This window comes from Ranitomeya variabilis, chromosome 6, assembly GCF_051348905.1.
Source record: "Ranitomeya variabilis isolate aRanVar5 chromosome 6, aRanVar5.hap1, whole genome shotgun sequence".
Taxonomy (NCBI): Eukaryota; Metazoa; Chordata; class Amphibia; order Anura; family Dendrobatidae; genus Ranitomeya; species Ranitomeya variabilis.
Window position 1 is genome coordinate 354496687 of NC_135237.1, and position 122690 is coordinate 354619376.

Sequence of the window (122690 nt, forward strand, 5' to 3'; positions counted from 1 at the left end):
TACTTGACTATATATGAGTTGGTTACTCTAGGTTCAGCACCTGTTCACACTTAGTCTATGTATGGATGTGACGGTCAGTTTTTTCAAATATATTATTTAGCCTTCTGACTGAGCACTCCGCCTCCTAGCCCAGGTGTTTTAATCGCAGTAGGTCCAGTACCCCTCCACAGAGAGAGAGAATATGAGTCTAGGAAGAGGTTTTCACAGGTACCCATTCACATGGAGACGTTTATTCTCAGCGAGGTAGGCAAGCGTAGGACCTGATATACGAGAGATGCCGTAAAGGGGCTATCAGGTACACATAAAATTGGCCATTTTTATGCGCTAAACGCTCTCATTTTTCATATTTCTAGTGCAGTATTGCAGTTCAGTTTTCATGTTTCATGTTTGCATGTCTTAGCGCTGCAGTGTGCTGCCTTTTTTACTTGACTATATATGAGTTTGTGTGCAGTGACGCCGGCTGTCAGTCAGCATGATGTGTGCAGTGACGCTGGCTGTCAGTCAGCATGATGTGTGCAGTGACGCCATCTGTCAGTCAGCATGATGTGTGCAGCGACGACAGCTGTCAGTCAGCATGTGTGCAGCAACGCCGGCTGTCAGTCAGTATGATGTGTGCAGCGACGCCGTCTGTCAGTCAGCATGATGTGTGCAGTGACGCCGGCTGTCAGTCAGTATGATGTGTGCTGTGACGCTGGCTGTCAGTCAGCATGTGTGCAGCGACGCCGTCTGTCAGTCAGTATGATGTGTGCAGTGACGCCGGCTGTCAGTCAGTATGATGTGTGCAGTAACGCCGGCTGTCAGTCAGTATGTGTGCAACAATGCCGTCTGTCAGTCAGTATGATGGGTGCAGTGACGCCGGCTGTCAATCAGTATGATGTCTGCAGTGACGCCGGCTGTCAGTCAGTATGATGTGAGCAGTGACGCCGGCTGTCAGTCAGTATGATGTGTGCAGCGATTCCGGCTGTCAGTCAACATGATGTGTGCAGTGACGCCGGCTGTCAGTCAGCATGATGTGTGCAGCGACGCCAGCTGTCAGTCAGTTTGTGTGCAGTGACGCTGGCTGTCAGTCAGCATGATGTGTGCAGTGACGCTGGCTGTCAGTCAGTATGATGTGTGCAGCGACGCCGGCTGTCAGCTAGCATGATGTGTGCAGCGACGCCAGCTGTCAGTCAGTTTGTGTGCAGTGACGCCGGCTGTCAGTCAGCATGATGTGTGCAGTGACGCTGGCTGTCAGTCAGCATGATGTGTGCAGTGACGCCATCTGTCAGTCAGCATGATGTGTGCAGCGACGACAGCTGTCAGTCAGCATGTGTGCAGCAACGCCGGCTGTCAGTCAGTATGATGTGTGCACTGACACCGGCTGTCAGTCAGTATGATGTGTGCAGCGACGCCGTCTGTCAGTCAGCATGATGTGTGCAGTGACGCCGTCTGTCAGTCAGTATGATGTGTGCAGTGACGCCGTCTGTCAGTCAGTATGATGTGTGCAGTGATGCCGGCTGTCAGTCAGTATGATGTGTGCTGTGACGCTGGCTGTCAGTCAGCATGTGTGCAGCGACGCCGTCTGTCAGTCAGTATGATGTGTGCAGTGACGCCGGCTGTCAGTCAGTATGATGTGTGCAGTAACGCCGGCTGTCAGTCAGTATGATGTGTGCAACAATGCCGTCTGTCAGTCAGTATGATGGGTGCAGTGACGCCGGCTGTCAGTATGATGTGAGCAGTGATGCCGGCTGTCAGTATGATGTGTGCAACAATGCCGTCTGTCAGTCAGTATGATGTCTGCAGTGACGCCGGCTGTCAGTATGATGTGAGCAGTGATGCCGGCTGTCAGTCAGTATGATGTGTGCAGCGATGCCGGCTGTCAGTCAACATGATGTGTGCAGTGACGCCGGCTGTCAGTCAGCATGATGTGTGCAGCGACGCCAGCTGTCAGTCAGTTTGTGTGCAGTGACGCCGGCTGTCAGTCAGCATGATGTGCGCAGTGACGCTGGCTGTCAGTCAGCATGATGTGTGCAGTGACGCTGACTGTCAGTCAGTATGATGTGTGCAGCGACGCCGGCTGTCAGCTAGCATGATGTGTGCAGCGATGCCGGCTCTCAGTCAGCATGATGTGTGCAGCGACGCCAGCTGTCAGTCAGTTTGTGTGCAGTGACGCCGGCTGTCAGTCAGCATTATGTGTGCAGTGACGCTGGCTGTCAGTCAGCATGATGTGTGCAGTGACGCCATCTGTCAGTCAGCATGATGTGTGCAGCGACGACAGCTGTCAGTCAGCATGTGTGCAGCAACGCCGGCTGTCAGTCAGTATGATGTGTGCAGTGACGCCGGCTGTCAGTCAGTATGATGTGTGCAGCGACGCCGTCTGTCAGTCAGCATGATGTGTGCAGTGACGCCGTCTGTCAGTCAGTATGATGTGTGCAGTGATGCCGGCTGTCAGTCAGTATGATGTGTGCTGTGACGCTGGCTGTCAGTCAGTATGTGTGCAGCGACGCTGTCTGTCAGTCAGTATGATGTGTGCAGTGACGCCGGCTGTCAGTCAGTATGATGTGTGCAGTAACGCCGGCTGTCAGTCAGTATGATGTGTGCAACAATGCCGTCTGTCAGTCAGTATGATGGGTGCAGTGACGCCGGCTGTCAATCAGTATGATGTGAGCAGTGATGCCGGCTGTCAGTCAGTATGATGTGTGCAGCGATGCCGGCTGTCAGTCAGCATGATGTGTGCAGTGACGCCGGCTGTCAGTCAGTATGATGTGTGCAGCAACGCCCTGTCAGCAGGTCAGTGTGGGAGAGAAGATGCTGCTCTGGCGAGGAGAGGTAATTAGATGAAGCAAGGGATGGAACGCAGAGACCGCAAAGATTGTCACAGAACAGGCAGACAGTGTCAGTTCTTGACCTTAGACGCACATTACAAGTCCTGGATCACCCCTGGAAGGATGCCTGCGCCATCTCACACTTTCTGCTATTCAGGCTACGTTCACATTTGCGGTCAGCGCCGCAGTGTCGGGCGCCGCAGCGTCGCCGCAGTGTCGGGCGCCGCAGCGTCGCCGCATGCGTCATGCGCCCCTATATTTAACATGGGGGCGCATGGACATGCGTTGTGCTGCGTTTTGCGCCGCATGGCCGCAAGCGTTGGACGCAAGAAACGCATCAAGTTGCATTTTTTTTGCGTCCAACTTTCGGCCAAAAAGGACGCATGCGGCGCAAAAACGCAGCGTTTTAGCGTGCGTTTTGCCGCGTTTTTGTTTGCGTTGTGCGCTGCGGCGCACAACGCAAATGTGAACGTAGCCTTAGGAAGTGCTAGATTGAGCCTCTCTGGAGCACACCATGAGGGCCCTTCTGCTCGGCCGCAGGAGCCGCTATCACCTCACACTGGAGCCTCTCAGTACAGCAGTACACGTACAGCAGTACACTACACGGCCACAGGCCGAGCACCACGCAGCGTCGAACTGCAGACGAAGTGTGCTACGTCATGACGTCAAACTGGCCCAGAGACGGACGGGGAGGCCGCAGCTCGCAGTGTCTGGTGTTTGCTTTCGCCGCTCTAGAATTAGGTAAAATCTTGCAAAGGGTTAAGTAGCATCCCTGTCATTAGTGTTGTGTCACGTGTGCAGTAGTGACAGTCATGACATCCAGCCAATCACAGTACTGAGCGGAAGTCCCGACGTGTGAGCCGCTGCCTGCCCTGCGCACACGTGACCTGCCTCCTGTACACACGTGACCTGCTGCCTGCTCTGCACACACGTGACCTGCTGCCTGATCCCCAGCTATGTCTAGTGTTAAGGGCAAAGGAAAGAAGAAGAGCAGCAGCGGCGGCGGCGGCCAGTCGGAGCCCTCGCCCTCACCGGACGGCCTGCCTGTGCGCTCTTCAGGACGGCAGGTGACCGCCCTGCGCTCCTTGTAGCGCCTTTGCGATAAAGCCGCTTGTGCCTTTTGTTCTAAGCTGTTTTTCCTTCTGGTTCCGTCAGGCGAGGAGAAAGGCGAGTGAGGCCATAGAGGATGAGGAGGATTACCTGGAGAAGAAGTACAGGAAGTGTGAGAAGGCCGGCTGTACGGCTACGTGCCCAGTGTGCTTTGCCAGCGCTGCGGAGAGGTAGGCATTACTGTGTGTGGGTCGCCGGCTGTTGTGACCTGACCTGACATGGCAGGAGATCATCTCCAGAATGGGGGCAACATCCATGAGGGATCTCCAGTACCAATGCCCTTAGTGTGCCCGGACATCAGCGGGTTACAGAACAGCTGCAGATGGCAGCCAGAGACTGCACAGTGTCAGGATCCACCGGGCACCGTCCTATACCATTGGGGTGACTCTGGGGTCGGAATCAGACATTCAGGACGTTACACAGAGTCTCAATGAAACCTGCGGCTTGCGCTGGCGTGTACTCCGGAGGACAGAGAATGAACTTCAATCCAATATTGTGGCCAGCATGCAGCCAGCGGGTAAGGAAAGGGTGAATCAAACACCCGAAAACCCCGCCCATATGACCCCAAACTGGTCCCGTCAAATTCAGGTGACAGGTTCCCTTTAATATTTTGTTGCACAACCTTTTGAGGCAATCACTGCAATCAAACGATTTCTGTAACTGTCATTGAGACTTCTGCACCTCTTGACAGGTATTTTGTCCCACTGCTCCAGTTGTCTCGTGTTTGAAGGTTGCCTTTTCCAGATGGCATGTTCAGCTCTTTCCAAAGATGCTCTATAGGATTTAGGTCAGGGCTCATACAAGGCCACTTCAGAATAGTCCAGTGTTTTCCTCGTAGCCATTCTTGTGTGTTTTTAGCTGTGTGTTTTGGGTCATTATACTATTACAAGACCCTTGACCAGTGACTGAGACCAAGCTTTCTGACACTGGGCAGCTCATTTCTCTCTATAATCCCTTGATTGTCTTAAGATTTCATTGTACAATGCACTGATTCTAGACACCCTGTGCCAGATGCAGCAAAGCAGCCCCAGAACATAACAGAGCCTCCTCCATGTTTCACAGTATGGACAGTGTTCTTTTCTTGATGTGCTTCATTTTTCCATTTGTGAACATAGAGCTGATGTACCTTGCCAAAAAGTTCAATTTTTGTCTCATCTGTCCATAGGACATTGTCCCAGAAGCATTGTGGCTTGTCAACATGTAGTTTGGGAAATTCCAGTCTGGCTTTTTTACAATTTTTTTTTTTTTTTTCAACAATGGTCATCTCTCATGAAGTCCACTTTGGCTCATACAACAACGGATGGTGCGATCTGACACTGATGTTGCTTGAGCTTGAAATTTACCTTCAATCTGTTTAGAAGTTTTTCTGGACTCTTTTGTGACAATTTGTATTATCCGTCTCATAGCTACAGTCCCATGAATCTTAAATTTCTGAATAATATGTGCAACTGTAGTCACAGGAACATGAAGCTGCTTGGAGATGGTCTTATAACTTTTACCTTTAACATGTTTGTCTATAATTTCTAATCTCCTGAAACAACTTTCCTTCGCTTCCTCTGGTCCATTTTGAGTGTGATACACACCATGTCACCAAACAGCACAGTGAGAACCTGTAGACAGGCCCACTCACTGATTTCAAAATTGTAGACACATGTGATGCTAGTTAGTGGACACACCTGGATTTAACATGTCCCTTTTGTCACATTATTTTCAGGGGTACCATAATTTCTGTCCAGGCTTCTTTTCTTTTTCTTTCTTTCTTTCTTTCTTTTTTCTGTGACCATTGTGGGTTTTTCTATCATTAATGAGGGGCACCAACAATTTTGACCACGTGTGTAGATCACAGCTCAAGAACAGTTCTAATTTTTATTTTGGAGTTGTTCAACATGCATTGTAATTGACTAGACAACTTTATTCTTCGGGATGGTGTGATTCCAACCATACCAGATATAGATATATATATATATATATATATATATATATATATATATATATATATATATATATATATATATATATATATATAATATATAAAGCTGAATGTGTGTGTGTGTGTATGTATGTATGTATGTATGTATGTCCGGGATTGGCATCTGAACCGTAGCAGCTACAGCCACAAAATTTTGCACAGTCACACGTCTGGACCCCGAGAGCGTCATAGGCTATGTTGTGAGGTGAAATTTTAACCCCGCGCTTTCCAATTCACCAAACAATTTTGCCCCTATCTACATAATGGGGAAAAAGTGAAAGGAAAAGTGTTGGAGGCGTCGCAGCTACAGGCACAAAATTTTGCACAGTCACACGTCTGGACCCTGAGAGCGTCAAAGCTATATTGTGAGGTGAAATTTTAACCCCGCGCTTTCCAAGTCACCAAACAATTTTGCCCCTATCTACATAATGGGGAAAAAATGAAAGGAAAAGTGTTGGAGGCAAATTAACAGCTGCCAGATGTGAACAAGGGGGACTTAAAGAATGACAGCGATGGCACCAAAGAGTATATACTGTACAGTTGCTAAGGTGGGGCCCCAACATGGGATAATCACACCACCACGGGGATATGAACACACACACAAAATGCGCCACACACTACCACGTGCTCGAACACATATACCACCCTCAGTGCACATTTCACCACACATACACCAACCTCGCCACATAAAAGTAGAAACACAAAAGTCGCCGCTCAAAACTCGCCACGCGCAAAACTCTCCACATGCAAAACTCGCCACACGTGCAAAACTCGCCACACGCAAAACTTGCACACGCAGAAAAATTGCCACACGCAGAAAAATTGCCACATGCACAAAAGTTGCAACACATGCAAAAGTTGCCTCACACAAAACTTGCACATACTCAAAAGGCACCACACATAAAACTCGCCACGCGCAAAACTCGCCATGCGCAAAACTTGCTGCACACAACTTGCTACACTAACCTGTCACATGCAACTCGACACACAAAAAGTTGCTACACGCATGTCGCCACACAAAACTCATCTCACAAAAGTCCCTACATGCATGTCGCCACACGCAACTCAACACACACAACTTGACACACGAAACTCGCCCTAAAACACACACAAGTCTGGTATCCTTCAAAAATAAAAATCTGATTAATAAGCAGACAAACTACAAGAGCAACAAATGTACCATATAGGAATCCGGCAGCTGTCAGTCACATGACCAGTCTATTATGTGTATGTGTGAGCTAATATATACTGCCAGGGGGTGGGCTTACTGTTGGCTGGGGATTTATCAGGCTGCCATTTTAGCTTACAAATACTGAGGTAAAAATACTGACCAAATAACGTGTGAACGAGGGCTAATACAGGAGGAGATGGCATACAGCTATATACTATATACAGGAGATGACACACAGGTATATACTATTTACAGGGGAGATGACACACAGGTATATACTATATACAGGAGGAGATGACACACAGATATATACTATATACAGGAGAGATGACACACAGGTATATACTATATAGAGGAGGAGATGACATACAGGTACATACTACATACAGGAGGAGATGACATACAGGTATATACTATATACAGGAGGAGATGACACACAGGTATATACTATATACAGGAGCAGATTACCTACAGGTATATAGTATATACAGGAGGAGATGACACAGGTATATGCTATGTATAGGAGGAGATGACATACAGGTATATACTATATACAGGAGATGACACACAGATATATACTATATATAGGTGAGATGACACACAGGTATATACTATATACAGGAGATTACATACAGGTATATCTAATATATAAAGCTGAATGTGTGTATGTATGTATGTGTGTATGTCCGGGATTGGCATCTGTACCGTCGCAGCTACAGCCACAAAATTTTGCACAGTCACACGTCTGGACCCCGAGAGCGTCATAGGCTATGTTGTGAGGTGAAATTTTAACCCCGCGCGTTCCAATTCACCAAACAATTTTGCTCCTATCTACATAATGGGGAAAAAGTGAAGGGAAAAGTGTTGGAGGAAAATTGACAGCTGCCAGATGTGAACAATGAGGACTTAAAGAATGAGAGCGATGGCGACAAAGAGTATATACCGTACAGTTGCTAAGGTGGGGCCCCGACATGGGATACTCACCACACACGGGGATATGAACACAAACACAAAATGCGCCACACACTACCACGTGCTTGAACACATATACCACCCTCAGCACACATTTCACCACACACACACACCAACCTCGCCACATAAAAGTCGAAACACAAAAGTCACCACTCAAAACTCGCTACATGCAAAACTCGCCATATGCAAAACTAGGCTCACGCAAAACTCGCCACACGTGCAAAACTCACCTCATGGAAAACTCACCTCATGCAAAACTTGCACACACAGAAAAATTGCCACATGTACAAAAGTTGCACCACATGCAAAAGTTGCCTCACACAAAACTTGCACATACTCAAAATGCACCACACATAAAACTCGCCACGCGCAAAACTCGCCATGCACAAATCTTGCTGCACACAACTTGCTACACTAACCTGTCACATGCAACTCAACACACAAAATGTTGCTACACGCATGTCGCCACACAAAACTCATCTCACAAAAGTCGCTACATGCATGTCGCCACACGCAACTCAACACACACAACTTGACACATAAAACTCGCCCTAAAACACACACAAGTCTGGTATTGTCCTTCAAAAATAAAAATCTGATTAATAAGCAAACTACAAGAGCAACAAATGTACCATATAGGAAATACGGCAGCTGTCAGTCACATGACCTGTCTATTATGTGTATGTGTGAGCTAATATATACTGCCAGGGGGGAGGGCTTCCTGTTGGCTGGGGATTTATCAGGCTGCCAATAGCAACCAATCACAGCTCAGCTTCTATTTTGCTACAGTTAATTAACCTGAGCTCTGATTGGTTAATATAGGCAACAAAGACATTCTCAGTATAACAAAGCTAATATATGTTGTGAAATGCTTCTATTTGCTTAGTTTTTGCCTTTTAATAATTACATTTCTATCTATTTGTTTTGTGGTTTTTGTGTGCAGAATAAATTTTTGTTAACACATTCTATTTTGCTAACAGCAGTCATTAACCCGGGCGAAGCCGGGTAGTACAGCTAGTATATATATATATATATATATATATATATATATATATATATATATATATATATATATATATATATATATATATATATATATATATATATATATATATATATATATATATATATATATATATATATATATATAATTTTTTTTTTTTTTTTTTTTTTTTTTTTTTTTTTTTTTTTGTATTGTTTTGCTGCCATTACACAAAAAAAAAAAGTTTTTAGAAATAATATATCTTTAGATATGGGGTTTTGACTTTTTTCTCGTTACGCCATTTAGCGATTTGGGTTAATTTTTTTTATATTGATCGGGCGATTCTGAACTCAAATATGTATGTGTATGTTTGATTTATTTATTTTTTGTATTTTATTTTGAATGGGGTGAAAGGTGGGTGATTTGACCTTTTTAATTTTTTTTAAAATATTTTTCAAATCCTTTTTTATTAACTTTTGACATGCTTCAATAGTCTCCATGGGAGACTAGAAGCTGCCATAATCGTATCAGCTCTGCTACATACAGGCAATGATTAGATTGTATATTAGTATTTAGAAAAAAGTCACATTCTGGGAAGAAACTTAGTGAACATGTATCCCCTTAAAACAAGATTTTTATTATAAATTCTTTTAAAACAACACCACACCCAGTGTTCTTGGCAGAAAATTGCCTACAAATGCAAAAAAAAGGACCAAGGTCTAACGCATACCCTAGAATAACCTTTCCTGTCCCCTGCTTGGCTGTGGAGGTTGGCACCCTAATAACGCTTTTTTGGCGCCCCCACTCAACGTAGGCTACCCCTCACTACCCTAGCTCACCCTATTCTACAGGTGAGAAAACAATAATGAAAGAACAAAGATGAAGAAAGACAAAAAAATTGGTAAAAAAAAAAAATATAAATAACTCATTATAATGAAATTAGCAAAAAAAGGACCACGGCAAAGAACAGGATAAATATTGTCATTTTCCTTGCAGGTATACAGTCCCTAATCATAGTTTATCATTCTGGATTACTAAATTGCAGTGGGTATGCTAACAAATATGCCACATATGTAAAGATGTATTTGGCAAAATATATCAACTACTGATCATATCTCAAAAACACATGATTTATAAAATGTCAGACCACTTATAGCACAGATATCATTAGTGCAACCAAAAAACGCCTAACAAAAAGAATTGACAGCATCAATAGTCATTATCAAATGTCCAAATGGACATATTAAGTCACACTGCAAGATATGTCAGTAGTACTCGCAAGATTGCATATTATACGTTACGCCTCAACGTGTTTCCCCGTGGTTCGGTTCATCAGGAGGCACATTATAGAGGATGTCAGATAGCGGATGCCATAGATAAGCGGCATAGCCCGCAGTCCGACCGGGCGGAATTAAATACCCCCGTTCATATGTATGCTCCAATCAGCGTCAGCCTTAATTAGTACTGACACAAAACACTGAGTGATAAGATGTCTTACCTCCCAAAACAACCCCGTGTTACTCCGGCGTGTGTATACGCTTAATGCGCAAGTGCGGAAGTACAATTAGAATCCTCATATCCCAGATGCAAGATTAGACGTACCCACGTCCTCCTGCGCTTGCGCGGAGATACCAATACCCTCATGTTAGTGAGCATGAGCTTAGAAGAAAATTACATCAGCGTTCCACAGACCGGATGCTGCATGTGTAACACTTCATTGCGCCAAACCGGAAATAATATTCCGTGCGCTCACAGTAAGTTTGACTGCCGGAAAAAAAAGTGATATGCACAGGTTCCGGATCAATATACCAAAACTTAAACCTAAGTCCGGCAAAGATTTTACATATATTCTGAGTGCCATAGATTGTCATACAGCAATATGGCAAATATCCTCAGCCCGTTAATGAAATGACACCGCAGCTTTACTCATAGATTATTTAAATAGATAAAACATTCTCTCTTGCCAAATCAGTAGAATGGGGGGACAGATAACACTGGTCAACAGCATTTTTGGTGCCAAAGATATTTCATCGAATTTAGGGTAACTTTGGGGTGCTGATTCTGAATATGTCATCAGTTTTGCCAGATTGGCTCAAGTTTTTGAGATTTTTCGTAAAATGGGTAAAAAAAAAAAAAAAAAAAGACGTAATTTGCTACACGCGCATTAACTTTATTGATATTGTCATGAATACAATAAATTTAACAAAGTAAATGTTGATTTTAGTTTATTTTAACTAGTTTTAGAAAGTAATCTTCAAAAATGAACAAGACATGAAAGATAGGAGACATTTAATCGCTGGAAAAGCGCTTTTTATATGATTTTCTTCTATGTGAGCTATTTGGGCAGTCACGCTGTAGATTCCAGCAGTAATCAGCCATCATATGTCTGTCCCATCTGCCTTGGTACCTTTCCTCCATCACCATAATATCCTGATGAAATCTCTCCCCTTGTTCTTCGCTAAAATCTCCAAGGTTTTCTGGAAATCTGTCCAAGTGACTGTGAAGATAATGCAATTTAATGCTCATGTGTACACCCAGATTTCTAAATCACAATAGCATGTTTTGTACCAGTTCTTCATAATTGTCTGCCTTTTGATTTCCCAAGAAGTTCTTCACTACCAACACAAAACTACACCATGCAGCAGCTTCAATGTCATTCATTTCCTTAGGAAAATTTGAATCTTTAATGAGTTTCCGAATTTGAGGACCATCAAAGATTCCTGCCTTCAGTTTTTCGCTACTAAGACCAGGGAAAGATCTGCAGATGTACATGAAGCAATTACCATCTTTGTCTAATGCCTTGACGAACTGCTACATTAATCCTAACTTTATGTGAAGTGGTGGTAGAATGATTTTTTTCCCTGTCCACCAAAGGTTCGTTCACTATGTTTGATGCTCCTACTGTCAAGGTGTCCCTTGGAGGCCAATTCAGTTTCTCCCAGTGCTGATGTTTTGCTCTACTATCCCACATGCAGATGAAGCAAGGATACTTTGTGTATCCACTTTGCTGTCCAAGTAAAAAGTTGACCATTTTTAAATCAACACATATCAGCCACGAATGCTCATGGTAGCACAGTTTCTCCAAGACCATTTTGACATTTTTGTATTGTTCTGCAAGTTTAGTTGAGTGAGCTACTGGAAGAGATGCACACTGATTGCCATTGTTCAACAAAACACATTTCAAACTCCTTTTAGAACTATCTATGAAAAGCCTCCAGTCTTCAGGACGATATACTTGTAAACCCATTTGCAGCATCAGGCCAGGAATATCCTTACAATATACAAGTAGGTCATCTTCACAGAAAAATTGAAGAAGTGCTTCTTCTCTGGTCCTGTAAGATGTAATTTTAGTTCCAGGCGTCAGACAATTTTTTTCACTTAGCCTTGAAGCTAAAAGTTCGGATGCACTTTTTGAGAGGTTGAGGTCTCTTATTAGATCGTTGAGCTCTCCTTGGGTAAATTGCGTAGGTGTTCTGAAACTTCCTTCATATTCTAGTTCATTTCCAGAACTAATGTTTAGCTCCATACCCTGCATTTCATCATCATCAGGTGGGGGAAGGTCAGGTAACATGGTAAACACAGGTACAGGCACATCTTCACAATGAGGGACAGGCCTTCTTGCAGATTCCATGTTAGGATACTCCCATTTTCGTTTCTTATGCTTATTGAATCCTTGCACTTGCACTGCACAGAAATAACAGTCATCATGATGATTTTTTTGCTCTCTCCACACCATTGGAACACCAAATTTGAAGCTTTTTCTTTGTCCTTTGCTCCATTTTCGTAATAATTCGATACATGCTTTGCACACTATGTGTGGTGCCCAAAACTTGTCTTGGTCCCCAAGCATAACCCCAAAATAGGCAAAATACACTTTTTTTACGAAGTCTGTTATGTTTCTTCTATGTTTTGGCAGTGTATATTCACCACAAATGTAACAGAATGAGTCTGGATCGTTAAGACAACTTCTTCTTGATGAGTTCATGCTTTTCACTGGAAAACAGACAACAACATAAAGTTAGTGCAAAAATCAAGCTATGAACAAACTTTTAGAACACTAATTAACACAAAACTATATTGAGAACTGCTCAGTTCAAGTACTAATCCAAAGAAATTAATGAGATGATGCGTCGCATTTACCAACAAGTGCTATAAATAAGATACCAAAAATGTCAAAAACTTGAGCCAATCTGGCAAAACTGATAGCATATTCAGAATCAGCACCCCAAAAATACCCCAAATTCATTAAAATATTTTGGACACCAGAAAAAAAATTTTTTTTTGTTGACCTGTGTAATTATAGAAAAAATTATAGATATAATGTCCCTAAAAAAAGAACAAAAAATATATTTTTCAATATAGTATTCCATGTAATATGGTGCATGTACAAACATGCTTGAAACATTGGCCAGTTTACCTATAAGTCCATACTACCCTAATTCCATAGGGCCCTAGCAGCTAAAATACACAGAAAAAGGAAATTATTATATGAAACATGTGTATGAGAGATATTCATTTAGGCCCTTGGGGGACATAGATTGTAGCCTATACATCCATTCTGTTTCTTTTCGCTGGATGGCTTTATCTAAGTCACCCCCTCTTATTTTGGGTCTGATCATCTCCACCATATTAAAGGCAATTTCTTTCAAGTTACCCCCATGCACTTCATTCATATGCCGAGCCACCGGGGTGTCCCTCTTATTCCTTATGTCCCCTACGTGTTCCCCCACCCTCACCCTTAGTTCTCTAATTGTTTTGCCGATGTAGTCTTTCGGGCAGGTACACGTAGCTTTATAGACTACCCCGGTGGTTTTGCAATTTCCAAAATCTCTAATGTGGTATTCTCTACCATTCGCCGCACTGCGGAACGTTTTACATTGTACCATCATCGCACATCTCGAACAGTTCCCACATCTATAGAAACCATTTGGTTTTCTATCAAGCCAGGTGCCTTCCTTCTGAGGCCTAACATACAGGCTCCGGACCAGAGTATCCCCTATGGTCCTTCCTCTCCTGTACGTGATACTGGGCCTGGAGGATATCAAGTTACTAACATTAGGGTCTGCAAGCAGAATACCCCAGTGTTTCTGAAATATCTGAAAGACCCTTTCGGACTGCCCATCATATGTACCGATCATCCTAACTACTCTCTCCATTTCATTCCGTTCTTTTTTAATAAGGAGAGATTGTCTATTAGCTGTAAGTGCCTCTTTGAAAGGACCATCTAGTACATTCTTTGGGTACCCTCTCGCCCTAAATCTGCCATACAACTCTTCTGCCTGCTTCCTATATACCCCCACATCCGAGCAGTTCCTCCTAATACGTAGGAACTGCCCTTTTGGTATTCCTCTTTTTAGGGGTACCGGGTGATGACTATTCCACCGTAGTAAGTTGTTAACAGCCGTCGGTTTTCGAAATGTACAGGTTTCAATGCCTCCATCCTGCCTTTTTGATATTGTTAGGCTCAAAAAATTGATGTTATGTTCATGGTACTCACATGTAAATTTCAGACCAATAACATTGTCGTTAATGTTCTCCACAAACTTACAAAAATCATTGGTGGAGCTAGACCAGAATATCAAATATCAGCACAGGAAGATATTAGCGTACGTGGGGGCACAGGGGCTCCCCATCGCTGTACCCCTGAGCTGGTGGAAGTACTTACCATTTGAATAAAAAATAGTTGTGGGTCAGAAAAAACGACAAGAGGTTTTGTATGAAGGCATTATGATCCCAACATTCCACCGCCCTGGTCCTAAGGAAATGGGCCACAGCCTTCTCACCATGTTCATGTGGAATAGAGCTATACAGCGCCTCGACATCTATAGACGCTATAAGTGTATCACTTCCCAATGTGATCCCCTCCAGCATAGACAGCAAATGGGAAGTGTCCCTAACGTAAGACGGAAGCAAAGTGACAAATGATCTTAATACCCTATCCAGGTAGACTCCACTATTTTGTGTTAGGGAATCTATCCCTGATACTATTGGGCGTTCTTTTAGAGGCTCCAAGCCCTTGTGTACTTTTGGCAGGGCGTAGAATGTTGGGATCATAACCTTCTCTGGTAACATGAACCTATATTCATTCTCCGATATTAGCCCTTCTCCTTTAGCCTGATTTAATATGGTCTCCAAGACTTCCTTATAATCTTTTGTGGGATCTTTTGACAGAATTTCATATGTGTCATGCTCAAATAATAGAGCATGGCACATATTCAGGTATATTGAATGATTCATGACAACGAGGTTCCCCCTTTATCAGAGGCCTTTATGATTAAATCCTTATTTTTTTTCAAGTCTTTTTAGAGATGCTTTCTCACCCTCAGTTAAATTAGATGCCCAGTCATGATTTCCACCCTTAATCTTTGATAAATCTGCCTCCACCAGTTTCATAAAGATGTCAATACTGGTTACGTCATTTATGGGTGGCATCTTGGTACTCTTGTTTTTCAATTCTTTAAAGGGACCTTTCCCCCGTATATGGTCATTCTCATTCAGTAGATCCGTCAACTTTCAAGATCGTCCTCCAAAACCCCCAGCCTTCTACAATTTTCCACATCATTTTGTTGAAAAAACAGTTTCCATTTTAGGTTACGTCCGAATAGGTTCAAATCCTTCACCCATCTAAAACAGTCATATGAGCCCGTCGGGACAAAATTTAGACCTCTTCCCAAAAGGGAATAATCCTCTCCCAATAACACATAGGATGAGAGGTTAATCACCTCCCCCTGTCCTATGTTGCTTTGCTCCTGAGGTCGTATCCCCCTGATGGACCCTGTTCTAAAAAAGACTGTCGAGGTACTGCAGAGGAAGCAGATGAAGATGGCATAACTTGGTTCAATCTGGGTCCTCCACCTCTGCCCCTTTGCCTGTGTTGATATTTCTGGGTACACCATCTTCCCTGCGTCTGCCTACCTTTCCCTCGAAAAGTGGTGAAGTTATCTCCTCTCTCTGTATCTGAGGTATCAATATCTGATGATGAAATCTCAGATAAGGTATTGCTCCGATACTCGTACGCTCTGTTATCTTTAAATTCACCTAGATACCGTGTAAATTGCGTGTGCTTTCGGTCTTTTAGATTGGACTGGAATTTTTCGATAGAGGTTTGCAGCGTATTCTCACGTCGAATAAAATCAGGATCTGATTTATGTTTCTGAACCTTTTCAATCAAGTTGTTCAATTTTTCAGTTGATTCTTCAAATAATTTTTTTTCTTCAATGAGAAGAAGCTGCATAAACCTCACAGAAGCCTCCACCGACTCCTTTGTCCACGCTGCTAACAAGTTTGGATTGGCTGTTCTGGGTGAGGGTTGTATCGTTATTCGGAGACCCTTAGGAACAATTTTATTTTTAATGTAGTTTTCCAACCCTTTTGTTTCCCACCAAGATTTTATATTTTCTTTGTAGGCTAAATATAACTCTTTAAACAATGTTTTTACAGAGGGATTTTCTGAGTTCTCGGTTATATCATAATTGGTAGAAAAAACCTGATTAGCGTCTGTGCCCATAGGTCAATATTAATGGGGTTAGACAAAAAACTGGCCATGTTAGAAAATCATATATTAGTATTTAGAAAAAAGTGACATTCTGGGATTATAGAAACACTGGGTGTGGTGTTGTTTTAAAAGAATTTATAATAAAAATCTTGTTTTAAGGGGATACATGTTCCCAATGATTAGATCGCCTGTATGTAGCAGAATTGCTCACTTGCTATGAGCGCAGACCACCTGGCGGCACTCAGAAAAACAGCAGTGACAACCATACAGGTCTGCTGGAGACCTCTAGTTGTCATTTCAACCCATCAGTGAACCGCGATCACGTGACTGAGTCACTGATGGGCGGGATTTCCGTTGCGCTTGCAGGAAGCGCGAGTTAAATGCCGCTGTCAGAGTTTAACAGCAGCATTTAACGGGTTAACATCCGCAGGTGGATCGCGATTCAACCCGCGCGCTGTTAGAGGCACATGTCAGCTGTTCAAAACAGCTGACGTGTGCGGTGAAAAATGTGGGCTCGGCGCCGAAGCCCACATCAAAGGGTGGAATTCCGACATCGGCGTACTGTTACGCCCGAAGTCAGAAAGGGGTTAAGAGCTGATCTTATAAAAGACAAAATTGTTTGCTCTAAAGTGTTGCGTGCTGAAGTAATGGGTTACTAGAAAAATTTTGAGTTTGAATTTTATCTACGTGATTGTTATATTGTGTAAGGATCCATATATTAGTGGTTTAATCAGACGTGATCGTGAATTTTATTCTTTTTCAGATGTGCAAAGAATGGTTACACATCCAGATGGTATCATCTTTCTTGTGGGGAACATTTCTGCAATGAATGCTTTGATCACTACTATAGAAGGTAGGTAATAATAAAATAGCATTAGGCCACTGTAATTTTGCCAAATTTTTATATATATATTTTTTTTTTAAGTCACAAAGATGGTTATGACAAATATTCTACTTGGAAACGTACATGGACAAGTAATGGAAAAAGTGAACCAAGCCCTAAGGCATTCATGGCTGACCAGCAGCTTCCCTACTGGGTGAGATATTTGATTTAACTTGTGTATCTAAAATTTGGATGTTATTAAAGGGGTTGTTCCACAATTAAACATACTGCATTTGTCGAGGTTTTAGAGGAGGAAAATAGAAAATAATGTTAACAAAAAATGTGGTCATTACACACTGCTGTTTGCTGCTGACACTACTATGGGGTAATATCCCCATCTTGGTATATATGCCCCTCATCCTGGTATACATGGTATTATATTTTAATATAATGTGTGTATGTATGTTTGTTTGGTTTTTTTTATACCTACCCGTACACCAGCAAAACAGAGTACAAGTCTGACACGATGTGAATAACTGGAGATGATGATGCAGGAGTGTCTGGAACTCAATATCCATGCCATCAGGGGGAACTTGGACCTTTTTGCATTTTGGTCTTCAAAAATAAAAGAATGGCCTAATCTTGCCTGTCACGCCTTGGAGGATTTGTTATGTCCGGCAGCCAGGTTCTCTCAGAACATGTTGTCAGCACTGCTGGTGGTGTCCTGACAGATAAGTGCATCCGGCTGTCCCATGAAAGTGTAGACCTCCTTATCTTTCATCTAGATGAACCAGTCATGAATCTAAAATGACTTTTGCATCCCACGACTGGGCCCACTAGGCAATGGTGTCGTTTTTAGTGTGCTGCATTGATCTCGCATTATTGCAGTCTGCGACACCTTTTATTGTGGCTTCTATGCCTGCTGTTGCTACTGATGTTGCAAACAATTTTTTGAAATGTGGAGACTCAAAGTTGGGTCTTCATCTGGTGGGTTACCTGTAGTGGAAGGGGTGTCAGAGGCCCATTATACTATTTCTACTCTGTGGAAATTAATGCCACTTTAGTATGGAGAGTGACATACCAGCTGGCTTGTCAAGGTAAGGAGGCTTATTCGCCGTGCAATGCTCCTCTGGGAAATTAAATATGCAAATTGCCTCTTCTGAGAAAAAGAGGACTTAACTCTATAGCGCCACCTGTTGGAAGTAGCGATCCTATAATAAGTCTCAATCAACCCTTTAACGAGTCGTGCAATATGACTTAGGATAAAAGAGGAGCATTGCACGGCGAATAAGCCTCCTTACCTTGACAAGCCAGCTGGTATGTCACTCTCCATAAGGAGAAACCTTACCCCTTAGACCCCAGTCCAGAGCCTCTCACCTAGCCAAATCAGTTCTCATGCTTCGCACTGACGAGGGCCAACAGCCCGAAACACCGTGTCTGCGAACTGAGATACTGATTTGGCTTTTATCCTAAGTCATATTGCACGACTCGTTAAAGGGTTGATTGTGACTTGTAGGATCGCTACTTCCAACAGGTGGCGCTATAGAGTTAAGTCCTCTTTTTCTCAGAAGAGGCAATTTGCATATGCCACTTTAGTAGTGTGTGACAATCATGTTTTGAAATGTTTGAACTCCAAGTTGGGTCTCCTTCACGGATAACCCGTGTAAGTATCCTTCAGTTTTTCTAACATTAGTGGTGTACTAAGCTGCGGTTTGTGCCACCTGAGTGTGGCTGAGCTAACATGCAGTTTGAGCTGTTGCATGAGGGATCAGGCTCCCAGCAAAGAAGGCTTACACCGGTCCCTCACCCACCTCATCTTAATTGAAAATTCAATTCAAAGATGTAAATGCTGGCCCAGACCCTGATACCTCATGCATGGCTGACTGCAGCTGTGCTATTATAAAAGGTTTTACTTGTGGGTAAATTGATGCTACATTTCCTTGTCTGCCCGTAATTTTTGGAATCGTTTGGACTCTAAGTTGGGTATCGTTCATGTCTGTTGCCTGAATTTGGCAGGGCTCTCAGAGCACCAGGCCTACACCTATCACTCGTCCAAATGTTACTGATCAATGTTTCAGCTAGAAATGCCAGTCCAAGCCCTGTCCCATGCATTTATGCTGCACAATTATACTATTTGTACTCCGGGTCAATTGATGACACTTTTCCTGTTGTCTGCTCCTAATTTGAGCTGTTTGGGAAGGTTTTTGGTCCCCTCTTAAGGGGGTTTGGTTTTGCGTCCCATTGAATTCAGTGGGGTTCGGGTATGTTAGACGCACCGTTAAACAAATGGGACATTTACCAAACCGGACCTTGAAAGGTTTGCTCATCTCTATTGGTGACTGTGCTGGATATTGTTTGCTTTGTTATTCATTTACAGGAAATACATTAAGCTTTTACTGTATTTTTTGTTATATGCTTTCGCAAATATTTTCTAGGTACAGTGCACAAAACCTGAATGTGGAAAGTGGCGTCAGTTGACAAAGGAGATACAATTAACTATGCAAATGGCGAAGACTTACAGATGTGGTATGAAGCTGAATAATGTTCTCAAGGTAACGTGTGATGATACTGGCGATCATTTATTAAAATAAGTGGAGGAATTACTCATAATAGCCAAAAGACCACGAGGTATCAGTGCAGTTTTGAGAAACTGGCATCTTATTGGTTGTTCTGAGTATTCGTGTTGCCTTTTGCTACATGAGTTTTCTTTACTTTTTGAAATGTATTCTTTGGTTCTAACAGCAATTTGAAATTTACATTTTTATCGATGCAGTTCAGATATATTTTTATATATGGGGAGCAGCGCTTAATAGCGGACATTCCCTCTGCTTACCACTTCTTTGGCAAACACTGTTTCTGATTGGAGGTAAAATAACCGATCAAACAGCCACGGTTCCCACACTGTCAAATGACAGCTGTGATCGGAGGTATAAAGCTTTACCTCCAATCCCCGGTCGTAGGCTGATGTGACTACTGCTTCCATCAGACTACCCCTGCTGCCGCTAATAACAATCAGAGCTGATGAATACTCCCATCAGCTGGCGCCTGCGCACCAAATTAATAATTTAAAAAGATAACGGCGTGGGGTTCCCCTGTATTCTTGACCTGCCAGGCAAAGCTAACAGTTGGGGGCTGCAACCCTCAGCGGTCAATGTTAGCAAAGGTGATTATTATGAATAGAGGGGTCCCCACTCTGTTTTTGTAATAATTTAAATAATTAATTAAAAAAAACATTGTGTGGATCCCCTCCATTTTTGACAACCAGCTGGGGACTGGTATTCTCAGGCAGACAATGGATATTGACCCTCTTTGGCCTGCTTTTCTAACGTGCCAGTGGTTTTTAGCCTGGACGGTCGCATCTTGGCACCATCCAGGTTGAAAACTATTTATTCCCAGACATGGATTATGGTGGGGGAAAGAACGACGGATTGGTGAGAGATGTTGTTTTTTTTATTTTTGTTTTCTTACAGGAGACGAGTGATTCAATGGAATGGGCATTAGGTGAGTATAACTGTTAGTTATTTTTAAATTAAAAAAGGAAAACTGTGTTTTCCCTTCCCCCATGACTGCACACCTGAGAGAGGGGATCCGCCCAGTCAGGACAGGAAACCCTACAGAAAATAAAAGGGCGGTACCTCTGTCGCTTTAGTTTTGTTTCCTGTCCTGACAGGGACCCTTGTGCTGAACACGGCGGAGAAGTTTCCACTTACCCATTACCCGTCCCAGCGTGGAAGAACAGTGCGTCGGTCCTCGGGTACTGGAAGCGCCATCCACGGGTCCTCCGGGGCTTTGCGTCCGAGCAGGCGTCTGTGCAGCATGGTCGGATGTCCGGGCTCCTTCCGTGGCTGCCACGCCACCCTCCTCTCTCTGCCGGTGGCCGCTTCCGGGTCTGCCTTCTGACGTCACGCGCAAGGCACGCTGGGAATGGGCGTGCCCGTGTGGCGTCGGAGGCGGGCGCCGGATCCAAGATGGCGGCGTCCATGAAGAACACACCGGCCAATGGAAATAGACTCCGGCGGCGCGGCTGAGGAGGGGAGAGCAGTGGATCCCCCATAAAAGGGGGATGACCACAGAATACGCATGCCCAAAAGCTTCATCATGGAAGTGGGGCAACAGGAGCAGCAGCAGCCGCTGTCACAGCAGCAGCAGCCGCATCAGGAGCTCTCGCCAGATGCCTTGCCGAGCCACCAGCATACCAGGAGCAGCCGCTCAAGTGGTAGGAGCAGCAGTCGTCCTGTCCGGCAAGACTCTTCTGCGTCCAGAAGGGACGCTGCACGTGCATCTGTCTAGCCTCCGAAACCAGTACCCTTGACTGTCAGCGATGGTGAGTGATCTCACGTGAATGTCACCCTTATGGTAACAGGGTCCATTTTTTTTCCCTTCCCCCATGACGGCACACCTGAGAGAGGGGATCCGCCCAGTCAGGACAGGAAACCCTACTGAAAATAAAAGGGCGGTACCTCTATGTCGCTTCAGTTGGGTTTCCTGTCCTGACAGGGACCCTTGTGCTGAACACGGCGGTGATTCCACTTACCCAGGTCCCATCCCGGCGTGGAAGAACAGGCAGCGCCTGTGCGTCGGAGTTCGGGTCCTGGATGCGCCGTCCGCAGGTCCTCCGGGTCGCTGCGTCCGAGCGGGCGTTTGCGCAGCATGGTTGGAGGACCGGGTTCCTTCCATGGCTGCCACGCCGCCCTCCCCTCTCTGCCGGCATCCAGGTGCGGCGGACGCTTACGGGACGCTCGTCTGACGTCACGCGCAAGGCACGCTGGGAATGGGCGTGCCCGTGTGACGTCAGGGGCGGGCGCCGGATCCAAGATGGCGGCGCCCATGAAGAAACGCCGGCCGGTGGAAGGGGACTCCGGCAGCATGGCAGAGAAGGGGAGGGGCCACTATTGGGCACCGGAGGAGGCGGGGAGTGCAGTGGTCCCCCCATAAAAGGGTGCTGGACCACAGAAGACGCACTCATGTCCAAAACTTCACCATGGAAGTGGGACAACAGGAGCAGCAGCAGCCGCCTTCACAGCAGCAGCAGGAGCTCTCACCAGATGCCTTGCCGAGCCACCAGCAAACCAGGAGCAGCCGCTCAAGTGGTAGGAACAGCGGTCGTTCTGTCCGGCAAGATTCGTCGGCGTCCAGGAGGGACGCTTCACGTGCATCTGTCCAGCCTCCAAAATCGGTACCCTTGATTGTCGGTGGTGGTGAGTGATCTACGTGAATGTAACCCTTATGGTAACAGGGTCCATTTTTTTCTGTTTTGATCACTAGGGGTCCAGGAAAGCTAGCGGTAAAACAAAGAATCGAGAGTGTGCCCTTTGTAAAGACCCGCTTGCAGTTCAGTGGCAGAAGGATCTCTGTGCTAGCTGCATTAGTAAAACTATACAAGAAGAGACCCCTAATTTCGCCACTAGCCTTAAAGCCATAATACAGGCTGAAATAAAAGACTCCTTGAAATTGGCCCTTAACGAACCGAGGAGAAGCCGTAAGGCGTCTACAGAATCAGATGCCTCTCAGAGACAGGGGAGTCATAAAACATCCCGATCTCCCTCTACCTCCTCGGCCTGTGTCCAGTCTTCAGATTCCTCCTCAGACAGTGATTCAGGAGGTCGCCCATGTTTTCCAACTGAGGACGTAGACAAATTAGTTAAAGCAGTTAGATCTGCAATGGGCCTTAAAGAGGAGAAGACACCTAGGTCACTAGAAGATGTCATGTTTGGTGGTCTAGAAGAAAGGAGGAAACGTAAGTTTCCGGTTAATGCGAAAATAAAAGCATTAATTGAGACAGAGTGGAAAAAACCTGAAAAAATGGGTTGTTTACCCTCTTCATCCAAAAGGAGATATCCCTTTGAGGATAAAGACTCTGAACCATGAGAAAAGATCCCAAAAATTGACGGAGCAGTAGCCAAATGTTTAAAAAGATCATCCCTTCCATTAGAAGACTCGGGTGTTCTTAAAGACCCGCTTGATAAAGAAGCAGATGGTTTACTGAGACATATCTGGGAAGCCTCAGCGGGGGGCCTGAAGCCAGCAATTGCTGGAACATGTACGGCCCGTGCTCTAATGGTCTGGCTACAGCAGATAGAGAATCAGCTAAGGGACGAAGTACCCAGAACTGACATCCTTGCAAATATATCTTTAGTGCAAGGAGCAGCAGCCTTTTTAGCAGACTCTTCTGCGGATTCCGCAAGACTAACGGCCAGAGCAGCGGGCTTGTCTAATGCGGCAAGAAGAGCCCTTTGGCTCAAAGGTTGTTCGGGGGAATTGCCATCTAAACACAAGCTGTGCTCCATTCCATGTGACGGCCAACTTCTCTTTGGGAAAAAACTTGAAGAGATCCTGGAACATGCAGGAGATAAAAAGAAAGTTTTTCCCAATATCCCTAAAGATTCCAAAAAAACGTTTTTTTCGGAGGAGAAGATATAATAGAGGTCGCCCCCCAGGAGAGAGAAAAAACTGGGACTTTAAGGATAAGAGAGGATCGGGCTATATGTTTAAAGGGCCCTCTACATCGGCAAAGAAATCCCCCCCCCCCCCCCCCCCCAATGACATTACACCAGAAGTGGGAGGAAGACTCTCCCTCTTCTTTCCGGCCTCGGTAAATATCTCCCCCAGTACCTGGGTCATAAATATTATCAAAGACTGCCTCAAAATAAAATTTATCTGTCCACCCAGACAAAGCTTTATTATAACTCCCCGAAGAAAGTCCCAGCAGGAACAATTTGCCCTAGAAACCGAGGTCTTGGGACTTATCCACAAAAAGGTTCTTCAGGAGGTCCCGGAGGAAGGAGACGGGTTTTACTCCCCCCTCTTCTTAATCCAAAAACCGGATGGTTCTTGGAGAACTATTATAAATCTAAGAAAACTCAACCAATCTATAGAGAACTACTTTTTCAAGATGGAGTCTATAAATACGACCATAAAACTACTCTTCCAACACTGCTTCATGGCAGTAATAGACTTGAAAGATGCATATTACCATATACCAATACATCAGAAGTATCAGAAATACTTGAGAGTAGCTCTCTATATTCAGAATCAGATAAAGCATTATCAATACACAGCCCTTCCGTTCGGCCAGTCTACAGCTCCCAGGGTTTTCACCAAGGTAATGGTGGAAGTAATGTCATCCCTCCGGTCCCGGGATGTAGTCATTGTCCCATATCTGGATGATTTCCTTGTAATAGGGAGGTCAGAGTCCCACTGCACTCATCAAGTATCAGTTGTAACATCAACCCTAATAGAGTTGGGCCGGTTAATAAATATCCCCAAGTCAAGACTGCTGCCTGTAAAATTACAGTCCTTCCTAGGGTTAATACTGGACTCCGAATGTCAGCTCTGCCTCCTTCCAGAAAACAAAGTAGACAAGATAATAAACCTGGCCAGTACAGCAATACGTCAGCCAACAATGACTCTGAGAAAGGCGATGTCCCTACTAGGCTCGTTAACATCGTGTATTCCGGCGGTAGGATGGGCACAATTCCACCTAAGACAACTACAGTGGGAAGTTCTCTCAGCTCAAAGACTGTTAAGAGGGCATTTAGAAGGAAATCTATGTCTCTTGCTGGGCGTAAGGGATTCCCTAGTTTGGTGGACGGTGAAAGACCACCTGACAATGGGGGTCCGGTGGCAAAATCCGGTCATAGACATCATCACGACCGACGCAAGCGGTACAGGTTGGGGGGCTCACCTGAGGTCTCACTCTGTACAAGGAACCTGGTCCATAGGAGAGAAAAACTATGGATCAAACGAAAAAGAGCTATGGGCAGTGGAGAAATCCCTAAGACATTTTCTTCCTTTTACTCCGGGGTCGCCATACTCGAATCCTGTACGGACAATCGAGCAGTGGTGGCGTATGTCAATCATCAGGGGGGGACGAGGTCCAAAGGCCAAATGCATGCATCAAATCTACTCTTTCAACTAGCAGAACAACACCTGTCATCTCTGTCGGCGTTGCACATCAAAGGCATAGAAAACACTCAAGCGGACTTCCTGAGTCGCAGAGGCTTAAGGCAGGGGGAATGGTCCCTAAACCCCCAGATATTTCAACAAATAGTCCAAGCCTGGGGCACACCAGAGATAGACTTGTTTGCCAACTCTCACAACAGAAAAGTCAGAAAGTTCTGCTCCTTGAATCCAAGAGAACATCCCTTCGCAGTAGATGCCCTATTGATACCCTGGAAGTTCTCTCTGGCCTACGCATTCCCCCCGATAGTGATGATTCCAGCTGCGATCCGGAAGATCAGAGAGGATCAGGCAATAATCATCTTCATAGCTCCATTTTGGCCAAGGAGACCATGGTTCGCCCTTCTAAGGCAGATGTCGGTAACAGACCCATGGATTCTGCCAGAGGTTCCGGACCTGCTAACCCAGGGCCCAGTGACCCACTCTCAGGTGAAGGGCTTCCATCTCGCAGCCTGGAATTTGAGAGGGCGTTACTAAGTCGCCAAGGATTCTCACCAGGGTTAATCTCCACCCTGTTGAAAAGCAGAAAACCCATAACCTCTAGGATCTATGGTAGGACATGGGAAAAATTTCTTAACTTCCTGGGTGAACCATTGGGGGGAGGTGGCTCCAGTAGGTCCTATCCTAGAATTTCTGCAAGCAGGATTACATCTTGGGTTAGCAACCAGCACCCTTAAAGTTCAGGTTTCAGCCTTGGGGGCCCTATATAACTGTAATCTTGCCTCAAATAGATGGGTTTCACGATTCATAAAATCTTGTAGTAGATCTCGGCCGGTCGTTATCCCAAAAATCCCTCCTTGGGATCTAAACTTGGTCTTAGAAGCCCTAACTAAACAGCCTTTTGAGCCTTTGCAGGAGTTATCACCTAAGTTACTTACCCTTAAAACAGTCTTACCCTACGTGCCGATGTTAAGGCTACTAGTAAGTGATTTACAGGCCCTGTCAATATGCCCTCCTTATACTCAGGTTTTTGATGACAGGATTGTTCTAAGACCAGACCCGGCTTATCTCCCCAAGGTAGTTCAAAAGTTCCATAGGAGTCAAGAGATTACTTTACCATCATTCTGTAGTAATCCTAAAAATCCAGGAGAACAAAAGTTCCACATGTTAGATGTGAGAAGATCTATGTTACACTACATATCTATGACTAGTCAGTGGAGGAAAGACCAAACCCTATTCGTAGCCTTTCAGGGTAGCAAAAGAGGGTGTGGGGTAGCTAAAAGTACTATTGTTAGATGGATTAGGGAGGCCATTAGTTTATCCTACTCTGCGGGTGGCACTCCGGTTCCTGAAGGCATCAAGGCTCACTCCACCAGAGCCGTGGCTACCTCCTGGGCAGAAAAGGTTGAGGTATCAATTGATCAAATTTGCAAGGCCGCTACCTGGTCCTCACCCTCAACTTTTTTTCAAGCACTACCGGCTAGATCTTTCTTCCTCTGCTGACCTAACCTTTGGTAGAAGGGTGCTACAAGCGGTGGTCCCTCCCTAAAGGTTTCATTCTACAAAAGTCTCTCAGGTGTGCCGTCATGGGGGAAGGGAAAACACCAAGGTTACTTACTGGTAGCCGGTTTTTCCGGAACCCATGACGGCACCCGTATATTCCCCCCCTTTATCACCCTTTCGGTGTGCACTATTGTTTTGGGGGTGTTTAGTTAATATAATGTGGTGTTGGATTGCCATGTGTACTAACCAGGGGGGCCTCTCATGCTCTGAAAACCAACTGAAGCGACGGAGAGGTACCGCCCTTTTATTTTCAGTAAGGTTTCCTGTCCTGACTGGGCGGATCCCCTCTCTCAGGTGTGCCGTCATGGGTTCCGGAAAAAACGGCTACCAGTAAGTAACCTTGGTGTTTCTGTTTGATCACTAGGGGTCGAGAAAATCTTGTGGCAAAACAAAGAACCGAGAATGTGCCCTTTGTATAGTTCCGCTTGCAGTTCAGTGGCAGAAGGACCTCTGCGCTGACTGTATTAATAGAACTATACAGGAAGAGACCCCTAATTTCGCCACTAGCCTTAAAGCCATAATACAAGCAGAGATAAGACTCCTTAAAACTGGCCCTTAAAAAAACGGGAGGAAAAGCCGCAAGGTGTCTACGGTTTCAGATGTCTCTCAGAGACAGGAGGGTCATAAATCATCCTGGTCTCCCTCTACATCCTCCGCCTCTATCCAGTCCTCAGATTCCTCCTCAGACAGTGATACAAGGGGTCGACCATGTTTTCCAACTGAGGATGTAGAAAAACTAGTTAAATCAGTCAGGTCTGCAATGGGTCCTAAAGAGGAGAAGACACCTAGCTCACTTGAGGATGTCATGTTTGGTGGGTTAGAAGAAAAAAGGAAACGTACGTTTTTCGGTCAATACAAAAATCAAAGCATTGATTGAAAAAGAATGGAGAAAACCCGAGAAAATGGGTACCTTGCCTTCGTCATCAAAAAGGAGATATCTTTTGAAGAAAAAGACTCTGAATCTTGGGAAAAAAATACCTAAAATTGACGGTGCGGTGGCCAAATCTTTGAAAAAATCGTCCCTTCCATTAGAAGATTCAGGTGTCCTAAAAGACCCGCTTGACAAAAAAGCGGATAGTTTTTTGAGACATATCTGGGAAAATTCGGCTGGGGTCCTGAAACCAGCAATAGCTGGGACATGTACGGCCTGTGCTCTCATTGTCTGTCTACAGCAGATAGAAGATCAGCTAAGAGATAAAGTTCCTAGAAATGATATCCTTGTAAACATATCCTTAGGGTACCGTCACACAGTGGCACTTTTGTCGCTACGACGGTGCGATCCGTGACGTTCCAGCGATATCCATACGATATCGCTGTGTCTGACACGCAGCAGCGATCAGGGATCCTGCTGAGAATCGTACGTCGTAGCAGATCGTTTGGAACTTTCTTTCGTCGCTGGAACTCCCGCTGTCATCGCTGGATCGTTGTGTGTGACAGCGATCCAGCGATGCGTTCGCTTGTAACCAGGGTAAACATCGGGTTACTAAGCGCAGGGCCGCGCTTAGTAACCCGATGTTTACCGTGGTTACCAGCGTAAAAGTAAAAAAAACCAAACAGTACATACTTACATTCCGGTGTCTGTCCCCCGGCGTTCTGCTTCCCTGCACTGTGAGCGCCGGCCGGCCGGAAAGCGAGCACAGCGGTGACGTCACCGCTGTGCTTTCCGGCTGGGGCTGATACAGAGCAGAGAAGCACAGCGCCGGGGGACAGACACCGGAATGTAAGTATGTACTGTTTGTTTTTTTTTACGTTTACGCTGGTAACCAGGGTAAACATCGGGTTACTAAGCGCGGCCCTGCGCTTAGTAACCCGATGTTTACCCTGGTTACCAGGGGCCTTCGGCATCGTTGGTCGCTGGAGAGCTGTCTGTGTGACAGCTCCCCAGCGACCACACAACCACTTACCAACGATCACGGCCAGGTCGTATCGCAGGTCGTGATCGTTGGTAAATCGTATAGTGAGACGGTACCCTTAGTGCAAGGAGCAGCGGCTTTTTTGGCAGATTCCTCTGCGGATTCTGCAAGATTAACAGCTACAGCAGCGGGCTTGTTCAATGCGGCAAGGAGAGCCCTATGGCTTAAAGGTTGTCCGGAGGATTTGCCGTCTAAACAAACTGTGCTCCATCCCATGCGACGGTCAATTCCTCTTTGGCAAAAAGCTAGTAGAGATCTTGGAACATGCAGGAGATAAAAAGAAAGCCTTTCCAAGTTTCTCTAGAGATTCCAAAAAACCTTTCTTTTGGAGGAGAAGATTTAACAGAGGTCGTCCCCCAGGAGATAGGGACTTTAAAGATAAAAAAGGATCGGGCTACATGTTCAAAGGGCCCTCTACATCAGCAAAAAAATCCCCCCCAATGACATTACATCAGAGGTTGGAGGAAGGCTCTCCCTCTTCTTTCCGGCCTGGATAAACATCTCCCCCAGCACCTGGGTTTTAAATATTATCAAGGACGGTCTAAAGATAAAATTCATCCGTCCACCCAGGCAGAATTTTGTAATAACTCCCTGGAGGAAGTCCCAGCAGGAGCAATCTGCTCTGGAGACAGAAGTCTTCGGACTTGTTCACAAAAATCTCCTGCAAGAAGTCCTGGCTCGGGAAGTAGGAAGGGGGTTTTACTCCCCCCCCCCCCCCCCCCTCCCCCCCCCCTCCCTCCTGGAGAACCATAGTCAATCTAAGAAAGCTCAATCAATCAGTAGAGAACTACTCCTTCAAGATGGAGTCCATCAACGTGACCACAAAACTTCTGTTCCTACACTGCTTCATGGCAGTACTAGACTTAAAAGATGCATATTATCATATCACAATACATCAAGGTAAACGGAAATACTTGAGAGTAGCGCTCTACATACAAAACCAAGTAAAACATTACCAATATACAGCCCATCCATTTGGCCCGTCTACAGCTCCCAGGGTCTTCACCAAGGTGATGGTATAGGTAATGTCATGCCTCCGATCCCAGGATGTAGTGATTGTCCCATACCTGGACGACTTCCTTGTGGTAGGGAGGACAGAGACCCATTGCTCCCATTAAGTAACAGTTGTAACATCAACTCTAATAGAGTTGGATTGGATAATAAATATCCCCAAATCAAGATTAGTACCAGTAAAAGTGCAGTCCTTCCTAGGATTTAATACTGGACTCCGAGCGTCAGCTCTGCCTCCTTCTGGAGAACAAAGTGGCCAAAATAATGAACTTGACCAGTACAGCAATACATCAGCCAGCAATGACCTTAAGAAAAGCAATGTCCCTACTAGGCTCATTAACATCATGTATTCCAGCTATAGGATGGGCACAATTTCACCTGAGGCAACTGCAGTGGGAAGTTCTGTCAGCTCAGAAAGTGTTAAGAGGGCATTTGGAAGGAAATCTATGTCTTTTTCAGGGCGTAAGAGATTCCCTAATTTGGTTGACTGTGAAGGAACAAATCACAATAGGGGTCCAGTGGCAGAAACCGGTCGAAGACATCATCACGACCGACACAAGCGGTATAGGTTGGGGTGCTCATCTGAGGTCTCATTCAGTACAAGGATCCTGGTCCTTGCAAGAAAGGAATCATGGCTCAAACGAAAAAGAACTATGGGCAGTGGAAAAGGCCTTGAAACATTTTCTCCCCTTGCTCCAGGGCCACCATACTCGAATCATGATGGATAATCGAGCAGTGGTAGCTTATATCAATCACCAAGGGGGGACGAGGTCCCGGGGCCTCATGGAGGTATCAAATCTACTTTTCCAGTTGGCAGAACAACACCTGTCGTCCCTCTCAGCACTACATATAAGGGGTGTAGAAAACACACAGGCAGACTTCCTGAGTCGCAGAGGTCTGAGACAGGGGGAATGGTCCTTAACCCCTTTCTGACCTCGGATGGGATAGTACGTCCGAGGTCAGAAGCCCCGCTTTGATGCGGGCTCCGGCGGTGAGCCCGCATCAAAGCCGGGACATGTCAGCTGTTTTCAACAGCTGACATGTGCCCGCAATAGCGGAGGGTGAAATTGCGATTCACCCGCCGCTATTAACTAGTTAAATGCCGCTGTTAATCGCAGACAGCGGCATTTAACCGGCACTTCCGGCCAGGAAGCCAGAAATGAGCGCATCGCTGACCCCGTCACATGATCGGGGGTCAGCGATGCTTCTGCATTGTAGCCATAGAGGTCCTTGAGAACTCTATGGTTACTGATCGCCGGTAGCTGTGAGCGCCACCCTGTGGTCGGCGCTCACAGCACACCTGCATTTCTGCTGCATAGCAGCGATCTTATAGCAGAGCCGATCGCGTTGTGCCAGCTTCTAGGCTATTGAAGCATGGCAAAAGTAAAAAAAAAAAAAATAAATTAAAAAAAAAGTTAAAAAAATCTAAAAGTTTAAATCACCCCCCTTTCGCCCCAATCAAAATAAATCAATAAAAAAAACCCCCTACACATATTTGGTATCGCCGCGTTCAGAATCGCTCGATCTATCAATAATAAAAAAAAAAGCATTAACCTGATAGCTAAACGGCGTAGCGAGAAAATTTGAAACGCCAGAATTACGTTTTTTTTTTCCGCCACGACATTGCATTAAAATGCAATAATGGGCGATCACAAGAATGTATCTGCACCGAAATGGTATCATTAAAAACGCCAGCTCTGCACGCAAAAAATAAGCCCTCAACCGACCCCAGATCATGAAAAATGGAGACGCTACGAGTATCGGAAAATGGTGCAATTTTTTTTTTTAGTAAAGTTTGGAATTTTTTTTTCACCACTTAGATAAAAAATAACCTAGTCATGTTAGGTGTCTATGAACTCATACTGACCTGGAGAATCATAATGGCTGGTCAGTTTTAGCATTTAGTGAACCTAGCAAAAAAGCCAAACAAAAAACAAGCGTGGGATTGCACTTTTTTTGCAATTTCTCCGCACTTGGAATTTTTTTCCTGTTTTCTAGTACACGACATGGTAAAATCAATGATGTCGTTCAAAAGTACAACTCGTCCCGCAAAAAATAAGCCCTCACATGGCCAAATTGACGGAAAAATAAAAAAGTTATGGCTCTGGGAAGGAGGGGAGCGAAAAACGAACACGGAAAAATGGAAAAAAAAAAATCCCAAGGTCATGAAGGGGTTAAACCCCCAGGTGTTCCAACAAATAATACAAGCCTGGGGTACACCAGAAATAGACTTATTTGCCACCTCACACAACAAAAAAGTCAAAAAATTCTGCTCCCTAAACCCAAGAGAACATCCTTTTGCAGTAGATGCCCTGCTAATATCATGGAGGTTCTTTCTGGCCTACTCATTCCCCCTGATAGTGATGATTCCAACAGTAGACTGGAAGATCAGAGAAGATCAGAGAATACCGAGCAAAAATAATACTCATATCTCCATTCTGGCAAAGAAGGTCATGGTTCTCCCTTCTAAGGCAGATGTCATTAACAGACCCATGGATTCTGCCAAAAGTTCTGGACCTGTTAACCCAAGGAACAGTGACCCACTCTCAGGTGAAGGGCTTCCATCTGGCAGCCTGGAATTTGAGAGGGCGTTACTGAGTCGCCAGGGATTCTCACCAGGCTTAGTCTCCACCCTACTGATATGCTGAAAGCCTATAACATCTAGAATCTACTGTAGGATATGGAAAAAGTTTCTTGACTTCTTGGGTGAACCGTTGCGGGATGTAGCTCCAGTGGGACCCATCCTAGAGTTTCTTCAGACAGGGTTGCAACTCGGGTTAGCGACTAGCACCCTTAAGGTTCAAGTTTCAGCCTTCGGGGCCCTATACAACTGCAACCTAGCATCAAATAGGTGGGTCTCACGATTCATAAAATCCTGTGGCAGGTCTAGGCCGGTTATTATCCCCAAAATCCCTCCTTGTGATCTAAATTTAGTCTTAGAAGCCTTAACCAAAGACCCTTTTGAGCCTTTGCAGGAGTTGTCACCTAAATTACTCTGAAAAACAGTTCTACTGGTAGCCTTAACATTGGCCCTTAACAGGCCCTGTCAATTTGCCCTCCTTATAGTCAGGTTTTTGACGACAGAATAAGTCTAAGACCAGACCCGGTGTATCTCGCCAAGGTGGTCCTAAAATTCCATAGGAGTCAGGAAAATACTTTACCATCGTTTTGTAATAATCCTAGAAATCCTGGGGAACAAAAGTTCCATATGTTAGATGTAAGAAGATATATGTTGCAATACATGACCATGACTAGTCAGTGGAGGAAAGACCAAACCCTATTTGTAGCCTTCCAGGGTAGTAAAAAAGGGTGCAGGGTAGCTAAAAGTACCATTGCTAGATAGATCAGGGAGGCCATTATTTTATCCTACTCTGCGAGTGGCACTCTGGTTCCTGAAGGCATCAAGGCTCACTCCACCAGAGCCGTGGCTACCTCCTGGGCAGAAAAGGCTGAGGTATCGATTGATCAAATTTGCAAGGCTGCTACCTGGTCCTCACCCTACCGGCTAGACCTTTCCTCCTCTGCTGACCTAACCTTTGGTAGAAGGGTACTGCAAGCGGTGGTCCCTCCCTATGGTTTCATTCTACAAAAGTCTCTCAAGTGTGGGGAAGGGAAAACGCCAAGGTTACTTACCTGTAGCCGGTTTTTACGGAACCCATGACGGCACCTGTATATTTCCCCCCCTTTATCACCCCTTCGGTGTGCAGTATAGTTTGGGTGTTTTCAGTTCATATGATGTGTTGATGGATTTGCCATGTGTACTAACCAGGGGGGCCTCTCATGCTCTGAAAACCAACTGAAGTGACAGAGAGGTACTGCCCTTTTATTTTCAGTGGGGTTTCCTGTCCTGACTGGGCGGATCCCCTCTCTCAGGTGTGCCGTCATGGGTCCCGGAAAAACCGTCTATCGGTAAGTAACCTTGGTGTTTTGTTTTAATTTAAAATGAAAGACTTTATTCTGGCTGTACCATTATTAACTATACAACTATAGGATTAGTAATGGATAGGTTTCTTATAGATGATTCTCCATTACTAATCCGTGTGCTTGATATCACCAGACAATACAAAGGTGACATCAAACCCACAAATATGAACCCCGCTTGCCACCGCTATAGGGCAAGTGGGAAGAGCCGGGCAAAGCGTCAGAATTGGCGCATCTAATAGATGTCTTTTCTAGGCGGCTGCAGGCTGCTATTCTTAGTCTTGAGGTGTCAATATCTATGTCCCCTTACCAGCCTGAGAATACCAGCCCCCAGCTATCTGCTTTAGGAAGGCTGGTTGTCAAAAATGGGGGGACCCCACAATGTTTTTTTTTTTTTTTTTTTTTAATTATTATTATTATTATTAATTACTTAAATAATTGCAAAAACAGTATGGCGGCACTTCTATTCTTGATAACTAGCCTTGCTAATGCTGACAGCTGAGGGTTGCTACATCAGTGGGAGTGGGGGCGCTATACCCTTATTTCCGATCACCATTTTAAAACGACGAAGAGGGCCCCTTAATGACCACTCTTTTAATGTGTGTCAGCTGTTAAGGGGTTAAAGTATCACGATCAGAGCTACAGTAGCTCAAATCATGGCAGTTACAGGTGGCAACTGTATAACCGTCTGCAACCACCAATTATGGAGTGGGCTCAGCGCATAGATTCTGCTCCATACATGCACATCTGACATCTGCTGTACATTTATTGCATGTGTTGGTAAAGGGGGTGAAGACTAATAGCTGCCATAGATTTGCAATGTATACCTTTGCCAAATTTAGTGTGTGTGTGCCATATACCCCAAATTCTTTAGCTCTAGCTTTCTATGAAGTGCTTTTTTTGTAATGTTATTGTGACAATTTTAGAGAAGTGCATTTGTGTTGCATGTTAATGTTTTAGAGCTTGCTTACACTTGTGTATAAATCGGACGAGTGCATTCCAATAAAAAATCAGATTGCATTTAGACCAGTGTTACTCAATGAGGCAGTGCAGATCTGCGTATTTTTTTTGTTCTGTATTTGGCATGCTGCGATTTCACTCCAAAATTGGACAGTGCGAGAAAAAAATCACATGCTGTACAGACAATAGGTATGGCATCCAATTTTTCTTTTTAGTTACATTACATTTCTGTAACATGGAAAATTGGAAATGGTCCTGTAAAAGATTAATGGCTTCTGAGAAAAAAAAAATGGATTGCATACAGAGGACAAGTGAGAAAATAATCATCCCGATCTCCTGGATGAGAATGGGACCGAATTATAATTATTTATTCTCAAGTATGAACCTACCCTTATTTCTAAACTAATGTTTTATCGCTGTTTTTTATTGCTTAGGCTGAAGGCTCAGATCATTGTTCTATGCCAGAAGACCTGGTAAGTGTGATGTATGGAAATGAGGGTAAGAAGCTGTAATTAGAGATGTAATTACATGTGAATATATTTGGAGAATGAATATGAAAAACATAGCAATCGCTGAAAGAGTTGCTAAAGTCATTCACATACATGGTTTTTAATCCCTTTAATGCCACGTTCACACGTTCAGTATTTGGTCAGTATTTTACATCTGCATTCGTAAGCCAAAACCAGGAGTGGGAGATAAATACAGAAGTGGTGACGTGTTTTTGTTCTACTTTTCGTCTGATTGACCCAATCTTGGTTTTTGCTTACAAATACCGAGGTAAAATATTGAACTTGAGAACATGGCCCAAAGGTTCTATAAACTTGAAATGCAGAAATTACATTTTCTCCAGCTACAGAGATGCTAAGCGTGCAGAGAGATGGCTGTATAACTCGTGCAGGGATTGCATTGCAGTGCACGGACTGGCCGACACCTCGGCTGACCTGAACATGATGTATTTCTATGCAGCTCTCATGCTCAGGTCAGGAGATTTGACTGTCATTCCGAGGATTGCGATGCAATCCTCACTAGAAACATGGCCGTCTGTCTGCGTTCTAGGACAGACTAGCAGAGGTGGGGTTGGAGCTTTGTTTCTGTGTTTTTTTTTTTTGTTTTTTTTTCCTCTGACAAACTGCTCACAAGCATAGTATAGAGATGGGTTTTCAGTTCAGTACAGTAATATGATTGTACTATAAGTAAGGCTAAGGAAGTACCAGCTCATATAATGCTGGAAGATTTCATATACTTTGCACTCCCAGAATTCCAGTGTATGGCCTCGAATCTCGAATTGCTTATCAGGTTGGGCGTATTTTTTTGGGAAAAATGAAAGCTATGAGTGGCAAAATTACTATGTAACTATTTATGAATATTTAAACAAAATGACAGACTGAGTCATATAACACTGTTAGTTTTTTTTTTTTTTTTTTTACATGGGAGATATGGTAGTGGAAATTCATTTGGTGATTGAAAACTTATTTGAAGAAATCACAGTAAGGGCTCATACCCATTACCATGAAATAAATGTTCTGATTTCGGTCCTGAAAAGTTGGGCAAGTGTCATGTGATTTTTATTTCATGCAAGTACAATCTGATTTTAACACCTGGCATCCGATTTACATGCCAATGTGATCTGAATGCAATGCGATTTTTTTAACATGGGCTTTTACATAAAGAATTGCTGTTTGTAATTTACAGTTTTCCAAGGAAATATTCTTCAAGAGGGAAAAAAAAAAAGGCACGGGATCCCCCATGTCCTTTAAAAAGTTGGCAATTCATCTGCCGCATACAGTAAAATCACAACATGACCCAACAGAAAAGCTAGAATACATAGAATAGCTGTCAGTCACATATATAATTAGTACAGTGCTTGCTTAGCTTACTGTACATCGGCTCTCAGCTGCCTCAGAAATGGCGCATCCATAAGATGCGCAAAATCTGGCATGTAGCCTCGCTCTTCCCACTTGGTGTTGTGCCAAGTGGGGTGATAGTTGGGGGGGATGATGTCACCTTTGTATTGTCAGATGACATCGAGCCCGGAGGTTATTAATGGGGAGATGTCTATATTATTAACCTCATAGTAATATTGTATTAAAAAAAAAACACACACCCCAGAATAAAGTCCTTTAATTGAAAGAGTGACACTCATTAATAAATCTATATTAAATTATATACACGTCATTTCCCAGTCCACTGAAGACAATGTCCGCTGTAACAGAATTAAAATAATAAACAACCATATTCCTCACCTGTCCACAGAGGAGAAGATAATCCATTTGTTCCGTAATGTGCAACTATACAGCCTGCCATCCAGCAGAGACAAAGCACTGTGCATGCTTTCTCTGCTCAATATCGCTGTGAACTCCTGTCACCTCACTGACTTCACTGTGAGCATGAGAATATTCTCACGTTCGTGGTGCAGTCAGAAAAGTCCTGGGAGTTCCTAGCCAATGAACTCCGTTCAACTCACTGAGGTCAGCGTGAGCGCCGTTTGAACTTTCCCACGGCGATACAATATGAGGTTTTGATTACCTCTCATTGCATTTTATTGCAATGTTGCAGCAGACAAAAAAAAGTAATTCTGGTGGTTTTTATTTTTTTTATTTTTTTTTTCTCGTTAGACTGTTTATCGATTTGGATTACCGTATTTGCTCGTGTATAAGTCGACTTGAATATAAGCCGAGGCACCTAATTTTTCCACAAAAACTTATTGGAAAACTTATTGACTTGAGTATAAGCCGGGTATGCATGGCTCCCCATCCTTGTATGCATGGCTCCCCGTCCTTGTATGCATGGCTCCTTATTCCCTATCCTTGTATGCATGGCTCCCCGTCCTTGTATGCATGGCTCCTTATTCCCTATCCTTGTATGCATGGCTCCCCGTCCTTGTATGCATGGCTCCCCGTCCTTGTCTGCATGGCTCCTTATCCCCTATCCTTGTCTGCATGGCTCCTTATCCCCTATCCTTGTCTGCATGGCTCCTTATCCCCTATCCTTGTCTGCATGGCTCCTTATCCCCTATCCTTGTCTGCATGGTTCCTTATTCCCATCCTTGTCTGCATGGCTCCTTATCCCCTATCCGTGTATGCATGGCTCCTTATCCCCATCCTTGTCTGCATGGCTCCTTATCCCATCCTTATCTGCATGGCTCCTTATCCCCTATCCTTGTATGCATGGCTCCTTATCCCCTATCCTTGTATGCATGGCTCCTTATCCCCTATCCTTGTATGCATGGCTCCTTATCCCATCCTTATCTGCATGGCTCCTTATCCCCATCCTTGTATGCATGGCTCCTTATCCCCATCCTTGTCTGCATGGCTCCTTATCCCCTATCCTTGTCTGCATGGCTCCTTATCCCCTATCCTTGTATGCATGGCTCCTATTCCCCTATCCTTGTATGCATGGCTCCTACTCCCCTATCCTTGTCTGCATGGCTCCTTATCCCCTATCCTTGTATGCATGGCTCCTATTCCCCTATCCTTGTATGCATGGCTCCTATTCCCTTATCCTTGTCTGCATGGCTCCTTATCCCCTATCCTTGTATGTATGGCTCCTATTCCCCTATCCTTGTCTGCATGGCTCCTTATCCCCTATCCTTGTCTGCATGGCTCCTTATCCCCTATCCTTGTCTGCATGGCTCCTTATCCCCTATCCTTGTCTGCATGGCTCCTTATCCCCTTCCTTGTCTGCATGGCTCCTTATCCCCTATCCTTGTCTGCATGGCTCCTTATCCCCTATCCTTGTATGCATGGCTCCTTATCCCCTATCCTTGTATGCATGGCTCCTTATCCCCTATCCTTGTATGCATGGCTCCTATTCCCCTATCCTTGTATGCATGGCTCCTATTCCCCTATCCTTGTATGCGTGGCTCCTTATTCCCATCCTTGTCTGCATGGCTCCTTATCCCATCCTTATCTGCATGGCTCCTTATCCCCTATCCTTGTATGCATGGCTCCTTATCCCCTATCCTTGTATGTATGGCTCTTATTCCCTTATCCTTGTCTGCATGGCTCCTTATCCCCTATCCTTGTATGTATGGCTCCTATTCCCCTATCCTTGTCTGCATGGCTCCTTATCCCCATCCTTGTATGCATGGCTCCTTATCCCCATCCTTGTATGCATGGCTCCTTATCCCATCCTTATCTGCATGGCTCCTTATCCCCTATCCTTGTATGCATGGCTCCTTATCCCCTATCCTTGTATGTATGGCTCTTATTCCCTTATCCTTGTCTGCATGGCTCCTTATCCCCTATCCTTGTCTGCATGGTTCCTTATCCCCTATCCTTGTCTGCATGGCTCCTTATCCCCTATCCTTGTCTGCATGGCTCCGGCAGCTGCTGCTGTAACTGTGCGCGCTATGAGAGAAATGAATATTCATTGCCAGTGCAGTGAATATTCATTTCTCTTTAGCCGCATTTTAATACTATTTATAGTGCCACCAAAGTGAATTTGATTTCTGTCACTTCTTTCAGTGTTTTTTGCAATGTTTTTCTAAAAAAAACACTTAAAAACTGCTTTAAAATTCGGGTATTTTATGTAGCGTTTTTTCTGACAAGAAATACTTTTATAGTACAGAAATGTCTGCTGCAAATATGTAATATGTGCACATGGCCTTATTGTCTTTCTGCTCATTGTCAGAGGGTTTCTGAGGTTTCGACTCAACCATGGTATGCAATGCTTATTCTGCCTCCGCTCCTGAAGGACAGTCCTTCTGCTCCATTGCTGGCAGCTTATTACCCAGACTGTGTAGGCATGAGCCCATCATGTACCAGGACAAACCGTCTTCATGGGGACAACAAGCTAGAGCAAAGCAAAGGCGCATCTTCGAATACTGGTAAGCTTCCTATGCATCTTGGTAGAAGCTTGTAGAACTAGAGGTTTTTTAAAATGTGTTCATTTTGTTTTTCTTTGCTGTAGGGATCAATCCATATTTCCAGCCGTTTTACCAACCCAACGAATGTGGCAAAGCTCTGTGTGTCAGACCAGATGTAATGGAACTCGATGAGCTCTATGAATTTCCTGAGTTCTCTAGAGACCCCACAATGTATTTGGCGATGAGAAATCTTATTTTGGGTTTGTGGCACATAAATTGTAAGGTAGGTTTATAATAAAATAGCCTTTGGATTACATCTAAGTGGAAACGACAATGTTGTCTGGACTCGTATAGTAAGTTTTCATTGGCAGACTTGTTACAGACATTTCTGAAACTGAAAAATCCCTTCTGTAGATCACAAATGTGGTTGTTTTGATGCATGTGCAGACATTTCCTCAAGTCCAATTCAGAGAATTAATATAACAGTAGATGCACTTATTTTTTTTTTTTTGCAAGAAAATGATGCTTAACCTCTTAAACGTGGTGCAATATTTCATTTTTTTTTTTTTTTTTTTTTTGGTGCCTCTTTCCTCCAAGAGCCATAACTTTATTTTTTTCCATCAGCACAGGTGTAAAAGGCCTTGTTTTTCTGTGCAGGACAAGTTGTAGTTTTATCATTATAATGTACTGAAAACTGTAAAAAAAAATAATAATAATTCAAGTGATGTAAAACGGTGGGGAAAAACCCTCAATTCTAAAACAATTTTTTTTTTTTTATAATGGGGTAGGATAGAGTGATTTGTTTCTCCATTTTGTCATTGTGCAATAAATATAGTGGAAGAAGAGCGACACATCCAAGGAATACAATAAAGGAATCTTTTTTTTTTTTTTTTTTTTTTTTGCATTGCAAAAATGGATAAAAAAACTTTGCAATGCAAACAGTCCACATGATGGCCATGAAAGACTGACCTGTTTTTGGCGTAACGATAACGCCCTTACTTATAGTCTACATCAAAACCGAAGTAGAAAATCCATGTGAGAACGTAATAGACATTATTTCAAGCTGCATGAATACAATACATTGAGTAAAGCATGTTTTTACAATTAACAGTAATTGTATTTTACCGTATATTCATGCTGATATAGGCCACAGTTGAACTAGGAGATCATACCTGATGAAGGGCTAAAATACCCGAAGACTAATCTGTGTATTTATATATAAAAGTAAATGGGGGGGGTGGGGGGGAGGTGTTTGTAGCATTGATATTTTAGAGCATTGCATTTGCCACAATCTAGGTTTAATATAATGAATAGTAAATGATACAAAATGGTTTCTTTATTTCCTAGGAGGTGCTGACACTCCAGACTTGTGCTCACCATATAATGGTGAGGGGATTAGTTCGTATCCGCTGTGTACAGGAGATGGAAAAGATTCTCTATTTTATAACGAGGAAAGGACTTGTTAATACTGGAGTTCTGTCTGTTTCGCCTGGTCAATGTCTCCTTCCGAAGGAATATCACAGTGTAAGTGAAGTACCGTAATTTGATTTTTGGCTTTGTGCTCCTGTGCTGCCCACAATGGTAACTCCTATACCTTTTATTTCTATGATAGAAATCTGTGATTATTGTTGGGGCAGGAGCGGCAGGATTAGCTGCCGCACGACAGCTGCACAATTTTGGCCTTCAGGTAAGGGACTTATTCGGCTAACATTGTATGTAATTATTTTTCTTTTTCTTTTTGTAAATCAAGATTTCTTTAGTTGTGGAAAAAAAATAGAGTTCAGTTAAACGGTCATTCAATGTTTTTATTAATGGTAAAATGGCACTAAATATAATAAATGCACAGATTACTGTATTATTCAGACTATAAGATGCACCTCAGTTTTTGACATCATAGCAAAAATACATTTACTATAAATTTAAAGCTTTCCTGATGTTATAAATAAGCTGAGGGGTAGGTTTCATAGGGGTCAAGAAAGTGCTGTAGGACGCTCTGTGGGGAGCTAATAATTAGATTGTTTTCCGGTCTGTTAACAAATTTGTGATACATTGAGAGAAGTGGATGAGAATTTAGTTGACATGTGAGCGCAAGTATGTAAATTGCACCCTTGTGATCTGATGGCCACCCAATAACTCTGGGAATACAGGGAAGTCATGACAGGGTGAACATTGCGCGCTGTTATTACTTTGATATATGCAGCCATTTAGAGCAACTGTGGAAAGCTCAGAAAAAGCCTTAACCCCTTCATGAAATTTGACGCAACTTTATGTTCTGGTCGGGAAGGGGTTTGCGCAAAATTAAACTTGCATCATGGCAAGCTGTGTATGTGCGATCACCGCCGGGAGCTCCGCTTAAGTGATAGTCGAGCCCTGGATTGGTGCCTGCCAATATCAATCGCAGCATATGGGAGTCTAGGAAAAGGAGGGTCCCTCTGCGCCCCGATCATCACCTCAACATTTTCACTGACAATCATTGTGATGGCAACCCAAGGTCATCATGACGACTTTCTGGTCTACCAGCTAAGGTGGCTTGTTTAAAACATGCCAGGAACATAGACTAAAGCATTACAAAATTGATAAGCATTACAAAAGTCAGCACACCAATCCGTATTAATAAAATAAAAAAAAATTTTGAGACATATATGCATTATTAAAATCAATTAAAAACATTTAGTCACTACACTGACTGCCACAAGAATATCCAAATTATTAAATAAATACTATAACAACATTATATCAAGTCTCTGGAAACAATAAAAATAGTATGTAGGAATATATAACCCAATAATAAAAAAAAAAAAATGTGCACAAAATGTATGGTCACTAAAATTAAAATGGCCAGGGCAAAGGTAACAAAACTATATAACAGCAAAGTGCAATAAGTATAGCAGATATCTAATGTATTATTGATATAATAAATATCCACAATGACCATATGTGATTCCTGTTAACTATGCCTAATACCTGAATCTTCCCTAAATATCTGGCAAATGCCTGACAAGTAAATCATAGCAATCATTTAAGGGTTCAGCAGTATGGGATCCAGACACCAGAAAACACTACAGCAAGCAAGTCGGAGAAAGTATCGCTGCAGCTTCCTCGGGAAAAATGCCAATTCTTACTGATAAAGCACCCATCTATAGATTTTATGTGTGAGTAATATATATAGAAATATGAAAAAATCATAGCTCTCAAAATATGGAGATGGAAAATTACAGCTCACAAAATATGGAAAACCTTTTTTTTTTTTTTTTGCAATAAAAAGCATTTTTTTAGTGTGTAATAGCAGCCAAACATTAAAAAAATATATAAATCTGGTATCGCTGTAATCGCACCGACCTTAAGAATAAAATTTGTTTTACACTGCACTAGGAACGATGTAAAAGATAAATAAAACTAATTCTTCGGTGGTTCCGAAAGATAATTGAAAATCGGCACAAGTGTACTAATTGTTCAATCCTTGTAACCAAGGATGGTTCCCTTAAACGAGCTATGCAGCTTACAATGTTTGGATTCACGGTGCTCTGCATCTATGAAGACAGTTCCATAACATGACAAAAAGTATGCGGCACTCACCAATCACGTTCTTGAGTTCCAGCATACTTTTTCACATGTTATAAAACCAATTCTTCACCTGCTGTTGATTTGTTCAATATGCCTCCCAAAGATTGCTTTAAGGCTTGGATCACATTTCTCTTGCACTGTATGCTGAGCGCTTACACCGGGATTTTTGTGTAGATTTCTTGAATACATGATTCAGATGGAACCCCAGCGGAAGATTCCCTATAACGAGGCAGATGGAGGCACTTGTACGTCATCTGTCCTATGGTTTGTCAGTGTGCGTCTTTGTAGGCGTGCATAAAAGTGCAGTTGGCCACAATTTTGTGCACCTTTGAAAAGGACACCACTGAACAAAGGCCAGACGAGTCCAGAGTTACTTTGTTGCCTCTTTATAGTGAATGGATCCTTTGGAGGTTTCATCTGAATCGCGTTATTCGGATATTTGGATGGAAATCCCGATGAAAGCACTCAGCGTAGAGCGCCAGATAAATGTGATCCAAAACGTTATGCAAAAGCTTCAACTCATTCCACCAAAAAAGCAAGTCCCCAATCAGGTCTGTTACCGGAAATATAGGGGGCTTCCTTTGTGTTACTGCTAACACAAAGGCTCTGGAAAAGCGCTATGGCCCTGACCTTCCAAAAGAAATCCATTGAATTCTGCACTCCAAAATCCCCCCTCCCTTTCCACAGTGTGCCTAAATCATATTTGGCGTCCATGTTTGACATTTCTGTAACGATGACAGCCCACCTAATTTACAGGTGCATATCCAGAAGCACGAGCTGGGCACAGTGTAAAGGCACTATATACTGGGCACAGCAGTAGCAGATTTGCAATTTTCACTCAGCAACATCCACTGCTGCTTGTTTCTGGAAAACACTTATGGAGTGAAAATCATCATTACACTTGGAAATATATTCCCAAAGGGGTGTAATTTCCAAACTGGGGTCACTTGAGGGGCATTCTGCTTTTCTTGCAATTAGGGTCTCTTTATATGGAGTCCGGAAACTATTCTATAATAATTTGTTCTCCAAGAGTCAAATAGCGCTCCGTCCCTACAAAGTCTCGCTGTGTGGCTAAGCAGTGCTGTACAGCCACATATGGGGTATTGCCAAGTTCAACAGAAATTGTGAGACACATTTTGGCACTATTTTAAGCTTGGTATCTATTTATATAATTGCCTTGTAATGTTTTAATTTCCTGTTCTGTCCAGATGTCACCGTATCCCAGAGTTCCAAGTGGAGGAAGTTCACCGACCGCCATATTGGGACACCCAAGTGATGGTGTCTAAATATGGAAACTGCTGCTGGTACCAACCTATTGCGCAGTACGACCCTCAGAACACCATCGCGAACACGCCACCGCCGGGATCAACCGAATGATTCACTGACTGCCACCATCTTTGTACAGGAGGAGCAGATGCGCAGTTTTGTCACCACCATTATCTGTCTGCACCAAGATGGCGGCGGTCTGATGTACTGCGCCTGCGTGAATTACACGCAGGGGCAGTGAATCATTCAGCTGATCCCGGCGGCAGATACGCGACGTGTCTACAGGCAGAGGAAACCGGTCACATTAAAGGGGTTTTCCCACGAACGAAAGTTAATTTTAAAAATTGACTGTGTCTGTGTACAGAGCATACCACATCTCCTGGGCAGGGAAGGAAGCAAAAGACAATACTGACATTACAGCAGGGGATCACGGTGGATTCATTTTGTGAGGTAAAATATTTCACTAACTGTTTTTTAAACAATATTTTACCTCACAAAATGTATCCTCTGCGATCTCCTGCTGGAATGTCAGTATTGTCTTTTGCTTCCTCCCCTGCCCAGGAGCTGTGTTATGTTCGGTATACGGTCAGTCACGGACAATTTTCAAAATGAACTTTTGTTCGTGGGAAAACCCTTTTAAAAAGCAAATATCAATGCCAACATGGCTCCTCCTAAAAAGTACGCCAATGACAATGAAAGGAAAGCAGCAAAGGCACATCGTCGAAGACCACACAAGGCAAATGAGACTCTTGAAGAGCAACAGCATTTCTGGGACAAAAACAATGCATTTAAGTGTAGGCGTCAAGCACATGAGTCCCCGAAATCATTAGATTATCACAGGATGCCATTAGGCAACAACAGCGCCACATGCCTGGCCCCATCGTGACATTACTGCCCTCCAGATGCGATAGCATCAGGCCTCCATCTAGTTTTGCACAAAAGGGTACTAAAACTAAATAAAGTAAATGGCATAAAATGCCAAAATAACCTCTACTTTAGATAAATCTTGCCCAGCTCTGTTGGTCCGCGTCATCTTTGTTTACCTTGCTGTAATAATTATGTGCTTGTATTCCCATGTGACTTCTACTGCCAATCACTGGCTTTAGGCCACAGTCACACGTTGAGTATTTGGTGAGTTTTTTACCTCAGTATTTGTAAGCCAAATTCGAGAGTAGGTGAAAAATACAAAAGTGGAGATGTGTTTCTATTAAACTTTTCCTCTGTTCCACTCCTCATTTTGGCTCACAAATATGGAGGTAAAAAACTCCCCAAATACTCAACGTGTACATTTGGCCTTAGAGGCCCGAGACTGGTAATGCAAGTGATTGGGAGGCGGAGACCATCAGAATGTCGGCAGATTTGTCAGGTGAGTACAAGTTGTTTTAAGCTATTTAGTCAATTTTTCTTCCAGTCTTGGAAAAGCCCTTTAGGAAACCTGCTGTTTATACGGTACGCATGTAGCTTTAAGTTCATTGTTGGAATAATTGTATGTTTCTACTTTACATTTTAGGTGATGATACTTGAAGCAAGAGACCGAATTGGTGGTAGAGTTTGGGATGACAAATCATTTAAGGGCGTCACAGTTGGAAAAGGAGCCCAGATTGTGAATGGTTGCATCAACAACCCCATTGCAATAATGTGCGAGCAAGTGGGTTTCTGTGGTGAATGTCTTTGATCCTTAATTGTTAGCATGAAGGAAAGAAATAAAAATTTGGATGAAACAGACTCCACATCACTTACTCCATATAACTAGCACAGGTTTAGGTAGAACACCCCCCCGCCCAGATATTGAGTCAGTAGGATTACATTGAGTTTACACTTTTAGTTTGCATGGATATTTAAAGGGGCTGTCCAGGACTTTTATACTGATAGTCTGTCCTTTTGGCCCGATATCTAGAAACCCAACTGATTAGCTGTCAAAGTGCATAGAGTCAGAACTCCTCTTTGTTTAGGCTACGTTCACATTTGCGTTGTGCGCCGCAGCGTCGGCGACGCAACGCAAATGTAAACGCATGCACAACGCAGCGTTTTGTGACGCATGCGTCCACTTTTGCATTGTTTTGGGCGCAGAAAAAAATGCAACTTGCTGCGTCCTCTGCACCCTGACGCATGCACCACAGTGATGCATGCGTCACAAAACGCAAGTGCAACGCATGTCCATGCGCCCCCATGTTAAATATAGGGGCGCATGACGCATGCGGCGACGCTGAAGCGCCCGACGCTGCGGCGCAGAACGCGAATGTGAACGTAGCCTTACTATGTTGTTGCCGTTTGTGAGCAGGTAGGTTTTGATGATTAGATTACCAAAAACAAACATGGGTGTCTGCCAATGACTAAATATGAATAGTATGCATCTGCAAACTAGTACCATATAAGAAGCCCAAAAATAAGAAACTAGAATTGGAGAAAAAGGTATAAAAATTTATTAACAATGATATAAATACAAAAATAACCAATCGACAATTGGTGAGAGGAATGACTAAAAATTAAATAACAAGGGGTGAAGAGTGGAAAAACAATAGACCACCTTATAAAGACTCATATCACTCCCTACATAATACGCCCAGCTAATTTAGTACACAGCTACAATTAACATCAATTGCAGTTAGAGTTCAGTAATAATAATATTACATGTAACGAGGTTACAAACCAATATAATATAAGGTAGAGAGAGATCATAGATCCAAAGAGAAAATAAGTAGACAAAGGTTGCACATATGTAAGGTGCAAAATACCTGTTAACCCTCACTATGAGGTATCAGCATAATAGAAAAGGACAAAAATAAATGATATGGGAACAGAAAATACTAAAAATGATAATGATTACAAATAGTGCTGTAATTTAAAAGAGGTCAGGATGTCACATGGGAGACAATGTGAAGTAGTAAAAAAATCAGGAAAATCATGCTGTTATTTTTGTCCTTGTCTATTATGCTGATACCTCCTAATGAGGGTTGACAGGTCTTTTGGACCTGACATCCATGCAACCTTTTTCTACTTGTTTTCTTTTTTAGGTCTATGAGCTTTTATACCTTACATCATATTGGTTTGTAACATATTTACATGTAATATTATTATTGACCTCTAACTGTAATTGATGTTAATTGTAGCTGTGGACTAAATTGCCTAAGCGGTTTTTGTGGTTCTTGTTTACAAATGCATACTATTCATCTTTAGTCATTTGCAGACACCAATGTTTGTTTTTGGTAATATCGTATATTCTATCGCTGGAATTCTCTATAGGTTAATAGGTTTTGATGATTGTGTGTCTGACCTCTGACACACCTGCCAACCTGCCCAGTGAAGGAGCCACAGGTGCCCAAGCCAAAAACATGACATGTCTATGTTCTGCTATTTCCTTGTTAGCGGCTTTTCCAGTTTTAGAAAAACTCCCTATGTGTAATTTGCTTAAAAAAACAGCAACTAAAGAGCCCTTTTGTTTTACTCATTCTTACCGGTGTGTCTGTTAGGGTATGTGTCCACGTTCAGGATTGCATCAGGATTAGGTCAGGATTTTACATCAGGTTTTATAAGCCAAAACCAGGAGTGGAACAATTAGAGGAAAAGTATAATAGGAACATATGCACCACTTCTGCATTTATCACCCACTCCTGGTTTTGGCTTACAAATACTGATGTAAAATCCTGACCAAATCCTGATGCAATCCTGAACGTGGACACATACCCTTATTGTCTGCAGCGGTGCTGCGAATTGCGGAGCTCATCAGCTCGACTCACCAGCTCCCTGATTGGCTGCAGCACTTTTGACATGACAGCAAACACTGGGAGTAGTTACAGAAACACAGGGCTGGACCATGGGATCCCGAGTAAGAACAACTTGTTTATTTTAAAAGAAGCTGCTCATGGAAATAAGTATTATGTGAACACAGTGTCTTTTTCAGGTGGGTCCGCTACATAACCTGCCTTAAAGGGAACCGGTCACCCCCCCAGGCGTTTGTAACTAAAAGAGCCACCTTGTGCCGCACTAATGCTGCATTCTCACAAGGTGGCTCTTTTAGTTCGGGTCCCTGGCACTGCTGCAATAATCGCTTTTGAAGTTTGTCCCTCATACCTGTGAAATCGCCACGGGGCGGGTCTTACCCCCCCCAATCCAGACGCCTCGCAGCCGTCACTCATGGCCTCTACACGCCGGGCGCCACCTCCTCTTCCTTCATTAGTGTCCCCGGCGCCTGCGCTGTAAGTTCGAAGGGCAGCGCAACTGCGCATGCCCGAAAAAAAAAAAAAAACGCAGGCGCCGGGGACGCTAATGAAGGAAGAGGAGGCGGCGCCCGGCGTGCAGAGGCCATGAGTGACGGCTAGGAGGCGTCTGGATTAGGGGGGAAAGACCTGCCTCCCTGGCGACCTGACGCCAGGGACCTGAACTACAAGAGCCACCTTGTCAGAATGCAGCATTAGTGCTGCACAAGGTGGCTCTTTAAGTTACAAACACCTGGGCGGTGACAGGTTCCTTTTTAAAAGTGTTTTAAAAATGGTAGAAAGAATGAATGTACACACTGCAATATCAAAACGACTTGTTGTGCATAGTCTCAATTTGTTTTCCAGTTTCTTCTCACTGCTTCAGAATGTGATGTGTCTTTATTTATTAGCAAAGCATTATAGAGAAAATTTGATGTTGATTTAACCATTAGGCCGGCCTCACACTCAGCGTATGTAAATACGGTCCGTTTTTTACGGCCGTAATACGCAGAAAAGTCCCCAAAATAGTGGTCCGTATGTCATCCGTAGGCAGGGTGTGTCAGCGTATTTTGCGCATGGCATCCTCCGTATGTAATCCGTATGGCATCCGTACTGCGATATTTTCTCGCAGGCTTGCAAAACCGACATCTAATGGATTTATGTGCTCAAATGTTCGTTAAAACATATATACAGTATATATATATATATATATATATATATATATATATATATATATATATATATATATATATATATATATATTCTGTATTTATATTTAATTCAGCGCGATATATGTGAAAAGCCGGTAATTCAATTGCCGGCTTCTCATTTCTCCTTTCCAAACCCGACAGGATATGAGACATGGTTTACATACAGTAAGCCATCTCATATCCCCTTTTTTTGCATATTCCACACTACTAATGTTAGTAGTGTGTATGTGCAAAATTTGGGTGCTGTAGCTGCTAAAATAAAGGGTTAAATGGCGGAAAAAATTGGCGTGGGCTCCCGCGCAATTTTTTCCGCCAGAGTGGTAAAGCCAGTGACTGAGGGCAGATATTAATAGCCAGGAGAGGGTCCATGGTTATTGGCCCCCCTGGCTACAAACATCTGCCCCCAGCAGCCCCAGAAAAGGCACATCTGGAAGATGCGCCTATTCTGGAACTTGGCCACTCTTCCCACTCCCGTGTAGCGGTGGGATATGGGGTAATGAAGGGTTAATGTCGCCTTGCTATTGTAAGGTGACATTAAGCCAGATTAATAATGGAGAGGCGTCAATTATGTGACCTATCCATTATTAATTCAATTGTATGAAAGGGTTTAAAAAACACACACACATTATTAAAAAGTATTTTAATGAAATAAACACACAGGTTGTTTTAATATTTTATTGCTCTCTCAATCCACCTGAAGACCCTCGCTCTGCAAAATAAACCAACAATATACATACCTTCTGATGATCTGACACGTCCCACGAAGTAAATCCATCTGAAGGGGTTAAATCATTTTACAGGCAGGAGCTGTGCTAAAGCACTCGCTCGTGCCTGTAAACCCCGGGTACTGAAAGGAAAGCTGGGTGATCTGTACTTACATTGAGTCGCGGTGAGGCGCCCTCTGCTGGATGAACTCATGAACTGGAGCCTTGGAAAAGTTCCCACGCTCGAGTTCATATGAGTTCATCCAGCAGAGGGCGCCTCACTGCGACTCAATGTAAGTACAGATCACCCAGCTTTCCTTTCAGTACCCGGGGTTTACAGGCACGAGCGAGTGCTTTAGCACAGCTCCTGCCTGTAAAATGATTTAACCCCTTCAGATGGATTTACTTCGTGGGACGTGACAGATCATCAGAAGGTATGTATATTGTTGGTTTGTTATTTTGCAGAGCGAGGGTCTTCAGGTGGATTGAGAGAGCAATAAAATATTAAAACAACCTGTGTGTTTATTTCATTAAAATACTTTTTAATAATGTGTGTGTGTGTGTTTTTTAAACCCTTTCATACAATTGGATTATTAATGGATAGGTCACATAATTGACGCCTCTCCATTATTAATCTGGTTTAATGTCACCTTACAATAGCAAGGTGACATTAACCCTTCATTACCCCATATCCCACCGCTACACGGGGGTGGGAAGAGAGTGGCCAAGTGCCAGAATAGGCGCATCTTCCAGATGTGCCTTTTCTGGGGTGGCTGGGGGCAGATGTTTGTAGCCAGGGGGGGGGGGGGGGGGGTTGGCAATAACCATGGACCCTCTCCTGGCTATTAATATCTGCCCTCCGTCACTGGCTTTACCACTCTGGCGGAGAAAATTGCGCGGGAGCCCACGCCAATTTTTTCCGCCATTTAACCCTTTATTTTAGCAGCTACAGCACCCAAATTTTGCACATACACACTACTAACATTAGTAGTGTGGAATATGCAAAAAAAAAAAGGGGATATGAGATGGCTTACTGTATGTAAACCATGTCTCATATCCTGTCGGGTTTGTGAAGGAGAAATGAAAAGCCGGCAATTTAATTACCGGCTTTTCACTAACACCGCTGCGTATTTCTCGCAAGCCACACTGCTGGTCCGTGTGGAATCCGTATTTTTCTCGCCCCCATAGACTTTCATTGGCGATTTTTTTTGCGCAATACGGTGACAAACGCAGCATGCTGCGATTTTCTACGGCCATACAAGACCGTATATTACGGATGCGTAATATACGGCAGATATGAACTGGGCCATAGAGATTCATTGGGCCGTGTGTAATGCGGATTTTACGGACGTAGTTTATGCGCTCATACGTCCGTAAAACTCGCTAGTGTGAGGCCGGCCTGAGATGTATGCTATCTTTTTGCTGTTGGCTCTTTTTCTCATCCCGTTCACTATCTTTATATTTGTATAATAACAGACTGGGACTAAAATGCGGAAACTTCGAGAAAAGTGTGATTTAATTCAGGAAGGAGGAAGGTTAACTGATTCAGCTATCGACAAACGCATGGATTTTCATTTTAATGCCATCCTGGATGTTGTTTCAGAATGGAGGAAAGATAAAAGTCAGCATCAAGATGTCCCACTTGGAGGTAATACATACATACATACATACATACATACATACATACATACATACATACATACATACATACATACATACATACATTCACAGAGCATGTTTGTTTGTTTGTTTTTTTTACGTTACAAAACAAAAAGATCCATCAATTAAGTGGCTACATATACAAAACATATGTCATATTATTACAGTTTGGAGGAACATGTACAATGAGGAAAATAAGTATTTGATAAAACTTGCAAAATCAGCAGTGTCCCACCTGAAAAGAATGGAGAGGTCTGTAATTTTTATCATAAGTCTGTCTCTCACTTCAATTGTGAGAGACAGAATCTAAAAATAAAATCCAGAAAATCACATTGTATGATTTTTACCTAATTATTTAAATTGCATTTTATTGCATAAAATAAGTATTTGATACAATAGAAAAACTGAACTTAATATTAGGTACAGAAACCTTTGTTTGCAATTCCAGAGGTCCATTGTTTCCTGCAGAGCTTGACCAGGTTTGCACACCCATCAGCAGGGTTTTGGCCCACTCTTCCATGCAGATTATCTCCAGGTCTTTTAGGTTTTGGGTTTGTTGCTGGGCAACATTGAGTTTCAGCTTCCTCCCAAAGATTTTCTATTGGTTTTGGGTCTGGAGACTGGCTAGGCCACTCAAGGACCTTGAAATGCTTCTTACGGAGCCCCTTCTTAGTTGCCCTGGCTGTGTGTTTCGGGTCATAGTCATGCTGGAAGACCCAGCCATGACCCATCTTCGATACTCTTACTGAGGGAAGAAGGTTGTTGGCCAAAATCTCGCAATACATGATCCCATCCATCCTCCTTTCAATACATTGCAGTCTTCCTGTCCCCTTTGCAGAAAAGCACCGCCAAAGGATGATGTTTCCCACTTCATCATCTTTCTGCCTCCAAACACAGCGAGTGGAGTTGATCCCAAAAAGTTTTATTTTGGTCTCATCTGACTACATGACCTTCTCTCATGCCTCTGGATCATTCATATGGTCTTTGGCAAGCTTCAATCGGGCCTGGACATGTGCTGGTGTGAGAAGGTGACCTTGCGTGCCCTGCAGGATTTTAATCCATGACCGCGTTTTGTGTTACTAATGGTAATGTATAAGACTGTGGTCCCAGCTCTCTTCACTTCATGGACCAGGTCCTCCTGTGTAGTTCTGAGCTGATTCCTGACCTTTCTCAGAATGATCCTTACCCCACGAGGCGAGATCTTTCGTGGAGCCCCAGACTGAGGATTATTGACAGTCATTGTGTGTTTCACTGTGCTCTTTATTTATCTATTTAAATGACTATTCATAGCTATATTGTAGTCTGATTATTTACAACTATATATTTGGTTGGATTGGTGCTGGGTAACCTCCCCCTGTATTTGGAGGTTCCTTTCTTGTCTTTTTCTATGAATATACTATTTTAATTATTTGTAAATAAATATATATTTTTAATTGCACTTTTATTCACTTCCTTTCTTTTATGACACCATACCATGTTAGAATATGCTTTTGTTTCCTATTGTCCTGTAGCCCATCCCATCCTTGTGCAGGTCTTCAATTTTGTCCTTGGTGTCCTAGACAGTTCTTTGGTCATGGCCATGGTGGAGAGGTTGGAATGTGATTGGTTGAGTGTGTGGACAGGTGTCTTTTATGCAGGTAATGAGTTCCAACAGGTGCAATTAATACAGGTAATGAGTGCAGAGTAGGAGGGTTTCTTAACCCCTTCCCGGCCTGTGACTCCACGTAGGCGTCATGAAAGTCGGTGCCAATCCGACCTGTGACGCCTATGTGGCGTCATGGAGGGATCGCGTCCCTGCAGATCGGGTGAAAGGGTTGACTCCAATGTCACCCGATCTGCAGGGACAGGGGGAGTGGTACTTTAGCCCGGGGGGGTGGTTTCACCCCCTCGTGGCTACGATCGCTCTGATTGGTTGTTTCACTTTCAACAGCCAATCAGAGCGATTTGTAATATTTCACCTATGTAAATGGTTAAATATTACAATCCCTGATCTGCCCCACCGCCACCGATCGCCTCCCCAGTCCTCCTTTCTGCCCCGTACTGCGGTCCGCTCCCCTCCGTCCTCCTGTCCGCTCCTCTCCGTCCTCCTGTCCACTCCCCTCCGTCCTCCTGTCCGCTCCCCTCCGTCCTCCTGTCCGCTCCCCTCCGTCCTCCTGTCCGCTCCCCTCCGTCCTCCTGTCCGCTCCCCTCCGTCCTCCTGTCCGCTCCCCTCCGTCCTCCTGTCCGCTCCCCTCCGTCCTCCTGTCCGCTCCCCTCCGTCCTCCTGTACGCTCCCCTCCGTCCTCCTGTCCGCTCCCCTCCGTCCTCCTGTCCGCTCCCTCCGTCCTCCTGTCCGCTCCCCCCGTGCTCCCATCCACCCCCCCGTGCTCCGATCTCCCCCCCTCATACTTACCGAGCCTCGCGGTGTCCGTCCGTCTTCATGGGCGCCGCCATCTTACAAAATGGCGGGCCCATGCGCAGTGCGCCCGCCGAATCTGCCGGCAGATTTGTTCCAGGTAGGTTTTATCACAGTGATCAAAATGTATCACAGTGATCAAAATAAAAAAAATAGTAAATGAACCCCCCCCCTGTATCACCCCCATAGGTAGAGATAATAATAAAATAAAGAAAATATTTTTTTTTCTTCCCCCCCACTAGGGCTAGGGCTAGGGTTAGGGTTAGGGTTAGGGCTAGGGTTAGAATTAGGGTTAGCCTAATCCAACCCTAACTAGTTCTATGTGCACACATGGTGCAGATTTGGCTGCGGATCCGCAGCGGATTGGCCACTGCGGATTCGTAGCCGTTTTCCATCAGGTTTACAGTACCATGTAAACCTATGGAAAACCAAATCCGCTGTGCCCATGGTGCGGAAAATACAGCGCGGAAACGCTGTGTTGTATTTTCCGCAGCATATCAATTCTTTGTGCGGATTCCGTTTTACACCTGTTCCTCAATAGGAATCCGCAGGTGAAATCCGCACAAAAACACTGGAAATCCGTGGTAAATGCGCAGGTAAAACGCAGTGCCTTTTACCTGCGGATTTTTCAAAAATGGTGCGGAAAAATCTCACACGAATCCGCAATGTGGGCGCATAGCCTGAGGGTTAGGGTTGGAATTAGTTAGGGTTGGAATTAGGGCTAAGGTTGGAAATAGGGTTAAGATTAGGCTTGTGCTTAGGGTTATGGTTAGGGTTAGGGGTGTGTTGTGGTTAGGGTTGGGATTAGGGTTAGGGGTGTGTTGGGATTAGGGTTAGGGGTGTGTTGAGGCTAGTGTTGGAGTTAGAATTGAGGGGTTTCCACTGTTTAGGCACATCAGGGGTCTCCAAACGCAACATGGCGCCACCATTGATTCCAGCCAATCTTGCGTTCAAAAAGTCAAATGGTGCTCCCTCCCTTCCGAGCCCCGACGTGCGCCCAAACAGTGGTTTACCGCCACATATGGGGTACCAGCATACTCAGGACAAACTGGGCAACAACTATTGGGGTACAATTTCCCCTGTTACCCTTGTGAAAATAAAAAATTGCTTGCTAAAACATCATTTTTGAGGAAAGAAAAATGAATTTTTATTTTCACGGCTCTGCGTTTTAAACTTCTGTGAAGCACTTTGGGGTTCAATGTGCTCACCAGATATCTAGATAAGTTCCTTGGGGGGTCTAGTTTCCAAAATAGGGTCACTTGTGGGGGGTTTCTACTGTTTAGGTACATCAGGGGCTCTGCAAACGCAACGTGACGCCCGCAGACCATTCCATCAAAGTCTGCATTTCAAAAGTCACTACTTCCCTTCCAAGCCCCGACGTGTACCCAAACAGTGGTTCCCCCCCACATATTGGGGTATCAGTGTACTCAGGACAAACTGGACAACAACTATTGGGGTCCAATTTCTCCTGTTACTCTTGTGAAAATAAAAAATTGAGGGCTAAAAAATAATTTTTGAGTAAAGAGAAATGATTTTTTATTTTCACGGCTCTGCGTTATAAACTTCTGTGAAGCACTTTAAAGTGGTCACCGCACATCTAGATTAGTTGCATGGGGGGTCTAGTTTCCAAAATGGGGTCACATGTGGGGGAGCTCCAATGTTTAGGCACACAGGGGCTCTCCAAACGCGACATGGTGTCCGCTAACGATTGGAGCTAATTTTTCATTCAAAAGTCAAATGGCGCTCCTTCCCTTCCGAGCCTTGCCGTGTGCACAAACAGTGGTTTGTGACCACATATGAGGTATCGGTGTACTCAGGAGAAATTGCCCAACACATTTTAGGATCCATTTTATCCTGTTGCCCATGTGAAAATGAAAAAATTGAGGCTAAAAGAATTTTTTTGTGAAAAAAAAAAAAAGTACTTTGTCATTGTTACGGATCAAATTGTGAAGCACCTGGGGGTTCAAAGTGCTCACCACTATCTAGATAAGTTCCTTGGGGGTCTAGTTTCCAAAATGGGGTCACTTGTGGGGGAGCTCCAATGTTAAAGGGAACCTGTCACCCCGTTTTTTGAAGATGAGCTAAAAATAGCGTTAAATAGGGGCAGAGCTGGGCGTTACATTAGTGTCTTTTGTGTGCCTTTATTACCCACCTATGCTGCTGAAATACCTTTGTAAAGTCGCCGTTTTCTGCTGTCACTCACGCTGGTCTGGTCCTATGGGCGTGGTGACAGCGCTGTTTCTCCCCCAGATCAGGATAATCATTCCGTTGGTGGCGTAGTGGTGTGCGCATGTCCAACAGAGAATATCCACTGCCCAGGAGATGAAAAAGAGCGCGATCTGCGCTATTCAGCTGTTTACCGGTGGGCGCGGCCATCTGCGTGCGCAGATGGAGCGCTCTGCTGCCCAGAGCTCCATCTGCGTGCGCAGATGGAGCGCTCTGCTGCCCAGAGCTTCAGGAAAATGGCCGCGGGATTCCGTGCATGCGCAGATGGAGATCGCGGCGGCCATTTTCCTGAAGCCCCGGGCAGCAGAGCGCTCCATCTGCGCGCGCTCCTTCCCTTCCAAGCCCTGTTGTGCGCCCAAACAGTGGTTCCCCTCCACATATGGGGTATCGGCGTACTCAGGACAAATTGTACAATAACTTTTGGGGTCCAGTTTCTCTTTTTACCCTTGGGGGAAAATAAAAAAAATTGTTGTTAAAAGATCATTTTTGTGACTAAAAAGTTAAATGCTCATTTTTTCCTTCCATGTTGCTTCTGCTGCTGTGAAGCACCTGAAGGGTTAATAAACTTCTTGAATGTGTTTTTGAGCACCTTGAGGGGTGCAGTTTTTAGAATGGTGTCACTTTTGGGTACTTTAAGCCATATAGACCCCTCAAACTGACTTCAAATGTGAGGTGGTCCCTAAAAAAAAAAATGGTTTTGTAAATTTCGTTGTAAAAATGAGAAATCGCTGGTCAAATTTTAACCCTTACAACTGCCTAGCAAAATAAATTTTGTTTCCAAAATTGTGCTGATGTAAAGTAGACATGTGGGTAATGTTGTTTATTAACTACTTTGTGTCACATAACTCTCTCGTTTAACAGAATAAAAATTCAAAATTTGAAAATTGCGAAATTTTCAAAATTTTAGCCAAATTTCCATTTTTTTCACAAATAAACGCAAAAATTATCGACCTAAATTTACCATAACATGAAGCCCAATATGTCACGAAAAAACAATCTCAGAACCGCTAGGATCCGTTGAATCGTTCCTGAGTTATTACCTCATAAAGGGACACTGGTCAGAATTGCAAAAAACGGCCAGGTCATTAAGGTCAAAATAGGCTGGGTCATGAAGGGGTTAAAGAAAAACGAACAGGTCTGTGAGAGTCAGAATTATTGCTGGCTAGAAGGTGATCAAATACTTTTTTTCATGCAATAAAATGCAATTTAATTTTTTACAAATCAAACGATGTGATTTTCTGGTTTTCATTTTTAGATTTTGTCTCTCACAGTAGAAGTGTACCTACGATACAAATTACAGACCTCTCCATTCTTGATAGGTGGGAAAACTTGCAAAATCGTCAGTGTATGAAATACTTATTTTCCCCACTGTACATGGAGCAGAAAAATATAAATGACTCTCCTGATAGATACGACATCAGGACAGATCAGAGACCTGAACCATGAGCAAAATGCCAGAGGAATGGTGGTATCAGGGTTTCAATACTTCAGGCTGAGATGAGGAAAGGGAAAAACGTATAACAAATAAAACTGAAAAGGAACATATCAAGCACAAAATGATACTATCTCGATACTTGAGGGTCAAGGGATAGGAGGGATAGAAGTCTTTCTACCTAAAGATCCTAGACCTTTTGAAATTTAGCTTGTCATCCCCTATACTGAAAGATGATTTTCTCATATGAAATGGTAGTGTTAACCAACACCGCTATCTGCTAATAATGGGGGGTTTGTCAGCCATCCAGTGGAGCGCAGTTGTTTTCCTAGCCAGGATAAGGTTTCCCTGAGAAAGATTCAAGTGTGATGCTGCCACTTTTCTGTGTCTAACAACTCAAATAACATCAGCTTAGGTTCACGCAATATTGGGATTAAGATGGAGAGGAAAGCAACCTATAATCATGAATTCAAAAAGAGGATATTATGGTGCAAGACCATATTAAATGTCAAAATTTGGCATTTAGATTATGGCAACGTTGGCCCTGCGGAAGCCAGCAGGAGTCAGATAGGTTTGATAGATAATATAAAGATGGGTCTGCTTTTTGTTAATTTCCGGTGATGCTACAATATGTGAACACATATTACGTGCCAGTACTCCACCGACAATGAGGGGATAACGTCTCTCCGTCTGTCATCTACTGGCATCGGGTAAAAACCAACACACGGAGGTGTATGGAGAACAGAGATCAGCCCATTTAGGGCCATGGGATCTAAGAATACCGATGAGGGGGCACTATGAGCTCTGAGCAAATCTTTGGGTGGTATCCTGCATAATCCTTTTTGCACTTTAAATTGGATGCATCTTCTTGCAATCCTTGCTGCTTCATATACTTCTCTTGGTGAATTATTGAAATGTATCTGTAAGGCTCCGCTTTTCACCATCACTGCTTCTGATATTAGTCTTGTAATAGCTGTATTTTTCTGTTTTCACAGATAAGATAAAGGAGATATACAAGACCTTTCTTCAGGAATCTGGAATCCAGTTTAAAGAAGTGGAGGAGAAAGTTTTACAGTTTCACCTCAGCAACTTAGAATATGCCTGTGGAACTAATCTACACAATGCAAGTATCCTCAGGGGGACCTAAATATTGGGCTTCATAAAAAGGTGTTTAGCGCAAATGCCATATTTTTCAATGTATTTATGGCAGAAATCTCCTTCCCAGAGCCATAACTGTTTAATTTTTCCGTCAATATGGTCATGTGAGGCCTTTTTTTTTTTTTTTTGCGGGACGAGTTGTACTTTTGAACGACACCATTGAGTTTTAACATATCGTGTACTGAAAAAGGGAAAAAAATTCCAAGTGCGGTGAAATTGTAAAAAAAAAAAAAAAAAAAAAGTGCAATCCCACAGTTGTGTTTTGTTTGCTTTTTACTAGGTTCACTAAATGCTAAAACTGACCTGCCATTATGATTCTCTAGGTCATTACGAGTTCATAGACACCTAACATGTCTAGGTTCTTTTTTATCTAAGTGGTGAAAAAAAATTCCAAACTCTGCTTAAAAAAAAAAAGCGCCATTTTCCGATTCCCGTAGTCTCCATTTTTCGTGATCTCAGGTTGGGTGAGAACTTATTTTATGCGCGCCAAGCTGACGTTTTTAATGATACAATTTTGGTGCAGATATGATCTTTTGATCACCCGTTACTGCATTTTAGTGCAATGTCGCGGTGACCAAAAACAGGTAATTTTGGCGTTTTTACTTTTTTTTTTTCTCTCTACGCCGTTTGGCAATCCGGTTAATCCATTTTGTATTCATAGAATGGGCAATTCGGAATGCGGCGATACCAAATACGTGTATGTTTGTTTTTTATTTTATTTTGAATGGGGCAAAAGGGGGGTGATTTTTAACTTTTATGTATTTTTATTTAATATTCTTATAAACATTTTTTTCACTTTTGGCATGCTTCAATAGTCTCCATGGAAGACTAGAAGCTGCCATAACCTGATCGGCTCTTCTACATACAGGCGATGGTCAGATCGCCTGAATGTAGCTGAATATCTCACTTGCTATGAGCGCCGACCACCGCTCATAGCAGTTCTGCACTGACAACCATAGAGGTCTCCAGGAGAACAGGGGTCACCGATGGGCAGATTTTTGGCGCAATTACCGGAAGTGCATGTTGAATGCCGCTGTCGGCATTTGACAGCAGCATTTAACGGGTTAATAGTTGCGGGTGGATTGCAATTCCACTCGCTGCTTTTCCGGGCACATGTCATTTTCGAAACAGCTGACATGTGCCGGGAAAATTGTGGGCTTAATTTTGGAGCTCGCATCAAAGGGAAGGTGTCTGACATCTGCGTACTATTACGCCCAATGTTGGAAAGGGGTTAAGTTGGGTAGGAGGAGTAAGACTCTATTCACATATGAGCATGGCTTTCTGTTTTTGTTTGCTGTCGATAGGTGTCTGCTCGGTCTTGGGATCACAATGAATTCTTTGCTCAGTTTGCTGGAGATCACACAATGTTGACTTCCGGTTATTCAACAATCACTGACAAAATGGCAGAAGGACTAAATATTCACTTCAAGTCACCTGTAAGTGTGAAGTTATGATTCTTGGTACAAAACTGTTTGCGGTTATGTTGCTTGTCTATGGTTGACCACTGAAAAGAATAAGTGAATAGGAGATACATTTCTGTACCCAACAGTGGACAATAAGCCATGCACAACACTGTTTTGTTTTGCTTCTTATATTGCTTATACATGGCCATTGCCTGAACAGATATCCACTGATGGTGAGGGTGTTGCATGTGGGACCCTCACGGTTCTTGTACTGATGACACTTCTAATGAATAGGTCACCGATAGTTTAGTCCTAAAGTTGAGCAAAAATATTCAGTCTACTTTGGTCTTGCAACCATTCCTGTCCTCCTTGGTAGGCCAATCCATGACAAGCACTTTCTCAGACCTGCAATGTTGCAACATCACGTGAGGCCTAGTTACTAGTCCTCACGAAGCAAATTGACATGCATTGCACCGCAAGGTCATGACGTTACAAAGTCTAGTAAGTTCAAGAGGTTCCAGAATGCCTGGTGTAGAAGTAAAGATTGTTCCGTTTACCACGGACATCTGGACTGGATCCTGGATCAGGTCAGCTAGAATATCTTTATCTCAACACTATATAGTCTTGAAAACTGCTTGTGAACATCTTCTTTTCAGGAAATGGCTAGGAAGGTCAAGTGTTGCTTCTACAAGAATCCAATGTTGATATATTCAAACTCGCCATGCCAATTATAAATTTGGGTATATTAAATCAAACCTGTTACCAGGTTTAGCCGCTATAAGAAACGGTAACCGCCTTTCACGACTTATCTACTTCATTCTGTAATGCTGTAGATAAGCCCCCGATCTGACCTGAAAGATAAGAAAAAGAAGTTTTGTTATATTCACCTGCGGGGCAGTTTGGTCTGATGGGTGTCGCTGGTCTTGGTCCGGCACCTCCCATCTTATTGCGATGCTGCCCTGCTTGCTTCATGTCTCTGCATCGCGCTCCTGCACAGGTGTACTTATTTGTTCTGTTGAGGGCAGAGCAAAGTACTGCAGTGTGCAGACGCAGGGCCTATCTTACCTTTCCCAGCAGCTTCGCACTGCAGTACTTTGCTCTGTCCTCAACACAGCAGATAAGCGCGCAGAAGCGCGATGCTGGGAACCATGAAGCAAGCCGGAGGGCCGCGATCACCCCCGGGTGAGTATAATATACGGTAGCTTGTTTTTCTTATCTTTCAGGTCGGATCGGGGGCTTATATACAGCATTATAGAATGCTGTAGATAAGCCCTGAAAGGCGGTGGCCGTATCTTATAGCGGCCAAACCTGGTGACCGGTTCGATTTAAGTAAAACAAAAACTAGTCTGTGAGCTGATGATTCCATAGATTTGAACATATACTGTACTTGCTGATAATCCGCTTCATATCATGCTTGTACTTTCTCTGATACAGGTGAAAAGCATCAATTACAGAGGACAAGAAATATCTTTAACAACGGCGGATGGGAAATTATACACTGCACAAAAGGTATATTTTGCTTCCAAGCATTTCTAATTGGTGGTCTAAAGAAAATCCCTATATAATTACAGGTCTGGGACATCTTTTCTTGGAACAATGCGTTGTTCTGTTTATGCTCTTATTCCTTGTAGAAATATATTAATAAATTGAGAACTGGGTTTTGCTGATTGGGGGAGGGGTGTCCTTACATTGTTAATTCAGTGCTGCCAAGAATCTGTAGGGACTTGTGCTTACTTTCCATAGCATTGTTCTGTTGTCAATTTACCATTTATATTGGGAAATCCCAGATTGGAAGACACCTTGCAGAGTTTTAAGGAAAAATATGCCATATTTTCATGGCCAAAGAAGTATTTACTACATAGGTGATGTCAGGGCAACTGATCAGTGCTTTCTTTTTTTTGAACGGCTTAACTCGCTATATTAAGGAATCGCCTTAGCATTTTCCTAATATTTACATTGAAATTGCTTCCTTTATCATGACAATCAGATCCACTTCTCTTCAAATAGTATCAATAAAAAGTGGGAACCATTTACAGCCGTATTTAATTCTGAAAAAACAGGAGCAGAGACCCTAGATCAGTATTAGGGATTGTGCACACGTAGAATGGTCCACTGCAGATTTGATAAATCCGCAGGGCTAAAAGCACTGCTTTTTTCCTGCGGATTTAGGCAACTTTCACACTAGTCCGTCGGTACGGGCCGCCACAAACCGTCGGCCCGACGTACCGACGGACAGTTAAGTAGCACAACGGGGGCAGCGGATGCAGTTTTTCAAGGCATCCGCTGCCCCATTGTAATCTCCGGGGAGGAGGGGGCGGAGTTCCGGCCGCACATGCGCGGTCGGAAATGGCGGACACGACGCACAAAAAAAGTTACATGTAACTTTTTTTTTGTGCCGACGGTCCGCCTAAACACGACGCATCCGTCGCACGACGGATGCGACATGTGGCCATACGTCGCTAATGTAAGTCTATGGGTAAAAAATGCATCCTGCAGACAACTTTGCAGGATGCGGTTTATTTCTCCTAAACGACGCATTGCGACGTATTAAAAACGACGCTAGTGTGAAAGTAGCCTTATTGCTGATTTACCGCGGTTTTTGTGCGGATTCCACTGCGGTTTTACACCTGCGGTTTTCTATTATGGAGCAGGTGTAAAACCTCTGCGGAATCCGCACAAAGAATTGACATGCTGCGGAATGTAAACCGCTGCGTTTCCGCAGCATGTGCACTGCGGATTGCGTTTCCCATAGGTTTACATTGTACTATAAACGCATGGGAAACTGCTGCGGATCCGCAGCTGCGTTAACGCTGCAGATCCGCAGTGTGTGCACATAGCCTGAACATCTGGACAACAATTCCTCCTATTCCATTCCATTGAATACAACCTATTGTCGCAGGAAAACTGATGATGGGGCTTTGTCATTTAGAATTATGTTTTTTATGTATCCTATATTCTTAACTCCATCGCAGCATCTGCCATACCTTTATGGAAACTATACAGTTAGTGGAGAGTACTGTCAGGGCTGTGGAGTCGGAGTCGTGGCGTCGAAGTTAGTTTTGGTCGGAGTCGGTAGAAATGTACCGACTTCGACTCCAGTTTTTTTTTTTTTTTTAAATGTATTAATATTTCATAATTGAACTTTCATATGAATTTTATAAATGTTACTCAAATATATATGTTCTATCAAACTATGAACAACAGTGATAAGCAGTTCTGCTGGAGATAGAGACATTTCTTAGGGTACCGTCACACTCAGCAACTTTCCAACGATCACGACCAGCGATACGACCTGGCTGTGATCGTTGGAAAGTCCTTGTGTGGTCGCTGGAGAGCTGTCACACAGACAGCTCTCCAGCGACCAACGATGCCGAAGTCCTCACATTCCGGTGCCTGTCACGTCCCCGGGCGTACGCTTCCCTGCACTCCTCCTGCATCCTGTGTAAGCGAGGCCGTAAAGCAGAGCGGTGACGTCACCGCTGTGCTCTGATGTACGGCCGGCCGGCGCTGAGACAGGATGCAGGAGGAGTGCAAGGAAGCGGACGCCCGGGGACGTGACAGGCACCGGAATGTGAGTATGTGTTTTTTTTTTTTTTACATTTACAATGGTAACCAGGGTAAACATCGGGTTACTAAGCGCGGCCCTGCGCTTAGTAACCCGATATTTACCCTGGTTACCAGTGAAGACATCGCTGCATCGGCGTCACACACGCCGATGAAGCGATGTCAGCGGGTGATCCAGCGACGAAATAAAGTTTCAAACGATCTGCTACGACGTACGATTCTCAGCGGGGTCCCTGATCGCAGTAACGTGTCAGACACAGCGATATTGTAACTATATCGCTGGAACGTCACGGATCATGCCGTCGTAGCGACCAAAGTGCCACTGTGAGACGGTACCCTTACTTCTTGTGTGTCACTGTTCTCCACTGCCGTTATCTAATCTTATACTTGGTTAACCTCATGGTGCCCCAACCCCCCTACTTACAATGTATGAAACTGAAAGTGAAAATGTGTTGCAAATTCTTAGTAGTAAAGCTCCTCCTCTAGACTAGATGTTTACTAGGTGTGCGTCTTCCAAGCATCTCACAGCTGCTACTCAGAAGAGGAAGACTGTAAGGCCGGGGACACACTGGTGCGAGATACGGCCGAGTCTCGCTGGTTAAAAGCAAGCAGTGGCAGCGGCACTCCGGAGCGGAGCGTGCAGCTCCATGTATTGCTATGCAGCTGCACGCTCCGCTCCGGAGTGCAGGTGCCACAGCTTGCTTTTAACCAGCGAGACTCGGCCGTATCTCGCACCAGTGTGTCCCCGGCCTAAGAAGTATTATCCTTTCAACAAACTTTGCATCAGATAACTGAGTACTGAGGAATAACAGTATTACTGACCACTATATCAGTTGTTTGACCTGGCAATAATTTTGTACAATTGTTTTTAGGAAAAGCAAATGTCATTTGTATTGTGAATGCAGAATTAAAAACCTGAGAATGTCAAAGAAGCGTCACATTAAATCAGCTGTATTTGAACATTTCACCATCACTCAATATAGAAAACATTATGTCTGTCAGTGTATGACAAATGATCCAGACGAAAAAAAATGCTGTGAAGCCAAGATCAGTGCATATTCAGGCAAAGATAAAAATGCTCCTACCAGAGCTTCTAATCTAAAGAGACATTTACAACGCTTTCATCCAGAAGTACTGAAAGCAGTGGATGAGAGACTGCATCCCAACCAATGAACCAGTGCCCAGCTCTTCCAGCCAAACAAAGGAGCAGAGAACTTTGCAGCCATCAGTTGCAAGATATTTTGTCAGTGACAAAGTTACTGTGACAATGACAGTAGATACATTTAAAAAACAGATCATAGAGCTTGTTGTAAAGGATAGTGTGCCTATTTCATTATTTTCACGACCAGCTTTTATGTGTCTGAATGGGGAAATGGCCCGCAAGCTTGGTGTTTCTCTGGAGAGAGAGAGTATTAGAAAATTAGTAATCGAACAAGCTTTTAAACAAAAGGAAGAACTTAAAAAAACTCTCAAGGGATGCTTTCTGTTTCTTAAAATGGATGCCTGCACACGTCAGAGTGAACTATTTTGCCATCAATGTCCGATTTGTTTGTGACAAAAATGAAATAGTTACCAAGACATTGGCAGTGAAAGACACCAAAGCTCATCACACCAGTGAGTTTCTCCAGGTCTTGGTGGAAAAGGTTCTGCAAGACTATGAACTTAAAATAGAGCAAGTTCTTTCTGTCGTAACTGACAATGCTTCAAATATGATAAATACTATTAAGCTAATGAATGAGAGTAATGATGGTGACCAGCAGCTAGAAGAACATTCTGGGTCCACACACACAAATGTTTGAAATAGAGGAACACAGTATTGTAAAACTGAGGAGCAAACTGAAGTTGCTTCAGATGAACAGCAACATGATAGTTTAGATGATCTTGTTGAAACTGTGTCAATACGTTCTTTCATTCATCACATGCGCTGTGTTGTGCATACGCTACAGCTGGCTATAAGAGACAGTCTGCAAGAAGGACATGCTGCTGCACTGATTGGCAAGGTGAGAAAATTGGCTATTGTTGCCAGAACCCCTAATGTTGACTCAATTTTGAAGAGACGTGCTTGAAAAGGGGCAATTATTGATCAAGCCACACGATGGGGCAGTACTTACTTAATGATTCAGCGCTTGGTTGAACTGAAAACCTTTCTTGTAGACATGGCTAACCCTCAACTGACGCTAAATGAAAGTCAGTGGAATCAGGTGACTGAGCTGGAAAAATTGCTAGAGCACCCATTTACAGTGCCTAAAAAATTACAAGCAGAGGACTTAACTCCAGGTATTTTCTTAAAGGAGTGGAAGAACCTGATGTTTCACCTTTCCCAAAGAGGAGGGTTAATTGCAAGTGGCATTGCTACATCAATGAAACGGATAGAGGAGCTACTATTACAAAATAACATTCTTTTGGCAGCTGTTTATGTAGACCCAATGCATCGGATTCTTCTAGATGATCAACAGCTAACTAAAGGAAAAGAAGCTCTGTTTGAAATAGCAGTAAGGATGAAAGGGTTGCAGAACAGTCAGGAGGAACAAGAAGAATTTGGTCGTCCTGCCACATCTTCACCCTCATCAACTGATGAAGAATTTAATTTAGAAAAATATTTGGATCACAAGGACCGTGCAAAGCGTTCCCGCATAGAAGAAGAGTCATCCCCATCAAAAAACACAGCCAGTACATTTCAGCAGAATTTTTCATGTGCACTAAAAGAAATTGAGAAATTTGACCATTCATCAAAAATAACAGTGCAACAAGCGATTCCCCTGTATCCTGACATTGTCAGAGATGTTGCCCGAGTGGTTACTGCTTTGCCACCAACCCAAGTTAGTGTAGAGAGGTTGTTCTCTGCTCTCAAAATAATTAGATCAGATTTGAGGGCATCCATGAAGGAAGATCTGACAGAGGCAATACTTTTTCTGAGGACAAATTTATAGATTTCTTCTTATTCACTGCATAACAGTGTTTATTGCATATTTACTTACAAGAGTTTAGAAAAGTTTATAAAAGTTATTTGCTATATTCTAATTGTATTCTAATAAATATAGTTTTTGCTCTAAGTGGTCTGATTACTTATGATGGTGAGAAACTGAATAAGCATGATGTTAATATTTTACAACAGTAAATTTATTGTTACGAATTGGCTATTTATGAAGGAGTCAGTCGGCGCCGGAGTCGGAACCTGATAAAATCCCGGGGTCGGAGTCGCAACTGTGGCTTACCGACTCCACAGCCCTGACTGTAATTGTACCAAATTGGGGTGTGCTATGTGTTTCCTGGATGAAATTTGGACGCTTTTCATCAAATTTCATCCATGTGCCAACTGCATGTCCGGTTTTTACGTTCATGTGATATTAGTGTGCGATCTGTTTTCATACATCTACATAAAAAAATTGTATATTATCAAATACAGTCTCCTATGTTCATTATAGAAAAGTATCCATAAAAATTGGATTGGATGCCACACTGATGTTGTGTGTGGGATCCAGTTGTTTTTTTTGTGTGTTTGTTTTTTTTACTCACCCATACACTTGAATATGTCAGTCTCATCCTTTTATAAAAAAGAAAGTAGTACATGGAGAAGGTTTTTTTTTTTTTTCTTCAGACAGCCGGGCCAAGAGAAAAAACGAACCACAAATAAAGTAGCGCTCTATAGCACCATGGCATACAAACATGATATATATGAAATATGAATTGCATTACTGCTCTAGAAAATAGGAAACATTGAGAATACTTGGTACATAAATTGGCTAATTCATGTGCACCCGGCAGTCAAGTCCAATGGATGCAGCCGATTGTGCATGCGCCAACATATGGGCCTTATTGTTACGGCGACTCGGATTGGTTATCACAACCTTTAAAACGCTGGCCCCTATTCATGATGCCATACCCCCGGAAGAAGGCACGAGGCCGAAACGCGGCGTTGGGGTGGGTGGCATCACGGTCCCGCAGGTATAACTTTCTTTATTTTGATTATTGTGCATCTCTATACGTCCTTCATGGATATAGTCACTCCTTATCGGTGCTTTACATTATTGGTATTTGTCCAAGCACATTAAGATATATGCATGTTTACCTTACCTGGGTGCATGTAACTAAGGTTTACTGTGATGCTCATTTATTTATGTATTGTGGTTTGCCTGTCGGTTACCGTGGTGCCACCTTCATGGTGTGTTCCCTGTCATCTGTCCTGTGGTTTTTCTGTTTTGTTATGTTACATATTATTTTGGATTTAATAAAGTTTACTATCTTTTATATTTGGTTCTCCTGGTGCTTTTTCTCTTTGGTTTACTGTATTCAATTGCACTGAACCTTATTATTCATACCCTGACACCCCTTCCATTTTTGGTGTGGGTGTATATTTGGCTTTGGATTTATGCCTTGTCTGATACGTTGTTAACAGAATCGGTGTTCTCGAGATACCCATACTGTTAAGAGTTGTGATGGAGCACAAAGTTGCTGACTCCGTCACTTATCCCAGCAGGCCACGGGTATCATTAGAAATATTGGTCTTGTAGAAAATCTTCCTTTCCTCCATCCACGGTAATATATCCCATCTGGTTCATGGGGATGGGGACAACATGGGCCTGTGTAATTTCAAATGCCAGGACTGAATTTCAGCCCCAAACCGTACCTGCTGACCAGTATTGTCATTTTCCAGAGCCAATGACAGCACCTTATGCCCCCCCCATCACCAGTTGTGGGTGCAGTATCAAGTTAAGTAATTAGATTGAGTGTGGTGATAATTTGGTATAGGTATTTAGTAGAGGTCATCTCATGCTCTGTAACCCAACTGATGCTGGGGAGAGGTGGGTCTCCTGTCCTGGATGAGCAGGTCCTCTTTCAGGTGGTGCTGTCATTGGCTCTGGAAAATCCTATTACCGGTGAGTAGCTTAGGGTTTTTTTTTCTATTTTACCTTCACCCTAAAATAATTACTTGTCAGTATGTTTTTCAATGCATCATGTGTCCCCTAACATAGTGCAATAGCAACAATGTATTAAATGTGCCATTAATCTCTCACAGCCCCTGTTAAAGGGAATCTGCCACCCCCAAAATCGCGGGTGAGGTAAGCCCACCGGCATCAGGGGCTTATCTACAGCATTCTGTAATGCTGTAGATAAGCCCCCGATGTATCCTAAAAGATGAGAAAAAGAGGTTAGATTATACTCAACTGGGCGGGCGGTCCGATCTGGTGGGCGTTGCGGTCCGGCCCGGGGCTTCCCATCTTCATAGGACAGACAGGATACATCGGGGGGGGGGCTTATCTACAGATGCTGTAGATAATCCCCTGATGCCACTGGGCTTACCTCACCCTCGATTTTGGGGGTAACAGATTCCCTTTAAGGCCAGTTGGAAAAATTATAATCTTTTTCAGAACTGTAAAAAAAAAATGGCCTCAAAGCTCAAATAACAGGTGTTCTCAAATGGTTAATACGAAACAAATTAATATTTGTTTTTTTTGTTTGTCTGTTTTTAGAATGATGGTTGTTGGTCTCCCTTTCAAAAGTGCATCTACATTATTCTAAAATTAACATTTTATTTTTTTCCAAATGACACATTTCTGCAGGTTCTGGTCACCGTTCCCCTTGCACTACTTCAGAAAAATGTCATTCACTTTAATCCTCCTCTACCAGAAAAAAAGGTTAAAGCCATAAATTGCCTTGGAGCTGGAATTATTGAGAAGGTTGGTTGTTATTAAAGTTTGTATAATCATGGCTTCCATAGTTTACGAGCACCGCAGTAGTTCTGCTGCATTGGTCTCCCTTGTGCATATTTTCTCAGCCTACTTTAACACCGAGCATGCTTAATGGGGAGGTAGTAGCTGGTTGGATTTTTTTAAATTATTATTTAATGGGATTTGGGGGAAAAATACGTGAAAACAAAATGCCACTTGGCTAGTCCCATGACAAACTTTTATTACTTGGATAACATCCAGCAGCTAAGTTTGAAAAGGAGGATAGATGTGGCTTCTGGCACCTCCACTCTTCCTGTGATCAAAGTGCTTTTAGTTCTGGTCTTCACCTGGAATGCAAGACAAGCATACCTTATCCCTCTCCATAGACTTGATCAGGGGTGCCAGAAAAGTCTAAATGGTCTCATCCTCCTCAGCACCCCTATTCGGCGAGGTCACAAGAAACCCATAAGATGCTACATGTTTCTAAATGGATGGATTGCTCATGATGGCTGTTTTTTTATATCTGCTGTATTCATTGGAAGCTAGTTACTTGAATATATTTTATTGCATACTAAATGTGAAATGGCCGAGCCTGTCTGTAACCAGCTTTTTTTTGTTTTATTTTCAGATCGGCTTGCAGTTTCCTCACAGGTTTTGGGATAGTAAGATTCATGAAGCTGATTTCTTTGGTCACATTCCCCCAGACTCTAGTAAACGTGGTCTGTTTGGCGTGTTTTACGACATGGATCCACAGGTATCTGCAATCTTTGTTACGTGAGTCTACATGATTTGTGAATCCAGCAATAGGCACTAAACAGGTTTTCCTTCTACATGAGCGAATCGCTACGCACTACCCCAGTTCACGGTACAGGTGAGTGCTCTCTGGCTGTGCGAATTTCCCTGCCTTTTAGCATACCAGGCTCAGTTTATGATTTGCCAGGCTGGTGCATCATCACCTGTACTTCGGAGAAACCGGGAGTTCATGAAATTCGTGCTGCTGTTGATTACGGCCATACAACACTGACAACGACCATGGACAGAGGTTGCTCCAAGTGATTCACTAATTTTCTATTTATTTATTTTTTTTGTTTCTTTTTCAGAAATCCTGTGTCCCCAAGCACAGTTTATTTCTATTTTTTTTTAAATAAAGAAAAAAAACACAAACTGCTTTACTCTGCTGGTCCAGCATTGAGTCGCTGCCTCTCCTGCCTGTGTTCGTTATTCTCTGCAGCGCTGATATCCCTATGTGCAGCTCTAAGCTGCTTGTGTCATTTACTCAGAGCCGCTGAGTTGTTATTGGCTGGAGCACTCGAGGACTCCATGTCAGTGCAGCATACAATACCAGACATCTGGCGCATTTATGGAGACTTTGTGCTGGACCCCATAAGGGTGAGTAAAGCACTTTTTTATTATTTAAAACAAATGGCACCTGGAGACAGGGATTTTTATGAAAACTGAAAAACCCCTATAACTTTTTCTATGAGCATATCGTGTCTGGTGTCCTTTTCAGTTTTAACTTCATCTAATGTCACAAACTGAAAATACCTTTACTGTGAATGCTCGTATGTATTATTTGAATGAGCCAAATGGTGGCCTTAATAGCAGTATATAGGGGAATAATTTGAATGTAGATCCTTCTTTATACACCTGCAGTAGAGAATATGGCACCATGTATAAATACTCAGATGAAGGAATTCAGTAATTTAATGGTGAAACAAAATTAAATATAGTGTTGTGTTTTTCCAAATTATATTCTCACTTGATTTTGTGCTGTAGGGTAAGCATGCTGTCCTGATGTCTGTCGTTACTGGAGATGCTGTGAACATCATTAAAGTCATGGATGACAAGCAGGTGGTGAAGCAATGTATGGTGGTTCTCAAGGAGCTGTTTAAAGAACAGGTGACCATAGTAATACTCATTGAAAAGTGTACACTTGTAGATTGAAATGTCGCTTACACACAAAGCCTGTGAATAATGTCAACTTTACTGGAATCTCTGAACAATGCTCATAAATTGGTGCAGTACAATTTTAATAAAGGAAGATTCGTAGTGTTACTGGATCAGTCCCAAAGGTGCCTAAGGTTAGATTTACACCCAGTGTTTTTGCTGTGTTTTTACTTTCTCTTTGCTTTTTATGAGTGAATAAAGTTGCCAAAAGAAAGAAGTGACAAGCTGCAGATTTTTAAACGGAACCTGTCACCCCCAAAATCGAGGGTGAGCTAAGCCCACTGGCATCAGGGGCTTATCTACAGCATTCTGGAATGCTGTAGATAAGCCCCCGATGTATCCTAAAAGATGGGAAAAAGAGGTTAGATTATACTCAACTGGGCGGGCGGTCCGATCTGGTGGGCGTTGCGGTCCGGCCCGGGGCTTCCCATCTTCATAGGATGATGTCCTCTTCTGGTCTTCATGCTTTGGCGCAGGTGTATTTTATCTGCCCTGGTGAGGGCAGAGCAAAGTACTGCAGTGCGCAGGCACGGGGAAAGGTCAGAAAGGCCCGGCACCTGCGCACTGCAGTACTTTGCTCTGCCCTCAACAGGGCAGATAAAATATGCCTGCGCCGGAGCATGAAGACCAGAAGAGGACGTGATCTGATGAAGATGGGAGGCGCCGGATCGGACCGCGACACCCATCGGACCGGGACCGTGACCGCCCCTGGGTCAGTATAATCTAACCTCTTTTTCTTAGCTTTTAGGATACATCGGGGGCTTATCTACAGCATTCCAGAATGCTGTAGAAAAGCCCCTGATGCTGGTGGGCTTAACTCACCCTCGATTTTGGGGGTGACAGGTTCCCTTTAAAGGGAACCTGTCACCACGTTTTTGGAAGATGGGATAAAAATAGCGTTAAATAGGGGCAGAGGTGGGCGTTACATTAGTGTGTTTGTTATGCGTTTATTACCCACCTAAGTTGCCGAAATACCTTTGCAAAGTCTCCGTTTTCGCCTGTCAATCAGGCTGGTCTGGTCAAAAGGGCGTGTTGTCTTCCCCCAGATTTTGCGTAGTTTTCCGTTGGTGGCGTAGTGGTGTGCGCATGCCCAAGGTCCCGAATCCTCTGCCAGGGGATTTAAAAGAGCGCACTGTTCGTTATTTCATTGGTGATCGGTGGGCGCGGCCATCTTCCTTTGGCCGCGCGTGCGCAGAAGCGGCGCTCTGCTGGCCGCGGCTTCAGGAAAATGGCCGCGGGATGCCGCGCGTGCGCAGATGGATATCGCGGCGGCCATTTTCCTGAAGCCGCGGCCAGCAGAGCACCGCTTCTGCGCACGCGCGGCCAAAGGAAGATGGCCGCGCCCACCGATCACCAATGAAATAACGAACAGCGCGCTCTTTTAAATCGCCTGGCAGAGGATTCGGGACCTTGGGCATGCGCACACCACTACGCCACCAACGGAAAACTACGCAAAATCTGGGGGAAGACAACACGCCCTTTTGACCAGACCAGCCTGATTGACAGGCGAAAACGACTACTTTGGTAACGTATTTCGGCAGCATAGGTGGGGAATCGGGGTACACAAACTACACTATTGTAATGCTCAGCTCAGGCCCTATTTAACAGTATTTTTATCTCATACCGAAAAAACGGGGTGACAGGTTCCCTTTAAAAAAAGGAAAAGTTTTCCAATTGAGTCATGGAAAAAACAAGCATGTGCGTGAAATTACTGAAATCTCATAGCTTTTGCCAGTACTGTTAAAATCAGCTTTTAATTTGCATTAGAAAAATGCAGCAACATGTGAACATAGCCTGAGGTATGGGCGAGCCTAATCCTTACTTTGCCAAGGTTATCTATCCCAACTTTCACAATCAAACATGCTTGTGTCCCGAATAAGGAGAAGGCAAACCGTTGCCCCACATCTCTGGTAATCGCTCTTCTCAGATCGGAACAAAAGGATCAGGTATTGTAATTTAACCTGTCCAAACCCTCAGCTCTGTCCCCTTCTTCCTCCCTAAAGCCTCCTTGCCATGTTGGTGTTTGCTGTACATTTTATTTCATGAACATGTTTTGTATGGACTTGTGAAGGAGACCTAATGTAGAGTTGTGAGGCCCCCATCTACATTCAGTGGTCATCCTGTCTGGCTGAAAAGTCATTTCCTTCTCCTGCTACTCTACCTGCCAAATGAAATTATCTCATTTTTCAACTTACTGCTGTGATTAGTCAGCTGGGATTTTTCTCCATCGCCACATTGGGGGGACACAGGACCATGGGTGTTATGCTGCTGTCACTAGGAGGCTGACACTAAGCTGAGACAAAAAAAGGTTAGCTCCTCCCCTGCAGTATACACCCTCATGCTGGCTTCCAGAGACCCAGTTCAAGCTTAGTGTCCGTAGGAGGCACACTGGATTTAAACCTTTTTAATCCGGACGAAGGGGGCGACGGATTCTTTCATGTTCTGATCTCCCCCGAACCAACAACAGGCGAGCACGGGAGTTTCACCTCTCCGTATCCTCTCCTGCGACGTGGGATGCCACTGCCTGAGCTGATTCTAGGGGCGACGGGCCCCTTCAAGGGACCGATCTCCCCCCCTATTTTACAGACGAGCACTGGAGTGTCACCTCCAGTACCCTCTTCTGCAGCCAGGCCTTATTGCCGGACATCTGCCCTGCCCACCAGGTCTCACCCACGGCTGTTCAGAGGCACCTGATGTTGTGGCGTCCGTGCAGCCCCCACTGCATCACCACTGAATACGCGGTTGATGGATGGTGGCGGACGGTTCCTCTCCACCCACTTTTCAGGGGATGGTGGTTGGAGGCTCCCCAATCCCTGCACCGTCCTAATCGCCCCGGGCACAGCTCCCCAGGATTCTGTGTGCAGCAGTCTCTGCGCTCCACCCTCTATCTGGGTAAGTGCCTCGGGGGGGGGGGGGGGGGGGTCACCTGCTGCGGTCCAGAGGGCTGCTTCTGAGCAGCGGCACGTTTTTTTCCGGGCCCCATAGCCTCCGGCGCTCAGCCGAAGCCGCAAATTTAGTCCCCGGCTTCGGCCTAGCTCCATTCTCCCGATAGGCTCCGCCCCTTTTTCTCATCATTCGGCGGCGCCGCCCCCCGGTCCTGGCGCTTCTCGCTCTCTGCGAGATCTTCTAATCTCGGCGGCCATCTTGGATTTTCCCCTGCACGCCGCAGCTCCAGCTCTCTCAGCCGCAGCTTCTCACGTGCAGCGCTGTGAACGCCTGCTTTCGCCAGCACCACCGCTCTCTCTCCCTCTGCGGGACACAGGACCTCGGGTAAGGAGACTACGTCAGGTTCTCCCCTGCAGCGCCGCCCTCGCTTCCTTATTATAGACCCTGCGGTCTATCTTACATTAGGGTACACCATGTCCCAGACAAGATCTAAAACCTCCTCAAAGGTGCATACTACCTTTCCAGTCCACCACCTGACAGCACCATTGGAGGACGTCCTTCTTATCCGCAGTGGGACAGGAACCACAAGTTAAAAGGACCCTCCCCACTCCACCCACCAGTGTTTTTCCTGTCCCACTGCGGATAGGAACTGCAAGACACTCAGGAAGATACGAGACGAGAGAGCAACCGTAATCCTGGTGGTTCCTTTTTGGCCGAAAAGAAGCTGGTTTTCTCTACTGTCCAGGATGTCAACAGAAGAACCAGTCTTTCTACCGAACAGGCAGGACCTTCTACTTCAGGGTCCGGTGTTCCACAAGAATCCAGACTCTCTGCACCTATCTGCTTGGATCCTGAACGGCAAACCCTAAGATCCAGAGGCCTGTCAGAGGAAGTCATTACCACACTCCAGGCAAGCAGAAAGCCGGTGACTTCGGCGATTTACAACAAGGTCTGGAAGCGGTATTGTTCCTTTCTGGGAAAAGGTCATGTGGATACTTCAAAACCAGATATCCCTAAAATCCTAGATTTCCTGCAACTCGGATTTGACAAGGGCCTTCGGCCTAGTACTCTAAAAGTACAGATTGCAGCACTTAGTGTATTTTTTGATACATCACTAGCCTCTCATCCCTGGATAGCGAGATTTTCCAGGGCCACACAGAGAATGAGGCCACTTGTGAGGAAATCAACTCCTCCTTGGGACCTAAACCTGGTCCTTAACACTTTGTGTAAAACCCCTTACTTACTGTCAGAAGATATGGACATAGCCAGTCTCTCCTTTAACACCGCCTTCCTAATTGCCATCACATCGGCTAAAAGGCTAGGGGAGATGCAGGCTCTTTCTATCCAGAACCCATATCTTCAAATCTTTGACGACAGAATAGTCTTCAAACATAACCCAGCTTTCCTCCCCAAAGTAGTATCATCTACCAATATAAATCAGGAGATAATCCTTCCTTCTTTCTGCCAACACCCTAAAAACGCAAAAGAAGGGGTCTACCATAACCTTGACGTTAGGGAGACTGTTCTAAAATACCTGGGGGCGACAGAAAGCTGGAGACGGTACACTAACTTATTTATACAATACGGTGGTCCAAATAGGGGTTGCAAGGCAGCAAAATCAACCATTGCTAGGTGGATTAAAAACATGATTAGCCTAGCATATACAAACCAAGGGAAAGATCCCCCGGACACTCTTAGGGCCCACTCAACACGAGCCATTTCTACATCATGGGCAGAGAAGGGGGGTGCCTCAGCTGAGCAAATCTGTAGGGCGGCGACTTGGACTAGTCTTTCTACCTTTACTAGACACTATAAATTAGATGTCGTATCAGACCAATTAGCCTTTGGTAGAAAAGTCTTACATGCAGTAGTCCCACCCTAGCTAAACATCCTTTGGTATTCTCCAATGGTGCTGTCAGGTGGTGGACTGGAAAACGGTAATTAGTTCTTACCGGTAATTGTATTTCCAGGAATCCACCTGACAGCACTACTAGTTCCCTCCCACTGCAAACTTTTACTACTGACTAATGTGATGTAACATTGGTGTGTAATTGTAAATAAACTCTCTTTTTTGCATCCATCCAGATGTGGTACTTAGAAAATCACTGGTGGGTGGAGTGGGGAGGGTCCTTTTAACTTGTGGTTCCTGTCCCACTGCGGATAAGAAGGACGTCCTCCAATGGTGCTGTCAGGTGGATTCCTGGAAATACAATTACCGGTAAGAACTAATTACCGTTTTTTTTTCTGCATGTACCACCTGCCAGGCTCCACTTCTTTGGCCTCAGATTTCCCCCCTCTGCTCAGCCTGCGATGCCCCAAGTGCCCAGGAGCCCTCCACCCCCACCGGCGTATCTAGTACCCCTGCATGGGTCGCTTCTCTGTCTCAGTCCGTGGACTTTTTAGCCAATGCTATCAAATCCATTCAGAACCCACCTGGGGAGCGGGGCAATCCCTTTCTTGGGTTAAGAGATCCCTCTGTTACAGGGGAATCGTCGGCCAGCAGGGGCCGCTCTCTCCGGAAAGAGGCGCGGTCATCCAGAAAACGGATCCGCTCTACCTCTCCTGAGCACTCACCACGCCACTCAGCTTCTGGCGGCTCCACCTCTCGCTCACCCTCTTTAGGGGTTCGTAGCGTTCACGACTCTGAATATGAGTCTGATGTATCCTTAGACCCGGATGCTCCGGAGTTTAGATCTACAGTTGACTCCCTCATTGAGGCAGTCAATCACGCCCTTAAAGTGGACGATAACCCTAATCCTGCTCCGGACCACTCAGTCTCCTTTACTAGAGCCAAGCGTTCCCATAAGACATTCGCCTCTCACCCAGATTTCCTGGATATAGTCAGGCGACACAGGGAGCGTCCGGATAAGCGTTTCACGGGCAAAAAGGCCCTGGAATCGAAGTATCCCTTTTCCTCAGATCTTGTTAAAGACTGGACGGAATCCCCATTAGTAGATCCTCCGGTTTCGCGCCTAGCTTCCAAAACTCTCTTATCCGTTCCAGATGGCGCTTCAATTAAGAATCCCACAGAGCGCCAGCTAGATTCCCTAGCTCGCTCAGTGTACGAAGCCTCAGGTTCTTCTCATTCTCCCTCCTTCGCCGCGGCTTGGGTGGCCAAGGCAATGGTTTCCTGGGCAGATGCCCTAGCAAAATCTGTTCAGGAACAGGATCTTCCCTCTGAGATGGCGGACCTTGCCAAACAGATTGCCATGGCCGGTGATTACGTGATGTACGCATCTCTCGATGCAGCGAACTGTGCAGCATCGGCGGCTTCTAACGCCATCACCATCAGAAGAGCTATTTAGCTCAGAGAGTGGCGCGCAGATTCCTCCTCTAAAAAGTCTCTGATTTCTCTCCCTTTTCAGAGCGGGCGTCTTTTTGGAGAAAAGCTAGACCAGCTTATCTCCGACGCTACAGGGGGAAAGAGCAAGTTCCTTCCCCAACAGAGGCCCAAGACTGCCTTCCAGCGCCAACCATATTTTCGCTTTCGGCCCTTTTGTAGCAGTCCAGCCTGGTCCAATCCTGCCGCCCCTTCCAGATCGGACCGATCCGCTCGCTCAGACAGAGACGTTTGTCCCTCTTTTAGGCCGAATCAGTGGTGGCGAAGAAAGCCTAGGCAACCCAGAACCAGAGGGTCCAGGCCTGCCAGATTCCCTTCGCAATGACTCGGGAACTGTTCCAGTCGATACCACCAAAGTAGGCGGACGTCTACTTCTTTTTCAGCAAGTCTGGCTCTCCGTCATCCATGACGAATGGGTCAGGGATCTGGTGTCGTCTGGCTACAAAATAGAGTTCTCTGCCTCCCCTCCAGCTCGTTTTTTCCCCTCTCGTCTCCCAGTTCAGGGGCTCAGTCTCGCGCCCTTCTTTGCGCCATTCATTCCCTCCGCCAGTCCGGGGTCATTGTTCCGGTTCCGGAACACGAGAGGTTCAGAGGTTTTTACTCAAACCTCTTCGTCGTGCCAAAAAAGGACGGGACAGTGCGCCCCATTTTGGACCTGAAGCTCCTGAACAAGTGCGTAATGGTATGGCACTTCAGGATGGAATCGCTCCGGTCGGTCATCTCCTCGATGGAGACAGGGGAATACCTGGCATCAGTAGACATCAAGGATGCCTATCTTCATATCCCAATATTCCCATCTCATCAAAGGTTCCTCCGTTTTGTCACCCTAGAGGACCATTTCCAATTCACGGCCTTACCCTTCGGTCTTGCCACGGCGCCCAGGGTATTCACGAAGGTCATGGCGGCCGTTATGGCCATTCTTCACTCTCGCGGAGTGGTCGTGTTGCCTTACTTAGACGACCTCCTCATAAAAGGTCCGTCTTATCAGGCCTGCGAGGCAAGCGTCCATATTACCTTGGATTCTCTTTCGCGCCTGGGCTGGTTGATCAACTGGGACAAGTCCTCCCCCGTTCCTGCTTGTCGGATCTCCTTTCTGGGAATGATACTGGACACTTCAAGGGGACTGGTCTTGCTCCCTCGGTCCAAGGCCCGAGAGCTTCAGCATGGAGCTTGGACGCTCTGCCATCCTCGTCCGCGACCCATTCGGTTCGCCATGAAGATCCTGGGCAAAATGGTAGCCGCAATGGAAGCGGTTCCTTTCGCTCAACTCCATCTCCGCCCCTTGCAACAGGCTCTGCTCGACAACTGGGACAGGAGTCCCTTATCCCTCGATCGTCCATGCCCTTTGTCTCCGCGGATCAGACAATCCCTGTTATGGTGGACCCTGGGTCCATCTCTCCTCCAGGGGAAGTCTCTTCTCCCGATCCGCTGGTTAGTGGTAACTACCGACGCCAGTCTCCTCAGCTGGGGTGCGGTGTTTCTTCACCACTCTGCCCAGGGTCGTTGGTCTCTTCGGGAGTCGAGGCTCCCTATAAACATCCTGGAGATTCGGGCGATCAGACTCGCCCTGAGACTCTTTCACCCCCTGCTCGCGGGTCACCCAATCCGAGTCCAATCGGACAATGTCACAGCGGTGGCATACATAAACCACCAGGGGGGTACCCGCAGCAGGGCGGCGATGCAGGAAGTCTCCCACATTCTTCGTTGGGCCGAAGCCAACCATTCCACCATTTCCGCGGTGCACATTCCGGGTGTCGAAAACTGGGCGGCGGACTTTCTAAGACGTCAGGGCCTTGCCTCGGGGGAGTGGGAACTCCATCCAGAGGTTTTTCGACAGATCTGCCTTCGCTGGGGGACCCCGGACGTGGATCTGATGGCGTCCAGATTGAACGCCAAAGTTCACAATTTCATTGCACGTTCTCGGGATCCCCAGGCTATCGGAGTGGATGCGCTGATATCCCCGTGGCGTCAGTTCCAACTCCCGTACGTGTTTCCTCCACTTCCCTTACTGCCGAAGGTGATCCAGAAGATCAAGACGGAGGGGGTTCCGGTCATTCTGGTCGTGCCGGATTGGCCACGTCGCGCTTGGTACGCGGAGCTCGTTCAGCTCGTAGCCGACATCCCCTGGCGGTTACCAGACTGCCCAGATCTGCTTCGTCAAGGGCCGATCTGCCACCAGAGCTCAGGGGCCCTACGTTTAACGGCATGGCTGTTGAAACCTGGATTCTAACTCGAGCTGGTTTCTCTCAGCAGGTCATTCCCACCATGATAAGCGCTCGCAAGTCGTCTTCCGCTTCTATCTACCACCGCACCTGGAAAACCTTCTTCTCGTGGTGCAGGCTCTGAGGTCACCCTCCGCTCGTTTTCTCTATTCCTTGCATTTTGGATTTCCTTCAGTCCGGTTTGGACTCCGGCTTGGCGCTGAGTTCCCTCAAAGGTCAGATCTCAGCGTTATCCGTGTTATTCCAACATAGGATCGCTGCCAACCCTACAGGATGCCGTTAGAGACCTGGGATCTCAACTTGGTTCTGGGGGCTCTTCAGGAACCTCCTTTTGAGCCTCTTCAGGACATTCCGCTTACGGTCCTCTCCTGGAAGGTTGCCTTCCTTGTGGCCGTAACGTCTATCAGACGGGTCTCAGAATTGGCCGCTTTATCCTGCTGACCTCTTTTTCTTGCCTTCCACCAGGACAAGGTAGTCCTTTGTCCATCTCCGAATTTTCTCCCTAAGGTGGTGTCCTCTTTTTCACCTTAACGAGGACATCATTCTTCCCTCTTTTTGCCTGCAGCCAAAACACAGGGTTGAAAAAGCCCTTCATACCCTGGACGTGGTACGGGCCCTTAGGAGGAGGTACATTTCCAGAACGGCTCATTTCAGAAAATCAGACTCCCTTTTCGTTCTCCCGGAGGGTCACAGAAAGGGTTTGGCTGCGTCTAAAGCCACGATAGCCAGATGGATTCGATCTGCTATCCAGGAATCCTATCGGGTCAGGGGCAGATCTATCCCGGCGGGGATTAGAGCTCACTCCACTCGGTCGATGGGTGCTTCCTGGGCCATGCGGCATCAGGCAACGGCGGAGCAGGTTTGCAAGGCCGCAACGTGGTCCAGCCTGCATACTTTCACAAAGCACTACAATGTCCACATTCATTCCTCTGCGGACTGTGTCCCCCAATGTGGCGATGGAGAAATAGGGATTTCCAGTCCACCACCTGACAGCACCATTGGAGGACGTCCTTCTTATCCGTAGTGGGACAGGAACCACAAGTTAAAAGGACCCTCCCCACTCCACCCATCAGTGTTTTTCCTGTCCCACTGCGGATAGGAACTGCAAGACGCCCTCCGACGGTGCTGTGCAGATGGTGGGGATCGGGGGGCCCAGCCTTTCCCTTCCCCGCCGCAAGATATCTGCGGCTGATACCTGCCATGGGGGGTCCCTCAGCCTCCCCAGTGTAGCGCTGCTCCTGGGGTCCGGTCCGCTTCCTCCTCGGGGGGCTCTCGGCCCTGGTGCCTGCATGCCGGGAGGTGTATGCGGCGACCGCTTCCAGCAGCGGCCGGCTCCAGCGTGCGGCCGCGGTTTCCGGGTCCAGCGGCCGCGTCACTTCCGGTCGCGACGACCGCGTCACTTCCGGTGCGACCAGCATGGAGGATGACGCCGGCAGCAGCGCCGGCCTCGGTGAGGGGCTCAGCGCGGTCACCGCAGCGGCGGTAAGGAGGGCAGGATCAACCAGGTAAAACCTATATAATCTCACCAGGGGGGTCTGTATACCGCCGGCCATCCTGACAAAGGGAGCACTCGGCTATACGTAGAATTGTCACTAATGGAGGAGACTGCCAGACCTGAGGGGACTGACCAGCTTCAGGGGCACGTGAGTGGGCTATGCAAAGCCATACCACAAAGCTCACCCCTCCCCCTGCTTCCTACTTACGGTGCCACGTGTCTCTATTTTACCCTAGGCTGAGCCTTCCATCCCCACAGCCGAAAGAAAAAAATCGGGGAAAAATAAATGCCCGATATGTTCCACTAAGTTTCCGGAAAACTGGCGGAAACCATTGTGCAAATCATGCACATCCAAAATTGTGGGTGATGAGCAGACAGCGCTACTATCCAGTATGAGGACCATGATACGACAGGAGGTTCAGGCTTCTATCTCAAGCTTGAATCTTCCCCAGGCTACTCAGTCAGAACCGCAGACTTCACGGAAGAGGCCGAGGGAATCTAGCCCCTCTTCCGAGGGTGAGGTTTCGGGGGATTCTGACCAGGAAGAAAGAGACGGATCTGTGGGCAGAGGGAAGAGATATCTCTTCTCCGCAACAGACACGGATGAGCTTCTTTATGCTGTGCGTAACACCATGCAGTTACAAGATACACCAGAGGAGACCTCGATCCAGGACGAGATGTTTGGCGGATTACATGCCCAAGTGACAAAAGTCTTCCCCGTCAACAACCACATTCGTTCCATGATCCTGGAAGAGTGGCAGGAAGCGGAGAAGAAGCTAGTGATTCCCAGGGACTTTAGACTTCGTCTGCCCTACAACCCTGAGGACATTAAAGTGTGGGATGAAGTACCCAAGATCGATGTCCCACTAGCAAAGGTGGCGAAGAAGACCTCAATCCCATTTGAGGACTCTTCCGCATTAAAAGATCCTATGGATCGTAAAGCAGACGGTTTGCTAAGGAGAACTTGGGAGTCCTCCGCGGCAATAATACGGGCCAATATAGCGGCAACCTCCGTAGCCCGGTCAATGCACTTATGGATTGACGATTTAGAGGATCACCTCAAAGCCAAAACTTCCAGAGAGGTTATCCTTAAATCATTGCCATTGCTCAAACTCGCAACAGGCTTTATGGCAGACGCTTCTGCCGAATCTGTAAGGTTCGCGGCTAGAAGCGAATCCCTGTCTAATGCGGCCAGAAGAGCCATATGGCTTAAAACCTGGTCGGGGGATCTCCAGTCAAAAAATAAATTGTGTGGAATCCCATTCTCAGGAAATAAAGTATTTGGGCCAATTCTAGACGATATTCTAGAAAAGGCCTCAGATAAAAAGAAAGGTTTCCCTGAGGAGAATACCAAAAAATATCAGCCCTTTCGTAGGTCCCGACCTGGTCAGAGGACAGACTACAAGGGGAAAGGGAAGACTGGGAGGTGGTCTTATCCCAAGGGTGGAAAAGGTAGAGATTCCATCTTCCCTAGTGCAGGTACACCAAAGTCAAATAAATGACATAAAGGTGGGAGGTCGATTACAGAAATTTCTAGGGGGTTGGCAGAAGGTGTCCCAGAATCCTTGGATTCTACAAGTAATTGCACAGGGATACAAATTAGAATTCTCCGGCAGTCCCCCAGAAAGATTTGTAGTAACCCGACCTTGCCCGCTCTCCGACTCCTCCATGTGGACAAACATCCAGGAGCTGTTAGAATTAGAAGCGATTGTGCCAGTTCCCATCTCAGAAAGAGGCGAAGGCCATTATTCTCATTTATTTTCAATAAAGAAACCGTCCGGGGACTCCCGGACGATTATAAACTTAAAACCATTAAACAAATGGGTACGGTACAAAAGATTCCGGATGGAATCTATAAGATCCACGACGCCTCTAATAGACAAAGACATGGTAATGTGTACCCTAGATCTGAGCAATGCATACTATCATGTCCCGATACACCTCTCCTACCAAAAATTCCTGAGGTTTGCCATAATGAACAGGGGGATTGTACATCACTTCCAGTTCAGATGTCTCCCCTTCGGGCTTGCTTCAGCGCCCAGGATCTTTACCAAGCTGATGTCGGAAGTGGTGGCCTATCTGAGGAATCAGAATGTGACCATAGTCCCATACCTGGACGACTTCCTGATAATGGCGAAATCACAGAAACTCCTCAAGATAGACTGCACTTTCACCCTTTCCATCCTACAAGAGCTGGGGTGGATTGTGAACTGGAAAAAGTCCTGCCTGGTCCCAAATTCCAGAATAAAATTTTTGGGGGTGATCTTGGATTCCAACCTAAGAACATCTTTCTTACCAGAAGACAGACAAGAGGCCTTGATCAGACACATCCATCAATTCAGAAGAAGTACCCCCTCCATAAGAGATGCAATGAGGATACTTGGCTTCATGACAGCATGCATACCCTGTGTGAAATGGAGCCAATTCCACTCACGGGAGTTGCAAAGAGAAGTCCTAGGATCCTGGAACAGGAAACAGAGTTCCCTAGACAGGAAGATGCTTGTGTCTCCGTCAGTGAAGAGATCCCTAACCTGGTGGACCAGACCGAGGAACCTGAGAGAGGGAGTACTGTGGGTACTAGATCCCTGTGTTACGGTTACCACAGACGCCAGTCAATACGGATGGGGCGGTCATATAGGAAGAACATACTACCAGGGAGAATGGACTCCTCAGATTGCGGCAAGATCATCGAATTTCAGAGAGCTGTATGCGATCTGGAAAGTGTTGAGCCAGGCCCAGTCATTGGTCCGAGACAGACACGTGAGAATACTGTCCGACAATGTCACAGCAGTGGCATTTCTGAGACACCAGGGAGGTCCGAGACATCCACCACTGCAACACTTAGCAGACCAGATTTTCAGGTGGGCAGAAAGATCTGTCAAATCCATCTCGGCAGTTCACCTGGAAGGTACCAAGAATCAACTAGCAGATTTCTTGAGCCGAAAGTCGGTACATCCCGGGGAGTGGGAACTGAACCCGGAAGTATTCAGCTGTCTATGCCAGAAATGGGGCACACCTCAGGTGGACCTCTTTGCCGCCAGGTCAAACGCAAAGGTCAGAGCATTTTTTTCTCTGAATCCTCTAGATGGAGCCACAGCAGTAGACGCCTTGTCTCAGTATTGGGGAGAAGGCCTCCTGTACGCCTTTCCGCCTCTTCCTCTGATATCGAAGACACTCAGGAAGATACGAGACGAGAGAGCAACTGTAATCCTGGTGGTTCCCTTCTGGCCAAAAAGAAGCTGGTTTTCTCTATTGTCCAGGATGTCAACAGAAGAACCAGTCTTTCTACCGAACAGGCAGGACCTTCTGCTTCAGGGTCCGGTGTTCCACAAGAATCCAGACTCTCTGCACCTATCTGCTTGGATCCTGAACGGCAAACCTTAAGATCCAGAGGCCTGTCAGAAGAGGTCATTACCACTCTCCAGGCAAGCAGAAAGCCGGTGACTTCGGCGATTTACAACAAGATCTGGAAGCGGTATTGTTCCTTTCTGGGAGAAGGTCATGTGGATACTTCAAAGCCAGATATCCCCAAGATCCTCGATTTCCTGCAACTCGGATTTGACAAGGGCCTTCGGCCTAGTACTCTAAAAGTACAGATTGCAGCACTTAGTGTATTTTTTGATACATCACTAGCCTCCCATCCCTGGATAGCAAGGTTTTCCAGGGCCACACAGAGAATGAGGCCACTTGTGAGGAAATCAACTCCTCCTTGGGACCTAAACCTGGTCCTTAACACTTTGTGTAAAACCCCTTTCTTACTGTCAGAAGATATGGACATAGCCAATCTCTCCTTTAAAACCGCCTTCCTAATTGCCATCACATCGGCTAAAAGGCTAGGGGAGATGCAGGCTCTTTCTATCCAGAACCCATATCTTCAAATCTTTGACGACAGAATAGTCTTCAAACATAACCCAGCTTTCCTCCCCAAAGTAGTATCATCTACCAATATAAATCAGGAAATAATCCTTCCTTCTTTCTGCCAACACCCTAAAAACGCAAAAGAAGGGGTCTACCATAACCTTGACGTTAGGGAGACTGTTCTAAAATACCTGGGGGCGACAGAAAGCTGGAGACGGGACACTAACTTATTTATTCAATACGGTGGTCCAAATAGGGGTTGCAAGGCAGCAAAATCAACCATTGCTAGGTGGATTAAAAACATGATTAGCCTAGCATATACAAACCAAGGGAAAGATCCCCCGGATACTCTTAGGGCCCACTCAACACGAGCTATCTCTACATCATGGGCAGAGAAGGGGGGAGCCTCAGCTGAGCAAATCTGTAGGGCGGCGACTTGGACTAGTCTTTCTACCTTTGCTAGACACTATAAAATAGATGTCGTATCAGACCAATTAGCCTTTGGTAGGAAAGTCTTACATGCAGTAGTCCCACCCTAGTTAACATCCTTTGGTATTCTCCAATGGTGCTGTCAGGTGGTGGACTGGAAAACGGTAATTAGTTCTTACCGGTAATTGTATTTCCAGGAATCCACCTGACAGCACTACTAGTTCCCTCCCACTGCAAACTTTTACTACTGACTAATGTGATGTAACATTGGTGTGTAATTGTAAATAAACTCTCTTTTTTGCATCCATCCAGATGTGGTACTTAGAAAATCACTGATGGGTGGAGTGGGGAGGGTCCTTTTAACTTGTGGTTCCTGTCCCACTACGGATAAGAAGGACGTCCTCCAATGGTGCTGTCAGGTGGATTCCTGGAAATACAATTACCGGTAAGAACTAATTACCGTTTTTTGTGTGTACTCACCGTAAAACCCTTTTCTCCGAGCCACTCATTGGGGGACACAGCACCCACCCTGTTAGCCTGTTCGGCTCTTTACCTTTTTTGGTTTTTTACTTTCTTTGACATGTTGTACTCTACTGTTACATGATATATTGTTATTATTCTCCTACTGCTTTTTGCACTGAACTGGGTCTCTGGAAGCCAGCATGAGGGTGTATACTGCAGAGGAGGAGCTAACCTTTTTTGTCTCAGCTTAGTGTCAGCCTCCTAGTGACAGCAGCATAACACCCATGGTCCTGTGTCCCCCAATGAGTGGCTCGGAGAAAAGGATTTTACGGTGAGTACACACAAAAATCCCTATTTTTGCAGATTCATGGCAAAACACCCTATGTGCATGTTTTTGCAGTAATGACAGGATTTAAGCACCATTTGATTGTACTCTGCAAATTTTCTACTTCACCTCATTGGGGGACACAGACCGTGGGTGTATGCTGCTTTCACTAGGAGGCTAACACTAAGTGAAACAAAGAAAGTTAGCTCCTCCCCTGCAGTATACACCCTCCTGATGGCTCTCAGCTAACCAGTTCTTGCTTATTGTCTGTAGGAGGCACATGGGTCTGGTTCAGACCCCAACTTTTTTTTATTTTTTACTTTTCTGTAAATTTTTATTTTTTAATTAACGGAGTGAAGGGGGCGACGGATCCTTTCAAGGTTCCGATCTCCCCCGAATCATCAACTGGCGAGCACGCGGAGTATACCTCCCCGTACCCTCTCCTGCGACGTGGGAAGCCATGCCTGAGCTCACTTCAGGGGCGACGGTTCCTTCGAGTCCAGATCTCCCCACACCAGCAGCAGGCGATCACATGGAGTGTCGCCTCCATGTATCCTCTCCTGGAGCCAGGCCTAATGCCGGACAACTGGCCCTGTCCACCCGGGGGCTGAACTCCGTGGATGTACAGAGGCCCCTCTCTATGGCGTCCGAGCAGCCCCCACTGTCCCACCACTGTGAAAGCGGATGGCACAAGGAGGCGGACAGTTCCTCTCCACCTCCCTATCAAAGGGATGATGGATTGAGGTTTACACCTTTTATCCCTGCACCGTCCATGCTGCACAGAACAGCGCTGAAACCCACATCCGCGGCGGCTCCATGCCGGGACGCTCACCGATGGTGAGTGGATCCATCTGCAGAGGGATATCCACATGCTGACAGGCAGCCTCAGCCACTTCCCTGTGGCCCACCACCCTGAGGTAATGCTCCGGCCGGCTGCAAAAATTTAGCCCCCGGCTTCGGCCGATGTCTAGGCCGCATCCCGGAAGCCGCGCCCGAACTATGGCGCGCTAAGGCGGCTCCGCCCGTTTTTTTGGCGCTTCTCGCCTGGCAGCAACGCTTCTTCTACCGCTGGTGTCGCCCGCTGGCTGCAGAAATTTAGGCCCCGGCTTGGGCCTATTCAACATCGTGTCTGTGTCTCCGCCCCCCCGAATTGGCGCTTCTCGCTCTCTGCGAGATTTTATCAACTCTGCAACTCCCAGTGGCTATCTTGGTCCACCCGGCTGGCTCACACAGGGGCGACTGTTATTGCATTAAAGGGGCACATCGACTCTACATCAGTACCCGGGTAAGGAATTACCTGACATAAAGGCGCATGACCAGTATTCCCTGGTCTTAAAGGCGCAGGACCAGTATTCCCTGGTCTTAAAGGCGCAGGACCAGTATTCCCTGGTCTTAAGGGCACATGATCAATCCGAAATCGGTCACCTAAATGAGCTCAGGAGCCCTCCGCCGCCGACCCCAGCTTATCCCAGAGTACCTAGTTCCCCCTCAGTGGACTTCGTCACTGACCGCAATCCGTGGTTCTCTGACCAAGAGATTGAATCCCTCCGTGTACCCTCTGTGGCTCGGAGTGCTCACAGGACCGATATACATGGTCCCTATCCTACATGGGAGCCGTCGGCTAGCAGGGGCCGCAAGTGTTTTAGAAACGTACAGGCATTTAGAAACATACAGGCATCTAGAAAATGGAAGTTTTCGTTTCCTGATCCTTCAATGATTTGATGACAACAAGGCTCTGAATATGGATCGGATATTGCCTAGGTCCTGGACTTGCTAGAGCTTCAGAGAAGGATACTCTGGTTCTGCTCTAGACTACGCAGTGTCCCTCATAAGGAAACTAAACTCCCTTGTAGATCATTTGCCATTCAGTCCGGATAAGCCATGCCTGGTCTGATTTTTAAGGGCGACGGGTCCTTTAAAGGGCACCGATCTCCCCACACCATCAACAGACGAGCACATGGAGTGTCGCCTCCATGTATCCTCTACTGCATCCAGACCTAATGCCAGACAACCTGCCCTGTCCACCCGGGGACCTGAACTCTGGGGATGTACAGAGGCACCCCTTTTTGGCGTCCGAGCACCTCCCTTTGCATCACCACTGTTTAGCGGATGATGCAAGAAGGCGGATGATTCCTCTCCACTTCCCTGTTAAGAGGATGGTGGATCGAGGGTTCCTAATTTTCTTTTCTGCACCGTCAAAAGAGAGCGACGATGGCAAGAGATGGCTTTTTCTTGACCTGCTGGATGCAACCCCGCATTCTGCCACTTGGCAGACTAACCGGGTAGAATCTCTTGTCCTATACCTACCACTATCCCTGCCCGATGTATCGTCAATTAAAAATACCGCGGCTTTTGGATAGCAAATCTGGTTCGTTGCGGCTTCGGGTTCAGTTCTCTACCCTTCCTTAGCTGCCACATGGGTTGCTTGAGCAATGATCTCCTGGACCGATGCTGGACCTCAAAGTTCTAACAACCTTTGACAAGGTCCTCCTTTTTTGGATGGAGTTCCTCCGCTCAGCCATTACTTCAACAGAAAAAGGTGGAGTTTCTGGCATCCATCGACATTCGGGATTCTTACCCTCACATTCCTATTTTTCCCCTCTACAAAAATCCCTTCGCCTTTCCATTCGCAAACAGCAGTTTCAAGTCACGACCTTGCCCTTAGGCCTGGCTACCGCACTCAGACTGTTCGTAAGGGTCATGGCGGTTGTCATTTTCCTCTGGCACCCTAGTAGCGTGGTTGTCCTGCCCTATTTGGTCGACTTTCTAGCCGATCTTCCAGGACTATGCTGAGTCGTCTATATCACTTGCGATACCCTCTCACCTGGGCTAGCAGCTAAACTTAGACAGGTTTTCCTCATTTCCAGCACAGCAGATCCTTTTTGGGGATGATCTTGCACACTTCCAGAAGGATGGTAATTCTCTCTTGAGTCAAGGTCGTGGCCCTTCAACAGGGAGCTCGCGCACTTGATAACTCATCCCCTCAGTTCATTCGATTCGCTAGGAGGTTTCTGAGGAAAAATGGTGACGACAATGGAAGCAGTTTCCTTCGCTCCGCTCGTTTTCAGCAAGTCAATCAGGCTTTCAAAGGGTAGTCTCTGAGCTCCTTCCTCATCCAGGGCCTTCTCCTGGTCCAATGGTTATTAGTGATTACCAATGCCAGTCTTCTCCTGATCATTGCTCTGGGGATCCGAACGGTACGGCTAATCCTACAGCAGGTCCACTGCCTTCAGGCAGGTCACCCCATCCGACTTCAGTTGGACAATGCCACAGCTGTGCCATACGTCAATCATCTACCAGGTACCCACAGTCAAGCGCCATGGCCGAGGTACCTCACATTTTCTGATGGGCCGAGATCTATCATTCGGTGATCTCGGCAGTACATATCCATGGAGTAGAACACTGGGCGGCAGACATATTCAGCCGTCAGGATTTCTCCTCAACTGAGTGGGAACTTCACCCGGAAGTCTTCCATCAGATCTGCCTTCACTGGAGTACTCCAGATGTAGGTCGGATGGTGTCCAAACTGAACGCCAGTGTACTCAGGTTCATGGTTCGGCCTCGAGATCCAAGAGCCATCGTAGTGCATGCTCTGTTCTTCCATGGTACCAATTTCCATAACCCCTGTTCAGCTACTTTCGAGATCTTTTTGGAAGCAGGAAGGGCCCCAGTGATCCTGGGAGATCCGCACTGACCATGTCAGGATTTCTCGTTTGCGGTACTAGTATTTTTCCATCTTATTACAACAAAACTGCAAATATGGACTTCCTCGCAGGGAGTCTTCACCTGTGGTTCTTCCCGATCGCATACCGTTAGATCTTTGGGACCTTAATGGTCCTGGGGGTCTTACAGTAGACTCCTTTTTTGATCCGGACAGACTTTACTATCAGGGAAGGTTGCTCCCCTTTCTTCTCTGGGATCTTGTCATCCTGATGAGTCTTCAGAGCTTGCCGCTCTGCTCTTTCAGACTGTTTTCCTTATTACCATCAAGGCAAGGTTGTCCTCAGGCCATCCCCTTCCCTTGTTACCAAGGTGGTATTGTATTCCCACTGTTACAGGGGCATCATCCTTTCCTCATCTCTTCTGGCTCCAGTTCACAAAACGGAATGGGTTCTCCATAATCTGGACAAAGTGAGTGCTCCGAGTAGGTACGTATCGAGGACGGCGTCCTTCCGAAGGTTGGTCACTTATTTGGGCTCACTGACTGTAAGAAGAAGGCTTCCTGACGGTCACGGGAAGGGTTCAGCCGTTTCATTGGCCATGTTAGCCTGGTGGATTCGTTTCACCATCCAGGAGTCTACCGTGCTAGAAGTCAGCCTATCTCCCTGTCTGAGGGCTCTAGGCACCAGACGTCGGCAAGCACGGCTGCAAGCTTGCGGATTCGTCCAGTCCGCATGCATTCTTGAAGCACTATAATTCCCACACTTCCACAGATGTGAGTGTGTGTAGGCGGACTCTGCAGGCCGCGGTGGCACACTTGTAAGTAGCGGTTACACAGGGCCTGATCTGATGCTGTCCCCACCCAGGGACTGCTTTGGGACGTCCCACGGTCTGTGTCCCCCAATGAGGCGAAGGAGAAATAGGGATTTTTGTGTACTCACTGTAAAATCCTTTTCTACGAGCCATTCATTTGGGGACACAGCTCCCACCCTATTAGCTTGTGCTTGTTTTATAATTTGACATGCTATACTCTCATACAGTTAGGTCCATATATATATTTGGACAGAGACAACATTTTTCTAATTTTGGTTATAGACATTACCACAATGAATTTTAAACAAAACAATTCAGATGCAGTTGAAGTTCAGACTTTCAGCTTTCATTTGAGGGTATCCACATTAAAATTGGATGAAGGGTTAAGGAGTTTCAGCTCTTGAACATGTGCCACCCTGTTTTTAAAGGGACCAAAAGTAATTGGACAATTGACTCCAAGGCTATTTCATGGACAGGTGTGGGCAATCCCTTCGTTATGTCATTCTCAATTAAGCAGATAAAAGGACTGGAGTTGATTTGAGTTGTGGTGCTTGCATTTGGGAGGTTTTGCTGTGAAGTAAACATGCAGTCAAAGGAGTTCTCCATGCAGGTGAAACAACCCATCCTTAAGCTGCGAAAACAGAAAAAACCCATCCGAGAAATTGCTACAATAATAGGAGTGGCAAAATCTACAGTTTGGTGCATCCTGAGAAAGAAAGCAAGCACTGGTGAACTCATCAATGCAAAAAGACTGGCGCCCCCACGGAAGACAACAGTGGTGGATGATCGCAGAATAATCTCCATGGTGAAGAGAAACCCCTTCAAAACAGCCAACCAAGTGAACAACACTCTCCAGGAGGTAGTCGTATCAATATCCAAATCTACTATAAAGAGAAGACTGCATGAAAGTAAATGCAGACGGTTCACTGCATGGTGCAAGCCACTCATAAGCATCAAGAATAAAAAGGCTAGACTGGACTTTGCTAAAGAACATCTAAAAAAGCCAGCACAGTTCTGGAAGAACATTCTTTGGACAGATGAAACCAAGATCAACCTCTACCAGAATGATGGAAAGAGAAAAGTATGGCGAAGGCTTGGTACAGCTCATGATCCAAAGCATACCACATCATCTATAAAACGGAGGCAGTGTGATGGCTTGGGCATGCATGGCTGCCAGTGGCACTGGGTCACTAGTGTTTATTGATGATGTGACACAGGACAGAAGCAGCCGAATGAATTCTGAGGTATTCAGAGACATACTGTGTGCTCAGATCCAGCCAAATGCAGCAAAACTGATTGGTCGTCGTTTCATACTACAGATGGACAATGACCCAAAACATAAAGCCAAAGCAACCCAGGAGTTTATTAAGGCAAAGAAGTGGCATATTCTTGAATGGCCAAGTCAGTCACCTGATCTCAACCCAATTGAGCATGCATTTCACTTGTTAAAGACAGAACTTCAGACAGAAAGGCCCACAAACAAACAGCAACTGAAAACCACCGCAGTGAAGGCCTGGCAGGGCATCAAAAAGGAGGAAACACAGCATCTGCCTGAAGTCTTGAACTCATAGACATCACCAGTCATTGCCAACAAAGGGTTTTCAACCAAGTACTAAAAATGAACATTTTATTTAAAATTTAATCTGTCCAATTACTTTTGGTCCCTTTAAAAACAGGGTGGCACATGTAAAGGAGCTGAAACTCCTAAACCCGTCATCCAATTTAATGTGGATACCCCCAAATGAAATTTGAAAGTCTGAACTTCAACTGCATCTGAATGGTTTTGTTTAAAATTCATTGTGGTAATGTCTATAACTAAAATTAGAAAAATTTTGTCTCTGTCCAAATATATATGGACCTAACTGTATATAATATGACATGCTATACGCTCATATGTTATTGATCTCCTACTGCTTTTGCACCGAACTGGTTAGCTGAGAGCCAGCAGGAGGGTGTATACTGCAGAGGAGGAGCTAACTTTCTTTGTTTCACTTGGTGTCAGCCTCCTAGTGGCAGCAGCATACACCCACTGTCTGTGTCCCCCAATGAATGGCTCAGAGAAAAGGATTTTACGGTGAGTACACAAAAATCCCTATTTTTTTTATTTTTTATATTTATTTATAACCGTTTACAAACAAGATAAGAATCAGTAACATACATAGCATATAAAGAAGAAGAGCATAACAATATCCAGAAAGTGTAGCTTGAAAGATTCAAAAGAAGACGGGGTTATAAAGTATAACAATCAGTCAATCAGTCCCGACCCCAACCCCCCCAGGCACGTCTGAAACCCTGCAGGTTTAATTAGGTAAGCCTAATAGGTGTGTTACCAGATATAAGCTCTCTCATATACCAATCGGTGAATTGAAAGCAACCATGTAGTGCTTGACAAACTGATAGTGTCTGCAGATCAATAAAGGAGGACCATGTGAGGAAAAAAATTACCGTATGACTCTCTTTATGAAGTATGGACTCCATCCAATCCATTTTAAACAAATATGTTACCTTCTAAGAAATTAGATTTAGTGAAGGGGTTGCGTCCTGTGCCCATAGATGCAGAATACTCTTGCGGGTAGCCTCTGCCCAAATAGTTAAAACACGTCGTTGCTGAGCAGAGAGTCCGAGTAGTTGATCCCGTGGGAAAATATTAAATAACGCCCATTCCGGAGATAATGTAAAGCGAATGCTGAAGGTGTTAGTGAGATGGCGAAGAAGCATATCCCAAGCCTCCTGTATCTTCGGACAATCCCAGAGACAATGAAAGATATCCGCTGGAGAATGTAAACATTTGGGACAAGAGGGATTAGCCGATAGAGACATCCTAGATTTGACCTCTGGGGAAATGTAAGCCCTATGGCAAATCATGAGGGCCATAGTTGAGTAGCTGTCATATGGCAATAAAGAGTTTAAACGTAGAGTGGCCTTCAAAAGATCAGTCAGTCTATAATTAGATAGTTGTGATACCCATCTGCCTGGGCCTGGTGAAGAATCTGACCATGAAATAGAAGGTTTGATTGATTTATAGAGAAGACTTGGCGAATAAACTCCTGCACGAGCGCCAAGGGAGATCAGATGGAGAGTACAAGTTCTGACACTGTCTGGTATGCCTCAGAAGACTGAGTCAACGTAATGCTTAATCTGAGTAGCAATGAAAATATTACCCACTAAGATTGGATATTTGGAGAAAATACCCTCCAGAGAAAGAGGACATTGAGTAGTCGTCAGAAGATCGCAGACCAGTCTGCACCCTCTCTCCCCCAGCACTTGGTAAATTGGAGGTGGTCTGCCTTGTAAATATAAAGGGTTACCTTGAAAGGGAAGGAAAACTGAGGTATAAGGGTCTAGTCCGCTGATCCTTCTAGCATGATGCCATGCCAATACCACGGACCATAGCAGAGGATTATCCCTGATTGCAGCGGGAACTCTATTTTGTTGTAAATGGAGTAAGACTGATAGCTCCAGACATTGCTTCATCTAATGGGGTGTTGGTAAATTTAGTATGGGCCCAAATCCAATCAAGAGAATGTCTGAAAATGGCTGCAACTCTATACAATCTTAAATTTGGAAAATTGAGGCCCCCAAAGATTTAGTCTGTTGCAATTTAAAAATACTGATCCTAGATCTGCCCCTCGAACCCCATATATATTGTCGAAAAATCTTATAAGTTGATCATCAGCTTTAGATAGTACTCTGCACATTTACCCTTCCAAGTGATATGTTGGATGCAGGAAAAATGCCCAAATGTAATAGCTAGACGACTGGGTCAGAGCATATCCAAAATGGTTGGTCTTGTGGATGATTCCCAGGATTCAATGGTTAGTACATGCCAAGAGTGGTAAAAGAAGGACAACAGATGAATTCGCAACAGGATTATGGCTGCCCAAGCCTCATTGATATGCAGCTTGACTAAAAAAAAGATAGTGAACTTGGCACTGAGTTTTATCCTTTTAAACTATTGTCACTAGAATTGGCGAGAATCCATTCCAATATCTTATTCCATGGGACGTGACCGTGAACGATGGCTGCTGGACAGGAGAGGGAGTAAGGCCTCTTACCTGGCGGCATCCATGATACCACTTTTGATTAGTCTCCCTGGCACATGTAACATCGCACTAAACTTGCTAATCAAAAGGAGAGTCTTGTACTCCCGTCCAGCAGCCACAGTCCACTATTGTGGTCAATGGTATGGCACATGCGAATAAATGTGCACCAACTCTAATTACCATCAAGTATTACATACGTGAATACATTTACCTATTTGTGGCTATTAGTTACCAACATTTTGTATATCCGAGAAGATAAAGCCCTAAATGAAAACCGTGTAAGAGTCGAGAATAGCCTAAACTTCTGAGCACTTTGTGGTTTGATAGACTTTCTCTCTTGAATATAGACTTTATTCAAATTGGAAACTTAATTGTACAAACTTCTTTACTGATGCAGGATGTACCATCCCCAGTGAAATACTTTGTAACTCGGTGGTCTAAAGACCCTTGGGCACAGATGGCGTACAGTTTTGTGAAGACTGGTGGCAGTGGTGAAGCCTATGACATACTAGCTGAAGATATTCAAGGAAAAATATTTTTTGCAGGCGAGGTAAGGAAACCAAACAAATATTAAAAATGAATGCTTCTGATTATTCTTTGAAATTTTTAGCCTTTCGAAGTTTGTCAAGAACTTGTAACCTGGAAAGACCACGTCACATAAAACCACTCTGAATGGTTTTAAGCTTTTGCAACAACAAATAACCAGTGAAAATGTTACTTTGAGAATATTTAAGTTTTTATAAACTTACATGCTTGCAGGTATACACCATTTGGTGTCTAAACCACACCACTCTTCAGTCAGTGCTCTGCAGCTCTTAGACACACAGAAGAGTGGTGTGTATGTTTGACAACTGCCGCTTCAAGACTGCTAACATGCAGCAGCAATTGTATCCTGTATACAAATCTCCAAAACAAGGAATAAGAAAAGTGTATGTGAAATATTCCATCTTTTCCTGTAGTATGTTGACTTCATGTGACCGCATCTTCCACTGGATGTAGACTTTAACGAGGGTTGTCCTATTGGGGCATATTTGAGGGACCCTCATAGCTTTAGACTGCCCTCTGGGAGCTCGAACCAAAAGCCACTCTCTTTAAATAACTTAATGAAATACTGAAATGAAGTGGCCTCTCCCCTGCAATACCATCTGATTTCCAAGGATTATAGAGGTTGGCTTAAAAAGGATCATCTTCCTGGGAATACCATTTAAAACAAAAGTTAATAAAGGCAACAAGAAAAAGTGAATAAAAATAAATAAATTTGGCAAAAATATATATTTTTAATTGTCTCCATATTTTCAAACATCTGGTGTTTTTTGTCATTTTACAGGCCACAAATCGACATTTTCCACAGACTGTCACAGGAGCCTATTTGAGTGGGGTGCGAGAAGCAAGCAAAATTGCAGCTTTTTAGATCAAACGTCACTTTTTTCTTTATCCATTTTTATATGGCTTTCAGGGAAAAAATGTTTGATCTATCTATATATTTTAGAGCAATTGCATTATCATACGTGGCCGTAAGGCTCTTTGATAACACTACATTATTTCAGTACATTTGACAGATGTACAAACATACTCGTCAAAACTGCCAAAAGGACACATTTTCTGTACCTATGGCTAGAAGAACTATAAGCATGCTAGACCGACTGCAAGGTGAACATAGCCCTAATCCTATAATGGCTGAATATTGGACATTTTGGATTGTATGTTAGTTGTTTTGAATAACTGTTCTAAGACTTCTCTTAGTGGCACACTTAAACAAAAACTCAAAGGTTACGCCTAAGATGTTGTGTTTTTGTTCTTTTGTTGTATATTTTAAGGGGTAGCACACTAGCTGAAAGATTTAACTGGCCTTTTAGGTACTATGGTAGCCTGTATAAGAGAATATTACTTCCATCTTTTATACACCCCATAGCAGGTAATGAACATATCCTATGAAGACCAAATTTTGAAACGTAGGCTTTATAAGTTCAAGCCGCCAGATGTTGCATACCCTTTTAATGTCTTGTAATTTATTATTGTAGTATCCATATAATTTAAGATGACCACTTTCATAAGTGTAAATTGTTTTTTGGTGACAGTAATGTATATTTTGTAAATAAAACTTTTTCATTTTTTTTCACATTTATACATTTTTTGTATTGATGTATAAAAACAGTTTGTGGGTCCTAAATTCATATTTCTGTAGATCATATGCAACAAAATAAATGCAACAAAATAAAAGCAACATGTTACCATTTTAAGAGTTAGTCTAGTTTATTAGACGTCAGCATGAAATAACCCCTTAACGACCGGAGGAATTTTCGTTTTTGCTCCCCTTTTTCCCAGAGCCTTACCTTTTTTTTTTTTTTTCGATCAAAATGGCCATGCGAGGGCTTGTTCTTTGTTGTACTTTTGAACGACACCATTGGTTTTAACATATTGTGTACTGGAAAACTAGAGAAAAAAAATTCCAGTTGCTGTGAAATTGCAAAAAAGTGCAATTTCTCCTTCGCCTCATTGGGGGACACAGACATGGGTGTTATGCTGCTGCCACCAGGAGGCTGACACTAAGTTAACACAAAAAAGCTAGCTCCTCCTCTGCAGTATACACCCCCGTGCTGGCTCCAGGAGAACCAGTTCTTGCTTAGTGTCCGTAGGAGGCACATGGGTCTGCTATTCAGACCGAAAGCTCTTTATTATTTTAATTTTACCTTTTTAACCAATTTTAAATTTTTTTCCAAGTGGAATGAAAGGGCGACAGATCCTTTCAAGGTTCCAATCTCCCCGAAACATCAACAGGTGAGCACGGGGAGTGTCGCTCCCCGTATCATCTCCTGTGATGTGGGATGCCAAGCCTCGGCTAATTTTATTGGGGGCGACAGGTCACTTCAAGGGCACCGATCTCCCAGCACCCTTAACGGACGAGCACATGGAGTGTCGCCTCCATGTATCCTCTTCCACAGCCAGGCCTAATGTTGGACATTCAGCCCTGTCCCATCCTAGGGGACTTAACCCCTTGAATGTACAGTGGCCCCTTCTTTGCCTCCGAGCAGCCCCCACTGCACCACCACTGTTAAAGCGGATGGTACAAGGAGGCGCACAGTCCCTCTCCACCTCCCTATTAAAGGGACGGTAGATTGAGGGTTACTCCTTTATCCCTGCACCGTCCAAGACCAGCAGCAGCGGCAGGAGGGCCTGCTAATATTGCTGGCTTACCTGCCACCCGGCAGCTTCTCTGGGTAAGTGCCGGGGCTGGAGGGCTCCATACAGGCGGTCTGGGGCGGCGCTGGAAAAGGGGGCCCATCCTGGCAGCGGGGATGGGCATTACGGCCCCTTCCTGTATCGGCGCCTCAAATTGTCCCCGGCTTTGGCCCTTTACTAGGCTGCAACCCCAATCCCCGCCCACGCGATGACACACTGCGGAGGCTCCGCCCACCTTTTGTGGTGCTTCTCGCACAGAACAAGAAGCGTCTCTGATATTCTCAGCAGCCATCTTCCTCCCCCAACGACCGCCTCAGGACACAGACTGCCATCAGGATCCTGGCAGCAGGTGTTCCCAGTGCAGGGGCTACGCAGCTAGAGAGCCACGCAGGAGGAGCCGGGGGACTCAGATTTGGGTAAGGGAGCGCTGCTATATACATCCTCCCTGCTGTAACCCTTTTCAGGAGTAACTCTTTTCAGCAGTCTCTATTATCATAGGGCCACATAGAAGGGTACATCATGTCCCAGCCTAAGGCATCTAAAAAGTCTAACAAGACTATGGCAATCTTTTTTACTTCATGCTCCTCCTGCCAGTCTGCGTTTCCTAAGGCTCAGCATTCGTCGCTCTGCAATGCCTGTGACCTCAACTGTGCTCAGGAGCCCTCCGCCGTCAGAGTCCAGTGTACCTAGCCCCTCTGAGTGGGCTTTGTCACTGTCTCAATCCATGGCTTCCCCGGCCAAAGCGATTGAATCCCTCCGTGATCTTTTGGGGGGACCGGAGCGTTCACAGGACTGATGTAGATGGATCCTCCCCAAGGCGGGATCAGTCGGTGAACAGCGGCCGAAAGCACTCTAGAAGCCTACAGGCGCCTAGAAAACTGATCTTTAGCACGTTTCCTGTGTAGACACGTGTCTTTTCGCCTGAAAGCTCCGTTTCTCGCTCTCCCTCTGCAGAGGTCAGTAGCTAACGCGAATCTGAGTTTGAATCTGATGGTTCCTTAGATCCGGATTCGCCAGATTTTCAGAAAACTGTGGATTCGCTGATTGAGGCTGTCAACCATAGTTTAAGGGTTGAGGAAGATTTCCGGCTCTGCTCCGGATCAAACCGTGTCCTTTAAGAGGACTAAACGCTCTCATAAGGCATTTGCTAGTCACCCTGAGTTTCGGGCCATAGTTAATCGACCGGATAAACGCTTCACAGGACCTCTTGAAGCAAAGTATACTTTCTCAACTGATCTGAAGAAAGATTGGGCTGAATCTCCGGTAGTAGATCCCCCAGTATCCCGCCTAGCATCCAAAACCCTTCTTTCTGTGCCGGATGGCTCATCCATCAAAAATCCCACGGACCGTCCGAAAGAAAATTTGACTTTGAGGCCTCAGGTTCCGCTCTCAGCTACCCATGCTGTGGCGAAGGATAGATAAAGTCTATAGTCCTCTGGTTGGAGACCTTAGCTAATTCACTTCGGAGCAGTAATCTTCCTCCAGAGGCGGTGCACCTTGCCAGCCAAATTTCTCGGGCAGGTGATTGCCTGGTACATGCATCTTTGGATGCAGCCGTCTGTGCTGCTCTGTCAGCAGCCAACACCATCACTATCAGAAGAGCATTATGGCTTAAAGAAGGGAAGTGAGAGACTTCCTTGATGCAGAGTCCGCTTTCCACTCTCTATCAGAGTGTCCACTTATTTGAAGAGAAGCTGGATCAGTTTATTTCTGATGCTATGGGAGGAAAGAGCAAATTTCTTCCCCAACAGAGACTTAGGCGTCCCTTTCAGAGACTGCAACAATCTGTTTCCGTTCCTTTCGCTCCAATCCAGGCTGGTCCTCTACCACTACTTCTTCCAGCTCAGGGCGTTCTCCACGCAGAGATGGAGGAGCTCAGATCTCGTACAGACCTAACCAGCATTGGAAATCTCGACCCAAACAGTCGAGACCTAAAGGACCTAGGTCTCAGAGATTTTTCTCCCCCTGACTACTGGTGCTATCTGTTCGACACCAGCAGGGTAGGCGGCCGCCTACTTCTGTTCCGTCGTCTCCGACGAGTGGGTCAGAGACCTGGTATCGTCCGGATAAAAGATCGATTTTGCTATGTGGCCCCCATCTTGTTTCTTTCCCTCCCTTTCTCCTTTCTCATATGCAAGGGCAAAGGCTTTTTCCCGGGCCATAAACGCATTGTGTCTCGACGGCGTCATTGTCCCATCCCAGAAAGCGAAAGGTTTCCGGGTTTCTATTCAAACCTTTTCGTCATCCCAAAGAAGGACGGAAAGGCAAGACCCATACTTGACCTCAAACTTCTAAACAGGTTTGTCAAGGTCCATAATTTCCGCATGGAATCTCTGCACTCAGTTATCACTTTTCTGGAAGAAGGGGAATTCTTGGCCTCAATCGACATCCGAGACACTTACTTGCATATTCTGATTTTTTTTTTTTTTTCCCACCTCACCAGAATTTCCTGTGCTTCACCATTTGCAACCAGCATTTCCAATTCACAGCCCTGCCCTTCGGCCTCGCTACAGCCCCCCAGAGTGTTCACAAAGGTCATGGCAGCTGTCATGACAGTCTTGCACTCTCGGGGCGTGATTGCTCTGCCCTATCTGGACGACCTATTGATCAAAGGTCCGTCCTTCCACGACTGCGCGGAGAACGTCCGCATCACTTGCGATACCTTTTCTCATCTGGGCTGGCTGATAAACTTAACCAAATCCTCCCCTGTCCCAGCCCAGCAGATATCCTTTCTAGGAATGACCCTGGACTCCTCTCGGGGGTTGGTAATTCTCCCTCCAGACAAAATCCTAGCCCTTCAACAAGGAGCCCGCACAGTTCATCTTCCCCTCATTCCATCCTGTTTGCCATGAGGGTACTGGGAAAGATGGTGGCCACAATGGAAGCGGACCCTTTTGCGCATTTGCACCTTCGTCCCCTGCAGCATGCTTTCCTGATGCCTTGGGACAGGAACCCATTCTCCCTCGACCACAGGTGACAGTTATCCCTGAAGGTTATGCAGGCTCTCAGATGGTGGACATTGAACTTTTCCCTCAACCAGAAGAAGTCTTTTCTCCCTGTTCAATGGCTTGTGGTGACTGATGTCAGTCTTTCGGGCTGGGGAGCAGTCTTTCATCACCACACTGCTCAGGGCCGCTGGTCAATTCGAGAATCGAAGCTACTGATCAACGTTCTGGAGATCCGTGCTATTCGGCTGGCCCTGCATCAGTTCCATCATCAAGCGGGTCACCCCATCCGTATTCAATCGGACAATGCCACGGCGGTGGCATACATCAATCATCAAGGGGGTACCCGCAGCAGGGAGGCCATGTCCGAGGTAACCCACATCCTCCAATGGGCTGAGAACAACCACTTGGTAATCTCAGCGGTGCACATTCCAGGCGTGGAAAACTGGACGACGGACTTGCTCAGCCGTCAGGGGCTCGCCTCGGGGGAGTGGGAGCTTCATCCGGAAGTCTTCAACCAGATCTGTCTTCACTGGGGGATCCCAGATGTGGATCTGATGGCGAATGCCAAAGTCCTAAGTTTATAGCGCAGTCTCGCGATCCAAGAGCAATCGTAGTGGATGCTCTGGTTCTTTCGTGGTGCCAATTCTGTCTTCTGTACATTTTTCCCCTGCTACCGTTACTCCTGAGAGTAATCAGGAAGATCAAGGTTGAAGGAGTCCCAGTGATCCTGGTCACTCTCAACTGGCCACACCGTGCGTGGTTCGTAGAGTTGGTACGCCTCGTCGCTGACATACCCTGGCGGCTACCGGATCGGCCAGATCTGCTTTCCCAGGGACTGATTTACCACCACAACTCAGGGGCCCTGTGTTTAATGGCGTGGCCGTTGAATTCTGGGTTTTGACCCAGGCTGGGTTTTCTCAACAGGTCGTTTCCACTATGGTTAGTGCCCTGTAAACCCACAACGATACGCATTTATCACCGTACCTGGAAGACATTTTTTCCTTGGTGCAAGGATCGTGGTCTTTCCCCTTTCATCTTCTCAGTTCCCACCATTTTAGAGTTCCTACAGGCTGGTCTGAACTTTGGTCTGGCACTCGGCTCTCTCAAGGGCCAAATCTTCGCTCTATCAGTCTTATTTCAAAGACTGATCGCGTCAAAACTTCAGGTTAAGACCTTTCTTCAAGGGGTGTCACATGTAGCAACCTCTCTATCGCATACCGTTAGAGCCTTGGGACCTCAACTTTGTACTCAGTGACCTACAGGAACCCCCTTTGAAATGCTTCAGGACATTTTGTTGGTTTTTATTTCTTGGAAGGTTGCCTTCCTTGTTGCGATCACATCAATCAGATGAGTTTTGGAACTAGCCGCCCAGTCCTACCGGGTGCCTTTCCTTAATTTCCATCAGGACAAGGTTGTACTCAGGCCGTCCCCGTCTTTTTGGCCAAAGGTCATCACATCCTTTTATCTTAACGAGGACATTGTTCTCCCTTCTTTTTGTCCGGCTCCTATTCACAGGGTAGAAAGAGTTCTCCACACTGTGGACCTAGTCAGAGCTCTGAGAAGGTACATAGCGAGGTCGGCATCCTTCAGAAGGACGGATGCTCTGTTCGTTCAGGTCAGAGGAAGGGTCTTGTCTCTTCAAAGGCCACGATAGCCAGGTGGATTCGTTCCACTATCCAGAAGTCATACCGAGTCAGAAGTCAGCCCATCCCAGTGGGGATCAGAGGACACTCCACTCTGGCGGTGGGGGCTTCTTGGGCCATTCGGCATCAGCGGATGGTGGAGCAGGTCTGTAAAGCTGCGACTTGGTCCAGTTTACATACCTTCGCAAAGCACTGTAATATTCACTCTCAGGCTTCAGCGGATACGAGTCTGGGCAAAAGAATTCTGCAGGCAGTGGTTGCATGAAGCCTAATCTTTTGTGGTGTTTTCCCACCCAGGGACTACTTTTGGACATCCCATGGTCTGTGTCCCCTAATGAGGTGAAGGAGAAACAGGAATTTTTGTATACTCACCGTAAAATTCTTTTCTCCAAGCCACTCATTGGGGGACACAGCACCCACCCTGTTAGCCTAATGGCTTATATGGCTTTTGCCTGTTCATTAAGTTGTCATGTTGTACTCTTGGAGGCTATTGAAGCATCACAAAAGTTAAAAAAAAAAAAAAAAAAAAGTTTTAAAAAATATGAAAAAAATAAAAAAAAAGTATGAGTTTAAATCACCCCTTTCGCCCCATTCAAAATAAAACAATAAAAAAAAAATCAAATATGTATTTAGTAGCGCCGTGGTCAGAATCACCCGATCCATCAATAAAAAAAGGATTAACCTGATCGCTAAACGGCGTAGCAAGAAAAAAAATCCAAAACTCCAGAATTACGTTTTGGTATCATCAAAAACATTAGCCTGGCACGCAAAAAATAAGCCCTCACCCGACACGAGATCCGAGCTTTCCCACTAGAGAGATATAGCTGCTTCCTGAGTCTAAGTGATATCTCTATCCAAGAACGTCTGATCTTCACAAGAAAGTTTGGGAAATTCTATTTGGTTTAAATATTCATCAATTTCCTCTACAGTGTGGTTTAGTTGGGAGCTATACAACTCAAGTTTTCTTCAAATCTATGTGCAATTTGATCTGATTTATTGGCGAAAATTGATGGGGACTATGTATGCCAAAAATTTTACTCGATTACCTAATTCAAAAAAAGTCTGTTTAGAGAAAAAAAAAGTTTTCTCTGCACTTTTTCCTGTAAATGAATCAGGTATTCCATCCCTTTCCCGAGCCAATTATGTATAAAGTTATCTGAGGGGTTATTAATATACTCCGCTTCTCGCGACTTACATTCCTCGGCAAGTTTCTATTCCCCAATAGAGGACTCCCTTTCAAAATATGAAATCGTGGATCTAACACATCCCCTCAAATATGCCTTAAGTGGGTCCAATAGCACCAATCTATCAGGGAAATCATTATGATCTGCTATAAATGCCTCCACTTGATCTGTTATTCTATTATGTTCCCCTATAAGGGATAGCCAAAACGGATGTATCCGGAATCTCTTAGGTCAGTTAGGGCCCCCCAGATGAAAACATACCACCAATAGAGCATGATCTGACATTGCCTTGGGGGAATACTCAGTTTTACTCCAGATCTGAAAATACAGCACTATTCCCAAATACATGATCCATCGAGCGGCTGGTGTATAATAGGATAATTCTTTCTTAAGTGGATGCGGCTGCCTCCACAAATCAATCCAGCCCAATTCTGTTATGAAAGAATGTAAGGCAGTGGTGTCTTACCAGGCCAAGAATGTGCAGTGCTCATTCTATCCAAATGAGTATTGAGAACCGTATTAAAATCACCCATACATAACTTCTTGGCATCAGGGTACTGTAATACAAAAATCGCTGCTTACTGGTGTATATCTATAAATGCAAATATGAAAATAAATCTACCCTCCGGGTCTTTTTTGATCACTTGAACCGACCATCTCAGTGACATATGCACCATAGTGACTACCCCTCTAGAATAGGAAGCGTGCGTGGCGTGCTTTTGCCAGTGTATCCAAGGTTTATTAATTCTGCATATACAGTTGTGGCCAAAAGTATTGACACCCTTGCAATTCTGTCAGATAACTCAGTTTCTTCCTGAAAATGATTGCAATCACAAATTCTTTGGTATTATTATCTTCATTTAATTTGTCATAAATGAAAAAACACAAAAAGAATGGTCCTAAAGCCAAATTGGATATAATTCCACACCAAACATAAAAAAGGGGGTGGACAAAAGTATTGGCGCTGTTCGAAAAATCATGTGATGCTTCTCTAATTTGTGTAATTAACAGCACCTGTAACTTACCTGTGGCACCTAACAGCTGTTGGCAATAACTAAATCACACTTGCAGCCAGTTGACATGGATTAAAGTTGTCTCAACCTCTGTCCTGTGTCCTTGTGTGTACCACATTGAGCATGGAGAAAAGAAAGAAGACCAAAGAACTGTCTGAGGACTTGAGAAACCAAATTGTGAGGAAGCATGAGCAATCTCAAGGCTACAAGTCCATCTCTAAAGACCTGAATGTTCCTGTGTCTACCGTGTGCAGTGTCATCAAGAAGTTTAAAGCCCATTGCACTGTGGCTAACCTCCCTAGATGTGGATGGAAAAGAAAAATTGACAAGAGATTTCAACGCAAGATTGTGCAGATGTTGGATAAAGAACCTCGACTAACATCGAAACAAGTTCAAGCTGCCCTGCAGTCCGAGGGTACAACAGTGTCAAACCGTACTATCCGTCGGCGTCTGAATGAAAAGGGACTGTATGGTAGGAGACCCAGAAAGACCCCACTTCTTACCTCGAGACATAAAAAAGCCAGGCTGGAGTTTTCCAAAACTTACCTGAAAAAGCCTAAAACGTTTTGGAAGAATGTTCTCTGGTCAGATGAGACAAAAGTAGAGCTTTTTGGGTAAAGGCATCAACAGAGTTTACAGGAGTAAAAAAGAGGCATTCAAAGAAAAGAACACGGTCCCTACAGTCAAATATGACGGAGGTTCCCTGATGTTTTGGGGTTGCTTTGCTGCCTCTGGCACTGGACTGCTTGACCGTGTGCATGGCATTATGAAGTCTGAAGACTACCAACAAATTTTGCAGCATAATGTAGGGCCCAGTGTGAGAAAGCTGGGTCTCCCTCAGAGGTCATGGGTCTTCCAGCAGGACAATGACCCAAAACACACTTCAAAAAGCACTAGAAAATGGTTTGAGAGAAAGCACTGGAGACTTCTAAGGTGGCCAGCAATGACTCCAGATCTGAATCCCATAGAACACCTGTGGAGAGATCTAAAAATGGCAGTTTGGAGAAGGCACCCTTCAAATATCAGGGACCTGGAGCAGTTTGCCAAAGAAGAATGGTCTAAAATTCCAGCAGAGCATTGTAAGAAACTCACTGATGGTTACCGGAAGCAGTTGGTCGCAGTTATTTTGGCTAAAGGTTCTGCAACCAATTATTAGGCTGAGGGTGCCAATACTTTTGTCTGGCCCATTTTTGGAGTTTTGTGTGAAATGATCAATTTTTTGCTTCATTCTCTTTTGTGTTTTTTCATTTAAGACAAATTAAATGAAGATAATAATACCAAAGAATTTGTGATTGCAATCATTTTCAGGAAGAAACTGAGTATTATCTGACAGAATTGCAGGGGTGTCAATACTTTTGGCCACAACTGTAGTGTCCGGTGTTAAGTGTTAGTTAAGATTTACGCATTTTGGAGAATACCTGGCATTTCCCAGCCCCCTACTGTTCCATGAAAGGAGATTAAGTGATGCCATATAGACTCCATATAAAATTTTGGTGCAGGATACTACTCACTTCTAGAGTGTTTAGATTCACCATACACTATGTTCCAAATTATTATGCAAATGACATTTTTCTCGGATTTTCCTAAATGGTCAGTGCAAATGACAGTCAGTCTAATAAAAGTCATCACCCGTTAGAGTATACATCGAATTTTATTGAAGAAACCTCCCAATGATAACAGTATAATCTCCAAAATGAATAAAAACTCAAAATGCACTGTTCCAAATTATTAGGCACAGTAGTATTTCTAAACATTTGATATGTTTTAAAGAACTGAAAATGTTCATTTCTGGAATTTGCAGCATTAGGAGGTCACATTCACTGAACAAAAAAGCTATTTAACTCCAAAACATCCTAACAGGTCAAGTTACATGTTAACATAGGAGCCCTTCATTGATATCACCTTCACAATTCTTGCATCCATTGAACTTGTGAGTTTATGGAGAGTTTCTGCTTGTATTTCTTTGCATGAAGTCAGAATAGCCTCCCAGAGCTGCTGTTTTGATGTGAACTGCCTCCCACCCTCATAGATCTTTTGCTTGATGGTACTCCAAAGGTTCTCTATAGGGTTGAGGTCAGGGAAAGATGGTGGCCACACCATGAGTTTATCTCCTTTTATGCCCATAGCAGCCAATGACTCACAGGTATTCTTTGCAGCATGAGATGGTGCACTGTCATGCATGAAGATGATTTTGCTCCTGAAGGCACGTTTCTGCTTTTTATACCATGGAAGAAAGTTGTCAGTCAGAAACTCTATTTACTTTGCTGAGGTCATTTTCAAACCTTCAGGAACCTTAAAGGGCCCTACTAGCTGGTTCCCCATGATTCCAACCCAAAACATGACTCCTCCACCTCCTTGCTGACGTCGCAGCCTTGTTGGGACATGGTGGCAACCCACCAACCATCCACTACTTCATCCATCTGGACCGTCCAGAGTTGCTCGACACTCATCAGTAAACAAGACTGTTTGAAAATTAGTCTTCATGTATGTCTGGGCCCACTGCAACCGTTTCTGCTTGTGAACACTGTTTAGGAGTGGCCGAATAGTAGGTTTATGCACCACAGCAAGTCTTTGAAGGATCCTACACCTTGAGGTTCGAGGGACTCCAGACGCACCAGCAGCTTCAAATAACTGTTTGCTGCTTTGTAATGGTATTTCTCTTAATCCAATGAATTTGTCTACCAGAAAACTTCCTCATTATGCCTTTATTTGCATGAACTCTGTCTGTGCTCTGTTTCAGACACAAATCTCATCAGAGTATGATGATCACTCTTAAGTTTTCGTGAAATATCTAATTTTTTCATACCTTGTCCAAGGCATTGCACTATTTAACGCTTTTCAGCAGCAGAGAGATCCTTTTTATTTCCCATATTGCTTGAAACCTGTGACCTGCATAATAATGTGGAACATCATTTTTGAGTAGTTTTCCTTTAATTAGAATCACCTGGAAAACTAATTATCACATATGTTTAAGATTGATTTCACTGATTCATTGAGCCCTGAGACACAATACCATCCGCGAGTTTATTTGAAAAACAAAACAATTAAATCTTTAAGACACTTAAATCCAATTTGCATAATAATTTGGAACACAGTGTATACAGACTACCCTTGGACCCTAAAGTATAGGAGCAATGCTTATAATCAACTGAAATTGCAATTACGTCTAGAACCATTGACCAATAAAGGTCATAGAAATACAACTGGGAATGCCTATAAAACTTCCCAAAATTTAAGCATAGGCATAGTAGAAGCTCATTCTTTTCTATCTATCCGAACTACTAATAGTTACAATAGATTCAATGCATACCCATTAAGTAATTTTTTCACAAAAGGCATCTACAGAATTATTGGTCCGACCTCCCAGTTTTTTTGCTGAACCCTAAGGGTAACCGAGTTTTCGGGCCAGTGATCGAGACACTAGCACCCGCAGAAATGGGTGCCTAGTCACCATCCCATTTCGGATTCTTAATAATTTCCATTAGCCTTTCCTAGAAGTACCAATTTGGGGAGGTATATACCCAGATCATGAACCCCATATTTCCAATACATACTACTGCCAATTGTCTTGGGTAATATATTCCAGGGGGTGAGAGATCTTTTAATCAACCAGTATATTAACATTTTAACCAGTCTATGTAGGTATAAACTCATTAGAAATATTTCAATAAGCCATTACAATAACCCAACACAGCTATAAACATGAATATCACCAAATGATTCCTGCAAGCTACTGTTTAAAATTAAGTCTATAATCTCCATCTGAAATATAAAATTCATTACTTGTAAAATTTACTTTTCCTTATTGACATGTATTATCATGGAGATCCACTCCTCTGCTTCTGTCAGATTCTGAAAGAAAATTACCCTCTCACCATCACTACCCTTAGCCTGGCTGGGTACACCATCAAATAAATCACATTGGAACTTTTCAGGCATCTCTTAATTTAAATAAATTAAGCTCTTTGTTTCTGCAAATCAGCTGAGAAGTCTGGAAACAAAATTACTGTGGCATTTTCATGTTTAATTACTTGGGCCTTACATGCCAGTTTTAGGATATAGTCTCTGTCTCTCCAATTAAGGAATCTGGCCAGTAGGGGCCTAGGAGGAGCCCCCAGAGGATTCGGTTTCCCCAGGTACATGATGTGCCCTCTCCACCACATATGTAGCAGAGAAGGTGGCTCCCGGATATAGATCACGCATCCATTTTTCCATGGTCACTGGGATTATTTCCTTCTGCACTTTCTGGCAATCCTATTATATGTATATTGCTGCACCTCAGTCTATTCTCTAAATCATCATGTTTCAGTACATTCCCAATTTTTTTTCTAACACTCTGATACGCTTTGGCAAGGGTGCTGTTTGGTCCTCCAGACTCAGGATTCTGTCCTCTGCCTGTTGAACTTTCTCTCCCAGATTTGACATGCCATTGCGAAGGAGTCCCAAACCAATTTTAACCTCTTCAATTTTCCCAGTCAGGGAAGCTGTGCTGCTTTAAATGGTAATTAGCATACCTGTTTCAGAGTGGGTTCTGAATCCATATCCTCTGGTTCTTGTGATATTGATGTCTCTCCTTGAGATGATTTGTTTGAGGGTTTCTTTATTGTCGTCGAATTATTTCCCCTGGGGAAGGGTCCTCAGCTAGTCAGCTGCAGATTGTGATTTATTAGGACTCATAATGCTTTCCCCAAAATATGTATGCAATATGAGAGTAAGTCTTATGACTGGTTATTCAGTATGGATTGACAGGATAGCGTTAGTGGTTCAGATATTAATAGTAACAGGGTTACAAAGTCATTTCCCTACTCAATTTTGCTGCTGCAGTGTCTGTAGCCTGCACCAGGAAATCACTCCAATGAGGGGAGAGGGAAAGTTGTTCACCTTCTTTAGTCTGTAAACAATCCAGCGAATTTAGCAAAAAAACGGATAAGGCTGCTTTCACACTAGTGTTGGCCCGACGTGCCGACGCGCATTGTGAAAATAATGCCCGACGTGGGCAGCGGAAGCAGTCTTACGACGCTTCCGCTGCCCCATTGTAAGGTCCGGGGAGGAGGGGGCAGAGTTTCGGCCGCGCATGCGCATGAAAATGGCGGCCTCGACGCACAAAAAAAGTTACATGTAACGTTTTTTGTGCCGACGGTCCGCCAAAACACGACGCAAGCGTCGCACGACGGTTGCGACGTGTGTCCATGCGTCGCTAATGTTGTTCTATGGGGAAAGAAACGCATCCTGCAGACAACTTTGCAGGATGCGTTTTTTTCTCCTAAACGACGCATTGCGATGTACAGCCAACAACGCTAGTGTGAAAGTAGCCTAAGGCAAAAATTTTGAAAAACTGATGCGACTGATCCGTTTTTTGTTTTTAAATTCAGGGATAAAAAGAGAGAGAGAGCGAGGATAAAGAGAGGGAGAGAGAGGATAAAGAGAGAGCGCTTTCCGGAATGGAAAATGCTGCTACGGGGCATGCTCAGTGTAAAAATAACGGAATCGGTAGTCGGATTCACTCATTTCACCTCATGTTTCATCCGTTTATCGCCGGAACCATCGCTGTTTATTTTTTTTGCCGAACAGAACAAATGTTCCTCTGTACGTTTTCTCCTGCCGCCAGAAAACTAATTTTGGACGGATCTGGCAAAAAACGGATGAAACGTTAGGCCATCTGTCACAATCCAAAATCATGAAAATAAGTAAACCAAGCGCACTACAATAATATAAATATTAAAGTACGGGGTGCAAGTGAGAGGTAAACTAAATGACAAACAAGAGAACAGCACCACTCTAATTATGCACACCACATACATGAATATATAAGTAACAATAACCATGTATGGAAAAAAGAGGTTTTTATTGGCACACCACACAATTTAAAACATATTTTAAAACTGCAAACACCTTGTCTATATCTATTGTTTGTACATATTAACACCTATACATATGAAGTATAGCAATATATAATGCCTGAAGACCCACCTCTATACCTACTGGCTCATGGGGCTAGCAACAGCATGCTCAATAGCCTACCTCAATGGCAACATAACTCATATATAGATCCCAAAAAACCATAAAAATGGCAAGGGGTGAAACATATAGCAAATAAGAGCATTAAGAGTCCCAGGAGACCATAAGGCTCAATTACCTAAAGTGCAAAATGCACAAACCAGGAGGACCCCAGGCAAAGAAGCGAAATGGACCAGGGCCAATGCAGCCCCACGCACATCGCCCTCACTGATAGGGCTTCATCAGGAGTGATGTCGGCGTGCACCTCGTCCCCTTGTTTAAATAGAGAAATGTGTAATCAAACCTGATAGCACACATGTGCGACGGAAACAGCCGTAGAGACACAGACTCAGAAATGAGGCCAGCTAGAAATCTAACCACAATAAAACCCTGGATCAGAGAAGAGAGAGGGGGAGGGATAGGGGGGGAAAGAAGCATCCCCCTATATGAACACAGAAGTAGAGTTGAATAATTATCCAACCTAAGCACAATATCGTGCACATAATGACCGGTGTGTAAACACCCCACGACGATAGTAAAGCAAACACCCTCATTCAACCATGCATATCTCAGCCCCCAGGGGTACATTCATATCTAAACAACCACCCAATCCTGAAAACACAACCATAAGATGCATATAGTACCACAATGACATATATTGTAAATACATTTTTTATTGAGTATCAAAGATATACATATAAAACTTTAAACTTATAGGAAAGAGGTCAGGTTAGTATATAAAATCCAGAGAAGGACCCAATTAGATATTGCACCATAGCCCAAAACCCCTGATCCGTGCTGATAACTTGATACTTATCACCAGGGGCTTTTTTTTCCTATCTTTTAACCAAAGCCCCAAGACTTTATAACAATTGGGGGCCTGGTTAATTATAAAATATAATATATGAAGATCCAAAGGGTTGTTGTATAGAGAGAGAGAAAAAAAAAAAGGGGGGAAAAAAAAACCCATGAGCCAACACTAAATCACAAGGGAAGCGCATGACAAAAGATAAGGGGGACATACCCTCTTACACGACCCAACTCGATCCCCCATGAGCCGGGAACACCCAAAGAATTCTGAGTAATAAATCAAACAATAAGGGCTTGTTCACACTGTGCTTTTTTTGCTGCGGATTTTTCAGCTGCGGATTTGTAAAACCCGCAGTGCAAAACGGCGGTGGTTTTCCCTGCGTTTTTTTGTGCGGTTTCTACTGCGGATTCCACTGCGGGTTTCCAACTGCACTTTCCTATTGGTGCAGGTGGAAAACCGCTGCGGATTCCGCAGAAAGAATTGACATGCTACTTCTTTTTTTCCGCAGAAAATCAGCGCGGATTTTCAAGCGGAAAAACGCAAAGTGGGCACAGCGGTTTTTGTTTGCCATAGGGTAACATTGTACTGTACCCTGCATAGAAAACTGCTGCGGATCCGCAGCTGCAAATCCGCTGCGGATCCACAGCAAAAACCGCAAAGTGTGAACATAGCCTAAGTAACCTATCTCCTATACCATGCCTATGTTGCCACGAATAGTAGCCAAACAATAAAGAATATATACAGCAATCATAGGCCCATCTATACAAAGTCCACATGAGCGGCGAACCTCCCCAGGACCCCACAAATCCAGTCTAGAAGTAGACCGCAGTAATTCCCAGAGTCTTCAGTTTAGGCCCAATTGGGAAGCTCCGTGATCCATTCTCCGGAATATTCCATAGGATCGTCTTCAAAGCAATATGAAGGAAATAGACCACTCTCATCCCAGGAAACCTGTTAACAGAAGCTCCTCGTTGAGACCTGCGGGGGCAACAGAACCCAGATTAAAAATCCAGCGGGACTCAGAGCGCAGCAGACACGGTTTGAAAGGGCCGCCCCTATTAGAAATTTGAATCTGATCTAGACCCACCAACCCTTATACTTGAAACTCGACCAGCATGGTGGGCCAAAAAAATGGGCCGCTACAGGGGGTAAGAGCTTTACCCTTAGACAAATCACTGGAAGCCAGGTTAATGGTGGAAAAATGTTTTTGAACTCTACGCTGCAATTCCTGCGATGTTTGGCCCACATATACCAAGTTGGAAAGGCAAGTTGGTGAGGGATTTTGAGGATCAGTTCGCCTGCCACGCCTTAAACCAAATGGTCCTTCGGATGGCCGCGATATTGCTGATGTCCGAGCAGCATCTGCAGCGGCGTCCAGGGAGGCAGATACCATGTACTTCCCTGCAAGAATAAAATGGTCCGCGAGGACGGCCAATTCCTCCGGTCAGGCTCCAGAAAGAATGCCCTGATGGAGCAGCTTAGCTCATGAGTCTATAAACTTTGCTACCCAGGTGGTGGAGACAAAGGCAGGGCACAATGCAGCGGCGGACGCTTCAAAGGTTGACCTTGCCAAGGACTCAGTCTAGGAGCTCTGGTATTGAGATAGCTCCAAGGCCCCTAGGATACTGCAGTGAACTGTCATGAGAGTCGAGGTATACATATGAGCTCTAACTCCGTAAGAGACAGAATGTATAAACTGCAATTAGTAAATCATTTATGATGGAGTAGGTGCACTGAATAGTGCAGATAGCCTGAGGTCAGCACTGTAAACTGACCTACTGGATAGTTAGAGGTAGGCCGGAATAATCAGATGGTGTGGAAAAGCCCCTGGGGAGCCACACACACATAATCAGGGCCCAGTGCGTGGCCGAAGAAAAAACTGCGACCATCCGGTACCTGACACCAGCATGTCTGACCTACCTGAAAGCAGACTGGCCATTTATGCTGCCGCTGAGATCCACCCTGTGGTACGTAATTTTCTGTTTAAGCTGTTAATAGACCATGGATGTTATTGACCATGAAACACGCAGCTGAAGGTTCGCTTCTGACTCACCTGAAAGCGGACTGTAACCGCTGCGGCAGTCAACCAGAAGTGATAAATATCGGGCACCTCTCTCTGAGTGGTTAATAGAGGGGTGCCTAGGCATATGCTGCAGAAGACCCTGAAGCACGTGATAGAGGGCACTTCTGACTCTGGGACAGAAGAACAGGAAAGATGCAGCAATCGACGTCAGGCACGTCTAAACCACTGGAAAGATGGCAGGTATCCGTTTGTGTGCTCTGACAAGTGTGAACAGAACCATATCTAGCAAGCTTTTTTTCATGGTATTTAAGCCATTACTCCTGTGGTGTGTTTTTTTTTCTCTTTTTAGTTTCTGCTTTAGGGTATGTGCACACGTCAGGATTTCTTGCAGAAATTTCCTGAAGAAAACCAGAAATTTTCTGCAAGAAATCCGCATTTTTTTTGCGTTTTTTTAGCATTTTGCAAGCGAAATTAGCTTGCAGAATGCTGAAGTTTTCCAAGCGATCTGTAGCATCGCTTGGAAAACTGACTGACAGTGTTTGACAAGTATGACCAACTTTTTACTATGCAGCATCAATAGTAAAAGATAGAATGTTTAAAAGGAATTAAAAAAATGATTATACTCACCTGCAGACAGCCGATGTCCTCAGCGGCGTCCGTTCCTATAGATGATGTGTGTGTGCAGGACCTTCGATGACGTCGCGGTCACGTGAGTGGTCACATGACCGGTCTCGCAACCAATCACAAGACCGCGACGTCATCGCAGGTCCTTCACCACACACCAGCTATAGGAACCGAAGCGGCAGCATGCACCGCTGAGAGGTGGGAAGACTCCGGTGCCATCGAAGGTGAGTATATCACTATTTTTTATTTTAATTCTTTTTTTTTTTTTTTTACCAATTATATGGTGCCCAGTCCGTGGAGGAGTCTCCTCTCCTCCACCCTGGGTACCAACCGCACATAATCTGCTTACTTCCTGCATGGTGTGCACAGCCCCGTGCGGGAAGTAAGCAGATCAATGCATTCCTAGGTGTGTGGAACCCCGCAATTCCGCAAATTTAATGAACATGTTGCTTTTTTTTCCGCAATGCGATTTTTTCACGGAAAAAAATGCAACATTTGCACAAAAAATGCAGAATACTCTGAAAATAATGGGAGGCATATGTTAGCGTTTTTTTCGCGTTTTTATAGCGAAAAACGCGAAAAAAAACGACATACTGAACGTGTGCACATGGCCTTAAAGTGTTCAAAGCTATTTTTATCCCCACTGTTTTATGGCCTTGTTTAGCATTGGTTGTTTACCCTGCATAGTAATGCCTGCTCTGGCCTTATGCTAATTGGTTAATTGCCGATTGTGGCCATTTGGTGCCTGATGCTAGCAGTCATTTCATTTCATATATATTTAGTCTGGCTGGGATAGCACGCGCGCAACATATTAAGTGCAACAATATAAAGTGCTTGGCAGTTAGACAATGGCAGTTGGACAGGGCAGGAGACCGGTAAGGTGCATACGTTTTCCAAACAATCATACTACATTATGCATTGATCATATCAATCTGCTCATTTGTTTTTACTTCTGCTTTCTCACAACTCGCCCGCCCTTTAACACATTCTGTGCACTCCATATCCACCCCTCCCTTCTCCCCTGTATAACTCTGAGGCTCTACTGACATTTCTTACCCACTCCAAACCATCCAATACCTCCGTGCAGCACTAAAAATTTTCATACAAATCATCCCACCACCTGCTCTGCTTTCTCCTTTTACTAGTTGCAGAAGACATCTCCCCCAACTCTGGGCCTCCCTCCACCAGCATACATTCCTCTCCTCCAGCTACATATAGAAACCCTGCTAATCTTATTAGCATTCAATGCATGCCTTCTATCGCTTTCCACTGTGCTTTCTGGAATGCACGGTCTGTGTAACAAACTAGCTTACATTCATGATTTTTTTCCTCTCTAATTCCCTTAACCTTTTGGCTATTACAGAAACCTGGATCCAGCCGACACCACCGCCACTCTCGTTTGGTGGGCTGAAATTTTCACATACCACCAGACCTGAGAACAAACTGTGGAGGTGTTGGTTTGCTCCTTTCATCACAATGTGCTTTAAAGGTCATCCCCCGGTTCCCTCACTTACATTTCCTTCCTTTGAAGTCCACACTTTCAGACTCTTTAAGCCCTTCTCCTTACAAGTGGCTGTTGTTTATCACCCTCCAGGCTCCTCCTGTCAGTTTCTAGACAACCTTGCAACCTGGCTTACTCACTTTCTATCCTGTGACATCCCCGCCCTCATCATGGGAAACTTGAACATCCCCATCAATGATCCCCTCTCCCAATCTGCCTCTCATCTTCTTTCTCTAACTTCTTCATTTGGCCTCTCACAGTTTGCTAATTCTCCTACGCATGAGGACAGGAATACTCTGGACCTGGTTTTCTCCCGTCCCGGCTCGCTGCACGACTTTACTAACTCCCCTCTCTCGCTCTCGGACCACAACCGTCTTTCCTTCTCTGTCAAGAATTGTCTCCTCACCCGGGACACCCCCACTTACCACACTTATCGGAATACACGTACTATTAATACCAGCAGCTTATGGACAATCTCCACACATCTTTAGCCCCCCATCTCCTCCCTCTCCTGTCCAGACTTAGCATTGTCACACTTCAATAATACACTGAAGAATGCCCTAGATGAAGCAGCACCTTCTACACACAGAAAGACCAGACACAGACAACAGCAGCCCTGGCACACTATGCAAACATACTTTCTTCAGTGTTGCTCAAAGTGTGCAGAGCGGCAGTGGAGAAAATCTCTTAGCAGAAGACTTCATCCACTGCTCAAAACCTATAACTCTGCCCCTCATCTGGCCAAACAATCCTACTTCACCACCCTCATCACCTCACTATCCAACAACCCAAAACGACTTTTTAAAACCTTAAACTCCCTCCTGAAACCTAAAGTACAGGCCCCTATCACCAACCTCAGCGGTGAGGATCTGGCCACTTCTTTCCTAGAAAAAATCAACCACATCCATCAGGATATCTCAGACCAATCTCCTCACTGCCTGGATCCCCTTCCATGCAGCACCTCAAGCTCACTAGACATCTTTGAGCCTGTTTCAGAAGAAGTTGCGAAGCGCCTCGCTTCTGCACGGCCTACAACCTGCAACAGTGACCCCATTCCTTCACATCTCCTGCAGTCTCTCACCCAGTGGTCACCACTCACCTGACTAAAATATTTAACCTTTCTTCGGGTATCTTTCCCTCCTCATTTAAACATGCCATCATAACCTTTACTTAAAAAGCCATCCCTGGACCAGAACTGCACTGCTAACTACAGACCTGTCTCTAACCTTTCCTTCATCTCTAAACTTCTGGAATGCTTGGTCCACTCCCGTCTGATCCGCTATCTCTCAGATAACTCTTCTCGACCCCTTACAATCTGGTTTCCGCTCTTTACACTCCACTTAAACTGGCCTCACTAAAGTCTCTAATAATCTATTAATAAACTGCTAAATCCAAAGGTCATTGCTCCCTGCTGATTCTCCTGGATTGCTCTGCCGCATTTGACACTGTGGATCACCAGCTCCTCCTCACTATGCTCCGCTCTATAGGCCTCAAGGACACAGCCCTCTCCTGGTTCTACCTCTCTGACCGCTCCTTCACTGTATCTTTCGCCGGCTCCTCTTCCTCTCCTCATCCCATTATTATCGGGGTTCCGCAGGGCTCAGTCCTAGGCCCCCTTCCTCTTCTCTCTATACACTGCCCCTATTGGACAAACAAGCAGCAGATTTGGGTTCCAGTATCATCTCTATGCTGACGACACCCAAGTATACGCTTCTTCCCCTGACATCACCCGTACCCTAATTCAAAATACCAAGGATTGTCTGTCTGCTGTCTTTAACATCATGTCCTCCCTCTATCTGAAACTAAATCTCTCCAAAACGGAACTTCTTGTGTTTCTCCCCTCTACTAACCTCACTCTACCCAACATCAAAATTACCCTGGAGGGTTCAACCATAACTCCCAAGCAGCATGCCCGCTGCCTTGGGGTCATAGTCGACACCGAACTTTCCTTTACTCCCTATATCCGATCACTCGCTCATGTCACCTGCATCTTAAAGGAACCTGTCACCCTCAGAATGGAAGTTGAGCTAAGCCCACCGGCATATCTACAGCATTCTGGAATGCTGTCGATAAGCCCCGATGTAACCTGAAAGATGAGAAGAGGTTAGATTATACTCACCTGGGTGGGCGGTCCGATCTGATGGGCGTCGCGGTCCCGGGCCTCCTGTCTTCTTACGACGACGCCCTCTTCTTGTCTTCATGCTCCGGCGCAGGCGTACTATGTCTGCCCTGCTGAGGGCAGAGCAAAGTACTGCAGTGCGCAGGGAAAGGTCAGAGAGGCCCGGCGCCTGCGCACTGCAGTACTTTGCTCTGCCCTCAACAGGGCAGACAAAGTACGCCTGCGCCGGAGCATGAAGACAAGAGGACATCATCCTGTGAAGATGGGAGGCCCCAAACCGTACCGAGGCGCCCACCGGACCGGACCGCAGCGGGAACGCCCCTGGGTGAGTATAATCTAACTTTTTTCTCATCTTTCAGGTTACATCCGGGGCTTTTCTACAGCATTCCAGAATGCTGCAGATAAGCCCCTGATGCCGGTGGGCTAAGCTCACCTTCCATTTTGGGGGTGACAGGTTCCCTTTAAAAACATCTCCAGAATACGACTTTTTCTCGCCTTTGAAGCTGCTAATACTCTTACTGTCACTCTTATTATTTCTCGTCTGGACTACTGTAACTCTCTTCTGATCGGTCTCCCTCTTACCAACTTTCTCCTCTCCAATCCATCTTGAATGTGGCAGCCAGGGTCATATTTCTGTCCAGCCACTTCACCGATGCCTCCATCTTGTGCCAGTCATTACACTGGCTACCCATTCGCTACAGGGTCCAGTATAAACTCATCTCTCTCACCCACAAAGCCCTCCACAGTTCTGCACCGCCTTATATCTCCTCTCTCATCTATCGCCTTACACGTGCCCTCCGTTCTACAAATGACCTAAGACTAACATCCCCCCATATTCCGAACCTCGCACCTGTCTCCAAGACTTCTCTCATGCTGCGCCAGCTCTCTGGAATGCACTTCTCCAGGCGATCAGACTGATACCTAGCCCCAACCTATTCAAGCGCGTTTTGAAAACCCATCTCTTCAAACAAGCCTACCACATCAACTACTCAGTAAACTAACTTTGCTCTGTTCCCTCCTTCCAAATATTATTCTGAATCTGCATCCTACTATTCATCTGCCTCCACACCCTCCATGCACATAACAGCACTTGATACTTGACTATTGCACTTAACACACGGGCTGATGACCAGATCATGCAGCTTTATATGAAAATCTCTATTATAATTAGCAGACCTGAAATAACAAGCACTTTTCACCTATTGCTTCCCCCCCATTTCTTTGTAGCTTGTGAGCAGGAACCTCACCCCTAATGTCGCTGTTTAAATTGTCTTAACTTATATTGAATTTATTGTCTGTACATGTCCCCGCTTAATTGTAAAGTGCAGCGGAATATGTTGGCGCTATATAAATACAAATTATTATTAGTTATTGACTATATGTGTCTGGTAGATGACGCATCTAAAACCTGAACAGCGGCTAGAGTACTGCTGCAGTCGAACGCAAGGAACGTGGAGAGTGTCTGACTCACCTGAATACAGTACCGAACACCAGTACCACTCCATCAGTCAATCCAAGACACGTCTGATCCGCTGAAAATACAAGTTTCAAAATACTTTACTGTACCTGGTAGGTGGTGCGTGTGAAACCTGGATGGCGGATAGAGAGTACTGCTGCGATCGGCTCTCAGTATCCTGCGACTGAATCAGTATGGAGAACCCTGGAGAAGGGTATCAGAGAGAGCCAATTCTTTGTTGCAGTCTAGGTCTGGATAACTGACTGCATTAGGCAGAGTAACAGTCTCATGGGTAATAAGCTGCAAGATGAAGTCTGTCCTAACCATCATCTCTCCTGAAGGTAGAACAGTAGGCGTGGAATCAGAGGTAGACTAAACTCTACTCTCTATTGTGCACCTGGGTTCAAACCCTTGGGCCTACTTTGTCCACTGAGCCACAGCAGACCTTGCTGGAGAATACACTTTACCCAGCTGGAAGTTGGTCCCAGCACTACAGTAGTGAAGGGTGAGGAGTAGCTCCCCTCTCTGCTTAGTGCAGAGTAATGCTATTAACAGGAGAGGGGATGCAGGGAGAGTGCCTGTGAGCAGGAAATATAGAAGCGTATGATATACCAGAGCTTTAAAATCTTTAGGTTTAGATTAATGGCCGAGCCTTGCTCTGCTGAAATCAAGTGACAGATCTGTAATGGGAGAAAACACAACAGCAGTGTGATGTAACGGAAAGTTCTGAGAGAAAACGTGCAATCAGCGTACGGCAGGTTTTATAATGCCCATCTCCCTGTGGAGGGCCCAAGGAGGGTAGTGGTACAGATGACTGCAGCTTGGGGTGCACTACAATACCCATTGCTGTTGACTGCATTGCTCAAGAGCACATAATACACCAGTGACTGCGCTGCTCTAGAGTATTTATTACACCAGTCACTGCACTGCTCTAGAGCAGATGTTACACCAGCACCATTGGGAATGGTTTCTCTCACCAATCATTGAGCCTGCAGATACTGCTGTCCCTATGAGCTTTATTTTGCTGTGCCTGGCTTGTGCAAGAAGGATAGGGAAAGGAGAAGATGCAGAGGTCAGTGTGCAGTGCAGCGCAGCTACTCACAGTAGTCATCCTGTTTTCAGCTTCCACGCTGTAGGACCGCTGGGAAGGTCCCACAGGAAAGGCACTATTCGGTCCCAGGAGGAGGAAAATGGCAGCCACTGTGTGGTGTACACCGCGGAGGAAGTGCAAACATTTTTTTCTGCATAGTGTCAGCTTCCTAGTGGTGGCGGCAGCAGCAGCAGCATACACATGGTTTCCTGTGTCCCCCCAATGAAGCGATAGAGAAATAAGATTTGTAGCTTTCCTTGAATAAGTGAAAAATTGCTGCTAAAATTTGTAATGCTTCCAACATCCTAACAAAATAAAAGGAAGTTTTACAAATGTGTTGATGTAAAGCAAAGTAAATTTTATGTATTAACTTTCTATGTGTGGTACGAATGGATTAAAAAGGGATAATCAAAGTTTGAAAATTGCTATTAAAAAAAAAATTCGAATTTCTGATATTTTTAATTAACGCAAAACATACCGTATTTTTCGGACTATAACACGCACTTTCTCCCCCCCCCCCCCCCCCCCCAAAAAAAAAAAAAAAAAAAAATGTGAGGAAAATGGGGGGTGCGTCTTAAGAGTCGGAATGCAGGTTACCGGCAGTGGTGCGGCGGCAGCAGAGTTGCGGGGATGTTGAGACGCAGTGAGCGTTATGGCGTGAGCAGGGTCCCTTCCACAGGTGAGGTGACGCAGTGGCCCGGCCTCCAATGTGAGCAGCAGAGCCGGGTAAATCACGGCTTTCTCAGTGGCGGTGGCCATCTTCCTGAGGCCGCGCGTACACAGATGGAGTGCTCTGCTTCCTGGGGCTTCAGGAAAATGGCAGTGGGAGGCTGCGAGTGCGCAGATGGAGATCACGGCGGCCAATTTCCTGAAGCAGAGTTCGCAGATTTAGATCTCGGCTTCAGCAATCTCCATCTGCGCACGCACAGCCTCCCGCTGCCACTTTCCTGAAGCCCCCGGAAGCAGAGCACTCCATCTGAGCACACGCGGCCTCAGGAAGATGGCGGCCACCACCGAGAAACCGGTGATTAATCTGGCTCTGCTGCTTGCCTTGGATACCGGGCCGCAGCGTCACCTCACCTGTGGAAGGGACCCTGCTCACGCCGTATCGCTCATTATCCCTGCACCTCTGCCGTCGCCACACCCCTGCTGCAAAACCACCCCCCCATGGACACCAGGCCGTGGCGTCGCCCTCCTAAACAGGAAGGGACCTTGCTTGCACACCATGCCTTCTGTGACCCTGCTCTGCCACCGCAAGCCCTCAGGTAAGATACTGTAAATTCGGACTATAAGACGGACTCCCATCTTATGAAAAAAAAAAGAAAAAAAACCAAACATTTTTTCTCCAATTTTCACCCCAAATTTGGGGTGCGTCTTATAGTCTGAAAAATACGGTATCTACCTAAATTTACCATTAAAGTACAAGGAGTCACAAAACAAAAATCTCAGAATCACCAATACCCCATTACATTCCAGAGTTAGTCACAAAGTGACACGTCAGATTTGAAATATCTAACCTTTTCACTAAAGTGTTAAACTTTTTTTTTTTTTCCCCCTGAAAATCATTCATGAAATACACTAAAGTTCAACAGTTTAGGGTCACCCAGACAATAGTGTTTTCCATGAAAACTCATACTTTTATTAATCAAATGAGTTGGCAAATAAGTTTAAAATCTAGTCCAGACATTGACACGGTTCGAAAAAAAGATTATTTGAAATCCTTTTCTCCTTCAAACTTTGCTTTCGTCAAATAATGCTCCCTTTGCAGCAATTACAGGATTGCAGATCTTTGGCATTCTAGCAGTTAATTTGCTGAGGTAATCTGGAGAAATGTCACCCCATGCTTCCAGAAGCCCCTCCCACAAATTGGTTTGGCTTGATGGGCACTTTTTGCATACCATACGGTCAAGCTGCTCCCACAACAGCTCAATGGGGTTGAGATCTGGTGACTGCGCTGGCCACTCCATTACAGATAGAATACCAACTGCCTGCTGCTTCCCTAAATAGTTCTTGCATAATATGGAGGTGTGCTTTGGGTCATTGTTCTGTTGTAGGATGAAATTGGGTATGGCATGGCGTTGCAAAATGGAGTGATAGCCTTCCTTATTCAAAAATCCCTTTTACCTTGTACAAATCTCCCACTTTACCAGCACCAAAGCAACCCCAGACAATCACATTGCCTTCTCCATGCTTGACAGATGGCGTCGGGCACTCTTCCAGCATCTTTTCAATTGTTCTGCGTCTCACAAATATTCTTCTGTGTGATCCAAACACC

The 122690-nt window shown here is 45.0% G+C and overlaps 1 protein-coding gene across 1 annotated transcript; it reads left to right on the forward strand.

The window, feature by feature from the left end:
* The first annotated feature begins 3661 nt into the window (after window positions 1–3661).
* On the forward strand, window positions 3662–97064 carry KDM1B (lysine demethylase 1B). The gene is made up of 20 exons (XM_077269950.1): window positions 3662–3871; window positions 3960–4084; window positions 17267–17356; window positions 17429–17540; window positions 19762–19878; window positions 35028–35066; window positions 39226–39421; window positions 39505–39683; window positions 40748–40924; window positions 41013–41087; window positions 45741–45878; window positions 51317–51488; window positions 58548–58675; window positions 60015–60146; window positions 61548–61622; window positions 69239–69355; window positions 69975–70100; window positions 71123–71245; window positions 95224–95376; window positions 96154–97064. The coding sequence occupies exons 1-20, from the start codon at window positions 3761–3763 to the stop codon at window positions 96235–96237; spliced, it is 2469 nt and encodes an 822-aa protein (XP_077126065.1). The 5' UTR covers window positions 3662–3760; the 3' UTR covers window positions 96238–97064.
* The last annotated feature ends 25626 nt before the right edge of the window (window positions 97065–122690 follow it).

What these genes read in the sequence shown, in the direction of transcription:
- KDM1B (XM_077269950.1), top strand. Translation starts at nt 3,761, where the DNA reads ATGTCTAGTGTTAAGGGCAAAGGAAAGAAGAAGAGCAGCAGCGGCGGC. An exon ending in ACCAGCAGCTTCCCTACTGG is followed by an intron (nt 17,541 to 19,761) that starts GTGAGATATTTG and finishes AATATTTTCTAG; the next exon opens with GTACAGTGCACAAAACCTGA. An exon ending in TTTACGACATGGATCCACAG is followed by an intron (nt 70,101 to 71,122) that starts GTATCTGCAATC and finishes TTTGTGCTGTAG; the next exon opens with GGTAAGCATGCTGTCCTGAT.